The sequence below is a fragment of the Nilaparvata lugens genome, chromosome 9, assembly GCF_014356525.2.
Source record: "Nilaparvata lugens isolate BPH chromosome 9, ASM1435652v1, whole genome shotgun sequence".
NCBI lineage: Eukaryota > Metazoa > Arthropoda > Insecta > Hemiptera > Delphacidae > Nilaparvata > Nilaparvata lugens.
Window position 1 is genome coordinate 25,369,137 of NC_052512.1, and position 127,984 is coordinate 25,497,120.

General features: G+C 36.1%; 2 protein-coding genes and 1 long non-coding RNA gene across 5 annotated transcripts; 2 read left to right on the top strand and 1 right to left on the bottom strand.

The window, feature by feature from the left end:
• Positions 1-5,948: 5,948 nt before the first annotated feature.
• LOC111058008 (ATP-dependent Clp protease ATP-binding subunit clpX-like, mitochondrial) lies at positions 5,949-36,883 on the top strand. 2 transcript variants are annotated; one of them, XM_039435692.1, is made up of 12 exons: positions 5,949-6,076; positions 7,220-7,315; positions 8,872-9,153; positions 11,282-11,427; positions 13,889-14,048; positions 16,555-16,776; positions 21,505-21,669; positions 23,742-23,842; positions 24,527-24,682; positions 26,447-26,617; positions 30,042-30,263; positions 36,516-36,883. In XM_039435692.1, exons 2-12 carry the CDS (start codon positions 7,240-7,242, stop codon positions 36,669-36,671), a joined length of 1,857 nt encoding a protein of 618 aa, XP_039291626.1. In that variant the 5' UTR covers positions 5,949-6,076; positions 7,220-7,239; the 3' UTR covers positions 36,672-36,883. The 2 variants fall into 2 exon arrangements, with proteins under 2 accessions (XP_039291626.1, XP_039291625.1); XM_039435691.1 differs by having other exon boundaries at positions 5,966-6,076; positions 13,889-14,093.
• A 6,192-nt stretch (positions 36,884-43,075) lies between these two features.
• Positions 43,076-98,669, bottom strand: LOC111057943. Of its 2 annotated transcripts, XM_022345424.2 has the most exons (13): positions 98,205-98,669; positions 94,802-95,128; positions 86,760-87,027; positions 82,990-83,356; positions 78,877-79,044; positions 74,635-74,802; positions 72,155-72,235; positions 71,187-71,269; positions 68,506-68,532; positions 62,507-62,680; positions 58,816-59,005; positions 52,969-53,150; positions 43,076-46,702 (listed from the first exon to the last, which is right to left on the bottom strand). In XM_022345424.2, the coding sequence occupies exons 1-13, from the start codon at positions 98,269-98,271 to the stop codon at positions 46,528-46,530; spliced, it is 2,277 nt and encodes a 758-aa protein (XP_022201116.2). In that variant the 5' UTR covers positions 98,272-98,669; the 3' UTR covers positions 43,076-46,527. The 2 variants fall into 2 exon arrangements, with proteins under 2 accessions (XP_022201116.2, XP_022201118.2); XM_022345426.2 differs by lacking the exon at positions 68,506-68,532 and having other exon boundaries at positions 98,205-98,664.
• LOC120353087 lies at positions 89,797-100,448 on the top strand. Its single transcript, XR_005572185.1, has 3 exons — positions 89,797-89,934; positions 93,346-93,347; positions 100,439-100,448. It is a non-coding gene; the product is annotated as an uncharacterized LOC120353087 (long non-coding RNA).
• The last annotated feature ends 27,536 nt before the right edge of the window (positions 100,449-127,984 follow it).

Consider the following 127,984-nt stretch of genomic DNA (forward strand, 5'->3'; position numbering starts at 1 on the left):
ATGCTAATAAAATAATTGCATAACACATGGATAGATAACATATCAATAGATATTAATATTAAGTTCATTTTAACTATCCATAATAATATGACGATAAAACAAAAAATAGTGCATCAAAACAGGTCTAATAACAATAGAAGTGACAATTAAAACAAACAATTGAATTATCTGGCATTTCAACTTTAATCTTCAACCTGTTGTGTCCATTATTAATTCCCTAATTCTAACCGCATTTCGTGTATAGCTATATAAGTTTTTAATTTTCTCTGTGCTAAAATTTGACAATAGTACATTGGTCTTCGACATTGACTACATTTTGAATATATTTTTCAAGTAGATTGCCTCCTTGCGTCTGCATACATAGGGCAGCGCACTAAGAAGTGTGATACTCTTTCGTCTTCTCGCAAATTACAGATTGGGCACAATTCAGTGCAGTCTATCAAAATACTTTTATTGTCTACAAATAAATACATCGAAAGTGTGGAAGCTAAAGGTAATTGAGTTACACATCTGACCCAGGTATAGACTGTTTGAAGCAGAAGTTGTTCGCCTAGAGTTAAGTCAGGGTTCAACGTTTTATATGCCGGGCATGAGACCGATTCTAATGCTCTTATTCTGTCTGCTTCATGAAGAGCAATAGCGTGCTTGGAAATCACTTCCCACATTTTACTCTCAATTTAATTGTACCGTCATTACCAAGTTTTTTAAACTGCGTAGATGCGACAGCGATTTGTTCGTTTAATTGATGCACCCAGTTAAACTTGTTTTTATCCAGCAAGCGCTGGTTGTTATTTGAGATAATATATATTTCTACCAGTCTCCTGAAGAATATTTTCGGGTACCTATGATTTGGCATTTTCATTAACTTGATAAGCCATATCAAGTTTCTGTAGAATATTATATTCGCCATCTTAATTTTTCCTGATTCAAGCCGTACTGCCAACTAGCCGTTCTTCTATTCAGGAGGAGAAGCCTCTTGAAAAAGTGAAGTTGTATCTTCTCAATCTGCTCGAGACAGCTCAGTCCCCAGACTTCAGAGCCATAAATGGCCATCGGTGAAACTACTGCGCTGAATAGTTTCACTTTACTGTCCCATGTAACCGATCGAGCTCTGCTTAAAACATTCATCGTAGCGGCCGTCGCGCATCTAGCCCTCGATATCGTTGACGCGCAGTTCCCTCCAAAACGACCAGATGAGCTAAACTCTACACCTAAATACTTGTAGTTCTTGGTTATCTCTATTTCCCCGCCTGAGTAATGGAAAGGCCTCAATCTTCTCATTCTCCCCTTATGGAACGGAACTATCTTAGTTTTTGAAACATTCATTTTCAACTTCAGCTCACTGCAATAATTCTCCAGACATCTCAATTTATTTCTCATGTCGGGGACGCTATCAACTAGTAAAACGATATCGTCCGCATAGAGGAGGGTAAGAATATAATTTTCCTCGTTGACAGGGATGCCGTGCAAACCTCTGCTTCTGAAATAGGTGTCTATATCGTATAGGTACAGAGAGAACAAAAGTGGACTGACTGAGTCACCCTTCCAGACGCCTTTCTCAACTGGGACTGTATGACCGCCTATCACTAAACCAGCATCACTGTACAGCCCACTCAAAAGCCTCACTATTTTACTGCTTATTCCGAGGCTTCCCAGTTTATGCCAAAGGTGGTAGTGGGGGACAGAGTCGAACGCAGCCTCAAAATTGACAAATAATGCGAACAGGACCTTTTTCTTGTGTTCTACTTGCTGATATATTATTGAATTCAATGTAAATATATTATCTACACAGCGTCTTCTTTTCGAAATCCGCATTGGCCTTCCGGGAGAATGTTTCCGACTTCTATCCAACTCATCAACCGATTTTCTACGATTTTGGTAAATATCTTCACCAAAGAATTTATCAAAGCGATTATCCAATAATTGAAAGGCTCTTTAGGGTCGCCTTTCTTGTGCAACATGATAATTAATATTTTCGACCAATCAGTTGGAAATTTTTCCTTCGTGAAAATGCAATTTAACAGCCTTAATATATATTCTTTCCATCTATCCGGGATAGCCTTATAGAATTCGTAGCTGATTCCATCGGTGCCAGGGGCTTTTTTGGGTTTCATGGAATGGAGCACACAGAGTGTAATTATTCATCATACGTAATCTCTATATCTAAAATAGGGCGTGAAACATCGTGAAAAAAGGCGGAGAAATCAATTCAGCTGAGTACTTCCTATTTAAAAAAATCTATCCATATCTGATCGTTTATGTTATTCTGTGCGAATGGCCTACTATTAAAAAAAATCTGACAGCTGCCCAAAACTCCTTTGAATTGCCTATTTTTGAAATTTTATTTTTCATTTCATTGAAATAATCATTTTTTTGTTCTTTAATAGCAGTTTATACGATTTCTTTTGCATCAAATATGTATTCAAATTTTCCTCACTGAAATTGCTATTTCTCATAATTCTGTATATTTTTCGGAGGCCCCTCTTTGCATCAATGCACTGCTTATCGTACCATGCTTTGTTTTTGAAATTAAAAGAACTGTTAGAAATCCTTATCACACCTAAATTCTCAGCCTCCTCTTTGACAGCTGTTACTAGGTTATCGTAGCAATCATCGATATTACGACAAGGGTTATCTAATCGGATTGACGACTGCATTGACATTTTGTACAAGTAGTCTTCTTTTTCGGCTAACCACACCAATCTGCTCGAATTGTCTTGTAACCCCCCCTTCCCCATCCTTAATCCTACTGACGCCTAATCTAGTTTCAAACAGAAGTGGAAAGTGGTCCGATGACAGTATGAAGTCTGATACAGTAATATCTTTTATTATCTGTAAATAGTTCAAGTTTACCCAAACCAAGTCTATAGTGCTTTTACCGTTTCTATTAAGAAAAGTAAAGTTTCCTGGTGAATCATTTCTAGCTCTACCATTCAGCAAACAGAATAAGTTTTTTTGCATCACATTAATAATAGTTTTCTACCTAATCCATTTACCATTTTATCACAAGATAGTCTCAATTCTTATAGGTCTGTGTACTGAAATACATCGCTATTATAGGGATAATTAAGATCGCCTATTCTGCAATTGAATCACCTCCTATTATTACTGGTATCTCATCAATAAGTTTGGAGTTGTTCCTCAAGAAATTATTCAGTAACTCTAAGTCAGTAGTCATATTTTCTAATCTCAAGTAAACAAGTCCTATGATTATTGTTAGAGAAGGACTCACAGTTCTGATTTGAATAAAAATAAATGTATCATTACTCTCCATTATCTGACATTGAACCCTTTTAATCATAAACAAGAGCCCACCCCTCGCTCTACCAAAAGTATAGTCCTTTATAGCATTTTCTAGATCAATTTATAATCAGAGAAGTTAATTGATAAACGTATGTCTTTGTGGGCGCAAGTTTCGCTTATTCCTACTACATTAAAACTGTTAAATATTTTAGATTGTTCAGCGTCTATGCTAGAAACATCATTTATTAAATGGCAATTCCAGAAAATAATATTTAGAAATTGTGAATTACCTTTTTCGCCATGGGTTGAATTATTAACACTCCTACCGTTCGAATTTTCCTGCTATGCACTTTTCCCTGGGTTGCTGCCCTGCGTTTTCCGTCCTTTGCTTCTTTTGATGACGCCCTGGCTCAGCTACTGCTCCGCCCAGCTCCGTCGGTTTTCCGGTCGTCAGCGCGTTACCTCTCGATGGACCCGGATCCGGAGACCTGGAAGCGGCCAATGCTGTTTGGAGATTTTCTCGCTCCTCTGGAGAGTTATCGGTTACCGCTGGGGGATTGTTGATAACTTCCGGACACTCGGCTCCTCCTCAAACAGGTTGTCGTAACAGGGTCCAAAACTTCCGCATTGTGAACCTCTGCCCCTCAGAATTTTTCCCACCCGTTGGCGGGGGACTGTTCATCCGTTGACTACGCTGTTGAGCGCTCTGCTTCGGTAAGTCATTTCGATCCAGTTCGTGTTTGGAATAGGGTTTTCCGTTGACGATCAGCTTGTCCAATTTAATTAAGGAAAGCCTTCGAACCGCGTGCTTTGGGTTGATACAAGAACGGTTTTAATTCGTCTCTGGTGCGTCTTGTACACTCAGCATAGTCCTCAGAAACACTCACTGGAATGCCCTTCAGATTATTTTAAAGTCCCTAGTATACCTCCATCTTCTTTTTCCAGTTGTTAAATTTCACGATTATAGGCCTAGTTTCCCGTCCCCTTCTCCCCAAGCGGTGTGACCTCTCTATATCATAGATTCCCAGTTTGACTTTCATAACATTCTTTAATAATAAGTTCGGTTTTATTCCAGTCTTCACTGTCCTCATCACGCAAGTTGAAAAACAGCAAACTGTTTCTCCTAGAATAATTTTCCAAGCGAACTAATTCTGATGAGTGACGATTATTTTCTATTTCTAAAAATTTGCACTTTTCAGTCACTTATCTAATTCACCTCCTATCGACTGAACAATGTTTTTCAGTTCTAGTATCGATTCACGAATATCACTTTTTAGTTCTTGGAACTTCGCGTCTAACAAAGAATTAACTTTATCGAACACACTTTTGAAAAACTGTTCACTTTCGACGGAATTATCCATTTTAATTAGTTTAATTTAGTAGAGAATCCTAAGTAATAGAGTAAAAGAGATTCACTCAGTTGACACGAGCCCGAACCGGCACAAAGATAACGGAGCAACAACAAAAATCAACCGATCGCCACGACTACTGGCTCGCAACTTGAGCAAAGAAATGCTTATTTTGATTTTACTTTTCTTGCCCTATTACCATAGGTAAGGAAAGTATTGCTTCCAAAAAAAATTGAAGTACCCCAATTTCTAAATTTCTATACGTTTCAAGGTCCCCTGAGCCCAAAAAAGTGGTTTTTGGGTATTGGTCTGTATGTGTGTGTGTGTGTCTGTGTACACGATATCTCATCTCCCAGTTAACGGAATGATTTGAAATTTGGAACGTAAGGTCCTTAAACTATAAGGATCCGGCACGAACAATTTTGATCAAATGAAATTCAAGAGGGCGGCTAAAATTATGCCAAAAACAGGTTTCATTGCAATTTTCTCAAAAACGGCTCTAACGATTTTGATCACATTTATACCTAAAGCAGATAAGCTCTATCAACTGCCACAAGTCTCATATCTGTGAAAATTTCAGGAGCTCCGCCCATCTGTGCAAAGTTTGATTTTAGATTTCCATTTATCATGCTTCAGATACAATTTAAACGAAAAAATTTAAGTGGAAGAGATTGAGCATGAAAATCTTTACAATTAATGTCCAGTAACATTTTCACCTAAAATTGAAAATTAACTCAAAAATTGAGAATATGTAATTATTTAAATGCAAACTTGGAAAGAGTTGATAGTAAACGCGTTGTGTGTCTCCAGCTTTATTGTCCTGTCGCACGATAAGCTGGCTCAGATCATTGAATAATAGACTTGAGATGCGCGTAAACACTAGCGTCAGGTGATCAATTTTGAAATTACGGTACATCATGTGATAGATTACGAGTATTAACGGAGGTAGTGGTTTCACTCGTTTACTTACGAGTACCGTATAAGGGAAATTTTCATAATGGCAAGGAAAGTTGTGTGAGTGCGCCACACCATATTATTTCAGATTATTATCATAAATATGGTCCATTAATATATATGGTAATAGCAAACACATTCATAGAATCCTATTATTACGGAAAAAAATCAATCAGTAATAACCAATTCAGGTTATCTTGATCACTGCCGGCCGGTCTACTGTTCATAACTACCTACCACCTATAGTTATTATTATTATGATACAACTTTCCTCGTGTAACTACTGTAGATTATATTACCATAGAGAAACAATAGCATAAGCTATTATTTCTCTATGATAATACTAAATTCATATCAAGTCTCGCTTGTTAAATGTTGTTTATTTCAAGTTTAAGCTACCAGCTGATTAAATTTAGTTAAAGCTTTTATACTGTGCAAACGGCTCTTGTGAGTCAACAACAACACAAAATCATGGTTTAAACATAAACAGGAAATTATTCTTTTAACAGCAACAGAAAAATCCAGAAACAGTGAGTCTTTCTAATAAGTAGCCTACATTATTATTAACGAGTACATGGTAGACCTACAGTAATATAAATAGGGAGTAGTATAACATAATTTTGTAACTACTACCGTACCTACCTTTTAAGCTGCGTTTACACTAATAGATTTTATTAGATTAAACATAACTTATCATATAGATATAGGTACATGATGAACAAAGCCTAAGGTGTATGTGTTTGTAAAGTTCTGTTCAATCTAATAGAATCTATAAGGATTAAGTTATTAAAATTTTAATACCTTGGTGTAAACGCAGCTTAAGAGCTCCTATCTAGTCAAATGTTGAAAAAAGTTTCAAAAGAAATTTAATTTTTTAATTTTAATAACAATAATATAATAATAATTTTTATTTCCAATATGATGTGTAAAAAAGAACAAAAAACAATATTATATAAAATAATATTAATTACACTGTATGCATAGTTGAGTGATAAAAAAGTCTGTAAATAGCTAATGTAAAAAAAACAAACAAAATATCACTTCTACACACACAAACATCTGAAAGGAAATAATTAGGTACTCCGGAGGCAAAGGCCTATATGAGAGTCCCAGCATAAAAAATAAACCAGAAACACACTTAAGCTAATAATTAGCTTACACCTAAGGAAATAATTAGGTACTCCGGAGGCAAAGGCCTATATGAGAGTCCCAGCATAAAAAAATAAACCAGAAACACACTTAAGCTGCTTTTACACCAAAGCTATTAACAAAATGTTAATAACTTAAGCCTTATAGATTCCATGAGATTGAACATAACTTATCATACACATGATGATCATATGTGTTTGTCAAGTTCCGTTCAGTCTAATAGAATCTATAAGGATTAATTTATTAACATTTTGTTAATAACTTTGGTGTGAACGCGGCTTTATAATTTGTATATGAACAAAAAGATAATAATGAACTGAGGTAAACTTATGTATTATTTACATTGAAATATTCAATGTTTGATTTAATTTGTTATTTTATGGAAAGCATCAAGTTAACGTAAAGTAATATAGTCCTAAAGGGAAATTGTGAAATGAATCGCCCTACCATAGATTCTAGGCTGTTTAATATTAATTTTACTGCTGGTTAAGTTTGAATTTAATAATTTTTTTTTGTATTTATAGATTGATGAAAAACTAGTGTAATGAGCAGTGTAAGATGTGCATTGGCGGCTGGAAGGTTGTTGCTACCAAAAACCAGTGATAACAAGGTTCATAAAAGTGAGTAAAGAATTATTTTTTTAAAATATAAGCTTACTTTTTTCAGTACGTAGCTCACCTTGATTTGTTATTTTTCAAGTGTAATTTACCAATTGTAAATTGCTTGTGGACACTACTGAGATACTGACAGTCTGGAGTGAATCTTAATGTAGGAACTGTTTTATGCTATAGTGAGGTCACGTTTGAAATCATTGCCCGGGCTGCACAAAAGCCTGTTAAATTTTTATCATAATTAAATGCCACAAGAATCAATCAGAAAAGACTGGTTTGAAAAAAAGGCTTTTCTGATCGGTTCTCGTAGAATTTTATCAAGGTTAACATTTTATGCAACATTGTTTGCAATCCTTGTCTGCCATTAGACAAAGGAGGTAAGTCTGTCCTTCTACACCGTTGCCAAACAGCCAGGCATGTTTGTTGGCTATTCACAAATGTAATGAACTACAATAAAATTTACTCTCAATTAGCCTATAAAAATTTATTTTCAAGTTAAATTATAAGAAATATATTATTTTGGGATTATCATAATTGAGAAGAATCAACAATAATTAATTTTATTAGACTTATGGTAGACCCTATATCTAGACCTATATCATAATTTATTAAATTTATATATTATAGCAAATGTAGGAATGACTTGGATCACAACTATCCCTCATAGAATGCACTAAAAATGAATCGTAGCAAGTATGATCTATGATTTATCCACTTTTCATTTCATTTCCTATCATCCATTGACCGTCCATGGAAGGATTATGTGGATTTGTCAATAAAGTTCTTGATTTACCAATAGCAGCCCATACAAGTAAGTCATTATGTGAAAGTTTACCTCCCCATACTTACTTTGCCCATAATTAATTCTAATCTCCTCAGCCGTGTACATTAACATATCTACATAATATGTGATGTGTAGTAGCATATCATATTATATTAAGCGAGCAATTTCTGTATTTATATATTTTTATATCTGGTTATTTATGTTCAACGGTTCTCGAAAACGGCTCTAACCATTTTCACGAAATTTGGAACATAGTAGGTTTATGATTTATAAAAATTCGATTGCACTAGGTCTCATTCTTGGGAAAACTCGCTGAACGACATTAAAAGGATAATTCATCCTTGGCTGAAACTGCTGTGGATAGTAAAAAAGTGAGTGAGCGAGTGAGTATGTGAAAAATCAAAATATCGAATCCCCGAAATTCATAAGATGACATATAGCCAGCTGTGAAATATAAACACGATCATTTTAGAGAATTGTGTTCTGTTTATCAATGAATAAAAATAACGAGCAAAGCTCGGTGCCCCTTGTTTTCCCCATATTCTACATGATATGTGATGTGTAGTAGCATTATCTACAGTAACTCTCTCTTTAACTGATCACTGAATTTTTTCCCTTGAGTTTCTTGAATTGTGCAGTAAGAGCATTATACAAGTCATGCACTGATTTTGAAACTGGAATCTCGCTATAGAAGTTCATTAAAATAAGACAAATTCTTAAAATTCCTTATTGAATCTATAGGCTAATTGATACTCTCTAAAAGTGGATCTTCTACTTGCAGGTACAGCCGCATGGTACCGGCTTCTCCGCGGTAACTATGGCAACCGTCATTTCCGCACCATCACATCAGCTGTCTCCTATTCGGAGGAGTTGGGCCGAGGAGGAGGACAATCCAACCCCCCTCCACCTCCACCCCCTTCCTCTTCAACCCCACCTCCTCCGCCCACGAGTGGCGGAGAAGGGGGTGTTGGTGAAGGAGGTAGTAAAACAGGTGGTGGGGGAAAGGACGGGCTGATCTGTCCCAAGTGCGGAGAGCCGTGTACCCATGTTGAGACGTTTGTTAGTAAGTATATCGATTAAAATAATGTTGTGATACGTAGTACAGTAGTAGGATATAAATCTGTATTTCGTTCGTTCGTGCAATGGCAAGGTAAGGTTGAAGGCAGAATTTTTGAAACTTAACATTAATTTTATCTCAGCTAACAAGCAATTAGAATTGGAACCGTTTTGGGCTTATAAGCATGTGGTACTTTTCTGTAAGTTTTATAATTCTGAATGATTAAATAAATAAATAAATAATTGTTATTGGTCATGTGGCTAAATGGTAGTTTGTAGAATAGTTATAATAAGGGTCACGACACGAGTTAGATGTGCGTCTTGAACATCTCACGAGTGCTTTATAGACCACTAGCTTACCCGGCCAACTTCGTACCGCAAAAAAATCAATGTATCTCATGTCACACTTGACTTTATTTGGTGAATCATGAAATTTATTTATTTAAAATCAATATGGTCTTCCTATGTGCTTGAAAGTACCGTTTTAATACCAGTAAACAATTTTATCATAGAGTGATGTGTTCATTACTGCTGGTAAGTTTAGATGCTAAATCATCACTACATGATCTTGAATCATGATGATCTTCCCGTTCTACGTTAGCCGCTCGGCCGACAATTTCGAAAACATAGTTCTGTAAAATGAATTAATATACTAGTAGTTCTGCGAACAGTAGACCTCGCTCATGAATACAACTTTCAATCTAATGAGAAGGGCCAGTACAGTAAGTACAGTATATTGTGAAGATTTAGCCGTGACTTTCATCTATTATTTTCTCCATTGAAAGTGCTAGAGACACTGTTTCCAGGGACACCGGACTTACTCAAATACATACTTTTTAATGAAAAAGACCAAGAAATTGTCAAAAAACCACAGATTTATTGATACTCAGAAAGACCGGTTTCGGTCATTATCAGAGTTTATCAGAGATTGACAATGGTGTAATTACCGAAACCGATATTTCTAAGTATCAATAAATCTGTGGTTTTTTGACAATTTCTTGGTCTTTTTAATTTAATATGAATAATTACCACAATATCAACTTCTCAACTACACAAAAAGGAAAAAAATTACCTTTTTACCTTTACATACAAATTTTTCTCTACAACTGCAGTACCTATTGGACTCTAATACAATAAAAAAATTTTTAAATAATTTATCCAATTAATTTGATAAATCAATTCAATAATAATAATAAGATGATTCAATTTAATTATTCTATGTAATCATAATAATTTATTTTATAATGATATATTATTAGAATAAAATAAAACAATATTAGTATTATCTGCAAAAATAATCTGGTAGGAACGAGAATTGAACCTGGGTCCCACAGTGTGACAGACCACGGTCTAACCGACTCGACCACCATGTGGTCGTAACAATAAAAAGTATGGGAATGATCTATTGCTGTATCTTCAAAGACACATCCTTTCTGGATTCAGGTTAGTTTGCAGTTTTTTAAATATTACAAAAAAACCAGAGGTTTTATCAAAAATCGTTACACATACGTTTCTGCGCCCTGTTTCAAAGAACTTGCATACCAAATTTGATCCAAATCGGACAATAACTGCGACTGTAACTGCGGTACAAACAAACAGACAAAAGCCGATCGAGTCGAAACTAAGACCTCAGGTTCGCTTCGGTCAATAATTATTATTAGCCCCCCTATTAAAATTTCTGGTCAGAAACCATCCCCAATATTCACACAACATATTCCCAAAGTTTCATGCCGTTCTGTCAAGTAGTTTTCGAGTTTATAGGGAACAAACAAACTAACACACAAACAGACATTCATTTTTTTATATATAGAGATATAAAACTGTTGTATACTTACACTATTTTATCTACGACCACTCAAGCAAAGTATATCATTGCTGACTTTTTGTAAGGTTAGAGATCAACCAACTAGCTTCTATGGTGAAAACATTGAAATTGCAATAGGCCTAGGTAAAAAGCTACTCAGAGAGCTCCCATCAGAGAGAAAAAAATGCACTGCAACCAACCTTGTTTCTGAAATGTACAAATAACTGTTATAGGCTTAATACAGTTTGTAAGATTGTATTGGTTGAGGATATCAATATAATAATGATTACTAGAATATAGATTAATAACATACTGCTTTGTCATTTTGCAGCATCATCAAGGTTCGTGAAATGTGAGAAGTGTCACCATTTCTTTGTGGTTCTTTCTGAACTTGACACAAAACGAAGTCTGAAAGACCATGGAAGAGAGGAACACAAGGGGGGACATATACGCAAACCACCCCCGCCTCCGAAAAAGGTGAATTTATCTATTTTTGTTAGGAACACCGCTGTTTTTTGATTACTCATAATTTCCATTGGTGCACGGAACCGAATCATCAATCCTTCATCACTCACTTATAAACAGTGACTCAAATCATAAATGCGAGTCTTGTAGTCTACGGTAGCTATCTTGGTTCCTGATTTGAATATGTTTTCTATGCTCTATCAGCATTAGATCCAGATCTGTTACATCCATCTATTTAAATTGAAGTATCTTCTAGCAATTATAGCAAAAAGACTGCACTCATTCAAGTATTACTATGATTGAATGATTATAATTGATGCATGTAATAATTTAGATATCTCGAAAACACAATTTTATTTAAAAAATCTGGGTTTTCCTCAACCAACATTATTTGATCTGTAAAAATCGGAAAATCACTTGAATTCCATTAAAATATAGAATTGAAGACGTGTTCTAGCACTAGCAGTAAGATATCCCAAAAATCAATTGAAAATACTGCAAAAACATTTTGCCGGCGGCGAGATTCGAACAGGCATTACTTCAAATTGAGTGGGCTAACCTACAATAAATTAGTGCAATTATTATTTAATTATTAAAATTCTGGTGTGAAAATAATGTAAATAAAAATAATAGAATACTTTGATAGGTCTACTTTAAAGTTCAATTACAAAGAATTACCAGTACAGTATCAGCCAAAATAAACAGTACTGAACTCTGGCTAGTTCGTTTATACAGTTCAATGGTTGTCCAGTTGTATCATGTGGGGAAAACCACCAATAATTTTGAATATTCTTCTCATTGACATATTGCTAATATTCAGTTTAAGAGAAGCTCGCATTAGGCTTATTTTCGGTGACTGTTGCAACAGTCTTGTGTGGTTTTCATTTGTACAGACAGTAGTTGGGTGACCTGAAAAGCACTTTCGCTGTGTCAAAACCTGACCTGTTCTTCAAAATTTTTCAAAAACACTCAGAATCACAGCATTACTAGGCGTAGGCGGGTTTTGTGGAAATGTTCCAGAAAATGTAAAGCAGTGTGTGACAAACTTCGTCCGTTTCCGTATGAGCGAAAATAATGATCTATAATAAATGTTCCTTTCCTCCACCTCCTGTCCAAAGTGCTTACTTTACTCCCTGGAACATAATACTAAAGTGTCACTTTTTCGCTCTCGGGAGGAAAAAACAGGAAAACTCACTAGAGCGTAAAAGTAACTCTATTTAAATAACATGGGGAGCATCTTTATTTTAAAAACGTATATTTGAAACTTAGACCAGTTATAGAATAGACACGCTGGGAAGTCTAGACTCTGAAGCCAACATCTAATGCCAAATCCACCCATCTTGACGTCACAACCAAGCTAACAACAATGCATTGAATAACAACAATGTAAGTTAAACACCACAAACACTTACACAACAAACTCAATAGAATTTCTTTACGATACGTAACGTCACTGTTGTGACGTCAAGATGGGTGGATTTGGCAGTAGATGTTTGCTTCATCGACTTTCTATATGAATATACAATGAGCCGTGTTTATTCTATAACTGGTCTAAGATTTGAAATAGGTTAGAAGGTCTAAGCTCAGATGAGGAAGCATATAGAGTAGACATTAAACCAACTAAATTCAATACCTCAACCAGACATTTGATCAATATATGAAATTTATGTTTGTATGCTAAAATTATTACAAACTTCATATCACTATACTGAAAAAATGTATAAATTTTTTTATTCCATGTTATTCAAAATACCAGCCAACGAATATTCCTCATTAACTAATCAGATTTGAAACGGGAACTTCATCATAGTTGTAGTTGTGGCGGCCATTGTTGTTACAACTTTTGCCAACAGATAGCGCATAGAGCACTGTCGGCGGAGAACTGTGATTACAAGCCTCCCAGCTGTTCTCATTTAAGATTATGTTGTAACACATTGTTTGGACACGTACGTTTTTAGAAATAATTTTATTTTCAGTTTTTATAAAAATGTAGGTGGAGGAAAACTTTTGTGTATATCACGAGTGAAAAAATGTTTTTTCTCCCTCAGAAAAATTGTTGCCCTCGGCTTCGCCTCGGTCTTCAAACTTTTCCCTCGGGGAGAAAAAACAGTACTTTTCACTCTAGATATACAAATAACTATTCTACAGTTGTTAACAAAAAATAACCCCAAATAAGAAAGAAGTAATGAACGCGAAGCCGTGGCAACAATCACCAATTGAATCAGCTGATCGAGAAGGCAACTACAGCTGATTCAGTTTCAGTACTGTTTATTTTGGCTGTGTGTAAGTACTAGTCATATAACTTACTAGTGCTAACTAGTAAGTACTAGTCATGAAAATTACTAGATATGATAGTACCCTTATTTTATTTTATTTTAGACACGAGTAGTTTTAGCTAAACTTGTGTCAAAATGAATTCATGAATTGGCAAGCTCACGTTAAGATAATTATGTTTTATTATTGTTTGTTTCAGATCTACGAATACCTGAACAAACACGTTGTGGGCCAAGAGCATGCCAAGAAAGTGCTGGCTGTGGCAGTTTACAACCACTACAAGCGCATCTACAACAATCTGCCTCCCTCCTCCTCCTCCTCCACCGCCTCCTCCTCAGCAGCTGCCGTCATGGACCAAGGTCATCATCATCATCATCATCATTACACGTCATTCACTCCGCGGGGTACGGCATGCATTCATGTCAAACTGTCAGCATTCTAGCAGGTGCTACAAATTGTAGCATTGTAGCAGATGCTGACAGTTTTAAGTGAATTGCCCTATAGGGTGGTAGGGGTTAGGTTGGGATTCGCAGTGAGCATGTTGTCTATCACGTATCACCAACATTGACCCTGGATGTCAGTCCCAGCACTACCTCCGTAAACAAAGCCGTAGTGCATTCCTGTGACGTCAGCACAGGTAGGGCTCCTGCACCAATAAAAACACTAGTTGATATAGATCAGCTGAAATCAAAGAATTTTTATTGGTGTAGGATCTCTACCTGTGCTGACGTCACACGAGTGCACTACGGCTTTGTTTTCGGAGGTAGTGGTCCCAGTCGGCTAGAATCGAAAGGTGTATAAATAAATATAATTTTATTGCCGTTCTATATTACAATAGTCATGGACAACGTCAGAAATTATAGTGGAGTGATCCGTGGTCTAGTGGATAGAGTGCTTGCGTAGCAGCACAGAGATCCCGGGTTCAAACCCTCTCAATACCAAAAGTTTTTCAACCAGATCACTCCCGTGTTATCGGATGGGCATGTTAAATTGTCGGTCCCGGTTGAAGTATGACAGTCGTAAGGCCCATTGACGGCTTAAATTATATATTCATGCGGTGGGACCTTCCCGCAAGGGACTCCCCACCAACAAAAGCCATACGAATTTACTTTACTATAGTGAGGTCCACGTTATAAAAGCAGTATTCGATTAATATTGGTTTTACTATACTATCCTTGTCTAATTTAAAAAAACAGATAGCGCTATCAGCAGGGCAGGAAACACAGATTGGCTGATTGGGTTGGCGCCTCAAAAAACGCCTAATATGTTCTCGCCCTTGTAAGACACTAGGAGTTTGGGGGGGTTGTACATGAAGCATTTTGCAGCTAAAATTAAAAAAAAAACTTATAATCAATTTATGTAATTTAGTATGAAGATGTTCATCACAAAATTGGTATTACATAAAAAATAAAAAAAACAAAAAAAAAACAGAATATATACTTGACTGACGTATACATTCTTCTTTGCATCAATTATTGATTGTGAATGTTGATTAATAATAATAATAATAATAATTTTATTTTTCGCATGTACATTGCAAACGTCAATGTTTTGCAAAAGTCAAATACAATGCAATGCTGAAGGACATTAAAAGAATAATTATTATTCATCCTTGGAAAAACAGCAGATTATTTATTGAACAGCGGATAATCTGTTGAACTTTTGTAATCATTCAATCAGATACTTAGTGCCGGTTGCACAAATGCCGGTTAAATTTTAATCCTGATTAATTCCAGTAGAACCAATCAGAGAAGCAATATTTTTGAAATGGTCTTCTCTGATTTGGTTCACGTGATATTAATCAGGATTAAAATTTAACCGGCTTTTGTGCAACCGGGTCTTAGTGAGAAAATTTTTTGCATAATTCCAGTTACAGCAACTGATTTAAAAAACAATGTCCATGATTATCAAGATTGAAATGTGGCACGATAATTATTTGAAAGAACAGAGTTTTATTTTGTCACATCCGCATTTAAATACAGGATTGCAGTTTCGTGTTGAAACCAGTCCTGTATTAATGTGTAAATATTGGGGGACCGAGCTTCGCTCTGGAATACAAAAGCATAAACAAATTATTACGAAAGAAGAAATTATAATAATATATTTATAGTTCATACATAAAGGTTCTATCTAATCACAGTGGGTTGAGATTAATTCTCAGAGGAATGCAAAAATTTCTCTCACAAAGGCCCGGTTGCACAAAAGCCGGTTAAATTTTAATCCTGATTAATTTAATGTGAACCAAATCAGAGAAGACCATTTTAAAAAGATGGCTTCTCTGATTGGTTCTACTGGAATTAATCAGGATTAAAATTTAACCGGCTTTTGTGCAACCGGCACTAAGTATCTGATTGAATGATTACAAAAGTTAAACAGCTGAGTCATAATTTTGTCTCAGTCACACACACATGCACTTGCTCTCTCACTTCCATCGTCTACATACGACGAAATTATCCGCTGTTTTTTCAAGGATGAATAATAATTATTCTTTTAATGTCCTTCAGCGTGTTTTCCCAGGGATGAGACCTAGTGCAATTGAATTGTTATATTATAAACCTACTATGTTCTGAATTTCGTGAGAATCTTTAAAGCCGTTTTCGAGATCCGGTGACATACAAACATCTAAACATATAAACAGAAATTGCTCGTTTAATAGTATATAAATGTGGATGTATGTGTATGTGACAAAATAAAACTGTGTTTTTCAATAATGGAAAAATTCCACAATATCAATTCTCATTCAACAAATTTTATCAATAAATATTCACTTTTTAGCCAATATTTTCTGTGTACAAGTTTAAGCATTTAATAGCACTTTTTTAATTAATGATTGACAAATATTCAATCAGTTACTGTAATTTGCAGATCTACTACACATTAGCGGCGTTGGTCTACAAGGCAGTTCCAGCAACCAACCTGGTGGAAGCAACTTGGGATTAGGGTTCCACAGTCCTTCTCCTCAATCCTCTCCCTCCTCCTCAGGACCCTCCTCGTCAGCTGTGTCAGGCAGTGATATATTGGACAGCAACACACATGACCTGCATCTGGAGAAGAGTAACATATTACTGCTAGGACCTACTGGCTCAGGTGCGTGAATCCTACTTAAAAGCCTTCATAATGTTTTATAAGGTTAACGAAATATATATCCCGTCAAATTATCGATCAGATTGTGCAAGATATGCGAACTTGTAGATACATCTATGCATATATGAGAAAAAGTAGAAAATTGATGCTTTTCAAAGGTTCACAAGTAACTATTACTTTATATTCAGTCACTTTAAGCACTACGGAATAAAAGTTACTCCAAATTGAATAACATGGGAAGCAACTCAATTATTCTATCTAATGAGTGATGACAGGCAAGGATAGAAAACCAACAATGTTAATCAGGTGCTGAATTTATAACGTGAGTCTCATTACAGTACATTATCTGAGCTACTACATTCCTATAGTCCACGTTATAATGGCAGTGGAGAAAGATAGGAGAACAACGTTGCCGATCTTCTGTCATGTGTGGAGTGTGACTGATGCCGGTTTATTGATGTAATATTAACTGTTCATTTTCGTTTAAAATAATCAATTATATTCTATCAAGTAAGAAATTATATTTTTCAATCATTTCATAATCAAGATCAATTATTTTGTTATTTGATTTCTACATTGTTGAAAACGATGTGGCAACAGAGCAAAGAGAGAAAGAGATAGAGCTATCCGATTCGTTGAATTATAGTGTACGTTCTGTGTACAGTAAATTGTTCCAGTTCCAATGGTAAATTGTTCCATCACGTAACTAGTACAAAATGTTCCCATGGAACGCCATTTCAAAATCGTTGGTTCAAGCTTTTGGCGCGCACTTATAAAGTTGATTTACACCAAAATTTGTCGTTTACTAGCTGCGTAAATGAAGAAATGCTGTTTTACAAACTTACCGTCTAGAAAAGTGTGCATTTCTTTCATTCCATTACTCTCAAATTTTCTATAGAGAAAAATTCATCTAACGAATGGTTATGAAACATAATAATTTTGTTGGTTATGTATTCTATGGCTATGCTATGGTAAACAAGCTATCAGCGCATGCGCAGAGAAGCAAGCAGACTACAAAATTCAATCGACCAATGAGAGCTCGGTAGTTGGAACTGTACCAGGCCGGACATTTTACCACGCTTCGACTGTGAGGCAGGAACTTGGAACTGGAACTGGTTTCTGGTACAGAATCTGTCAAAATTCCTCCCATGGGACGCGGGACTTTTGTAACGAACGGACAATTTACCACATTCTATGTACACAGAACGGGTCCATAGACAAGGATAGCAATACAATTGCTAATCAAAAACTGCCATTATAACGTGGACCTCACTATAGCATATTGGACATAATGGGTTTACATCTCAGTAATTGATGGTATATTATTCTAAAATTTCACGCTTCTAGCACTTGGAAAATATTGTTGAGCCAGATACAATAATTCTTATTTTTTATAGGTATTGTATGTTGGAGGCAACACAAGCGCTTCAATGCATAGATATAGAGTATATGTATTCAAGTTATAACGCAACCACCTGATTAACATTGGCTTGCTTACCTTGTCTGTCTGTCGAAAATCAAAATTTCGTATCCCCGATGTCATGAAATGTCTTGAAATTCTATGTAGAATCCGAAAATATAATAAAAAATGGGGGTTGCCATTTTAAAAAATAAAGTTTTCCTCCATTTTGAAAGATGGCGGCCAAATTTTCAATTTAAAATGGCATGTCGTAAATAGTCACAAAAAAGAAGGAAAGTTGCCCATTCAAAGTTGGCTGTCGGATTAATGGTTTCTGATATACCGGTGGTTAATCATTGAAAAAACACTATTTTATTGGCTTCATGATAAGAATACAAAAATACCCTCCAGCTCGTAAACCGTTGGGTTTATAAAAAAAATGACAAGAGTGAAAATGTCTTAAAATTCTATGTAGGATCCAAAAATATCATAAAAATGGTGGTTGCCATTTTAAAAATTAAAGTTGTCTTCCATTTTGGAAGATGGCGGCCAAATTTTCAATTTAAAATGGCATGTCGTAAAATGTCACAGGAAAAGAAGGGAAGTTGCACATTTAAAGTTCTCTGTAAAATGAACGGTTAACAAGTTACCTATTGTTACATATTATGTGAATCACTCTGTATAAACTTGACCTAGAAGACAAAGAAACCTTAAGCAGAGATAATCGAAATAATCCTTACTATAATAACATCGAAATAATATTTCCTCACTTTATTCCTTAAGGCTGTGCAAAGGCAAAAAATAAACTATCTACTGGTGATATTTTTCAATGTTTTTCGATTTGTATATTATCAAGCTATCAAAATGAAAAAGTTTTCTTAGGAAAACATTTTCCCCCCGATCTTTACTTTTTGAGATATGAGCGTCCAAATTTAAAATTTTTAGGACAGAACATTACAAATTCGATACGAGATAAATCCATGAGATTTAAAGGATAAACTTTTTATGGTATTGTTGATTGAATAAAACAAGAAAATTTTGAAAATATCAATTTTTGAGAAAGTTACTCAATTTACCAAAAATAGCTCAAGTAAACGTTATTTTTGGTCATTTTTAGTAAATTGAATAACTTTCTCAAAAATTGATATTTTCAGAAAATTTTTGTTTCATTCAATCAACAATACCATGAAGAATTTATCCTTTAAATCTCATGGATTTATCTCGTACTGAATTTGAAATGTTCTGTCCTAAAAATTTAAACTTTAGGCGCTCATATCTCAAAAAGTAATGATCGGGAAAAAAATGTTTTCCTAAGATAACTTTTTCATTTTGATAGCTTGATGATATACAAATCGAAAAACATTGACAAATAGCACCAGTAGAAAGTTTATTTTTTGCCTTTGCACAGCCTTTAAGGTTTGAAAGGTGAGAGGGTAAGTTAGGGGGTTGGATTTTTGCCTTTAAATGGCAATATGCAGGTATAATTATTAATTAGATATAATTATCGTAAAGCAGAAACAGAAAGCTTGCATGTCAGAACATGTTTGTGTTATATAGTTTGAGTATACGTCATCGTATGATTTTCGGGAATGCGATATTTTGCATACCTTGTCTGTCATTAGTCTTAGCAAATAGCTCTATCCATTTCCACCTCCGCATCGTTGCAAAATTGTTTGTAGTCTATGAAGAAATATAATGAACTACTCGAATAAATCTCAATTGTAGAAATAGGTAATTAAATTTTGAAAAGATAAATACGAGGGTAGGCTGATAAGTAATGCACACATGCTTGTAGAGCACAAACCAAATAACCCCCAGAAGCGAGCCTGATGGTGGCATGTGGAAGTTCTATTTATCCTCTACACGGCTGCTTGGTTTGAAGACGTTGCGTTCGTCCAGTTTGGTTTGATTAGTGAAAGAATGGCGTCGTGTTCTGGTTTTATGTAAACGCGAATTAAACAAAGCGCTGTTTCTGAATTTCTGTTGAGAAAGTGAATCCTAGAGCTTCAAAAATTGTTCACAGCATTCCAATCGACGATGTTTATTCTCGTCTGTCAGACGGCATGGCACCCGTCATGCACAGTTTTCATGATATCCCAATTGTTCAATAATGAAACCAATAATGAACAATAACAGCGAGTTGTTTAATTCGCGTTTACATAGCACCAGGACATGAACGCCATTCCTTCACGTTGGATGAATGCAACGCCTTCCAACAACGCATCCGTGTAGAGGATAAATAGAATTTCCACATGTCACCAGGCTCTCTCCTGAGGGTTATTTGATTTGTGCTCTGCAAGCATGAGTGCATTACTTATCAACCTACCCTCGCATGTTTTTGTTGTAGATTTAATACATTTCAGTTATAATAAATTGATAATTATTAACAAGAATATAAAATTAATATATATTTTTGAACAACACGAGGCTCTATAGGCTCTATAGTCCAGTCACTATATTATACATTGGTGCATGCAATTTATATTGTAGTTCTGATTCTTTAATATATTATTTGGGTACATAAGAGAAGTCCAGAACCAATTTCTTCATGCAAAATTTCCTTAAACCAACCTCGTATTTCCAAAAAACTCGTATTTTCGGCTCATTTTCCAGTTTTCAGCTATTTCTGCTAAATCTCGTAATCGGACAGAAAAATTTGCTCTTGCATTTTTTTTATATTATAAAATTCTGAATAAAATGAGATCATTCGGAACTTTCTATCTCCAATGAGTACTGAGTTATGATTTTTCAAAAATGAGTGAAACTTGAAGAAAAAATCAATTTTGATGAACTCTAGTTTTTGATCAACAATATTTTCCGATTGCTACCATTTAGATTCGAAATCCTTCTGGGCGTATTTTTGTGCTTTACAATCTGAGATCAGGTAGAGCGCTCTATCTCATATAAATTTCCAGGAACACCTGACAACAATGCTCCTTGTATTGTGAAAAACACCTAATTTTCAGCTTCAACCATCATCACCAACTACATTGTCCTCGCATTGATACTTTTCAAGTATCAAGAACATAAGTTCATGAGATTATGTTCTATGAGAATCACCCGTTAGATGCACTTCATTTCAGTATTTCCTTGCGGAGAGGCGCACTTAAGGACACCTCAAGGATCAAAATTTTAAACACTTATATCTTTTGACACAATGCTCAGATTTCATCGTACTAAACTTCATTCTTCTCGGCTTGTCAAGGCGGTCCAAAATCATGCATCACAAGTCAAATTCGGTCGAAAAATTGAAAATTTATTATTGAGTGTAGGCCTACTTCAGCAGCCCATATTCCAATATGTTTATTATTGAATGTGATGGTGTGTTTTAGGCAAGACATTGCTGGCGCAAACAATAGCCAAATGCCTGGAGGTGCCGTTTGCTATCTGTGATTGTACCACACTAACTCAGGCTGGATATGTCGGCGAGGACATCGAAAGTGTCATTGCCAAACTCCTGCAAGATGCTAACTACAGTGTGGACAGGGCTCAGACAGGTAAGAATAACATTTTTTCTTATGGCGGTGTTCACATAGTGCCACATCTTCAATAGCATTGAATCTTAAGGGAGTGTTCACACTGTGTTACGTTCTCAATAGCATTAGTTCTTATAGGATTGTTTACATTTTTAATAGCATTGGTTGTTATGGGAGTGTTTATACATTACCAAACTATTAAAAACAATATAAAAACATAAAGTGTTATAAAACACTCATATTTATTTGCAACCCTTTTATTTAAAACTATTTTAAAGTTTAAAATAGTTTTTAATAAAAGGTTACTTCATGTTTTTATATTGTTTTTAATAATTTTAATAAAGTAGCCCATACAAGTGGAATGATTTTATTACCACACTACTCTAGGATGTCAATTGCCAACTAAATTGTGGACCTGTATCTCGTATTATCCAGTGCTTTCCAATGAAAGCTAAATTCACCAAACAAGATAGAAATCGTAACTGAATGTATCAAAATAAATGACGAATTTGGCAAAATGTTTGCACTCATAATGTTTTCCACCACACTACTTATGTACATAATAATTACAATTAACTAAGAAACATGTTTTAGGTTACTAGAGCCCTACTCAACAAGGCTGACAAAACAGTAGAAATTGTAAAATCAAGATTATAAATAATAATGAATATGGTACCAAATAGGTGCTGAATGACAAGAATAGGTTTGGTTAATGATGAAGAAGAGTGGTCGACTCCCCTGTCGGTGAGTGCAAGAGAAACAGAGCGCATGCGCAGTGTGCTCTCTCCCTTACCCTCACGCCGCTTTTATTTGAAATATTTTATTCTCACATTGAGATACAGTATAATATACTAACGGAGATTATATTTTATTCTCAAGATTAGAATTTTATTCTCACATTGAGATACAGTATAATATACTAACGGAGATTATATTTCATTCTCAAGATTAGAATTTTATTCTCACATTGAGATACAGTATAATATACTAGCGAAGATTGGTGGTAAATTTCCATGTGCAAAATAAATATTCTATGGAAATAAGCTGTTTAGCGAACCAATTTCCCAAGAAGCCTTGGAATACTCGGAGGCCGGCGTACTATTGAATGGAGAGAGATTCCACAATTTCAGGTATGCGGATGATAAAGTAATTTTTGCCGACACCCCGCAAGGACTTCAAATGCTAATGGGCAAAGTCGCTGAAGTTGGCAAAAAATATGGTCTGGAAGTCAACATTAACAAATCAAAGATAATGAGTAAAGGAAAAGTTGACAATGTGCATTTTACTATTGATGGTAGGGTAGTGGAGAGAGTGCCAACATGTATTTACCTGGGTACAGTTTTGAATGAGCAGTGGGACCATTCTCAGGAGGTGAGGACTCGGATTGAAATGGCGAGAGCGGCATTCAAAATTATGTCGAAAGTATTCAAGTCGCATAATTTTACTCTTGAACTGAAAATTAGACTCCTCCGTTGTTATATATTTCCAATTTTATTGTATGGAGTTGAGTCATGGACCCTGACTGAAACAACAACAAAGAAACTTGAAGCGTTCGAGATGTGGACCTATAGACGAATCCTGAAAATATCATGGAAGGACAAAATTTCCAACAACAGGATTCTTCAACAACTCAATAAGAAGACAGAGATAATGTACACTTTCAAGAGACGGAAATTGGAGTATCTGGGACACATTATGAGGAATGGAACTAAATATCAGTTGTTAAAATGTGTATTTCAGGGTAAAGTTCTTGGCAGGAGAGGTGTTGGTAGGAGACGAATTTCCTGGTTGAAGAATTTGAGAACATTATTTGCAGTGTCCACCCCGGAACTTTTTAGAGTGGCTGTGAACAAACTTATAATTGCCAGAATGATTGCCATCATTCGGTAACGGATAGGCACCAAAAGAAGAAGAAGCTAACCATTTTCAGTTGTGGAATGAGTAGCTTCACAATTGAAAGGTGGGAAAATTGATTTGTTTTGATGTATCATAGATATTTGTTGATAAATTACAGTTTGTTAGATCTACAGTTTATGTTAATTAGTTGCTGTAAATAAGGCGAGGTAATGATTGGGATTTTTTTTATTTTGCAGGTATCGTGTTCTTGGACGAAGTTGATAAGATAGGAGCTGTGCCTGGTATTCATCAGCTTAGGGATGTTGGAGGGGAGGGGGTACAGCAGGGCATGCTCAAGGTTAGAATTCAAATATATCTTAAATTAATTCATTTCAGACGTTGCGAGTTCTAAATTAATTAATCTACTCAATTTGATTAATAATCAATTAGTTCACATTGAGATTTGAGCTTTCAGTTGAACAAAAATCGTCATAGATTGTTTGAAATTCCTATGCAAGCTCATGTGTGTAGTGAGTGAATTCATTAAATTTGAAAATATTGATGGGAATTAAAAAATATTAAATTCCTAAAGCCCTGCACATACACATCGATTTATTTAGTTCGTACGATATTTTGCCGTCCTTATGAAATCAGATATCATCTGTTTGAAAAACTGTTTAATCCAATAGAATTTATAAGTACTGCAAAATATCGTACGAACTAAAATCGATGTGTGTGTAGCTAGCCTTACTCAATGCAGTGTTTCTACATTGAATATATTCGTTCTTATATTTGATCTTACATGACAAAGTCACAATTCCACTCAAATGAGTAACGATGATATTTGGGTTAGGTAAGTTTACGTTATGTTAGATTTGATTATCTCTGTTCCATTTGGTTCTATTCTTTGTACTTCTTATTATTTATCAAGTGGTTCTCCTTATTTTTTAATTAATTTTTCTTTCTCATCTCTCCCATTTCGATCCTATTTGCCTCTTTCTTCATAAAATAAAAAAATGAATGAATAAATAATTGTTTTCAGATGTTGGAAGGTACCATAGTGAATGTACCGGAGAGAAATTCGCCGAGGAAACTGAGGGGTGAAACTGTACAGGTGGACACGACCAACATTTTGTTTGTGGCCTCCGGTGCTTATAATGGATTGGACAGACTGATCAGTCGACGCAAAAACGAAAAGGTACGAGGAAATTAATAATCAATACAACTGTCATCGTATAGTATAGTATTCATCTTATAGTAGGCATCCCGTAGCTTTACCTCCGTTTCTTTGAAACGCCATATGGTCAAGGTGTTGTTCGCGGGGTGATATTCCTACTTTTATAAAAACATACGCTCCAGAGTACCTAGATCCCAAGGTAGCACCCTAGGATGGAGGAAGCTCCCTACACTCAGAGGCCCGGTTGCACAACAGCCGGTTAAATTTTAACCGTGATTAATTTCACGAGAGCCAATCAGAGAAGGCTTTTTTGTAAAGACGGCTTCTCTGGTTGGTTCTCGTGGAATTAATCACAATTAACATTTAACCAGCTTATGTGCAACCGGCACAGAGATTTTTTCATGAATGAGAGTGTTGCAACTTTTGATAGTTTCTCTACTGAGCTCCGACCTTCCAACCTATTTCCTATGCAAGCTTTTGATATAGAGATGCTTCCCATGTTATTCAAATAAATAAAAAGTGGTCGAAAAAGTATTTCTTTACTGTTTTGCTCCATGTAGTAAAGTACTTTTGAGAGTAGTTAGAGGAAAAGTATAATTCTTATTCAAATAGAAAAGATAATTGCTCAAAATCCAACTATAAATGCTATGTTTTATTTTACTGTTCATTTTTGGTTAATATTATGTGATTCAGGGATTTCATCTGTAATCATTACGTCATGATTCAATCATCAGAATAGCAAATAATAAAACCATGTTAATTTTAGAGTTCTATCTATAAAGTAATACTCTCAATGAAATAAGTTGACTCGTAGTTTTGGAGTTGATCCGAACAGTTGAAAAAGGTGTGTTTTTACAGTATCTGTAATTTGTAGAAATGGTTTTGATCATGTTTGACTCAGTAATCTGTTTTGATGGTTGATTTACAGGCAATTTGACCGTATACTTAGCAGTATACAGGGTGTTTACGAACTCTAGGGCATTGTTCCTGGGTAAAAAACATATCTAAATATCATATTTGAATTGTCCGAAAGTATTCAGTTACTCACACAGCAGCCATTTTGCTTTCTTCACTTATTATTTTCCAAATAATGGTTAAACATACGAAATTGAAACTTTGCACGATCATTTATAACAAATAGACAAAGCTACAAAAAAATTATGATAATTTTTCAAATTCATGAAACAAAATGGCGGCTATTTAAAATGTTGTTTCTTAAATAACTTAGAAACCGTTGGTTCTCCAAAAAATACAGAAATAACTTTAGTGAATTTAATTACCTATCGATTGGTGCCTGATTTTTCAAAATTGAACCAATATTGACTGAGATATGACAGCTTTAGTGGTTAGTGACCCACCTTTATAGGGTTATGTAACGTTATTTTATTGTTTGAAATGACCTAAAATCGCTTACTATTAACATGCAATGCAAATAGAGATTGTTGCATCATTGAGGTGACTCTATTAGCATGCCTTGGTAAGCACTGCAACAAACTTTCAGTGGTCACCTATCACTAAAGCTGCCATATCTCAGTTAATATTGGTCGAATCTTTATAAAATTAGGAATTTAATCACCTATCGATTGGAACCTGATTTAGGAAAAAAATGAGTGAATAAAGCAAAATGGCCGCTGTGTGAGTAACTGGAGACTTCCAGACAATTTAAATGTGATATTTAGATATGTTTTTCACCCTAGAGTGTTGGTAGGCAGTTCGTAAACACTTTGTATATGATTGAGAAGTCGCAGAAAATCTTTGTTTTTATGAGTGAAATTTGTTTTGCAGTACCTGGGCTTCGGTGCCCCGACGGCCGAATCGGAAGGGCGACGCGCCGCCTCTCTTGCCGATCTGGCCAATCAGAGTGCGGCTGTCACCGCCGAGGAAGACAACCGAGAAAAGGACGCCTTCCTGCGTCAGGTCGAGGCCAGGGATCTCATTGATTTCGGCATGATTCCGGTTTGTTAACATTAAGCAAATTACTATTGGTTCTTATGGGAGTGTTCTTACTTATTATTCTCATAATACATTGCTTTTATCGCTATTCTGACCGATTGGTTACACAGGCATTCACCAAACCTTTGTGATCGAAACTTTCTCATTGCATAACAGGAGTAGATCCGTGATCTAGTGGATAGAGTGCTTGCGTAGCAGCATAGAGATCCCGGGTTCAAACCCTCTCATTACCATTTTTTTTTTAACCAGATCTCTCCCATGTTATGAGATGGGCACGTTAAGTTGTAGGTCCCGGCTGAAGTATGGCAGTCGTAAGACCCATTGACGGCTTAGATTATACAGAGTGATTATAAAATGACTTTAAATTTTTGAAAGCATGTAAATATTTATTTAAATTGCTTACAGAATTGAGAAAGGTATCATTTTGTTACAAAATACTTCAAGTTTAAGGTGTGGGTGTTATTTTGGTTCGATGTGACAGCCGTTGGTAATGCGACTTACATCCCACCGATAATCGATTTCTTGCCACACTCGTACCAGCATAAAAGGCGTAACTTGTGCAACCGCAGCGATCCGAATGTGATCCGATTTCGGAGGTCATTAACACGCGAGTAGTCGTACGGACTTGCAGAACGTCAGTGGTCACGCGTGAGCATTTTGCTCACACTCACCCTTATGGCTCCCTAGACTAAAAACAGTTGATTTTGACAATGCTCTTTCAATATTTATTAATTTCAAATCTTTCTCAACGTGTTTTATGTTATTATATACTATTAAATAGTATATAATAACATAATACATGGAGGAAATTCCAAAAATACATACTGCAAATTTATTGTCAGAATTTATCATTTTTATGGGATAAAATAATCTACTCATGAATGGAATGAATATACCTTCTTCATTTGACTCATTTTTCGACATCTAGATAGAATAAAAAGATAATGAAAGTTTAAATCATGGAATATAAAATAGGAAGATAATACCTATATATTGAAATTAGTCAACGTTCATTCTGTCATCCTCAAACTGTAATAGGAAGATAATACCTATATATTGAAATTGGTCAACGTTCATTCTGTCATCCTCAAACTGTTAAAGAACACAAACTGTTCAAGATTGTCTAGAGGACAGTCACAGCGAGGATTAAATGAGCTGCCAGCCTTGGAAAACGAAAATTCCCAAAGCTACATACAAAAGTTACAATTGTGCGGCTACTCGCATGTTTAGATTGTCTGGTAGGGGCGGAACATAACCCTTATCCTTAATGAAATCCCACAGGAAAAAATTCATCGGTGTTAAATCCGGTGAGCGAGGTGGCCATGCAATTGGCCCTGCATGGTAAATCCAGCGAAGTTGAAAGCGAATGTCTAGAAAATTCCAAACTTCTCCTTGGAAATGTGATTGTACACCGTCATGCTGAACAAGATAAACAAGTGTCCTTTTACTTGCAGCATGACGGAGCACCAGCTCCACGAAGAAGTTCGAGATTTTCTAGAGTCTAGACAATTGCTTTCAACTTAGCTGGATTTACCATGCAGGGCCAATTGCATGGCCACCTCACTCACAGGATTTAACACCGATGAATTTTTTCCTGTGGGGTTTCATTAAGGATAAGGGTTATGTTCCGCCTCTACCAGACAATCTTAATGATCTCTGAAATCGGATCACATTCGGATCGCTGCGGTTGCACAAGTTACGCTAGATATGCTGGTACGAGTGTGGCATGAAATCGATTATCGGTGGGATGTATGTCGCATTACCATCGGCTGTCACATCCAACCAAAATAACACCCACACCTTAAACTTGAAGTGTTTTGTAACAAAATGACACCTTTCTAAATTTTGTAAGTACAGTAATTTTAATAAATATTTACATGCTTTCAAAGTTGTAAAGTCATTTTATAATCACTCTGTATATTCAGGCGAGGTGGGACCTTCCCGCAAGGGACTCCCCACCAACAAAAGCCATACCGTACGAATTTACTTTTACTGCATACCACATGTTGATTATAATGCCGTATCTACATTTTGGCCCAATGAAGGCCAATGTCGACCAGCGCCAGTTTGTGGATGGGTGGTTTGCCAGCGCTGGCCTTCATTGTCCACTGGTCACATTGCAGGCTTGGCTAGCTTACTGGGCCAACATGTACATCGGCATAAGCGATTTCTAAATTGTAGTTGTTGAATGTTACATGGGCATACTCCCTTAAAACCCTCGTCAACGGTACAATTCCTGTTGCCAATATTACTACCGGGTCAATCCGTCAACATTTCTCTCAGAATGTTGTTGAAATAATGCCTTCATCTCCTCAGCCAAAGCCGCATATTTATTTAATGATTTCAGCCTGCATGGTTATTAAATTATTGAGTGGTCAAGAAGTACCGCCATAGAGAAAAGACAGCATAACAAGATATCCCATGATATAGGTCGTTTGTGTTCCAAATTTCAAGACAATTTTTGGTTAACTCATGCTGATTATTGTCTACTACCTTCTGTTATCACTGTTTTGTGTGTAAAAATGGCACTATATGAGAGACTACCAGCGTCAAATAGCTTAAAGAAAAAGAACTACTAAGACTATCGGCTTGAGTTAACAATGACATTTAGACCATAAACGCCCTATACCATGGGGTGGGTATCTTCTTATGCTATCTTTTCCGTATGGTATCACCCCATAAATCAAACAGGTCACATTCTAATTTCCATCCAGCACCATTATATCTGGTCTGTTAGCTGGTATACTCGGATCAGTTCTGATAGGACGGCCCCAATTCTAAAAAAATACTTTCGAACTGTTAAAAATAGAATGCTTAGAAATAGTATTATTCATGTAGAATATTGAATTATACATGAGAAATTGATCCTAGAAAATTATATAACCTCTTAAACTAATTGAAAAACTTATTTTTTTGCTGTATTTTTATAAATAGGCTAAATAATTTGACTAATCTATTGCCAATTTGTTGTAATGAATGTTCAATCGCTGCGTCAGCAGCACTTTCTTGCAAAAGTTAATTTTTATGATAAAATAGTGTTTTTAATATTATCATTGTAATATTTAATTGAGTGGGAAAATTTCTTGAATACTTTTTAATTTGAATTTATGAATGAAATAAATGTTGCTGGAATGCTTTAGCATAGATGAATCAAATAAGGAACCCAAATACAAATAGAAAACAAGACTCACATTATCCGCACTATCTAGATATAGTCATAGTACCCATTATTTATTTATAATCATTCTATTATTGTAATATTTAATTGTGAGGAAACATTCCTAGAATAACGTACTTTTTAATTTAAATGTTTGAATAAAATAAATGTTGCTGTAATGCTTTAGCAATAAAAGGCAACGTTTTTCTCCTATCTTTCTTCACTGCCATTATAACGTGGACCTTACTATAGTCATGGGTTTTGTGACAGGAATTCGTCGGCCGGTTTCCGGTGCTGGTTCCGTTCCACTCGTTGAACCAGGAGCTGTTGGTTCGCATCCTCACTGAGCCGAAGAACGCAATGGTGCTGCAGTTCCAGATTCTGTTCCGCATGGACAAGGTGGACCTGACCTTCACTCCGGCCGCGCTCAACGCAATCGCTGCACAGGCCATGGAACGCAAAACCGGTGCTAGGGGCCTCAGGGCTATTATGGTCAGTCCTATTAATCACTCAACTAATTGACCGAGCGAAGTGAGGTCTAAGATTCAAGTCGACGGTTTGGCATTTCTCTTATGCCCCGTTTCACCAACCTTGGTCAAGGCATTTGAACATGGTTAAAGTCTATCAGCTGGTCAAATCAGAAATAATTCGTTCCACCAACACCAGTTAAGTTTAACCACGGTCAACCCAATGGTTAAGTTTGACTGCCGCCGAACAGGCGATCAAATTATTTGAACACGGTCAAAAGACTGGTTCGATCAATTTCCTTGCTTGTTTGTAGGTTACCATATGTTTTTGACGCAATGAAAAATTTCAAAGTTTTTAGTGCGATTGAATTTAGTTGTAGTAAGTTATTTATTAGGTTTGTTCTCGGAATCTTTTGATTAGTAAATTATTATAGTATAGAAAATAAAGGAATATTTTGAAAAAGATTATTTGCTTTACTCTTTTATTACACAGTAGGCCTATATTATTCAATCCTTAGATCAACCTTGCTGCTTTAATGTCTCTCATTAGAATTGGAATGTTCTTTTGTTCATAAAAAAATTGTCAAAAATGATGGTGATTTGTAAATCTCTTTGTACGAAAGTATTAAATTCATATTTGAAATATTATTATAAATTAATGTAGATGTGTGACTATATAAAACGTCTGTGCCAGGGGCGTATATAAGAAGGGGGCCCAGGGAGCCTGCCCCGAAATAATTAATAAGAAGAATAATCGGTACAGTAATTACAGAAAAAAGTACAGTAATCTGGATTTTGACGGCCTGACGGTGAAGTAAAAAGAGCATTCAGCGCAAATTACCCTCTGAATATGAGCAGCGAAACTGATATTGAGTATCATGGGGTGTTACTATATTTACTATATTACAGAATTTAATTTGGATTTACGTTTAATAATAATAATTAATTCATTAGCATTTGAAAAATTGAAATATCTCAGTAATTTCCATCCATAAAAATCAGATGTAGCCAATAGCAAGCCATCAAACATGTTGGCCAACTTCAGAAAAGTACAGCTAAAAGAGTTGACCATGTTCAGATTTGACCGACGGAGTTTTGGTCAATCCCCCGGGGTTGGTGGAACAGTTGTATGTTTGAACGAGTGATCAAATTTTGACTATGGTCTAATTGACCATGGGTAGGCTATGATCAAGGTTGGTGAAACCGGGCATTAATGTTTATATGTTTTTATGTTGCGCATTTACGGCGAAAAGCGGTAATAGATTTTCATTAAATTTTTCAAATCAAATTTTCAAATTCAAATTTTTTATTTATTCAAGTAAGTTACAATACATTCTGGTTTATATACAAGAATCTACAATAAATTACAGTACAACAGCCAATTATGCAACAAATTTCACATATTATGAAAACTTATTAATTACAATGAAGATTGAATGCAACATTAGAATATTGATAATATAGTATTGTAATGTAACTACATAAATCAGCGGTGTTTCAACAATGAATAAATGATAATTTCAATGAATAAATATACACCCCACTATAAATTATAGGTGTTGGGGTATAAGTAATTAGTTGCTTATTGCGTGATTCTCCTTAAAGCCTATTATTTTTAGTATTCGTTTTTGAAGTTTATAGAGAGGTTCAACATGTATAAAATTCGTAGCTCCCCAGATAATTATGACGTATCTTAAAATTGATTGCACTAAAGAAAAATAAACAGTTTTTAATGTCTCATAGTTGAGGATTTTACGGAGTTGATAGAATTTGTAGAGAATCTTCCTGATCCAGTTAATTGATAGATTAATGTGGTTGTCCCATTTGAATTTGTTGTCCACTATTGTTCCTAAATATTTGATTTCATTGACTTGTTGAATTGAAGGGCAGTCACACGGATTGTTGGTGCTTCCACAGTGATGCAGGATTATTGAAGAATCCGGTGGTCTCGTCCGTTCTGTCAGAGAAAAGGCTAAAAATTTCGTTTTTGTTGCATTTACTGTTGAATTTTCTCTTAACCATTTATCGACTTTCATCAATTCTTCCTGTGCCATATTAAAAACTTCCTCCCAGGTGTTTCCTTCAAATAGTATACACGTATTATCAGCAAAAGCTATTACTCTTCCTCTTATCTTAATTGAACATAGCTCATTTGCATATGCCAAATACAGAATTGGCCCAAGAACTGTTCCTTGGGGAATCCCAAACTTCATCGTTTCCTCTGAACTGAGATGTTCTTCAACTTTGACTTTCTGACGCCGGTCACAGAGGTATGATCTAAACCATTCTAGAGGAACTCCTCTAATTCCCATGGCTTCTAATTTCTTCAGCAGCAAACTGTGATTAACAGTGTCAAAAGCTTTTGCTAGGTCCAGGAACACTGCTGCACATTTTTTGTTATTTTCTAGCTTATCTGTGACAAAATTTGACAATTCTAATACCGCATCTTCTGTACTCCTCCCCTCACGAAAGCCAAATTGATTCCTAGATAGTAAGTTGTTTTTTTCCATGTAATTCACAAGACGTTTCTTTACCAGTTTTTCCTTAATCTTAGAAATATTGCTTATAAGTGAAATAGGAATGTAATTGGTGGCATTTGTTTTGTCGCCTCCTTTATGTAATTGTCTAACACCTGTCTCTTTCATAGCTTTTGGAAAAATCCCTTTTGACAGACTTAAATTAAATATGTGAATTAATGGTTTCACAATTACATTTTTTATCGACTTCAATGTTCTATTATTGATTCCATCAAGTCCTGGAGCACTGTCATTTCGCAAACTACTAATAGCTTCAAGAAGCTCATCTTCAGTTACTGGGTGAAAGTAGATGGAGTGTAGAGTTCTTGTAACAGGTTTATATTGGGATATGATTTGGTCTAGTGGTTTTCTCAAGGAATCTATTATTGTATCCGCCATTTCTTCACCTACATTTGTGAAAAAGTTATTCATGTGGTTGAGCACAGTTTCTGGATTTTCCTTTAGATTTTGGGATATGATTTGGTCTAGTGGTTTTCTCAAGGAATCTATTATTGTATCCGCCATTTCTTCACCTACATTTGTGAAAAAGTTATTCATGTGGTTGAGCACAGTTTCTGGATTTTCCTTTAGATTTAAAATCCTATCATCTATTTTAATAGCATTCAATTTCATTTTTGTTTTTGATTTAGAGTCAGTAGCATCTTTGATTACTTTCCACACTTTTTTATTATCCTTTCCAGCTTCATACAATTTCTCTCTATAGTATTGGTCCTATGTTTCATGAATTAAAGCTGTGTTAAATTTGACAGGTATGTTCCTTTTTTAATTGCGCGTCGACGTATATACAAGGTTTTTGGAAATTTTGCATTTCAAGGATAATATAGAAGGAAAAAGGAGCCTCCTTCATACGCCAATATTGGAGTAAAAATCAGACTATAGAATTATTCATCATAAATCAGCTGACAAGTGATTACACAGATGTGTGGAGAAGCCAGTCTATTGCTGTATTTCCATAAGGTCTATAGTTTCAATCACGGTATATAAAAGAAGACGGTAGGTGTCACGCGCATGTTTGTGATAAATTTCCGGTGTAGCTGACGTCATTTTATATCCGATCATCTGTTTTTAACAAAAAAATAAGTTCCATAAATTGCCAATAGGTGTTAAAAACCTCGGTTGGTGGCGATGACGCAATCTAGCTGGTTGGCCACTGCGCATTTATTTACCGTTTTCATCTAAATACCGTGGTTTCAATCAGGTACTTGTGGATGAGAATACTGCGTGAGGTCTACTGTTCACAGAACTACTAGTATTGTAGAACACATTAACCCTGGAAAGGTAACCTTCCAAAATAAACGCTCAAGGAGAACCATGAGTAAATTATTTTACTCAAATTCTAGTTTTCTCCCAAAAACGAATGGAATTATTTAATTATTTTTATTTATTTATTCTCTTATTGTATAAAACACTATAATCATGATATAATCATGACATTGGAGGAAAACTAGGCTGAGCCTGTATTAATTCCATTCGAGAATAAGAAAAACAAACAAGTCAAAGGCTTCTTCCAAATATCTCGAAGGTATTATTGATTTAAGATTCTTCAGATTCTAAATCTATCATTGGGTCTAGATTGTATACCAATACTCTAAAATTTGAACTTAAGTATAAAACTTATAATTCATTGAAAGAATATTCCAATAACCATTTTTATTCTGATGAATTTCGCCAACTATGATAGGAACCAGATAAAAACTGATAATTACATACAAAACAACTTTTAGAATTTGATGATTTCTCAATGAAAAGAGCGCTTAATGGTAACCAAAACGTGAATATTACTAAAAAAAAATTACGTGTAAGGTCAACCATGAGTGAAATTTACTTGTTTTTAGTTTTATTACTGTAGATTATTTTTGAAGTCAAATTTAACTTCTTTATTGATGCTGTCTCAAGGAGAACTGTAGGAGGGAGCCTTAGGCTTGGTAGGGGGCAACCAGATATTTCATTATAAAAAAATATTTGCAAGTACCATGCAGTGAAATTTAATCATGGTTACCCTCAAGAACATTATCATTTTTCATGTTTGTTTCTCTCTGCTGTGGCTATTATATTTAGGTTATTTTTAGAAGTGAAAAACTTATCATAAAAGATACAATAACTAAATTCTCAATTTCAAGTAAAAATATTCTTGGACAGAATATTGTGATATTGAGTGGAAAGTAAAAAATAGCTTAACTTTATTTCGAACTCACAGCACATGATTGCACAAAAGCCGGTCAAATTTTAACCTTGGTTAATTTTACGAGAACCAATCAGAAAAGGCCTTTCTGATAAGTTGGCTTCTCTGATTGGTTCTCGTGGAATTAATCACGATTAAAATTTAACCGGCACTCAATCTAAAATTGGGAGAGGAATAATGAAGGGCTCGCCTGTTTTTACTCTTCCAATATAATTTTTGTGATGAGTAAAATGGATAAATAAATGAATGAATACAAGTTTTCAATGAAATTGAATTGAAAAACACAGTTTTATACTTGTCACATCCACATTTAATATCGGGGGACCGAGCTTTCTTTGCTCTGGAGTGTAAAAGCATAGAAAATTTGTAACGAAAGGATGAATTTAAAGTTTATATTTATTTATTCATTTTCTCAGTCGTACAATTATTTTTACAGTTATATGAGGAGGCACAACAGGCTTATACCCAAGACTGTCCCTTTTCAAATTTATACTACAGTCCAAATCAAAATCTAGGTTAAGCTACTATAACTCATCAAAATAACAATTTATTCGCACTTCAAAAAACAAACACATCATCAATTACAAAAAATAAATATACCATTAATTCTATTTAGAATGATATGCTATGTTTGCTACAATATTTGTTAATACACTATGTACTATTCTACACTAACAGCATCTAGTTACTATTTTGGACTTTCTGAAGTAAACATGTTTTCTAAAAAAAGAGAAATTATTCAAAAATAAGATATTCTTGCTGAATTTTTCTTCTTGTGAGATCAGTTGGATGATCCCACACATTCACTCGTTCACTCTCTTCAATTACGGTATCGACAGACGACAAAATTCCCAGCTGTTTTTCCAAGGACGTATTTATCCTTTTAATGTCCTTCAGCGAGTTATCCCAGGGTTGAGACCTAGTGCAATCGAATGTTCATATCATAAACATTTTTTGTTCCAAATTTCGTGAGAATCGTTAGAGCCGTTTTCGAGATCCGGTCACATACAGTTATATAAACATATAAACAGAAATTGCTCGTTTAATAATATAGGATTAGATTTGTACACAGGACTGTGGATGTGTCAAAAATAAAAATCAATTGTTATTCAATAAATTGAAGATGTTGGTTACGAGGAAATTGTCGTAGTTCCAAAAGTGCAATACGCTATAACGCTGTATGTGTATATTTAATATACAAATAACAAATTCCCTGTAGATTCCAGCATTCGTGTGATGTCAATGTCAACGATGCCATTCCATTACCAACCCGCTAAACTAGTTTAACTTAAATCTAGTTATGATTTTAAATTCCATAAACATTTGTTTTTACCATCTTTGTTCATTTGATGCTGTGTCAAATATGTTATGTTGAGAAAGTTTGATAAAGAATTATATTTTTGTATAAATTGTGACAATATCTGATATGATACAATGTTATATATTTTATTTTATGTATTTGTATGACTGGATGGACTATTAATTACATTGTACATGTTTCTTTGCAATTAATATCTTATCTTACATGCATTAATGTGATTATTTATCTCTTTTTCAGGAAAAACTACTTCTTGAACCGATGTTCGAGATTCCAGGTTCAGACATAGTTAGCGTCCATATAACTGAGGAGGTGGTCGGTGGGAAAGAAAGTCCCATCTATATTAGGGGAAAACCTCTAGAAGAAGGCGAAAAAATGGAAATGAGAGCCAAGTGATAAAAAAATAATTTACAAATATAAAACAATAGAATAAAACAATTTTATTTCATTCGCAGATTATAATCTACAGAAAAACAAGAATAGGATAAAACTATTTTATCTCGACCTCTCGAAACATGATGTAATCTACAGAAATAAAACAATTTTATTACATTCACCTACAATATTAATATTGTAACAATTGCAATAATAAATTATATACATACTGATCACTTTTATTTAAATCATCGTTATTTTCTATAAATTTAGTTCAAAATCGACACTGAAAAATGTATAAAAATATTTCTTGGCGATTCGGAACCACTTAAGGCAGTTTTCACACTTACCGATTGTCGGCCGTCATTCATCGGTCCAATTCTATAGTGAGGTCCATGTATAATGGCTGTGTTTGATTAAATTTGGTGTTGCTATTCTTGTCTTATTATTCAACAAAGCAGATAGCGCTATCCCTTTCTAGTTCCGCAACTTTCCCAGATCGTTTTTAACAATTTATACATATTACCTATTTGAAAATATTTCATCTCCATTATGAACATTTATTAATTTATCGTTGAAAATCATATTTTCTTGCTGAATAAAATATATTTTGATTTTTTTAACAAGAATGAACCGTTAATTAATCAGATAAGCTGGTATCAGCTTTATTTTATATAAGGTAGTGACAAGGCAGAGAATCGGCAACGCTGTTCTATCTTTCTCCACTGCCATTATAAAGTGGACCTCACTACAGGTGTCATGGTGGTCGAAATAGCATAGTGTCGATTGGAACACCTTTCACCTTACCAAATATGTTGGCTGATTATCGGCCGACAGATATCGTGTGGTGTTGGTAGATATAAATATATCGCTCTGGCATCGACAGTTTCAACATGATTTACTCAGTTTGAAGTTTTCATCACACATTCTCGTACAAGTCAGTTGCATCAAATAGTGTATCGTCAAAGTAAAAATGAAATCAAAAATAAGGTATGGTAATTCATCAGATTTGATACATAGTCCAGTCAACATAGACATATAAAAAGGGTTGTGCTTGCAATATATATTGTAGTTCTGATTTTTTTATATATTATTTGGATACATGAGAGAAGTACAGAACCAATTTCTTCATGCAAAATTTCCTTGTGCTAGATACAGAGTGGCCCAAAAACCTCGTATTTTCGGTTCATTTTCAAGTTTTCAGCTATTTCCGCCAAATCCAGTAATCGCACAGAAAAATTTGCTCTATCCTTTTTTTAGTTTAAAAATTCTGAATAAAATGAGATTATTCGGAACTTTCTATCACTGATGAGTACTGAGTTATAAATTTTCAAAAATGAGTGGAATTTAAAGAAAAAAAAATCAATTTTGATGAATTTTAGTATTTGATCAACAATAAATATATGTTCCGATTGTTACCATTTAGATGTATAATTCAAAATTCCTCTGGGCGTATTTTTGTGCTCTACAATCTGAGATCAGGTAGCTCTCTATCTCATACAGATTTTCCTGGTACTCCTGACAACAATGCTCCTTGTATTGTGAAAAACACCTAATTTTCAGCTTCAACCATCATCACCAACTACATTGCCTTCACATTGATATTTCGCATAATGACATAAGTTCATGAGATTATGTTCTATGATAATCACCCGTTAGATGCACTTCATTTCAGTATTTCCTAGTGGAGAGGCGCGCTTAAGGACACCTCAAGTGGAAAAATGTATCCTCTCAGATTCCCCCTAAAGCCTAAACATTTAAATGAATAAAATCACAATTTAAAAGTTATACCCAATTGAAACATTCATTTTTATTCTTCTTAATAATTTAACATAATCAACAGCCTCTGAATACAAGAAGAAAAGATATACAGTATTGAATTTAAATTTTAGGTCAACATGAGCTTCCATCACAATTTTCCAGAAATGCCAGCCAGAAATGAAATTATTCTTCCAATTGTCAAACGTACTCGGAGCAAAGAATTTTGGCCTCTCAGGAGTTTCAAAGTCAAGGATAGCGGTTGAATGGTGTGCCACCATAGGCTATCAATAGCTTGGATTAACAATTGACTCATGTAATTTCTTCGGATGGAGGTCCATTTAGTTGATAACTTGAGTGTAAACGCAGCTTTACTGTAACTAAATGTTAACTCTCCTATTGTGAAATTCGCAAGTTACGAATGGGAAGCATTATTTACAAGGAAAACAGTTAGTTTAAAGTGAACGCCACTATACAGCTAAATGATATGGAGCCCAATAGCGTTATTCATTTTCAACTGCCAGCATTCATTGTAAATGATTTATATCAATCTCATCATTATAGTGCCTGATACTAAACACTGGGTTTTCTCTCAAATATCACAGACTTGCTATATTTTTCCATTTGTGTAATATTTCAACCTAGTTTCTGGTTTTTCCGATGTACATCTAGAAAGTTGATTATATTTTACTTACTGATCATCTAAATACAAAATAGTTATTATAAAATTGATTATATGAGTGGGATTCTATAATTTTTTACCTTACCCTAGTATCAATTCTTTTATTGAACGAGCGTCAGCGAGTTCTCACTTTTGACTTAAGGCCAAAGTCGTTGTCGATTTCTTTGTATGTTCTACATTAACTTGAAAAATAATTGATCAATCAGATTCAAATTCTTAACATGTACGATATTCTTCGAACCTTTTTACAGATCAAGCTCGTTGGCCAACAAAATTGACCCATTCCTTCGTCCTTTTTCAGGATATAAAAATAGCATTGAAAGTGCATAAGAAAAGAATTGTGATTTAACATTTAGTCAGCTGAAGAATTCATTGCATTCAATTACCAAAGTTTTTCCAATCATCCATTCATAACATCAGCTGAGGCTATTTGAAAGATGTGTGTATTTCTGATTCTATCATAGGGCTGAGTTTGCCTCTCCAAGATTAACCAAATCGAAAATTCAGCATTGACCAAGTGCAGTGGTGAAATACAAGCGTTCAAGTTGGATTTCTCAATTGAAGATAATATATACCGTATTGAAGAAAAACAAGATACTATCAAACAGAGAGGTAGTATCGATAGCTTCAGTATCAATTTGATAATACGATGAGCATCTATATCCGGCACTAATTTAATCATTAACTTATTCAGTTTCCAAGAACGCGGAACTCGGCAAGCCTGACCGCTCTCTGTCGTGTGGAATGTGTACACTCCCTTGAGGTGGAATTCCTAAGAGACTATACTCCGTACTAAATTACTTTTGACTTGGAGGAAAATGGAGGCAGATCAGCCAATTACAGTGATAGATTCATAGGTAGAAGCGCAGTTGCCAATTTCTCGATTAGAGTCAGTCGACTAAATGCTTCCAGACAGGAAACTCCGTAAGTCAACATGAGCGCTTGAATACTCACTAGAAATTAACCTAGCGCCGCAGTGCAGGATGGTTTCTCACAGCTTGGCGTTGTTGTCATTCGAGATGGGTGTCTGGCTTGGAAGTGTTTCGGCCGCATTGCAGGATGACTGTTAACGGTTGCCGGAAGATCAACAGCTGGATTTTTTTCGTTATTTTTCGTTATAGAGAAATTCTGATTGCAGATTCGTTCTCAGCAACCCCAAGTTTAGCCTAAAGGCTCAGAATGTCAACAATGTTTTTAAATAATTAAAAATCATCATGAAAAGTCATTAATATGGTAGTACACCACGTTTCTGGGTGACTGTTTACTGGTGACTGGAGTTATTATTGACACACAAAAATCAAAATAATCGTGAGAAAGAAAACTGCTGATGAACGCGAATAAGACCGCCACTCCATTGTTCTATTGTCTCGGCTGCTTGGCTGAGCCTGGCTGGAGGGATCAAATAACCGACTGGTTTGATCTTTCGTCTGTCCGCTAGGCGGAACTACGCCGACCATTGCTGGGTGGAAGATGTTACTGTGGCCGCTCGCATTCCCACCAACGCTGCTATTATTTGCTGTCTCAGCGCCTAGTCCGATTCAGCCAAGCAACCAGCCTGCACTGCGGAGCTAGGTTTAGAGAATGCTGACCGGTTCAGAACGGAAATTCGCCACTGTTGTATCCCTACCGCTGTATGCCTTCTCTGCTGCGCATGTCCCTCCCAAGTCAAAATTAATTTTGTACGGAGTATAGCCGCCGCGCGACTATGACTCATACTGCTATGCATGTGACGGAAGCGGCTCGAGCCATACGACTATAGTTTGTGTAAAATAAGTTGAGACTTGGACCTAACTTAATCCTAACAGATGCTTCTGGATTGAACATAACTTATCATACACATGATGATCATATGTGTGTGTCAAGTTCTGTTCAATCTAATAGAATCTATAAGGATTAAGTTATTAACATTTTGTTAATAACTTTGGTGTGAACGCAGCTTCACTGTATGGTCACGAGTCTTGTTTCAAATTTTCTGATCACTTGATGACACTTCTAGGGGTTTTTTGAATTGTTAATGTTAAATTTTGTTAATGCTGACATTCAAGTCAACTTTGCTAACTTTAAAAGATTGTCTGGTATTGAGTTAAGGGCCCCATACACAAGGGAACTTGGTTCGGGGAACCAAGTTCGTGTAGGATTTGTCCACACACTGTAGTGGGGAGAGCGAACAACCGTTCGTTACTTCAGTGTCTTCCGGGGTCTAGAGATGAGTGTTTCAAAGTTTGCAGCTGCTGTGGGAAGGAAATATATTGAATATATATATATAGATAGAATATATCGCCCTGGCGGACGAACCGAACAAATTTTTTAATCCAGATTGAAGACCAAACTCGTCACGAATTTGGTTCGCCAATTCTCCACATACACTGGGGAACTTAAATGGGGCCCTTAAATTAAAACGAGTGAATGGTTTTTTTAATAATATTGAAACAAAAGTTATGTTTAATTTGAATGATATTGAAGTTTAATGTATCAATACTGCATACACTAAACTAAAACAAGTTTATCCGTCAATTTGAGGTCTAATATATTTCAAAATATAAACTAATTTTTAAATAAATTTTGTTTCTCAAAAAAGCTGGTAGCCATACGTTTTTCTATAGTCACTGAGGTTAACAGAGATCCTCGTCAACACACTGTTTACACGAAGTAACACAGAATTACGAGAAAAATATAATAGAATATTTAAAAAATGAGCGTGAAAGGAAAAAGTCATGTCATTTAAAATATTCAAAACATCAACATTTCTAATTTGAAAAACAATATTTTGATGTTACCTTAGCAGTCCCCTATATCCAAAATCTGGTGTGGCGCACTTACACACTTTATTTGCCGTTATGTAAATTTCCATTATAATTTAAAATTAATCAGCTGACGAGATCAATTTTGCTATCTCATCCAGTGAATGATTTAATAGGATCAACAGTAGCTTTTCTCATAAAGTTTGCATTTGAATAATCACATTTTCTCAAATTTCAAGCTTATTTCCAATTTTGGGTAACATTTTGACGTTTCAATTATCAAAAAAAATTTCCTTTCACCCTTTCGTGTGATTTTCTTTCAAATTCCCACCTTCTAAATTTATCAGATCCCATTAATGAATAATTTTTCTATGCTAATAACACAATTTTTTCTATGTATTTGAACACGACATGCAGTCAAATATTTAAGTAAATAATTAAAAACTTTTACTAACTGACTGAAGTACTTTCGACCGTCTAGCGATCATTTTCAACAGTGCCGACCGGAAATGTTTTGTTGGTTAGAAAGATTTGGGTATTTATTATGTAATCAAAAAGTTTGATAGATTTGAAATATTCAGCTGTTCATTCATAATAACTAACTTTTTGATTACATAATAAAAATCATAAATCTTCCTTACCAGCAAAACATTTCCGGTCGGCACTGTTGAAAATGATCGCTAGACGGTCGAAAGTAAGTAAAAGTTTTCAATTATTTACTTGAATATTTGGCTGCATATCGTGTTTAAATAAATAGAAAAAATTGTGTTAATACATCGCAGCTTGGAATGGCAAGAAACCATCACCTTTAAATAAATAATCTCGTTACATTAGTTTTGATATTATTTTTGAAACCAATTTTACAGGATTCAAGATTTACCATCTTTCAATATAAAAGTGAAATTCTATTAACAGGATTGATTGATTATAGCATGGTATCCTCAAAATAACTTATGATATATAAATTAGCTCGCAATCATTTACATTCGCTCTAGATTTTTCAAATATACTTCTTGTCTCTCACTCAATTAAGGCAAATAATCAATCAATTATTAGGATTCCGCCCTAATAAAGTCAAAGAATCAATCTCTCATCAGCTTAAAATTATAAATAAATACTTATTCTATTTTCAATAGGAAATTTATTCCCAGAAATAATAGCTATTATAAATAACAGTTAAATTAATTAGTCATTTATTTAAGGAATAGGCCAGTTGAGCTCTGCTCTCCAATAAATTCCAATAGATCTAAATATAAGAGTGTTGACACAATAGCAGTCCGCAAACGTGTGAACTGAACACTCCCAAGAACCAATTGTATCATTTTTCCACCTAGAAGAGCAGAAATTCTTTGGATTGGAAATGTTGCATATCAGATTACCTTAGGACTGACAGCATTGGTTAGATGAGAAAGTTTATTTATTGGGAATACTGTCCATTTGAAATATATCACAGCTCTATCTAACACTCAGTGCCGGTTGCAAGAAGCCGTCTTTTCTAAAAGGCCTTCTCTGATTTGTTCTCGTGAAATTAATCACGGTTAAAATTTAACAGGCTTTTGTGCAACCAGGCTTCAAATGTCAACAATTGTCAGCAGTTACAGATTGGGTCATTAGTTAGTAGTCGAGATAACATCAATAATTACATGTCATTATTCACTCTTCTTTTCAGAGGCAGTTAATATTAAAACACACAATAAAAAACTATCTAGTAACCTTTATTTCATTTCAACACTACTGTTCCCTACTAGTTTCAACTCTTCTAAAGCCCTTACTTTTTAAAAATGATATACACTTGAAAATTGTTCTTGAAGTAGGCCCGGTTACACAAGGGCCAATTAAAATTTAACCATGATTAATTTCACTAGATCCAATCAGATAAGGCGTTTTTGAAAATACGGCTTCTTTGATTGGTTCTCGTGGAATTAATCACGATGAAAATTTAACCGGATTTTGTGTTGAAATTAGATAAAGAGTACTTGATAGTTTGTCATAGAGTGTTTTACATACGAGGCAAGTTTGAAAAGTTTCCCACCTTCACATGAAGGTGATAACCCTCGTGAACAAGATCTTGTGTATTTTCTTAGTCATGTTTTAATAGTTGATGAAATTTCCGCAATTTTGAACACGAGGTTTTCATTAAGTAGTCGATGTCGGGTGCCGTGTCTGCTCACATCACACCAAAAACCGTTCAAAAGTACACTTATTTTCAGTTCTGAATGATCAGTAATGCATCCAATTCTAAATTAATAATACATAAATTGAGTTGTAATTGGGCAAATTTGGTGTGATGTGAGCAGACACGACACCCGAGATCTCCTAACGCAAACGACTGTAGCATAAAATCCACGCGTTTAAAATAGCTCTTACAACTATTATGACCATGAAAATACACCAGTATCTGTTCACGAGCGTTGTCATTTCCATGGTTAGGTCGGAAACTTTTCAAACTAACCTCTTAATTACTTTTATTCACCAATATTGAGTCATCTGATTTGTTCATTATGTTCAACAATAGATGTAGTGTCATAACCAAGTATTTGTATTCGCCAAATTGAAGGCATTATGAGTGAAATTTACTTCAAACTGTCAGAATGAAGTGGATCTCAATATAGTCACCAAAATTAGGACAACAAAATACATTAATATAGCGCGATTCATTCCGAAATTTCAGCATTGTTTGAGTGATTACTCTGGACTTGTAATAATTTTCCTTCACATGGCTGTTGTTGGGGCTTTTTCTTAGGACTCAAGTCACACAGTAAAAACCATGCAGTCATACGTGTATGATCATAATAGCCGCATAGATAGATCAAACATTCGATTACCTACTAAACTCGTGTTAAGACTACCAAACATTCTATGATCAAACATGATGAACATTCTATGATAAACATTCATCACATATCTATGATCTGATGTATGATGATCATACATAATATAACTTTGTAATTAGCCCCTTTACGCAAGTTAAATCTGGATATTTATGAAATTCAAATTTTGTTACTTACACATTATGAGAACTGTTATACAGAGTGAGTCATATTTATGGAAACCCTTCAATAAGATGGAGATTATTGTATACATATTACTGTAACTTTCAGAATACGTTATTGGTCGAATACTCTACCTTTAAACGCACAACTGAACCCCTGAGTACTTTAATCTTTACTCAACCACTGATAAGGGGATGACTTAGGGGTTGTAACTCGAATATTTTAAAAATATAAACACCCATTATGTAGTACATCATTCTAAAGGACTTTTCAAAACAAGAAATATGGCATCAATAAAAATGTTCTATGATACTTGTATCCAAAATAGCACTGATTGAACTTTATCAATAATTTCTTTAAAACTGGAACCTCAATCAGCCGTCATTTTGGATAAAAGTTTCATAGACATTTTTATTGTATCATCTTTCTTGTTTTAGAAAGGCCTTTAAAATGATGTAGCACACAATGGGTGTTTACATTTAAAATAGGCTAATCGAGTTACAACCCCTAAGTCACCCGTTATGAAGGGTTGAAATTCAGTTGTACGTCAAAAGGTAGAGTTATTGACCAATAACTTATCCTGTAAGTTACAGTATAATATAATATACAACATTCTTCAACTTTTTGAAGGGTTCCCATACATATGGCTCACTCTGTATACAGAAAACTGTATCATGAGATGTTTCATTTTGATAAGCGAAATATGGGTTGATTTACTGTTTATAAACTGATGTATGTGTAGAACATGTACCTTTTAACACAATTTTGGTAATTTGATAATGGTAACAGATGTTCCAATATTTCAAAGCGAATTGATTATTAATAACAGCATACTATCTAAAACCAAACGAAGGCAACTGAAGCACAGTGCCCAAAACAGTTTTAATCATTACTATTCAACAGTTCACAGAGGAACGACTTTGGACGATTTGTTAGACTAAATTTCGGAACGAAACAGAAATTTTTAGGTGGGTCTGTTTTTTAATTCCATTACTGCAATTAATATGGACATAACCTAAATAATATTTTTTTGACAATTTGAGGCAAAATTTAGATGTAGTTTAAATATTAGGCAAAATTGAATATTTAGGCAAAATTTAGAAGTTTTGGGCAATAGCCTGTTTTTTTCTTTCCTGACAATTGTATTGTTTGCTCTATCAATAGATAAATAAATAGATTTTTAATAAATAATGCTTTCCAAATAACAAATGCTGATTGTTCGAAATGAATCTTACAATATTTAACAAAATTAATATAATAATTCTCAATTTTCAGTAGAAAAGTGCTATTCACCAAAATGGCGTCATAATAATTCATGTACACTACTACAGTAGTAAAATGCCAACTTGTGATGACATAGCTAATTGTCTGTCTATGAATCAGTGTTTTTCGTTGATTCACTAATAACTGTGACATCCTCTAACACAGACTTGTCTCTGTTTAGTTGCAAACGCACTGCACTGCACACTAGTCCGGACCCAACTGGTTCACCAACAGTGCGTCGTGTCACAGCCATTAAAAGGCAACGGTGAGCACGGTGTGAACACTCCCATAAGAGCCAATGTGTTTCACCAATAGTGCGTGTCACTTTGTTGGTGCGACCACACAGACTGCCAGCACAAGGCAACATTGTCGGTGGATAGTGACGGTGACGGTGACGGTGAGGCGGTCGCGGTCGGTTGCCTCATGCTGGTTGCGTACTCCTAGCTGGTAGCCAGTCGCTGTCGCTTGGCAACTGGTTGGTCGGGGTGCATCATGCGTCCAAACATGTACTTCATCTGTGGCATGTAACACACCACATCGCGACATTGGATCAGAGCCAATGGCTCGTCTATAGATTTGCACTTCTGGTGCTGATGTAGAACTCGCATTTGTTGTCTGCAACAAAACAAAATATTTCATTAATATTAAAACCAATCCACTTATATGGGCTACTTTTGTACAAATTAATAAAAACAATATGAAAACTTGTAGTACTCTTTATTATTAAAAAAGTTAAATATTTCAACGACTAGTTTCGACCATAACTTAATTCATTTTAAAGTTCAAAAAAACGTTTGAACTTGAAAATAACCTAAGTTATGGTCGAAACTAGTGGTTGAAATATTTAAAAGATTTTAATAATAAAAGGCATTAAAGGTTTTTATTAATTCATTAATATTGTACATATAATATTACATAGTATCCTTTTTTAAATTCATTTATTTTGCTATAAAATAATACAGATTGATAAAATAAATATTATAAATTACAAAATAAACAATCTTTTATATAAACACTTAATATTAAGCATTAAATTTCAAATTTCATTTATTGCCCAAGAGACATGATATAAATTATTGTATAGGCACTGTCAATATAAATAAAAATCACACAAATTAACACTAAACAGAAAAAAATTATCACATCATTGTATGCTGTCTAACCTAATGCTAAAATACTGTTCTAAACTATAAAAAAATCTTCAAAAGGAACTTATTAATTTTCTATTTGTATTCATTCTCTGGTAGTTCTCTTATAAATGTATTGGTAGGTGGTTATAAAATCTGATTGCCCAGGCCTTAAACCTAGTATGACTAGATCTGTAATAGTGAAATTCATTTCGGATGTTCATGATTATCAAGGAGACTTTTGGAGAAAGATGTTTTTATATGTATTGTTACATAAAATTTGAGTCACACATTGAATAAATTTGTTTAAATTTATTATTAAATCCAAATTTATCTATTAATAAGAATGAAAAAAGGCCTATAACCTGTCTCAAGTTTTGTTGATAAAAAAATTCAAGTTGAATCGTCATTCATGTATTATCCCGTACATGTATAGGCTAATCCTATCCTTTATAATCTATATTATAATAAGAGAGAGTAGGGTTGTGTTTGTTCGTGTGTTCGTTTGTTCGCATCAAAACATGTCAACTTGTGGATTGCATACAGGAAAAACGGGAATGATTTAGATCTCCAAATTTTGCTCATAGATTCTAAAAATATCAATCTCGTGCACCTGGAAGCCCAAATTTTAATTTTCCTTCTAGATTTTTCAGAATTAATGTTTAAATTTCATTAATGGTACATTCGATTTCATTAAAAAATCACCAAATCATATGGTCGAAATTAAGAAAGGAACATCTGTTTCTATATTGCTTTCTACCTGAAAAACATAGTTTTGAAACTTCGTTTTCCTGATGCAATGTTTAGACCTACACGTGGCATGGATTATTAATTTTTCAGTTAGAACAATTTTTGAGACAATGTGCTAAAAAAACGTCTACAGTTTCATCAATGCTGTATCGGCAATATAAAAACGCATGCATTTAATATGTCTTTGAATGAAGGTTTTGTTATTTACATAAAGAAATTATATTCTTCCATTTTTATTTAATTGAAATTTCAAAATTATTCAAGCCCTGATAGAATGACTGACTCACTGTACAGTCAGTCGAAAATTTTGATATTGGAATGAGGGGTATTTTGGCAAGCTGAGCAAAAAAAAAATAAGGTCATATTAATCCTTTTCGTTATATCTTCAAATGAAAAATGAGTTTTGTGGGTTGTCAAAACTCCCTCTGAAAGGGAAACTATTCAACTTATTCTATCTTTTAGTAAAATAACAATGATCATCCATCCATCTTCTATACTATAATAAAGGAAAGAACTGGATTATAAACGTAGCCTATACAGATGTAAAGTATAGGGAAATTATGTTTGACTCATTATCACGTCAGAACTACTGAACTGATTAACTTGAAATTTTGCATATAGATTCTTGCTTAACCGAGGGTGGTTATCGACCAATTTTAAATTCTTCAAGATTTGATTACATCAAGTTTTCAGTTTGTCAAATTTCAAATATTTGTCATGCTTCCAGTTTGTATGGAAGCAGCAGAAGATTTCTCTTGAAAGGGAAATTAGAAGATAGGTATGAATGGGGATCCTTTTTTTGAATGATAAAAAAAGGTTTTCCGTCACACCAAAATTTTTTCCGCCATTTTGAATCCAAGTTCTTTTTTTAATTGAAAGGTGGTCATACTGATTTACTTGAAATGCAGCATATAAATTCTTAATCAACCGAGGATTCTTATAGGCCTATTTTGAATTCTTCTAGATTTCATTACGTCAAGTTTTAAGAAAGACCCTTGCGAAGCACGGGTTACATGCTAGTAGTAAATATGAATAGATAAATATCTACTAACAGAATTTGTACCAATTTCACACTTTCAAGAGCGAATATCTCGAAAGCTGTTCGAAATATCACAAAACTCCACTGAATAAAAATTGTATAATTATTTATGAAGCTTCAAATTTGAACTTTATTAATTCATTCTTTATTCATTCATTTATACAATTAGCCCAGTCAAATAGTCATTATAATGCGGCCCGACCAAACAAAAATTAAGGTAATTGATTTTATTGTTCTAATCGGTCAATTTGGGTATTAGTAAGAGTAATCTATGGTTTCCCACCAAAATTTCTGAAAGCATAACTTTTGGCAGCCTGAAAACCAAGAGATTTTGGTACTTTTTCAGCTTTTTCACGATATCTCCAAAACCAATTGTTCAATCGATATTTTTGTTCTATTATGTTTTGAAGAGCATTAAATTCTCTACAATTTTTATCCCCTTTTCTATCTGCAATAGGAAGCGAGTTGTAGCTCGTTGAAAATTGGTAATTTTTCTCAACTTTGCGAAAGATCGCTAAATCCATGTTTTTTCCTTTTCACTTCTTATAAAGTGGTGTGTGGTATTTTCTGATCGTAATTAGAGTTTTACTAAGTTATCAATAAAATCACTAATGATGGAGTTGGAACAAAAAAGGTATCTTTCAGGGTGGTGATTTAATTTATGACTCATGATTTGTGCGCTAACTTCTTTTGGCTGAATTCAGACCAACTGCTAATTGCTAAAAACGGTCATTGTTGGAAATAAAAAGTGCACGTTATACAGTGTTATAGTGTGAAAATTATAAAGTATTCACTAGAGTAGATTTCATAAAAATAGTCCAGATGAGGATGAAACAGCAGAGTGCCTCCTCAACACCCCCCCTCCCCCATCAAAACACCAAACGACGTTAACAATTCATCAGGTTTAAATATGAAATATGAATGTACTTTTATTTATAATTAGCTGATTTGGCAACGTTGCATCAACTCTCACAGGACTATAAACTCACTCTTAGGTGAATAGTCCCTACTCCAGTAAGAACTATAAAATCTACTCTAGTGGTTACTCCAGTTTTGAGGAAGTCATACCTATTATTGCTGCCTCCGTGGACGTTTGGATGGGCCAGGTTGTTTTTTGTTTATCTCCTGGTGCTCTGGTGCTTTGCCGGCCTCATTGTCATCATCATTTTCAGGGTTGCCAGAGTCCGGGGACAGGTCATCTTCATTCTCAAGGTTTGCCACCCCCATATTTTCGCAGTTTATCCCATCGCAATTTTTGCAGATGGGTGAATATTTCAGTCCTGCTTTGATGCATGTATATGCCCTACTGCATCTAGTCTTACATTAGCAGGACACAATGTGCTGAAGAGACTCTGGTGCAGGCTGCTGTGACATTGGTGTAGGCTGAAGAACACTGCCATCACCACTAACTTGCTGTCAAAATTGGATTAGGTGGTAGCAGTGGCAGAAGTGATGACGTACAGCATCCTCAGTTGGTGGAAGTCTTGGGAGGCTATGTTTACTTCCAAAAGCAGACTTGGCAGAGAGCTGGTTGAAGGTTAAGTCTTGTACCACTGTACAGAATCTTTAGAAAAATTTCCCCTGCATCCACCACCTCCTGTTGGGTTCCATTAGGTTTGTTGAAAATGCTCACTGTGTCCTCCAGTTGTGGGTGGGTTTTGAGTGTAGAGCATAACTTCAATTTTCCTCGGCCGAAAAAGGCAGATGGTGTGTCACAACCACTTATGGTGTAAATGAAGAGTATGTGGCTGTGGTTGTCCTTGTAGGATTGAGGTGAAAAAGCATAAAAATTATTATTGTAGTTTTAGCAAGCATTTCATCACCATTTCGTTGAATTCTAAAAGTTTATATAACTTTCTGTGTAATTTATAGTAAAATAACTTTTATTCCACTTATTATTGAAATCTAGGATCCAAGCAAAAATACTATGTTATCTATTTGAATGGATTAATCTAATCTGATCTTTAACCGCACACATCATCCTCTTCTGCCATCTTCCTCTGGGAACCCAAATGACAACTGAGTTGGCTCCTTTACAATAAAAACTGTCTCATTTTTCATGCATTAAGAGCCAGTAAGATTGTCACTGACCTTATGAGCAACATGATAACACCATTACCACGATAAATTAATACCATAGACGATTTGAAAAGAAGTAAAAATGAAAAATGAAACGTGAATTCAGCAATTTCTCTCAAAGTAGGAAAAATTATCAATTTTCGAAGAGATATAACTCATTTCCTATTGGAGATAGACGATATACCTAAGAGTGAGTTTATAGTCCTGTGAGAGTTGATGCAACGTTGCCAAATCAGCTAATTATAAATAAAAGTACATTCATATTTCATATTTAAACCTGATGAATTGTTAACGTCGTTTGGTGTTTTGATGGGGGAGGGGGGGGGGGTGTTGAGGAGGCACTCTGCTGTTTCATCCTCATCTGGACTATTTTTATGAAATCTACTCTAGTGAATACTTTATAATTTTCACACTATAACACTGTATAACGTGCACTTTTTATTTCCAACAATGACCGTTTTTAGCAATTAGCAGTTGGTCTAAATTCACCCTAAAGAAGTTAGCGCCAAATCATGAGTCTCATAAATTGAATCACCACCCTAAAATATAGGCTACCTTTTTTGTTCCAACTCCATCATCAGTGATTGTATTGACAACTTATTAATACTCTAATTACGATAAAAAAAATACCACATATCACTTTATAAGAAGTGAAAAGGAAAAAACATGGATTTAGCGATTTTTCGCAAAGTTGAAAAAATTAACAATTTTCAACAATCTATAACTCGCTCCCTGTTGGAGATAGAAAAACATCTAGGGGATGAAAATTGTAGAGATTTTAATGCTCTTCAAAAAATAATAGAACAAAAATATCGATTGAAGAATTGGTTTTGGAGATATCGTGAAAAAACTGAAAAAAGTACCAAAATCTCTTGGTTTTCAGGCTTTCAAAAGTTATGCCTTCAGAAATTTTGGTGGGAAACCATAGATTACTCTTACTAATACCCAAATGGACCGATTAGAACAATAAAATCAATTACCTTAATTATTGTTTGGTTCGATGCACTATTTGATTGGGCTGAATAAGTACATTATCAAAATGTTAGGGAGAGGAAAAATAAGAACTGTTAGTAATGTCGGGTGAACACATTTTTCCCAAGATATAGATAGATAGATAGATAATTTAGCAGCCACTAACCTCCTCTCAAAGGGGTATAAGGACTTGTCAATCATTATATGAGCGTGTATGCAAAAAATTGAAAATGCAACTTTTTAACCACCCTCATCCCTCTAGGACATGGGGTAGGGATGGGGACTTTTGATATGTTCACCTCGTAACTGATCCTAGCAAAGCAGCAAAGTCAAAAATTGTGTTCAAAACATTCCCTCCAAATTCCTTTGTCGATTGGTATATTGTTGCAAAACTGAAGATTTCACCCTCAACACTAAAACTGCTGCAACAGTCGTGGGGAAATGCGTAAACTTGTAAAATTATACATAAAATTGCAGAGAATTTGATGCGCCAATCCTATAAGCTCATAATAAAATAGATTTTTTTTTGACAATTATAAGAGCAAAAATAGCAAAAAAATTGGAGGCACACATGTATTTTCAAAAATGTCACACCTTCAAGAGCAGATATCTCGAAAACTACGGAAGATATAAGAAAAGTTGTGAGATGAATATTGAAGGAAATTATGTGAGCTTCAATTTTGTTCAATGGTCATGTCAGTAAGTTGGGTAGTTTTTGAGTTATATGCGAGAAATCAAGCACCCCCAGCACAGGGGGTAGTAGTGGGGAATTTTGATATGTTTACCTCCTTACTACCCTTAACAGAACAGCAGGGTCAAAAGTTGTCTTTCAAACTTTTCCCTCAATAAAACTTCGTTGACAGGACTATAGTTCAATAATTGAAATTAAAAACAAGTTGAAATGCTTAACTCACGTGTTTCCCTTGTAGAGTGTGACCTTCAAGACTTCCTGTAGCACTTGTCGACATTTGTCGTGGTTGATGGAGGGGAAAAAGTTGGTGACCAGGTCGGGCAAGGTCATGAGCAGTTCGGTGTTGGTGTAGGGCTTGGCGTTGATGCAAGGAACCATCTTCTCATTCACCAGCGCTTTCTGGATCTGTCCACACAAAAACCATTAGTAGCCTACATCACAAACTACAACAAGCTAAACTCAAAGAATAGGCAGAATAATTAGGAATAGGTTTCGACCTCCCGTATTGCAGGCTTGAGAGAAGGCAGGTTAGCTCGACTTATATGGTGGGAAAGAAGCTAGCTACCCATTACTCTGCCACTGGCAAGCCTGAGGTCAAAGTTGAGGCTGTTCCTTGAGGATCTCCCGTTTTATGCGCTGAATGAGTTTTTCAGTTGTGAAAGTGCTGCTTTGGAGCGGTATTTTACTTGATGCACGCTCTTGCCTTGAGTGCATGCTTTTTCTTTCATTTTTAATGACTTGTCTATTTGTGACCATCCATTGTGGTTCACATTATGGACAGAAACAAACATAATAATAATAATAAATAAACATTGAATGAATCCAGAAACAACTTATAGCTTGGTTACAAACAATTTAAAAAAATCTGGTGTGGCGCACTCACACAACTTTCCTTGCCGTTATGAAAATTGATCACCTGACGCTAGTGTTCACGCGCATCTCAAGTCTACTATTCAAAGATCTGAGCCAGCTGGTGACAGGACAATAACGCTGGAGATACACGAGGTCTCCTATCTCTTCATAGTGAATCATTCAATAGAACGCTGAAGACACACGAGGTCTCCTATCTCTTCATAGTGAATCATTTAATAGAATCAACAGTTGCCAACAGTTTGCAATTGAATAATCACATTTTCTCGAATTTCGAGCTTATATTCAATTTTAGGTGAAAATGTTACTGAACATTAATTGTAAAGATTTTCATGCCCAATCTTTTCCATTTGAAATTTGTTTGAATTGTATCTGAAGCCTGATAATTGGGAATCTAAAATCAAGCTTTGCATAGATGGGGCGGAGCTACTGAAATTTTTTCAGAGATGGGACTTGTGGCAGTTGATAGCTTATCAATGACTATTTAAGGTATAAACGTGATCGAAATCGTTGGAGCCGTTTTCGAGAGAATCGCAAAAACCACTTTTTTGACAACATTTTTGCCATTTTTGTCGCCATCTTGAATTGCATTTGATCGAAATTGTTCGTGTCGGATCCTTATAGTGTAAGGACCTTAAGTTCCAAATTTCAAGTCATTCCGTTAATTTGGAGATGAGATATCGTGTACACAGACGCACATACACTCATACACACACACACACACAGACCAATACCCGAAAACCACTTTTTGGACTCAGGGGACCTTAAAATGTATAGAAATTTAGAAATTGAAGTACCTTAATTTTTTTCGGAAAGCAATACTTTCCTTACCTATGGTAACAGGGCAAGGAAAGTAAAAACAGACATAGCATCAGCATAAAGAATAGCATTGTTTCTTATGAGTGTTCACACATTTGTGTGAACACTTTCATGAGATCCAATGGTGCTCTTTCCAAGTCAATCTGAGCAAAATTTCATTGGAAATCAGAATTGTTTGAAAAATATCCCAAACATTTAGAGATTTTAACAATATTTTCAACAAAAATTGAAACGAGAATCATGTAAGGGGACATAATATCACTGCATTCATGAATTAATAGAACAAATGCAATGTGGTAAGTGCCTCTCAATTGATCTACCATAGCTGTGAACTGAAACCACAATAAGTGATTCTAGTAGAAAAACTATGGCTTACGTATGAAAAAAGCATGACTTCGAAAAAATGGTTGAAATATGCCAAGGAGCCGAGTAAGATTTAAAGTAGGACTCCTATATGGTAATACGTATGACAAGTAACACTTGAATACATCCATGATCACTACCCCAAGGTATCAGCTACATATCTAACAAACGAATTAGAGCCCCATTAAACAGTCATATATGTAGTTTAATAACTATAGTGAGATTCCAAGTTGATAAACTAAAGTAATAAGTCAATAAAAATGATAGGATGGCAAAGTTGCCTATTTTCTGATACCACCGCCATGTCTAACTTGAGAGTGCGCCATGACATCCTTGAGAGTGCGCATTTCTTTTGTGCGTAACCGGAGAAGCTAAATATTTATCCAAATCGGTTTAAATAACAAAAGAAGTTCGATTTACCACTTTTCACCTTACATTTCAAGAAAAACATGAAATATAAAACCTAAAAGTGGATGCTACATAAATAGTATAAATGCTGATATCATTCAATGTGATAAAAGAATTTTTGAATGGTAACATAAAACAGACATAGCACTAACATATAGAATAGCATTGTTTATTATGGGAGTGCTCACACATTAGCTAGCTTTCCATGTGTTAACACTTCCATGAGATCCAAATGTATTCTTTTCAAGTCTATCAGAGCAGAATTTCATTGGAAATCACAATTATTGTTTAAAGAACCCCAGACATTTTCTACATAAATTCCGACAATATTATCATCAATTTGAATGAATGAATTGGAATGGAAAGCATGTTAGAGGACATAATATCACTGCATTCATAAATAAATGGAACAAATGCAATGTGGTAAGTGCCTCTCAATTGATCTACCATAGGTGTAAACTGAAACCACAATAAGTGATTCTAGTATAAGCACTATGGCTAAAATATGATAAAAACATGATTTCGAAATAATGGTTCAAATGTCTCACATTATTTACGAAATTGTTCGTGTATTGATCCTTATATTGTAAGGACCTTAAACCTAGCGCCGCAGTGCAGTATGGTTTCTCACAGCTTGGCGTTGTTGTCATTTGAGATGGGTGTCTGGCTTGGAAGTGGGAAGTGTTTCGGCCGCATTGCAGGATGACTGTTAAGGGTTGCCGGAAGATCAACAGCTGGATTTTTTTCGTTATTTTTCGTGATAGAGAAATTCTGATTGCAGATTCGTTCTCAGCGACCCCAAGTTTAGCCTGAAGGCTCAAAATGTCGACAATGTTTTTAAATAATTAAAAATCATCATGAAAAGTCATTAATATGGTAGTACACCACGTTTCTGGAAACTTTTTACTGGTGACTGGAGTTATTATTGACACACAAAAATCAAAATAATTGTGAGAAAGAAAACTGCTGATGAACGCGAATAAGACCGTCACTCCATTGTTCTATTGTCTCGGCTGCTTGGCTGAGCATGGCTGGAGGCATCAAATAACCGACTGGATTGATCTTTCGTCTGTCCGCTAGGCGGAACTACGCCGACCATTGCTGGGTGGAAGATGTTACTGCGGCCGCTCGCATACCCACCAACGCTTCTATTATTTGCTGTCTCAGCGCCTAGTCCGAGTCAGACAAGCATCCAGCCTGCACTGCGGAGCTAGGTTAAGTTCCAAACTTCAAGTCATTCCGTTAATTGGGAGATGAGATATCGTGTACACACACAAACACACTTTTTTGGACTCAGGGGACCTTGAAAAGTATAAAAATTTAGAAATTGGGGTACCTTAATTTTTTTCGGAAAAAAATACTTTCCTTACCTATGGTAATAGGGCAAGGAAAGTAAAAATTCAAAACTTGGTTAAAAATCTAAACCGGGAGCAATACATTACGGTGCGTAGACTTCTGCGCTAAGAGCACGCGCATTTCACTTTTCATCAGCTGATGCTATGCTTCAGTTGATGCTATTGGCCATATAATCAATTATATACTAGTAGTTCTGTGAACAGTAGACCTCGCGAGTTATAAACCACAGTCTCCTCTTATTCCTCTTATACTGTCCATAAGAGTAAATCCTGTCTGTATGTCGTGTCGGCGAGATATCGGTGTGAAAACGGCTAATGGCTGTTGGGGTTGAGTATCAGAAATGCTAATAACATCAGAAGCTAATCTTCTACAAAACAAACTGGCAATAGGTCAGCCCGGGTTGGAAGCAGAGAAAGGTCGAGAGACAATAATACTATGTTATTTTAGTTATTAATTGCATGCGTAATTGCATGGAATCGATAGTGCATAAAAATTGCATGCAATTGATAGTCCACACAACACCTGATCTTTACATTGAAATATTAATTGCATGCCTCATCGCATGCAATTAATAATCCACTCGACAGCTGATGTATGATGAATAATTCTAGTCTGATTTTTACGGTAATATTGGCGTTAGAAGGAGACTCCTTTGTATTATCCTTGAAATGCAAAATTTCAAAAAACCTTATATATGTCGACACGAAATTCAAAAAGGAACATACCTGTCAAATTTCATGAAAATCTATTGCCGCGTTTCGCTGTAAATGCGGAACATAAATGTAAGCATAAAAACAAAAAACATATAAACATAGAGAAATGCAGAACCGTCGACTTGAATCTTAGACCTCACTTCGCTCGGTCAATTATTATTGCTTATTATATCTGTATTTGTACAGAAGCAGTAAGATTCAGATGCATAGCATCAGCTGATAAAAAGTGAAATGTGTGAGTTCGTAGCGCATAAGTCTATACGTACCTTTAGATAGATAGATAAATGCCTTTTATTTACAATTTATAATATCAAAAGTGATGTGGGCGAAATTGAGGAAATAATAGCCCCCTCTTCCACTTAACCCACCAAGATGTGGTTGGGTTGAGGAAAGATTACGGTTAGGTATTAGGTTTCAAATGGCAATATTCTAGTCATATTTAGAATTAATCAATCATTTTAGGATATTTCGAATTTAGAATTTTGTCATTTTAATCGACAAACGCTTACTTGTAGCGCTGAGAATGCTCCTGGTTTAGATTTGTAGCCTTTCCTGGGTACATACAGAGAGCAAACAGGTGATACCAGCAAACGCAAATTGAATAACCAGTAAATCCAACCATCAGGGGCCTGTTTCATAAAAATCTAGAAGTCCTGTAATACACGAACAGCTGATTTTATCGGCTATATTGAGCATGTAATTGGAATGGTGATTCTCCTGTATTACAGGACTTGTAACTTTTATGAAACAGGCCCCTGGGACCAGTAAATATGCAGCCGTAAGAGATTAATATTCAAATACGAATTAAATATGAATATGAATTATATTCATTATACGAATATTGAATTGAATTGAAATAGCATTTCATACTGTAGTTAAGCAGCAAATATTCTATTATCAACATTTAGAAGCACATGAAAATAAGCTCATCATTTACTCCCAGAACATAACACCTTCACATTACACAATATATGTACATTGAACCCCACTTTATCCGGTTTTGATGAGACCAGGGTCGTCGCTGATAAGCAATTTCCTGGATAAACCGATTTTTGAGAAAAAAATACCAGTAAATATCTTTAGTTTTTCCAATACTGAAAACTTAATATGGGAGCGTTGAGGTTTCTTTGATCAAAGCCCTTATATATTCACATTAAAAATTATTTCATGGATTTTTCTCAATTTATAAAATTTTAATTATACTTTTTACCTTATTTTACTTTATAACTGAAGCCAGTATTCAAGTATGACAGTTTGAGTGAACATTCGGTGTAGCCAAGTACAGTCTGCGACATCAAAACTGCTGAGCTGTTCAGAATTTAGCAAATCGTACCGTGCTAAAACATTTCCATTTTTTCTCTGCGAACGAAACCGCTAATATCGGATACACGAGTACCGGATAAGTGAGGTTACACTGTAATCCACGAGTTAATGCTTGAGTTATCAATTACAATGAAAATGTAATTCTACTTTATATTATATTAGATTTCTGTGTGTGTTTTTGCTTTAAGTTGGCCAGATATTTTTGTTTGTAGATGTACCTTGAATGGCTGATGTGACCCCTGCGTCTGGGGATGTTCACTGATTGGTATGAGCTTTTTCCACATGCCGTTCTCGGCCGACTGAGCCGTAGGCGCCTTTTGGACCACCCTCTGCTGGGGGGACTGGGGGGGCGAAGAGAGGTCTATCACCTCCCCACCTGTCGGCTGGTAGATTGACGAGTAACGGCTTCTGCAATTCAAACACCAAACAATATTTACAAATAACAGTAGCATTATCTAAAATCTATATTATAAAGAAGAGAAACATTATAAAAGAATACAAACTACACAAATCGTCTGAGCTACTGAACTTGTAGAGTGACATAAAGATTCTCAATTTACTGAGGATCGTTATAGACCAGTTTCCATTCTTATCAATCAATTTTAATCTAATGATTAAAACTTCATTAATTCAAATTTTGTTACCTGTTTTTAGCACGTGCGACTCATAAATTCGTGACTTATAAGATTGCAGGTTCTAGAACGATCAAACTCTTCTTTTTTGAGAATTTTCATCTCTGATGAAGATTATCCTCATAATTTTGACAAAATAATAAATAATTATTTTATTTTTGATGTTTCCTGGGCATAAGAAGATTTCAGTTTACAGCACTAAATTTTTCCCAGTGCAAAGCAAGGGTTAACTACTAGTAAATGGTAGAAAAGTTCTTGAAGGTTGAGTGGTAGAGAAGATCTCATAGTCAATATTGTGGACAACGTTTAGTTTGATTGCCCTGCTTGTGAATGCCAAGTTCATTGAACGCCACAATTTGTTGAGACTATGTCATTTATAGTGAGGTCCACGTTATATTGGCAGTGGCGAGAGATGGGAGAACAGCTTTGCCGATTCTCTAACTTGTCACTGCTTTCTATACAAGACAGCTGATTCAAGTATATGAAGTACCCTTTTATTTAAAACATTTAAAAAACTAGTTTCGTCCTACTTCGGCCTAGTTTTCATTAATTTTAATAAAGTAGCCCCCATACAAGTAAAGTGATTTCAACTTTCCGGAAGTCGCACCCTACTCTCAATCACACTAACAGTCGCGTGTTGTAATTTTTACATCCTATTTTTATGTGTTATGCACTCTGTTTACTGTCAAAACATATTAATTAATTATTGTATAATTAATATTTTCATCTCATTGGATTATTTTACGCCTATGAACATTTGGATGATTACCATTTCATAGCCCAATAAGGTACATCAAGCAAAGTCATCAATTCTGGGTTATTGGTTCGTTTACAGTCCCCGTGTACAGTCTTTCACTATCTTATGCACAGTGCGACTTATGTACTGTTGCGACTAAATGGCACCTTAAGACTGAACCATTGCTCGGTTGATACTGCAACTCATTGGAGTGATGGGGGAAAGTTTTGGAATGTATAGGCGACTCATTCACTGACACCACCCCATTCAGCAGCAGAAAAACTGACACTGCTGTACTTTTTACAACAGCTCGACTGCCGGAAGGTTAAGTATCTTATTTGATATTAACTGTTCATTCTTGTTGAAAATAATCAATTATATTTTATTCACCAAGGAAAGATATTATTTAATGATCTAATAATACAATTTCATTATTGAGATGAGATGATATTAACTGTTCATTCTTGTTAAAAATAACCAATTATATTTTATTCGCCAAGAAAAAATAATGATATAATAAACAAAATTTCATAATTATTGAGATTAAATTTTCTCTTTATTAATTATATTTCTACATTGACAAAAAACTATCTGGCAACGTTGCGGAGCTAGAAAAGGTTAGCGCTATCTGCTTTGTCGAATGATAGACAAGGATAACAAAACCAATTTTAATCAAATACTGCCGTTATAACGTGGACTTCACTGTAGAAGCATTTTTCAATTAAACGTAGTTTTTTGAGAAATAAAATTCCCTGCAATATGAGTTCAATGTATTGCAATATTATAGTCCAATTATAAGCTCCAAGATAGGAGTTCATTAAAATTTAATTACATGATGTTTACTTGTATCAATCTCTCGACTCTACCCAACGGGTGTTTACCATCCGGCAGTCGCGCTGTTGTAGAAAGTACAACAGTCAGTTTTTTTGCTGTACAAAACTATTGAATGGGGTGGTGTCAGTGAATGAGTCGCCTATGCATTCCAAAACTTTCCCCCGTCACTCCAATGAGTTGCAGTATCAACCGAGCAATGGTTCAGTCTTAAGGTACCATTTAGTCGCGACAGTACATAAGTCGCACTGTGCATAAGATAGGGAAAGACTGTACACGGGGACTGTAAACGAACCAATAACCCAGAATTGATGACTTTGCTTGATGTACCTTATTGGGCTATGAAATGGTAATCATCCAAATGTTCATAGGCGTAAAATAATCCAAGAAGATGGAAAAAGTAATTATACAATATTAATTAATATGTTTTTACAGTAGACAGAGTGCATAACACTTGGAAAAATTTATGTAAAAAATACAAGCACGCGACTGCTCGTGTGATTGAGTAGGGCGCGACTACCGGAAGGTTTATAAGAAGTGTAATCATGGAAAATTGGTGTCATTTTATTTATTAATTTATTGTACAAAATACCAATCATAATATCATTATGACTTTGGAGGAAAAACTGGGCTGAGCCTGTACTATTTTATTAAAAGTAATGAAGACAGTTTGAAGTGTATTATTTTGTTTTGCTAATACAAGGTGCGCCAGAGAAACTTACTTATTTGAAAGGTCATTAAAAACAAAAGTACTTTAGTTATTGTTTTGATCTTTTTTTTATATGAGAATACAATATCCCAATTATTATTTCCATGCAGTCTTTAAAATGACATCAGACCAATGGCGACCCCCATTGCGCGTACACTGATGAAGTCGATTTTTGAAATTTCCTTTCAGTATATCAATCGGTATGTTGACAATGACGTCGCGAATGTTGTTCTTGAGGTGTGCCATAGTCCGTGGTCGATCGACATGAACCAGAGATTTCAAACCCCATAAAAAAATCGCATTGAGGAAACGCATGTGGAAATGAGCCTTGTCACTAAAAAAATGACCGCGTCTTCAGGCAGGTTGTCAATCAGCATATCACATGCATTTTGACGGGCAACAAAATCACGTTCAGTCAATTCTTGAACAACAGCCAATTTATAGGGATGAGGTTGAATGTCTTCATGGGAAAATTCGTCGAACAGTGGAGTCAGAAATTGCCATAGCAGCTGCGTGTTTGCGAGCCGAACGCCGGGAAGAACGCACAACTGACTGCCTCACTCTTTCCATATTTTCTAGAGTTATGATGGTTCGTTCAAGTCCATTTCTGAGTTTAGCGACACTTCCACACTCCTCAAATGAGTTAACCCACGACAGAATCGAATTATGGCCAGGAACGAGTCTGTGGGGAGGAATTTCAAATCAAGCGCGGAAGGTGATCGACCATTAGAAAAGAAGCTCTCAACTGCGAAGGCCCGCTGCTCTCTAGACCAGAGCATGATGGCTATCTACTTGAGGGAGGATAAACTTGGGAACTTCCCCCTCCAGATGCGCCCCCTCCTGCCCCTCTACACGACCAATTCAGCGCACGGCAATTTTTTCAAATAAGTAAGTTTCTCATGGCGCACTTTGTAGTTTTGGGTCTATCCTGTTGATTTTCTCCCAATCATTAATTTGATGTTGTAATTGTGAAATGAAATGCATAAATAAATAATACTGACACAGCACTAGTCGCACTTGTTCCATTGACAGGTATGAGCGGGGGTGGATATTTGGCGACGGAGCCACCCCCCGTCGCAGCCGCCCCGGCCTGGTACTGTAGGTGGGGTGGAGGGGGCAACATGGTCGCACCCCCGTCACTCGAGCCTCCCTGGTAGGAGCCAGCACCGGTAGGCCTGCACACACAAACACAAACATTTCAACACAATTTTAATAGAAAATAATACTATAATATACTCTATAATAATACTGACTACATTTAAGGCTGTACAAAGGCTGAAAATAGACTTTCTACTGGTGATATTTTTCAAAGTTTTTCGATCATACTATCAAAATTAAAAAGTTTTCTCAGGAAAATATTTTTTCCGATCATTACTTTTTGAGATATGAGAGCCTAAAGTTTAAATTTTTGGGACAGAACATTTCAAATTCGCTAAGAGATAAATCCATGAGATTAAGAGGATAGATTCTTTATGGCATTGTTGAGAATGTGCTTTTGTAATTAACACTTTATTAATTAAAAGTTTACAATGAACAAGATTAAAAATAAAATAAAACAACATCTTTGAACGTATCTCATAAAACTCCAACTAGTTATCCTATACCATTAAACAAGCAACTTCTGTTTATATGTTTGGATGTTTAGATGTTTATATGTTTGTATTTCACCGGATCTCAAAAACGGCTCTAACGATTCTCACGAAATTCAGAACATAGTAAATTTACAATATAAAGATTCAATTGCACTAAATCTCATCCCTGAGAAAAATCGCTGAAGGACATTAAAAGGATAATTATCATTCATCCTTGGAAAAACAGCTGATAATAATTATTTCGTCGTCTGTTGGTGATGGAAGTGAGTGAGCGAGTTCATGTGTGTGGGACTGTGTCAAAATTATGGCTCAGCTGTTGAACTTTCGTAATCATTCAATCAGGTACTAAGTGCCAGTTGCAAAAAAGCCGGGTTATTTTCAATCCTGATTAATTCCAGTGGATCCATCTTTTTGAAATGGTCTTCTCTGATTTGGTTCACGTGAAGTTAATCAGGATTAAAATTAACCCGGCTATTGTGCAACTGGGCCTTTGTGAGGGAAATTTTTGCATTCCTCTGGGAATTAATCTCAATTTACTGTGATTAGATAGAACATTTCTGTATGAATGTTATTATAATTTCTTCTTTCGTAATAAACTTTTCATGCTTTTGTACTCCAGAGCAAAGTATCCATGTAGGGCTAGCCTACATCAGTATTTTTGATCTAGTGAAACAAAAATTTTCTAAAAATATCAGTTTTTGAAAAAGTTATTTAATTAACCAAAAATAACTCAACTAGAAGTTATTTTTAGTCATTTTTAGTAAATCGAATAACTTTCTCAAAAATTGATTTTTTCGAAATTTTTTTGTTTTACTAGATGAACAATATCATAAAGAATCTATCATCTGAATCTCATGGACTTATCTCTTACCGAATTTGAAATGTTCTGTCCCAAAAATTTAAACTTTAGTCGCTAATATCTCAAGAAGTAATGATCGGAAAAAAATGTTTTCCTGAGAAAACTTTTTAATTTTGATAGCATGATGATAATTATACAAGTCGAAATAAATTGAAAAATGTCACCAGTAGAAAGTTAATTTTTAGCCTTTGCACAGCCTTAATACAAGAGAAATAATATCGAAGTGGTTAGAGGAAGAGGAAGAGGAGAAGGAAGAGGCGGAGGAGGAGGAGGAGGAGTGGAAGGGGGTGGATGAGGAAGAGAAGGAGGAGAAAGATGAGGTGGAGGAGGTGGCAAAGGAAGAAGATCCCTGCAAACTCAAACATGTCCCATTGTGAATGGAATTGAATAAAAATAATTAAAACTGAAGTAACCTTTGAATAAAATAATTTTCAAATAAAATTATCAAATTGTGCTATGTGTTCACGGGAAGAAGTAGAATAAGAAGGAAAAACAAAAGAAATGCAGCAGCTTGGGGAGGAGAAAGAGTAGAACGTAATGTAGAGAGAGATGAATAAATATGAATGAGAGGCAAAGAGAAGAGAAGCAGGAGGAAGAGGAAAAAAGGTAGGAAGAAGAAGAAAACAAAGAAGAAAAATACATTCATCTTCTTCTTATTCCCACAAAAACAACAATTTTCAAGTTTAATTTATTCACTCTGATCATAGAGAAAGCATACTATTCTTCTACCCTTATTCTATTGTACTATTTATTCCATTCATATTGAATTACTTGATCAATTACTAGTAAATTTCAAGCTACTAATTACCTACTTTTTGTGTCACTGATTAAATTATTTTTATATTTCAACAGAAAATATTACAAAATTACTTATAATGAATGCACAAATTAAAATGAGTCTCGTATGGCAAAATTACTTATAATGAATGCACAAATTAAAATGAGACTCGTATGGGTTTTCTAAACACATGCGTGGCAAATTAGTTAAAAAACAAAATGTTAAAAATTAATAATGTAAAAATAAAAAGTATCAACCGATAAAAATAATTGTATATGATGATGTTAATAACATTATTCAGATTATTGATTACAGCTCAATTCGATGAATTAACTAAATGTGAATAGATAAAAATTGAAACGCATTCATTATTACCACCAAAATACAAAGGGTTGTCAAAAGTATGCAATTGATTATAAAAATTGATCATGATTCAAATATTGTTTGATGACTCACAATTGAATATTTGAGCAATGTAATTTCGTACATTAAGGGCCGGTTTCCGAGCTCGGGATTTAGCTAAGTTCTAGACCTAGACTTCAAACACCTGGAGTCAGAAAATTGGCTTTCCGAAACTCTATAACTCAAACACATACCCCTAACTCTATAAATACATGACTTTAAAGTAAAAAAATTGTAATTTAAAATTAAAGCATAGTCGTAGTCCAAGTTCAAGTTGAATTTCGAAAAACTAAAATTAAACACAAAATAAATTAAAGAGAAAATAGTGTAAAGTTTCAGCTATTTTGAAATATTTAGGAATGTTTCATTTCGTCAAGGAAAACGATTCCAATTTATTATAGAGATTGGAAAATAAAGATTATAATAAAAACTACGACTACGCCGCGTTTCGGAAAGCCAATTTTCTGACTCCAGGTGTTTAAAGTCTAGGTCTAGAACTTATCTAAATCCCGAGCTCGGAAACCAACCCAAAAAAAATTGAAAAACTCCCTGGCAAAACTGTGCTCCTTACGATGTTCTCAATTATCTAATTGAAAAGAGGACATAGAGTAGGTACCAGGAAATCTAAGCCAGATGTCAGGCCCTTAGTCTCGTATTCATTCGGCCACCAGAGCTATTGCAGCGACCGAGTGTAAAGCACGCTGGGACACCAGTGAGACACCAGCTGGGTCACCAGTGAGACACCAGCCGGATCACCAACCGCTAGAATGTGGCGACCCACAGAGTGTGTAATGAGCACTCGTTCTGACACTTGGCGACCCACTGACCAATAATATTATTCGTACGGCATTTATTGGTGGGTAGTACCTGACGGAAGTTCCACCTCGCCACAGTATATAAAGAGCGAGTCATATGTATGGGAACCCTTCAATAAGTTGGAGACTGTTGTACATATAATACTGTAACTTTCAGGATAAGTTATTGGTCGAATACTCTACCTTTTGATGTCCAACTGAATTTCAACCCCTCACATCGGGGTGACTTAGGGGTTGTACCTCGGATATTTAAAATGTCAACACCCATCGTGTGATACATAATTTTAAAGACCTTTTTAAAACAAGAAAGATGGCATCGATAAAAATATACTATGATACTTTTATCCCAAATGGCGACTGATTGAACTTTGTCAATTTATTTCTTTAAAAACGAAAAACCAAAGTCACCCCCTTATGTGGGGTTGAAATTCAGTTGTACGTCAAAACTTAGAGTATTCGACCAATAACATATCCTGAAAGTTACAGTATTATTGACCGGAGCGAAGCTGAGGTCTTAGTTTCGACTCGATCGGCTTTTGTCTGTTTGTATGTACCGCAGTTTCAGTCGCAGTTATTATCCGATTTGGATAAAATTTGGTATACAAGTTCTTTGAAACAAGGCGCAGAAACGAATGTGTAACGATTTTTGATAAAACCTCCGGTTTTTTGTAATTTTAAAAACCGCAGACCAACCTCCTTCCAGAAAGTTACTTTTTCGTATCTAGCGCCGTTATTTTGCAAGATACAGCAATTTTTATTCTTTTCAAAATGAAAGATCATTGTATTTACAATATTTTAAGAGTAAATTTTGTCCAAAATAAATATAAGTAAAAATATTGGCTCTCATTTTTTATAATAGAACTTGTGCCGCTCTAAAATGTGCGGTATTTATTAATTTATTGTAAAAAACGTCTCACTTGACTGCACAATTTTTCCCTTTCCAACACGAAATTTCCCTGTTTCATAGATGAATAGTTTTTTTAACAAAAACTATTAGCTTTTGTTTTTCTTTTTAGTATGAGATCAGAAACCGAGTTGTGAGCATTTAACATTCTGCATAGCATAAAAAGCCATAACATTAAAACCACTTTCCATTAAAACCATCATTAGCAACCTCCTGTCATTGACACCAACAAACCCATCTTATTTAGAATCATTTTCTGTCTCACTATCGTCTGTGAGACGATTCATTGTCTAAATTGCCTACTGCATATTCCATTTTTCCGTCAGTTGACCAATATCTTATAATTAATTATTGAAAAAGTTGTAATGTAGGTTAATATTGTAAATATGGGGACGATGTGATGGTACTTCCTCGAAAGGCATTTATGAGTGCGGTGTCCCTGGAAACATTGTCACTAGCATTTTCAATGAAAAAATAATAGATGACATTGCTAAATCTTTACAATATACTGTACTTTCATAATGGCCCTTCTCATCAATTTGAAAGTTGTATTCATGAGCGAGGTCTACTGTTCGCAAAACTACTAGTATCTACAACAGTCACCAAACTTATTGAAGGGTTCCCATACATATGACTCACTCTGTATAATTTAAAATATTTGACAATAGATGAGCCTGAGAGGAATCACAGTCATTTTAGTTAGAAATAAAAAGTGAAAAATCCTTTAGTGCAATAAATATCAAATGCATTTAATGCAATAAATATTATGATTCTATTTGGGTGGATATTGGCTTTTCAAAATCATAAAAAAATTGTCTTCAAGACATGCATCATGCATTAAAATAAAAATGTCTACAGTGATGTTTAACTCAAACAGTCAGCATTGATTGAATGAAAAGAAGCATTGAAGTTGTTATAAGTAATGCTGACAATTTGACATGAAATCTCACTATGATAAACGAACAGTGGAAATTTTAATCGTAATATAATAAATAGTATGATAGTAATATAATAGTATGATAGTCGACAAAATATGAATATATCATTCATTCTAGAAATGATAAAAAAACTTAAAATTTTTAAAATATCTGTCTATCCCTTGTTCCGAATGGAGCATAACTTTCTCATTCAAAATTCAATAAATTATTAGTAATTATTATTGAACGAAAATCCCAATTAAATGCTGTAAATCACCCCTAAGACTTCTGCTACTGCAAATATTGACAACAGGGTAAACAGCTGGATGGAAATTCGATGAGCGCTACTATACAAAAATTCTTTTTTGTCAATATTTGCAGTAGCAGAAGTCTTAGGGGTGATTTACAGCATTTAATTGGGATTTTCGTTTAATAATAATTATTGATTAATTAGCATTTGAAAAAATGCAATTTCCATCTGTAAATTAGTAGTGTTAATAAAAAGCTCAAATAAGTGAGAAAACGAAAAAACACAAACTAAAATTCATTCCAAATTATCTGTGAAAAATCAAATCTATTTGAATTAAAATCAAAATATGTTAAACGTTTGTCAGGTTACTACGACAATGATAAGAGTAATGGGAAAAATTCACAAAAGCTCAACTAAAATCATTTCCCACTCATTTTAAATTATCTATAAATTCGAAATTTTTTTCATCACATGCCCACTCACCATTCCTCCTTAGCATACGTATGAAAACTAGGGATAAAAAAAATCTTACAATTTTTTCCCGAATTTTCGCATTGTGCTGACACACTGCGATTCGCATGACGGCAACGGCAGCGGGACGGTGTCATGCGAATCACAGTCTTGTGCACAAGGCGTTTATGTCATATTATAAAGTCAACTACTGTCATAATATTATCTACCTGAACAATAAGTTGATAAAATGTTAATAAGATTAATATCCACAAATTTATCAAGTTTAATTTTTGTATCCACATAAAAATAAATAACCTTATACATTAAAATACTGATTTCAGTCACTGTAAACGTTATACTGTACCAAATTACTCAAGGTTTGTGCCAAACCAAACAAAGATTCAGATTTCGTTAATTAATGAAAAAATAATATAATCTAGATAATATTTTTACAACAATGTAATTTTCAGTAAGTATATATTTTTACAACATTTTTTTCAGTCAACAATGTAAAAAAGTAAAAATAAAGAGTGGAGCTAACTCGGGGCTATTTGGCATACATTGATGGAGTTAATTTGCTATATTGAATAAGGTGGCGGTAATTTGGTAGCTAGGTTAAAATAATTATTGTAATTAATTTTTAGTTTGGTTTTATTGGAACATGAATAATTTGAATATTTGAAATTAATAAAAATATTATTTGGACTGTAGTGTTTCAAAAATATGCAGAAGTATTTCATAGTAGTAATATGAAGAGATTCAAAATAGGTAAATAGGGATTTTGCTGTAAACTCAGCAAACAGATGTATGTATTAATAAAAACAATATGGAAACTTGAAGTACTCAGTATTATTTTTAAAATATTACGACTAGTTTCGACCATAACTTGGGTCATTTTCAAGTTGAAATGTGGAAAATAAGCATGTATAAATAAATAGGTGTATGCCTGCAACCAATTACTCTCGTCAAAGTCCCTATTCCACAAAACAAAGCTCACACTATACAGTCCAGTACTACTCTACGGGTCTGAAACTTGGGAAATGACCAAAAAACAAGAACAAAAGCTCATAGTGTTTGAAAAGAAAGTGCTGCGAAAGATATAGGGGCCCACGTACGAGCAAGGGGAATGGAGGAGGAAAAATAATAAGAAAATCAGATACCTCTACAATAACCCAGACAATGGGCCATATGACTAAAAACTGAGCATATGCTCATGAGCATGAACATGGAGCATAAGGTTTTGCTCATGAGTATTAGGTAGGAGCAAGAGCATTAGCTCATTTTTATATAAATAAGCTTTACCTTTTACCTTATGCTCCTGAACTCTGGAGCAATTGCTCACGTATTTTAAAGATGTTTCATCAGCTGATTCGCCTTACTTTGTTTTTATAGTGAAAGGTTAGAATGTGCTACTCACGTAAGCGCTAAATATGCGGTATGGACACTTGTATTTGGTCTTCTGCTCTGTTCTCTATCTATGAATTGAGTTTTAGGTTAGTTGAGTTCTGAATTTTTAAATAATAGCCTGAAAAAATGTCATCTCTATAATAATCTTCAGCATAATCTTTTAATCTCAATAGCCTTCTTATAATCGTCTACACTCCCATCTTCTTAAATACCTATTTCCTATTCTGTGATGGCTATCTTTATATCCGATAGGTATCTCTTGTATTTATTCTTTTGTAGGAATAATGGTGATATATATCATGGTTGAATTTAGAGTTTTATAGTTCTCAACTATTAGTTGTGATCGTATCTGGTATAGTTTCCTCTTCCTCACACGAATTAGTTGAGCCATTTTACTATGAGCAAAAGGTGAAAAGCTGCTCTAGACTGGACTCACCTTTTTTGAAGCATTTGCTTCAAAAGTTGAGCAAATGCTCCAGTTTATTCATACAATTTTGAGTATAAGCTTTTACTTTTGAGCAAATGCTTAAATTATTTTTTTTGATGAACATGAGCGAAAGGGTTTGTTCACGTTTATTCATAGAAAATGAAGCATATGCTCAACTTTATTCATATGACCCATTGTAAGCAAAATAAAACGTAGGAGATGAAATAGGCCGGGCACGTACTCAGGAGAAGAGAAAAGTCCAATCAGAGAAAAGTTTTAGCACCCAACCCTCCAGGAAGACCCCGCGGGAGACCCAGACAAAGATAGTGGCAATAGGTTAAGACTGACATGGAGAGGCTTGGAGCGACAGAAAAAGATGCTGAGGAGCGAACTACGTGAAGACAGTTTGTTGGTGCGGCCAAATATCAACTTACATATAGATGGCCCTGGGAGTAAGAGTAAGAGTAAAGATATGTAGTCGAGATGGCAAGATTTTCAATATATCTATATATAATATCATAGTATTATTCATTTTATTTTAAAAAAATACTAGAGCTTTTGAAAAGTTACAAGGCACAAGACGCAACAGGCTTTAGCTCACACCGGTTTCTTATTCCAATCATATCGAAAACCAACATAGTTTTACAAATTAAGTTCGGTTTTCATCAAACTCAAATTATGTTTGGAACGATAAGATTACGTTGAAACTTCAAATGACAAAAAAATGTCATTAATTTTTTGGTAATAGATTTATTATTAAACAAATTTGGAAAATGGTGAAACGGTGTTTTGAAAAGTTGTAGACTAAACCAGAAACTATAAATATTGATAATTATTATTATCATGAATTATAATAATATTAGTAAAGTGAACTGACCCCAGGGAGTGCGAAGACCCCGATACCCTGACTAAAGGAGGAGGCTGCGATGCCAGTTGAGCTGCTTGTGATATTGAGTGAGGCTGCAACAAACATTGAAAATAATTTTCAATTATCGGAGCTGAAATTAACAAAAAAAAATCAAAAGAGCTGAAACTCTAGCTTAAACTCGGTAAACTAATTTAGAACATCTGCTACAATAAGATTGTAACTCTCAGCAATACTTATGAATAACATCAATTCTTCTAATTCAACTTATAAAGACAGTTTTAAGTAAATCTCACTATCAAGTATTATCGGATTTAATCACTACTTGTTTTTAACCTAGCTCTTCTACATGATGAAAGAGAGTAGGACTGTTTGTGACCAAATTTTGTGGCTCGAGTTCCAAGAAAACTGCAATGATTTGAAACACCTTGAATATTTTCTTCAATATTGAATCAATACGCCTCATAGTTCAAATTTCAATTCTCCTTCAGGAATTTTTATATTAATGTTTGAACGTCGTAATCTTTACTAGATTCTAGCCTTTCATGCAATCACAACTTCGACCATGGTGTCTCGACAAGCTTCAAAATTCGGCATGGTTCAAATGCAGCAAATTACGCATCGGGACATAGGATGTCCTGCTTCAGCCTTCAATAGCTGACTTGGTAGCTTGCAAGAATGATACGCACAGAACTCGTGTTCTATTCGGCCGCGCGACATTTTTTTTATCAATGATTCACAATGTTAGTAATTATTACATTCTGCTATTAAGGAAGCTAAAAAATGGAATAATAGGATATTTTAAAATAAAATTAAAACAAAACAATTTGAATTGAGATAATACAGAATTGTGGGAAATATTTTGTGAATAATTATAAGTTATACTATAGGCCTATTGGTAATATTGAAACATCATTGAACTGAATAATTAATTAATATGTGAATGAATAGATAAATTAATCAAAAAATGAATAACTCACTGATGGATAATACTGGGGCTGTGTGCTCTGAGCGATATTCGCTCTAGAGTAAACCGTCCTGTTGTTCGCTGTATGATTAATCTGAAAATTAAGAAAATACACTAATAAGTTGACTCATTAAGCTGATAGAATCAATTTGGTTAGTCCACTTCTCTTTGAAAACAAAGATAATCTTGTCTCTGTAGAACAAAAAAATAATCAATAAAAAATAAATTAAAAAACACAATATTTTCTTGCAAGAAAAATACACATACAAAAAATCTGGTTTGGCGCACTCACACAACTTTCCTTGCCGTTATGAAAATTGATCACGTGCCGCTAGTGTTCCCGCGCGCTGTATTCAAAGATTTGAGCCAGCTGGTGACAGGGCAATAACGCTGGAGACACACGAGGTCTGCTATCTCTTCATAGTGAATCATTTAATAGAATCAACAGTTGCCAACAGTTTGCAAATGAAATAATAACATTTTCTCGAATTTCGAGCTTATTTTTAATTTTAGGTGAAAATGTTACTGAACATTAATTGTAGAGATTCTCATGTTCAATCTTTTCCACTCAATTTTTTTTGTTTAAATTGTATCTGAAGCCTGATAATTGAGAATCTAAAATCAAACTTTGCATAGATGGGGCGGAGCTCTTGACATTTTTACAGATATGGGACTTGTGGCAGTTGATAGAGCTTATCGATGACTATTTTAGGTATTACTTTAATCAAAATCGTTGGAGCCGTTTTCGAGAAAATCGCGAAAAACCCTGTTTTTGACAACATTTTCGCCATTTTAGCCGCCATCTTGAATCGCATTTGATCGAAATTGTTCGTGTCGGATCCTTATATTGTAAGGACCTTACGTTCCAAATCTCAAGTCATTCCGTTAATTGGGAGATGAGATATCGTGTACACAGACGCACATACACTCACACACACACACACACACACACATACAGACCAATACCCAAAAACCACTTTTTTGGACTCAGGGGACCTTGAAACGTATAGAAATTTAGAAATTGGGGTACCTTAATTTTTTCGGAAAGCAATACTTTCCTTACCTATGGTAATAGGGCAAGGAAAGTAAAAAAAAGATTCAAATAAAATCTGCTATGACAGAAGTAAAAGATGGAATTGATCAACAGCTTTTTGAAGCTTAAATATGTATGAACTAACAAGATTACCAAAACAGGTTCGGGTAATTCTGATCTACTTGTGTGTTTATCTACGACCATGATAGCATCACAATTAATCCAATAACAGGGGTGTTTTCGTAGTTGATTTCCAAAACTATACTATAATGATAACTTTATGCAACGACTTGAACATCATAACACGGTTTCAGATGCTGGTGGCATCAACATAACACAGTTTCTGATGCTGGCAGCAGGTTTCAGTTTAACAAGTTTTCACTAAATCAAGTATTCACTTTGACAAGTTTTCAATTCCTCAGGTTTTCAGTAGGACCTAAGCCTATGTCATGTTTTTAGTTTGTCATGTTTTCAGTATTCCAAGTTTCCATTTCGTCAAGTTTTCAGTTTACTGTTCACTCTCTCTGTCCAGGCAATGAATGCTCAAAAAAGGGTATAGAAGTAAAAGTTTGGAAGACAATTTTTGACCCTGCAGTTCAATTTAGTTCAGTTAATTTTTTGCTACTTTTGCTCTTACAACTTCTTTAGAATCGGTGGAAAAATCCATGCTGATTATGAGCATCAAATTATCTTCAATTTGATGTATAATTTCACACTTTTACGCATTTCCCTACGCCTGTTGCAGCAGCTTTAGTGTTGAGTGTGAAATATCCAGTTTTGCAGCAATAGAACAATTGACAAAAGAATTTGGAGGGAGTGTTTTAAGAACGATTTTTTTGACTTTGCAGCTTTGTTGGGACTAGTCAGGAGGAGAAAATATCAAAAGTCCCCATTCCTACCATGTGCTGAAGGGATGAGGGTGGTTTAAATGTTACATTTTTTAGCTTTTTGCTTCCACGCTTATATCTTGGGAACAATGCGTTCAACCATCATTCAAAAACTAAGTTTGATAAATTCTCTATCTACAATTTTTGTTTAATAAAGTTTTGTAATATTTCCAACAGTTTTCGAGACTGTTGGTGGGGACTTTTGATATATTTACCTCCTTACTGCCCTAAACAAAACTGCGGGGTCAAAAATTGTCTTCCAAACTTTTTCCTCTATAACCCTTCCTTGACTGGACTACTGAGTAGCTTTCGATACTTTTCTTGACTTGTAATTTCGATATTTTTACCATATAGGCTAGTTGGATAATTTCTAATGTTACTGGTACAAGTCAGAAATATGATACTTTGCTTGAGTGGCCGAAGATGAAATAGTGCATACAACAGTCTTACATGGTCTTAAAAACACTTGTGAGATGTTTTAGACACGGGTTCACTAGCTACGCTACTCTTCATCTAACTCGTGCGTTAAAGACCCTCATTATAGGAATGTTGTATAAATGACTATTAACTTACACTGTGCATGGATGATATAGGCGGCTGCATGGTCCTGACCTGTGCTGACTGCTGATAGGTGGGTTGTCCTCCCACTAGCCCCGCCCACGCATTCCCATTGGCTGCCACCACGGTAGGGGACGTGGCTATCACTGAGCCCGCCCCACCCCTCACAAGCGAAGCTGGCACCTATAAAAACAAAATTATGGTTAAAATCATGTAATTTGATGAATTTTGTAAGAGTATATCAATTATTACACTGCACAAAATACATAATACTATACACTATAGTTGACCTTCCAAATAGCTAAATACTCTTTCATTCTTAACGAATTTTGTCAAATAACAACCTTGAATGTTTACTGGTATCTTAAATGAAAGAATTTCACCCCAAAGCAATTTTTTTCCAGGATATCAAATTCATAACACAGAGGTTAACATGAATTCAATGATGGAATACAGAGTATTTTGTAATACAGAGTCAGAGTATTCATAAACAACTGATATAACAAAGTGCCTTTTGCACAGTGCCAGTTTAAACCAAATCAAATTCTTTATTTACACATTGTTGTACAAAAAGTTAATTAAAAACACTTCAAAGATAAAATTGTTTACTGGTTTCGATATGTTGATATTATTTGCTTAAGGAAGTAACAGACAACTAGACAATTTTCTTTCCTATCTGAATGGATTACATCAGAGTATAAAATTCACTGTAGAGGTAGAACAGGATTGTGTATTGAATTATCTAGATTCAAGAATAGATCATAGCACTGGTTTTCACAAGTATTCTATTTTCAGAAAACCAACCCATACTGATGTTATCATTCCTCTTCATTCTTGTCATCCTATTTCTCACAAACTTGCTGCTTTCAATAGCATGGTCTATAGAGCACTAACAATACCTATGAGCCATCATGATTTTGATATTGAGATCACTAAAATAAACAGATAGCAGTCACAAATGGGTATGAAGAAAGTATGGTGGACAGATTATTGAGTAAAATTAATAGACAAATTTCAATCAATTCTAGCTTTGTAGGCTCAAACTGTGAGGAGAAGACTTGGATAACAATCCCATATTTAGGCCATGTATCTGATAAGATAGGTAGGGAATTGAAGAGGAATGGATTGATGGATTCCATGTTGCTTTCAAGACCAAACCGATTTTAAATAGTCTATTTAGCTGGAGTAAAGACAAAATGACATTTGGGATAAAAGCGGGGTGTACAAACTTAAATGTGATGATTGTAATGCTTGTTATGTGGGTCAGACTGGTAGAAGTTTCAAAAGTAGAATTAAAGAACACATCAGAGATTGGAATAAAGAAAATGGGGAATCTAACTTTGCAGATTATTTGATAACAAATAATCACAAGTTCACAGTTAAGGAGAATGTTGAGTTTCTGAATGTTAATAACAAAGGCAGATCTTTGAATATTCTAGAGGCTTTAGAAATAACAAGAGTAATTAAGGAAAATTCCCAGTATAGTTTAAATGACCAGATTCATTTCAACCAATACAACACTACGAATTTAGTTTTATCATAAAATTGTAAGCATACATTAGTCAATAGTTTTTCCATTTACATATCTGTTGTATTATCTTTCACACTTGTTTTCTTGGTTCTTATTTTGTACTGAAAGTAAATTTTATTATCATGGCGATTCTGTTGTTTAAGCCGCCATTTTGTCACACCGTTTAGTGGGAGGAGACTGTCTAGATAGGCCAATGCAGGCGTTCATGCCCTCGACCAATAGCAGTACTCGCCTACTAGTATAAATTCTGCTGCTCTTGTATTTAGTTTTAGTTTATCAGAGATTGACAATGGTGTAATAACCGAAACCGGTCTTTCTAATTATCAATAAATCGGTGGTTTTTTGACAATTTCTTAGTCTTTTTCATTCAAAAACACTTCACTTATATATGGGCTACTTTTGTACAAATTAATAAAAACAATAGCCTATAAAAAATTGTATAATGAAAGTTTTCATTATTACAGGTTTTTATATTGTTTTTAATAATTTTTCAAACGTTAATTGTATCAAATATCGTCAAAATATTATCATTTATTTGGATTAAATCCATGTCAAGTCTCTTTTGGTATAATCGTATAATGTGGTTCATTTCGAGTATAAGCCACTAGATGATTCAAGTTTACGATCTCACTGTGCAATCTACACTGTAACTAAACTTTGTTTAACACGTCGGCAAGTGTGAACTTGTAAGCCAGGCTCTAAGCACAGTCTCAATGCTTCTAAATGAGAGAGATAAAAATATTGTATACTAATTGACATTTGTAAGAGCTCACCAAAAATTGGTCAGTTCACAAAATGTGTATCAGTCAGTTATCAAACTGGTATTTTAAAGGGTATTGCACTCAACTTCTATCAAATTTACAGCTCATATCTCAAATCAAAATTTTTATTCGCAATTCAAACAATTGAGGGTCCTGCAAGACCCGAAAGTTTTTCGGCGGGTGCCCGGTTACAAAAAAAGTTACAAAAGTTAAATAAAACTTGGACAAAATAAATATGACACCTCAAAAGTATGAGATAAAAGAAAACAAATATAAAGTGCTAAAAGAAAATAAGAAATATACATCAGATTTTGCTAGAGAATTAATAAAAAAGGGAAAAATAACGAAAATTTATTAGAAAGGAATGAAATAAAAAAGGAAAAGGGAAAATTGTTTCACACTAGTAATAATGCATTTTTATCGTGGAGGCAGGCGGCAGTGACAATAAAAGGAAAATTTAAAACTTCAGTCAGCAAAATTTGAAAAATTCTAATAATGTAAGCATATGCTGTCATTTTTTCAACTTGACGTTTGTTTCTTAAATTATATGTACGTTTTTGATATTGTTGGTTTTATAAATTGATTGTGCTGTTATTATTGAGGTACAACATTACGCCCTTCTTAGAGTAGTCACCAATATTTGGATGAAGTCTGTTGAATAAGTAGGGAAGTACGATAATGGAGGGATCTTTTATCATAAATATTATTGAATCTGGGTACTACATAGATTGACGGAGATCTTAAATTGTAGGGTGAGGGAGGAGCAAGGAGTCTATAGTGTAAATTGTCTTTGTAAAATGTAAAGTATTACAATTTTGAAAATGTAGAAATGTTTGGGCGATATGGTATTCGTAAGCTACGTGGGTTGTATGGATCAATATTATTAACATCAAGAATTCTAGTAGTTATACATTTCAATATTCTCAATTGTATTCGTTTAACTCTAGATGAAAGATAATTAAGTGCACTTCCCCATGATTCAATCAATGCCGTATGTAATTATTGGTTTTATCAAAAACTTATAAATCAGATACAAGCAGTCAGGGATGATATTTTTATGCAAATAAAATACTTTTGCATTAAGCGCTTGAAGTTTTTTTGAAATGTAGTCTATGTGAGGATTCCATCTCAGGCTGCTATCGATTATAATGCCAAGGTAACGGGTACTATTAACTGAAGTTAGAGACGGACAAGTGCAGATTTGAGAAACATTTGTAAGAAGGCAATGACAGTCATGCCTTAATACAGTTGGAATTACGTTGCATCTTAAGGTGCGTACAGACTGTCGCTCTGCTCCGCAACCGAACGTCACTCCAGCAGAGCGATTGATGATCGACCGGCGAGCAACAGTGAGTGGTTCGACCGGGGAACGCGAGAAGATCTAACATCTTCCGTAACGTTCATGATGGGTGCGTGCTTGGTGCGGGTTGGAAGCGCGAGTATGTGTACGCAGCTTTAGATGTGGAGATTCAAAGTGCATTAGTACACAGATGGAAATTACTAAGATATTGCAATTATTTAATAATAATTATTCAAGCATTAGTACAGTTTTTCCTGTTAATTATGAAATTTGTCATGGGACCATTTCAGAATTCTGTTGTGATCAAACTGTATTTATTGCTCAGCCACTTTTAAATTCTTATGTCCAACAATCAGAGCTGTATATCATCAGCATACATTAATACTTCTCCATGTCTAATAACTTTGGAAATTGAATTTACATAGATATTATACAAAATGGAACCTAAAATGCTTTCCTGCAGAACCCCAAAATCGTCACATTTAAACAATCCACTATGATTGCACGCTAGGTTGACCATAAAGTGTCTATTTCTCAGGTAGTTCTCAAACAATTTCAATACATTGCCAGTAATTCCAATATTTAGTAATTAAAAAATAATAATTATTAGAAGTATTTGAACTATTGATATAAGTATAAGTATTGATATGAATCATAGTTGCTACCTTGTTGACAATGATAGTGTTGGATGCATTTGCATTCGGGGTGGGAGCCGCCAGGGGGGGCGTAGATCCGGGGGGTATTTTTATCCAGGACATGCCGCCCGAGTGGTTCATGCCCGTGTGAGCGTTTCCCTTCTGTCCCCCAGATACCAACAGCTGACCTTCAACCACCTGCAAATTCAAAATTTATTAGCAAAAAAAAATTATTCTAACAAACTCTCATTACAATCAATATTGCTTAAGCAAGCCATTTACTATGGGGACAAAGGTTTTTTGCGAAACTTCGGGCTGATTTGAGAGGTATTTTTGAGGAAAACAATTCAAAACAAAACTATATTCTTTTCTTAGTAAGAAGGCTTTCTATGATGTTGACGAATTCTTGTTAGAGTGAGGAAAATTATCATAAATTTGTTATTAGCGTTTTATTTTATGACTGATATTTTCTGTTATTTATCTGTGACGTTTTTCAACTGTTACATTGTTTTGCTATACTTTTGTTGAAAATAAAATATTATTATAAAACGATATTTCATCCATACTTGAGGTCCTTCAATTCGACGTCTGAACGTGGGGTTGTTGTGAGGGGGGGGGGGGTGAATGCTGTCGGAAGTCTGGTGAGCTGTTCAACTGACTTGGCCGATCACGCAACGTGAGTGGGGATGTCTGACTAACCAGCCGGAGCGTGAGTGGTGAAAGTTCCAAAGTAGTTGGAACAAACTGTCGTGTAGTGAGTGGCCTGCTTCACTTAACGCCAAACGTTCCAAAACATAATTCTAATAACACCACTCTGTCATTCACCACAAATTCATGGTATACAACTTCATCCCCAGATTCTTTACAAATACTTTTATTTTTGTAATAATGATGAATACTAAATATATAATTGATAAGAGTCGAACGTAACTGAATAATGGACCGGAAATATTGTAATTTGATAGCATGATTAGACTGATGAATACCTGATGTACACAAAGAAAAAATGATCAAGTTTTCAAATTGATAGTAATTTTTACAGCCATTATACTAGACAAACTACAGCACTCAGAATGACACAATGTAAGTACCACATCATGTTGAATAGTTTTGTTGAATTTCGAAAAATGATGTAGGCCTACAATAAGTTACCAGTTGAAATTGAAGAACTTGAGATTAGACAGTTCAAAATTTGTGTGAAAAATATTTTTGTCATAGTGATTCGATCTCAGCTGTTTTCCATGCATGAAATCAAGCCGGTAAACAGCTGTTTGCAGAACAAATAAAAATATGATTCTCATTACAGCATACTCTACTGTAATGAAACCATATGTTTTCTTTACAGTTGAGTATGTTTCCTAGTTCCGAAATTAATAGAAACAGCAAAACTGCTACGAAAAAACATCTTCAGCGCTCCAGGTGGACGTTACTTGGACGTGAATGTCTTTTGCAGTGCTCGGAATTCTAGTCTCGGCTAACGCCTCGACTAGAAAAATCATTCTCGCCTGCAAATGGCCCCTTCCCGTCCATGTGACGTAAGATACTATTAATTGACTGCTGTCTTTACAGTATAAATGACTTGATAATGTGATGTAATTTTATGACCTGTGATGTAAGCCTATTGATGCTGTTAAATTCGTTTTAATTGACTGCTTTCCTTACAGTATGAATGACTTACTAATGTAACTTGATGACCTGTGATATATTGATGTTGTTAAATTTGTTATTGCTTGTATGGTTTTTTGACAATGTCTTGCATTTGTTTTTAATGTTCTGGCAATAAATGAATGTTGAATCTAGGGGAGTAGGCTATGAGGTGGACCGCACCGGGTCCCACCAACAGCATCCATGAATTAGCCAATAAGCCGAATTAGGGAGGTTTACTGTAATTTCTTCGTTAGTTGTTAGAAATCAGATCAACATTTCGGGAATGAACATTATTCAGGGACCACCTATATGGGAAGTAGTACATAGATAGAAGTGCTGTATATAGCAAGTCTTGCTAATAGCCTATTGGTATATAAATTAATGTAGCCTAATCAAATGTTAGCAGCTGATTCATATCTATAGTGAGCTTCTTTTCAAGCTGTCAGCAGTGGATGGATGGAAAGCATTGATGTCTTGATGTCATTTATAAGGGGTGCTGACAGAAGTGAATCTTACTGAATATTACCATAGGTAAGGAAAGTATTTTTTTCGGCACACTTTCCGAAAAAAATTAAAATACCGCAATTTATAAATTTCTATACGTTTCAAGGTCCCCTGAGTCCAAAAAAGTGGTTTTTGGGTATTTGTGTGTGTGTGTGTGTGGTGTGTGTGTGTGTGGTGTGTGTGTGTGTGTACACGATATCTCATCTCCCAATTAAGGGAATAACTTTAAATTTGGAACTTAAGGTCCTTCCCCTATAAGGATCCGACACGAACAATTTCGATCAAATGCAATTCAAGATGGCAGCTAAAATGGCGAAAATTATGTCAAAAACAGGGTTTTTCGCGATTTTCCCAAAAACGGCTCCAACGATTTTGACCAAATTTATACCTAAAATAGTCATTGATAAGCTCTATCAACTGTCACAAGTCCCATATCTGTGAAAATTTCAGGAGCTCCGCCCCATCTATGCAAAGTTTGATTTTAGATTCTCAATTATCAGGCTTCAGATACAATTTGGACAAGACATTTCAAGTGGAAAAGATTGAGCATGAAAATATTTATAATTAATGTTCAGTAACATTTTCACATAAAATCAAAAATAAGCTCGAAATTCGAGAAAATGTGATTATTCAATTGCAAACTGTTGGCAACTGTTGATTCTATTAAATCATTCACTATGAAGAGATAGCAGACCTCGTGTGTCTCCAGCGTTATTATTGTCCTGTCACCAGCTGGCTCAGATCTTTGAATAGTAGACTTAAGATGGGCGTGAACACTAGCGTCAGGTAATTAATTTTCATAACGGCAAGGAAAGTTGTGTGAGTGCGCCACACCAGATTTTTTATATTGATACATCAAAACGGGAAATATACAGTGTTCCACGAAAGGTGTAACAGCTGAATACCATAGATTCTACATGAAATTTGCAACAAAAGATGTCAAGTAAAAATTTCTTATATCGACATTAGTTATCGATATTTTTTTAAAACCGCCAATAACTAGAGTACTATCAGACAATATTTAATTCTAAGGATATGGTTGGAAAGAGCAAGAAATTTTCAATAACATTCATATAGATAATGTGTACATTGTTTGACGTTTTTCAACTTTTTATGGGTGATCAAAGTTGAAAAAAAGTTCATTCGTCGAGTTCAAACATTTGAAAAACGTCAAATAAAGAAAAAATTATACATATGTAACAGTTTGAACGCTCATAAAAAATTAAAAAACTAACAAAAACAAATTATATATAAGTGATATCGGGAGAACCTGCATCAGTCATTAACGGGGAGGCCGATGATAGCAAGCATTCAAAAGGCACACCAGTGTTTAATGTTAAGTCGGGCGTAGGCCACAAACTCAAGTTCTGTCGTAAATTTGTCAAACTCTTTAAATAAGGGTTAAATAAGGATGAAATATAACTTATAGGGAGTATTCCAGGAAGCCAAGTAGGCGTCTCAGCTCTCAGTTCCTTCGAGTGCAGATGAATTTTCTTCAGTGCTGCTCAGACCATCGTAACGAGATGTACTCCGCAATTATCTTCAAGTTCAATTCAAATGTATATTGGATTATTTAAAGTTTATTGTTTGTAATTTATTGTGTTTGCCAATCAAGATTTATTTTTAAAAAGATGATCTACAATGTTTAAATGTATGAAAATTATTGGAAATTTCTTCTTCTTTCCAAACATATACTTAGAATTAGATTTTGACTAAGTTTTCTAGTTATTGACGTTTATCAAAAATATCTAAAAATCTATATACTTCGAAAACTAAGGTCGATATTATAAAATTTTACTGAACATTCTTTGTTTCATATTTCATGTAGAATCTTTTATGTTGAATTTCAGAAAGTGTAGAATCTATGGTCTTCGGGTGTCACACATTTCGTAGAACACTCTGTATAAATGAAGTAATCAATATTGATAGAATTTCGGTTAAAACAGGAAAGTGACCCACTAATTTTTTACAGAATTTTCAAGTAGTTCTCACCTTATTCGGCCAGTAATCCTCGAACAGCGTGCCCGGCGGAAAATAGCTCCTGATATCACTCAAACTAATCACACTGCATGTTTCACTAGCAAATAGTTCGTTCCTTATGCCCTGAACCTTACAACAAAACTTTAAGTAGGCCAAGTGCCAGCTTTCCAACTTCTCCGCTTTCAGTTTCAAGTTCTCAGTTTCGCCTTCGAAATAGAACAGAGGCACGTATTTGTGATTGTCGCGGACCGTATAGGGAACTACGGATTCGCCGTTGATGCGGATGAAGCCGCATTTGTCCTTGGAGTCGTTGCCGCAGCGGACCAGTTTGTTGTAGCACACGTCGAGGAACGTGTAGAACTCCCTCGCGTCTTCTAACCTACAATCACAGAACAGATAGCATCATTAGTTTGCTTCCAGCGGACCAAGCCCTTGCAATTGTCGAGTGAGAGTGTCAAAAGCAGAGCAGTGTTTGAGCAGAGAGAGTGTGAATGTGCATCTATAATAAATTATAATTTAGTAGAATATTCATCTATATAAATAAAAATCGAGCCTCAATTGTTGACATTCATTAACTTTTTTATGTGTGCACCGAATTTGATTTTTTATTTGTGTTTGTTATGTTCAGGACCAGGTTTATGGCCTATCAAGTTTATAATCCGACTTCAGGACTCTTTCCTACGGTCCTTCAAAGTTTACATGTAATCCTTATGGGAGAAGATTTGTGAGCTGGCCACACACAGAAATAAAAATCAGCTGTTATAATCATTGCGTCATACAACAGCTGTCGGTAGATAGTAGGCAAGAGTGTGTCATATCCGGAGAGGGCCATAACCGCCCATGTATCCTATTATATTAAGCGATATTATATTAATATCCTATTATATTTATATCTGGTTATTTATGTTCAACGGATCTCGAAAACGGCTCTAACGTTTTTTACGGAATTTGGAACATAGTAGGTTTATGATATAAAAGTTCGATTGCACTAGGTCTCATCATTGGGAAAACTCGCTGAACGACATTAAAAGGATAATTATCCTTGGCTGAAACAGCTGTGGATAGTAAAAAAGTGAGTGAGCGAGTGAGTATGTGAAAAATCAAAATATTGCATCCCCGAAATTCATAAGATGACATATAGCCAGCTGTGAAATATAAACACGATCATTTTAGAGAATTTTGTTCTGTTTATCAATAAATAAAAATAACGAGCAAAGCTCGGTGCACCGATATTTTTATTCTAAACGCCCCACCTAGAAACAGAATGACTGTTTTGTGTGTAAACATCCAGCAGTGCGGCCTCAGGTTAAAGACTTACACGCCTAAAGACATTGATTGCTTTGTTTCGAATAATTGTGCTGTCTTCGGTGTTCAGAATTAATTGATTTCTAGTAAATTATTTATTTTGAAGTTGGAAAATTATCTATATAAATAAAATGCCGCATTGCACCTCCTCATGGGTGCATCCAGCTAAATTTCATTCAATTTATTTCATGCATGCAGTGCATTTCATTTAATTTAGTCATGAGATGCATCAAACTATTTGGCGGTACGAAGTTCGCCGGGCCAGCTAGTTTTTAATAATTGTCAATATCAGTTAGTTGCTAAAAGTAGAAGTCCTCGTGACAACCACCCATCTTATTAATTCAACACTTCATCACATAAGGCCGGTCACTAACGGTTGAACGAGCATGCTCATACACAGTCGACTTCGACTTACCTACAGTACCCGTCCCATAGCTTTGCCTCCGTCACTTTGAAACGGCATATCGGCAAGATATGGTTCGCGGGCTAATAGTTACTGCTTTGAAAAACAACAACTTCAGAGACCCTAGATCCCTATATAGAGAAAGCACCCTGCAGAGCTTCCTTGAAGGAAGCTCGTTAGACATAGAGGTTCTTCATGAAAGAGAGAGTTGCAACGTATCATCAACAATGGAAGAAGCATGTTGAACGAATGTCAGCTGATGGGCTGTGTTGTGCTCGACGTACTCCACGAAGCTCCTTGTGTATCTTTTCGGATGAAACACGATGCATTTGAGAAGATACAGAAGAGCATCTGTTGCTTATGGAAAGCTTTTGGAAATTTTTTCCAAAATGTTCGATGTTTTTGAACGGGTGGCGCTCCGCTGATAGGCAAAGCTAAAGGACCCGGATTGTACATTGTTTTGTCATTACAGCTGGGACCACAACAAAACGCTTCGAGCAGAATTTTTTGAGATTGGATTTTTGTATTTTCAATATTTGTATAGTTCATTTTTCTTCGCTTCTCTATTTAAGGTTAAACTATTTTTCAATCATTATTATCATTTGTAATTTTGGCTATTTATTAATATTGGTTGTTTATTTTATGTTTGAAGCCTCTCGCTGAATATTAGTGTATGAGCATGCACGTTCAACCGTTAGTGGCCAGCCTTAGAAAAAAATGCTCATTAGTATTTTTAGACTAGATGGCAATTTGCAAGGTACCTATTAAAAAAATAGTTTGTTTCAGCGAAAGTAGGTAGAACTACGGCAGATACTAAACGAGTGGGAGAACACAGTGAACGTGAGTGAGAGTAGGAGAAATTAAAAAAGGTGTTAGAACTCGCAGACGTCCTGCTGAAACATACCTAAGCATGGTTAAAAAATGGTAATATACTTAATATTTAATCACATCAAATTTTATTACCTTACAAAATTAAATACAGATTGAAAATGTAATATACTAATAATGAACACTTGGAACTCGAAAGAAAATGATTAATCTTACAATTATTTGGCTTCACCAGCAAAGCCTTAGTTTGAGTGCTGGTGACGAGTAACAAAAACAGAAAAAAAATAATATTACTGAGCGCTACTATACAAAAAGTATTTGTCATCTGACAAATTTTTGAATTTTTGAACATTCTGAGTTTTTGTATAGTAGCGCTTATCGAATTTCAATCTAGCTGTCTAGCTAGGACTCAAATACAGTAAAATCTATTGGCTGTTGGGCCGTCAACCACAACTCTCATTGGACAACAAGTTATTGATTTACAAACAAATTCTAAAACCTGTCTGGCCGTATGGAATTCAGCTTTGGGGCTGCTCTAGAACATCTAACATCAGTCAGATTCAAACATTCCAAAACAAAGTACTGCGGAACATGGTGAATGCGCCCTGGTACATAAGGAACAGCGATTTGCACCGAGATCTGTACATCCCCTATGTGACCTGTGAGATAAGACGATTGGCAGCCCATCTTGAGTCACGTCTTCATCAACACGACAACACCGAAGTCATCCAACTACTAGACAACACTGAACTCACTAGGAGGTTGAAGAGAACAAAGCCCTTCGAGTTGGTGTAGTGCTAGTGGAGTGATTAAAGTATATTGAATAAAAGTGTAGTGAAATAATTTAAAGTAGTGAAATTATAGATTGGAACTGTAGGCTTCACTGGAAGACTTTAGCAATAAAAATTAATTTAGGATAAGAAATAACAGAACAAAATTAATGGTTAGTCCTAGTGACTAGTTTTAATAGAAATAACAAAAAAAAATCTTGCTGTTTACCCTGTTGTCAATATTTGCAGTAGCAGAAGTCTTCGAGGCAATTTACAGCATTTATTGGGATTTTCGTTTAATAATAACAATTATTATTCATTAATTAGCATTTGAACAAATGCTACTTCCAATATATTTCCATCAGTAGACATCATGATTTCTTCCTGATGGAGCGGGAGCTATCACGTAGCTTTAGAAGTGAAATTTTACTTAATTGAAAACTAAATGAAATATTTGAGATAGTAATTTGACGAACCTAACAACAAGATCCTTGGTGGTGAAGAGCTCTCTGCCAAACTGGCCCTCGCAATGCTTCATGTTGATGTCGTTGAACAGCCTGGCCTCGGCATCAGTGATGTAGTAGCTCCTGATGCATGTACACGAATAGATGTCCGCATGCAGGAAGTTCATGTAATGATTGAGCAGACTGGTCTCAACAATCCGCACCGCACAATATTTCTCGTCAGGTGTGCGGAAGATGTACGGGATGTGTGTCGTTCCCATAGTTATCCAACCGAAACGTCCTGAAAAACAGTACCTTTTTAGTAAAAATGTGAGTGTACTTAAACCTACACAGAATATAGGTTAGAGTAAATGCTAATTCATTAGCATTTGAATAATTGCAATATCTCAGTAATTTCCATCTCTACACAGAGTACTTAAGTCCGCACACAGAGTGCGGTCAGGAGTTCCGCATTCTATCTTCAAAGTTCCGAGAGCACACTTGCGGCAGTGAAATACATGGGTTTATATGCAGTTCCAGTTGGGTTCATATTCAAATACATGTACAGAGTGTCTGATAAGTCACTCCCTATTTCTATACAGCTATAATTTCATTATTTATGACCCAATTCCGTTAGAACTAGAGCACTCCTTGAGGTTGTGTTTAACACCAATTTTCATTTGTTTCAGTTTAAAAATGCCCCCTCTTTTGACTGTGGAAGAATGAGCCAAAATAGCAGCTCGTTATGAGGTCTGGGCATCTGTGGTGCGAGTACAAAGATGGTGGAAGGCTGAACGAGGTATCCATGCAGCACTGGATGCAAAAACTTTTAAAAATTACCATTCCAAAACACTAACAACAGGGAGTGTTGCAGATGCAAGACGATCAGGAAGACCATCAACGTCAAGGACAGCAGAGAATGTTGACAGAGTTCGTGAAATGTTCATGAGGAATCCTAAGAAATCACTGCGTCAAGGATCTCGTGAAAGTAGTCTTTCACATTACTCTGTTGCAACGATTCTTAAAAAAGATCTGTGTTTTTGCATCCAGTGTTGTATGGATCCCTTGTTCAGCCCTCCACCACCTTTGTACTCGCACCACAGACCCCCATACCTCATAACGAGCTGCTATTTTGGCTCATTCTTCCACAGTCAAAAGAGGGGGCATTTTTAAACTGAAACATATGAAAATTGGTGTTAAACACAACCTCAAGGAGTGCTCTATCTAACAAATTTAGTTCTAACAAAATTGGTTCATAGATATAGTACTTTACGTCACAGTCCGGTAACGATCATTTACCGCATAAGTATGATTGTTTCTGCCCGAAACGTAGTTGAGGGCAGAATATCATACGAATGCGGTAATTATACGTTACCGTACAAGCTACGTACAATATTTTTCGTCATATTTATCTGAGAAGGAATAATATTGCTGAGAAACAGAAACTATAACCTGCTGATGCTCGAGTTACTGCATTTTATAAACATGACCTAACCCGTAGCGCCTAGTTCATAGCAGACAGACCCATCGAGCTCAAATAAAATAATAAAGGCCTATATTATAAAATTTCAGATGAGTTCTTATAACTTGAAACTTCTTAGATGAGTTCTTAAATTATTTGAGTTATTATATTAATATTACTCATATGTTATTAGGACTCAGTGGACAGTGTCTTTTAAAGCTATTTTCAAGATGGCTGAATGAAGCACACACTGAGACAGTGTCTCAGTTAGGAATTTGAATCTGGATCAGTTTGATTGGGATAAGAAACGTATTCAGATGTTTTCTGATCATGCGGTAATGAAGGTAATCTTCTCATTAAAGTTCTTAACAATAAGAAGTTTAAATAAAATTGTTGTTACCAAGTGAAGACACTGCTACCTGCAGGTCATTATGCAAACTATTTTGAATAAAGAATTTTGTGGTTGTTGTTGACAAAACTCTCAACTGGAGCGCTGAAGGCAGCTGTTTGAATGTTCCTATTTCGGAAGTAGGGAACAAACTCGACTGTAAAGAAAACATAAGATCTCTATATACAGTATAGTATGCTGTAATGAGAATCATATGTTTATTTGTTCTACAAACAGCTGTTTACCGGCTTGATCGGATGGGCACGTTAAACTGTCGGTCCCGGCTGAAGTATGACAGTCGTCAGGCCCATTGACGGCTTAAATTATATATTCAGGCGGTGGGGCCTTCCCGCAAGGGACTCCCCACCAACAAAAGCCATACGAATTTACTTTTTTTTACCGGCTTGATTTCATGTGCATGTAAAACAGCTGATATTGAATGACTATGACAAAAAAATACATTATAGCTGTATAAAGATAGGGAGTGAATTATCAGACATTCTGTAGTTTCAGTTGGGTTCATATTCAATCAAATACATATAGTTCCAGTTGGGTTTCTCATTCAATTATTCATTTATCCAACAAATTTTTCAAACAATTGTCTGCCAGTCAAAGACTACATCAACATGGAATGTGGGCGTGATGTAATTGGAAAGCAGTCCAGTCTATGGGTGTCAAAAACCTTGTTAAGAGAAAAACATAAATGTCCAGTTATTCTTTTTTCACTTTTTGTGTAGTTGAGAAGTTGATATTGTGGTAATTATTCATATTAAATGAAAAAGACTAAGAAATTGTCAAAAAATCTTTACATTTTATATTCTCCACATACAACTGGCAAGCAAACTACACAAGGCTGAGTGGGATTTCCTAGACAACAAATGTAGGGAACAACTTTTTAGGAGATTGAGTGAGAAAACAGTCACTCAAAACAAAAAACTGCAGAAACTTTTCAAAGATCCGACACTAAATAATAGGCCTATCATTCAACATCAACACAAGTTTGCTGATAGGGTACCGTAGCTAATTTCTCACAAGTCCAATTTTCATCCTCAGAGACAGAGTTACTAGGACGAGGTAACAAATACAGTAGTCATAGCTATTTGGATAACCAACAACTTGAACGACTAGCATGCAGCATTGATAGCAATTGGGAAGCCTCAAAGAACAAAATACTAACTAACAGATGTACTGACATAATTCTTCAAGAAAAGACAAGGGAACTTCGACCAGAGATCACAAAAACGGCAGACATCATGAAGAATTTAAAGAAGAAGATGAAAACCAATGACCTGATGATTTTGAAAGCTGACAAAGGATGCACTACAGTAATAATGGATGAGGACGAATATCTAAGTAAGGTAAACCATTTCATTGCAGATAACAATTTTATTGAGATTAACTCCAATCCCACCACCAAAATCAATAGCTTGATTAGAAATAAGTTGACCACCACCACCAAATTATTTAACAAGAAAGAAACTAAGTATCTAACAGTTATGAATCCATATCGACCAGACTTTTCGGTCAACCTAAATTAACCAAAATTAATCTCTATACTTATAAAAGGCTAAGCCCCGACAGACTGAAATCACACCACAGCCCAAACTAATGAGCCTAAAAACTTGAAATTTTGCACGATTGTTTATGGTAGCCTGAAAACATCTACTAAGAAAGGATTTCCAGAGATTTGCCCCCCTGAGGGAGCTGGGGCCCCCCAAAATTTTGTACTTTTTACCGCTCATTGCACAGCAAAGTCATGAGGAACTTTTTTGTTCAGCTACGAAAAAAATAAGATCTATGCAGAAAAATTTCGATCAGGAGCACAGGGGGGTCCAGGAGAGGGCATTTTTCGAAAATTTTGATGTAAAATCACACTACAGCTCAAACTAATTGACATACAGACTTGAAACTTTGCACAAATATTCTTCAAACATGCTAGACGCGCACTAAGAACGGATTTTGAGATATTTTGCCTCTAAGGGTTTCAAAGGATGAAAAAGGATCCTATTAAGTAAGGTTATGAAAATGGTAAGGTGAGTGCCATATGGAAATGAGATAATTTATTTATTGACATGTGATATTCTAACATATGTTGTAATCATTGGAAATAACAAAATAATATGATAGAAATTCAAAAAAGAACATCTGTTCTATTATTGCTTTCTACCTGATTCCACTCAACCTGAATAATATTGTTCTGATAATTGATAAATATGTTTAATAATATTATTATTGATATAATAAAAGTATTGTTTCAATAATTAATATAATAATAGTATTGTTTTGGTAATCAATAATATTTTTATTTTCACAAACTCTGTATAATTTATAATGGTGAATGTGAAACAGCTGCATCAAAGAAATTATCTCAAAAACATATGTTTAGGAAAACCATAGTTTTGAACTTCGTTTTCCTGATGCAATGTATAAGCCTAACACGTGGCATGTATTATTAATTTTTCAGCTAGAAGTTTTTTGAGACTGCTAAATAAAAGTCTACAGTTTTATCAATGCTGTATCGGCAATATAAGATCGGCAATATACATCGAAAACATATGTCTGTAAAATGGATTAATAAATAATTATTATTAGCCCCTTTTAAAATTTCTGTTCAGAAACCATCCCCAATATTCACACAACATACTCCCAAAGTTTCATGCCGTTATGTCAAGTAGTTTTCAAGTCTACAGGGAACAAACAAACACAAAAACAGACATTCATTTTTTAAAAATAGATTTCCATTCGGCTGAAACAAAAGCCTCTCTAAATGAAGGTAGAATAATGAGGATTCAGTTCTGTTGTTTTAACATTTTATCAAATCACTTTCAATAAGTTCATGTAGTACCTACTATTGTGTTTGAGACACTTCTGGTGCTATCATAGTTTCACCACTATTCTGTTCCACAGTCCTATCTCTTGCAGTCGTTAACTATATCTATAATAATTATATAAAGTGAAGAGCTGGCTTATGCACGTACGGGATAGGAAAATTATGTTTGACGCATCATCACGTCTGAACTACTGGACTAATTAACTTTAAATTTTGCTTATAGATTCTTAATTAACCAAGGATGGTTATAGGCCTATTCAAAATTCTTCAAAATTTCATTACGTCAAGTTGTCAAGTTTTAAAATAGTTCCTTGCGAAGCACGGGTTCTTGCTAGTGTTCCTACAAGACCAGTGGTATCTTTTGTTAATTCTCCCTGCTCTAAATTAGCTCACAAACTGAATAGCACCTTTCGGTCATTAACAGGTTTTCAACCAAAGTTTAGTATTAAAAATTCATTGGAGTTGGTCAACAATATAAAGCATATTCCTGTTCTATCATCTTACAAAGTTGTGTCATTTGATGTTACTAATTTATTCACTAATATTCCGGTGGGAGAAAGTCTTGAAAGAGCTGAGGAAATAATGAAAGCCTCTATAAATGATCATACACTCAGAGAAGAACTGATAGGATTGATGAAGTTATGCACTCAGCATAATTATTTCAAATTTAACAATAGATTTTTTGAACAAAGAGAGGGGTTGGCAATGGGGTCACCCCTCTCACCACTCCTAGCTAAATTATTTATAAAGTAGAATCATTGAAAATATTCATTTCAAAGATAAAATTGTTTACTGGTTTCGATATGTTGATGATATTATTTGCTTATGGAAAGGAAGTAACAGACAACTAGACAATTTTCTTTCCTCTCTGAATGGATTACATCAGAGTATAAAATTCACTGTAGAGGTAGAACAGGATTGTGTATTGAATTTTCTAGATTTAAGAATAGATCATAGCACTGGTTTTCACAAGTTTTCTATTTTCAGAAAACCAACCCATCCTGATGTTATCATTCCTCTTCATTCTTGTCATCCTATTTCTCACAAACTTGCTGCTTTAGAAGTTTCAAAAGTAGAATTAAAGAACACATCAGAGATTGGAATAAACAAAATGGGGAATCTAACTTTGCAGAACATTTGATAACAAATAATCACAAGTTCACAGTTAAGGAGAATGTTGAGTTTCTGCATGTTAATAACAAAGGCAGATCTTTGAATATTCTAGAGGCTTTAGAAATAACAAGAGTAATTAAGGAAAATTCCCAGTATAGTTAAAATGACCAGATTCATTTCAACCAATACAACACTACGAATTTAGTTTTATCATAAAATTGTAAGCATACATTAGTCAATAGTTTTTCCATTTACATATCTGTTTTATTATCTTTCACACTTGTTTTCTTGGTTCTTATTTTGTACTGAAAGTAAATTTTATTATCATGGCGATTCTGTTGCTTAAGCCGCCATTTTGTCACACCGTTGAGGGGGAGGAGACTGTCTAGCTAGGCCAATGGCAGGCGTTCATGCCCTCGACCAATAGCAGTACTCGCCTACTAGTATAAATTCTGCTGCTCTTGTATTTAGTTTATCAGAGATTGACAATGGTGTAATAACCGAAACCGGTCTTTCTAATTATCAATAAATCAGTGATTTTTTGACAATTTCTTAGTCTTTTTCATTCAATAGTCCAGTTATTCCCTCATCATTTACTATAATATGCATATTCTCCGACCTGAATCTGATTTCATTCATTTCAAAGTGTAATTTCCCTAAAATAGTTGTTCTATTTACATTTGCATCATATTCATATTAGTATGTGTGTCCAATAGTGATTGCAAAAGTTGGTAAAAGTAGACTTTTAGCCTCAAATTTTGAAATTGTACGTAACGGGATGACTTCTTGTGAATGTCTCTTCCATTACTACCATTCACCTGCAAAGCTGTATTTTCCTCCTCCTTCTTTATCACCCTCCTTTCCTTCTGCATCATCTACCAACACCGCATGTTCAATTTTGTTCAAGATTTCAATCTGTTCAAACAAACTGACAGTTCAAAATGAATATAAATATACTTATTTAATTTTTTAACCAATTTTTGTCGAACCTCTCTACTAACGAAATAACGAAATCCTTAAATCAAGTAATTTTGTTACATCATCACTGCATCCAGATCCACGAAAGGTCACTCCATCCTGGGGTCCCCAACACGTAATTAAAAAAAACATGTCATTTTGTCATCATCGTAAAGCAAAATTCTCATCGGGACAATCAACTTCTCTACATAGTAGAGGTTTAGCTGTATTTTTCAACAACATAATCTCGCCTTTTTGAATAACATAACTGCTTTCCAATCAATACTGACAGTTGAATAGGATCTCAACAAACTAATATCATTATCCTATCTAAAGTATATAAAACCCCATTTTTTCCTACAATTGCTCGAGGTAAAATAGCTGATTTTTTGGGTAGCTGACCAATTTTATGCTGATCTACTTTAATACAAAAACATTTTTCATGCTACACATGCGCATTACGTTTACTTTACGCTCGTTGCGTATGCGCATTTCGTTCATTTTGCATTTTTTGTACCGCAGCAAGCGCGGTACATTTTTTTACTTTTACGTTTCACAAAATTAAGAATTTCCTACTTTTTTATCTATAATCATCTGATTGATTGCTGGTTCTAGCCACATGATATAATAAAGTTATCCAAGTTTGTTTGTTTTTAAAGTTCTATGGTAGCTAAAATTCAACATTGTTGATGCTGAAAATATTATGTTTTAGTCTACGTTTTGTAGTCCCATACTGAAGTTGTAGAAAAAATTGTAAAAAAATGTAAAGCTGCGTATACACCAAAGTTATTAACAAAATGTTAGTAGCTTAGATTCTATTAGATTTGACACATCTTATCATACACATGATGAACATATTTGTTTGACAAGTTCCGTTCAATCTATTCGAATCTATAAGGATTAAGTTATCAACATTTTGTTAATAACTTTGGTGTAAACCCAGCTTAATCAAGCGTAAAACTTCTTCATTGCTTTTGCAAAATTGTTTTGTGAAAAAACTGTTTTGCTGAAGCAATAAAGTCGTATTTAAATACATAAATAAAGTAGATTCGTATGGCTTTTGTTGGTGGGGAGTCCCTTGCGGGAAGGTCCCACCGCCTGAATATATAATTTAAGCCGTCAATGGGCCTTACGACTGTCATACTTCAGCCGGGACCGACAGTTTAACATGCCCATCAGATAACACGGGAGTGATCTGGTTAAAAAACTTTTGGTATTGAGAGTGTTTGAACCCGGGATCTCTATGCTGCTACGCAGGCACTCTATCTACTAGACCACGGATCACTCCCGTGATACATAAATAACTAATTGTTAATAATTTGAACCTTTTTGACTGGGCTCGTCCAGCGGCGGCTTCTTCTTCTCGGAATCCGCCTCTGAGTCAGATTCGACGTCGGGGGGTGCAGCAGTGGCAGTGACCGCCGCTTTAGGTGTGGCCCCCTTCTGCTGTGCCTGCGCCCCCCGGTTGAAGTACCCCAGCAGCGTGGTCTGGCCCCCACCTCCTCCTCTTGAGCTGCCCCCCCCTCCCGAGGGGGGCATGTTCGCCATTTTCTGCTTATTGGCTTCCACCATTCGGGCGGCCATTTCTCTGATTTCCGCCTCATCTGGCTTCTCCTCCTTGACTCGCACATTACTGCTTCCTGCATCAACTCCTAAAAGAATAAATGCAAGCAAAAGATTGAAAACAACATCATAATTATGAAAAAAATGAGAGGATAAAGAGATACGGTAACCGTGACGTCACGGTAATGGCTTTTAATATATCATAGTAAATCTGTTCCGTATTAATGTTGAGTTTTATAGAAAATTTATCACAAATTAGATATTTTTCGACTAAAAAACGTGAAAAAGTAACAAATATAAATAGTTATAAACTCCACAATTTTGACAGTGAAGAGTGATAATAAATCAACAACGAATAGAGGCTTATGATGTTAACCTTGAAATCTACAAGACTTTGTTGAGATAGTGGCGCAGAAAAAATTGGAAAGCGGAGAAAGAAATGGAGTAGGAGAAGGCTGAGAAGAAGGACGAGGCGGAAGAGAGCAATAAGGAGGATTAAAAAAGGAGGGTGAAAGAAGATGAGCTAACAATATTGATTACACAAATATCCATCAGTATATTTTACAAATTAATTTTCACTTTCATCGATTAATCTTCTACAACTGCTTGGATGGAGCATACGTTTTTTGTAATAAATTATACAATAGCCTACAACTTCAACCTAGGTTTCTGCTTTATATATAAAATAAGAAAATAAATGAGAAATTAAATAATATGAGAAAATTTAGACAAGATTAATCAATTAGGAATGTTTTTATTGGTTGATTAACCTTTTCTTATATTGATGACTTTGAAAATTAGAAAAAAACTATTATGATCACCCCGACACATATTATTATAGTGGGGTATCATAATTAGAACTAAGTTTAGTATTAGCAACTTTGTATGTATAATATAATAATTATGTATATATGTTTTGTCAATAAATTCCTCTGGTTGTAATTCATTAGCAATCAGAGAAATTATTAATACAAAATTTTATTTAACAAAATATTTAAAAAAACCTATCATTATGCAATGATCATAGTTACCCTAGATCCTGATTATTTTTTGAGAAAGAATAGCGACTTCCTACTTTCAACTTGTCATTAGATTGTATGTCTAAGTTAATGTATGTTTCGGATGGACACGTTAAGCCGTCGGTCCCGGCTGCCTAAAAAGCAGTTGTTAGGTCATGTCAGAGGCCCTGAAATTGATCAGTTGCGACCTGAAAACTCTGACACCAGACCTGAGCCAGCCAGGTCACTCGATATTATTATTATTGTATGTTGAAGATAACTTTTAAATGGTCAAGTTATTACTATTCAACTTCTAACTTTTAGCACATACTACCGGCAAAAGCCAGTTAAATTTTAACCGTGATTAATTCCACGAGAACCAAAATCATTAAAGCCGTCATTTCAAAAACGCCTTCTCTGATTGGCTCATTGACTATTGGAAGCTAATCAAGGTTAAAATTTAACCGGCTTTTGTGCAACCGGGCCAGATTCTTTAAACTATCCTAGTTCGAGAATTCTGGGGTCTTAAAATCGGCTGCACTTTAGTATATGGGCCGCGGAACCTAGCATTGAGACCTACATAGATCGATAGAGGAGATCAAGACGAAATCAACCATGCATAACATTGTTGTCGATTTCCAAGGATTGGCTGAAAAAACATGGCGGAAAGTTCAAAATTTTTATATCAATTTTTTTTTTTAATAATTTTTTTATGGCTACAATATGTTTTAAACTAGTGAAATCTTATGTAAAATTTGACGAGGTGAACTAAAATTTATCAAGTGACTGAACATTTTTCCTTTAAAATTTATGATTCTACAAAATCCAATAGTTTACAATACCTATTAATCATCATGAAAACAAATTAACCTTTTTTAAACCAAAAAATTTGCATTTTTCTGCACATTTTTTGTAATATCAAAAACTATCTATCTATTAACTACCTTTCTTAAAAACTACTGAAGTTACGAACCTGAAATCAGTTTCATTGGATTCCTCGTCAAATTTTACATAAGATTGCACTAGTTTAAAACATATTGTAGCCATAAAAAAATTATTAAAAATAAAAATTGATATAAAAATTTTGAACTTTCCGCCATGTTTTTCCAGCTAATCCTTGGAAATCGACAACAATGTTATACATGGTTGATCTCGTCTTGACCTCCTCTATCGATCTATAGGTCTCTAGGTCTCAATACTGGATTCCGCGGTCCTTAAACTAAAGTGCCCCCTTAAAATCATTATCAAGTTGGTTGGCTAACAAAATAGTCTAATTCACTTGTCCTTTTCAAGTAACTACGGTATATAACGGGATAACATTAAAAAGTAAATAAAGATTTATCAAAACAAATAGACTTTCAGCGGGGGCAGCTGGCTTAATTGCTTGCAATTAATAACTCAATAGAACTCGAATAATTTATTTTTACTTTCCACTTAGTTACTTTTCATAGAACAGACAGATGACAGAATATCAGCGGCATTTTGAGTTTTTTTGTCCGGGAAAGTAACTAGAAATATTTTACTCTGATAAGTTGAAGTAAACTCTAATATACTCATTAAATTGAGTAAAATTCAACATGAATGTCCAAATTTCAAACAAATTTATTCCTTTTAAAAGGTGATATCAAACATTTCAAAATGCTTCCAATAGGTCTAGGTTATGACGTTATGTCTTTTCTACATGGATCTTGTCTCAATGTTTACATTATTTGTTTTTGTTTAGAAATAAGTAAAAATCTTCAACTCACATTTAGCAGCACTAGCTTATTTATAATTATTTCAGTAGAGTGTAACACTCAGATGGGTTTATATGTTTATTTCAGTTCAAAGCTTTAGTTGAGAATCGGGAACACAAAGTTTTAACTTAAACTCTAATTGTTGAATAAATACCACATACACTTTAGAATTATTAAATTGTTTATAAAACATGTTTAATCAGAATGTAGGGTATGTTCAATCAGTATTTTTTGTTGACAGTTGAAAACGTTGATCAGTTGTAAGTAAAACACAAACCGCACTTGGTAGCAAGGTTAGGTTTTCAATGATCAATACATAAACTCATAAAACAAACGTTGTCACCAATCACCAATCGGAATTCGTAATACTGCAATGCAATCTAACCTAAAACTGATGAACAAACCTCAATTGTAATTGAACATGAACATACCTTCATTGCTGTTGCTATCTGCAGGGTTTGAACTGCTAGACAAGGCGGCAACTGAGGGCAACGCCATTATTTTCACGTATCTCCAGTATCAGCCATGGGGTTTATAGTTACATTTTGTCTGGCAACATTATTAGGCTACAAAGATTTAAAACCATAAACCAACATTGAGTACTGCATATTTTTCAGTAATTAATCGGTGTTTATCTCACGTGGACTGTTCTGTGCACACAATAAACATTATAGGCTAGTTGTTACACACACACACATTTCAGTTTTCAGATATCAACCAACATACAGTATTCTCTGTCTGCTGCTCTTTTGAAAGCTATGAGAGAGTTGCCAAGAGAGCTACTCTCAAACAGGGTCTCAATAAATTCCTGGTCATACCATGACCATGAGGCATTTTTAAAAAACTGAGATAAATTGAGACTCTCAACCAATGACAGAGCTGCAATTGTCAACAAAAAGACGCCATAATGGTTTCTGACGTCATAAAAAATTATTCAGACACCCTGTTTGAGACTACGGTTAGGTTTCCAAGGTCTATGTACAGTCCGGAATAATGCATTAACAAAAGCAATACCTGCGCGCGCAGATTAGGCTGCCATTTGGTGAAGAAGTGGAACAATAATTATTAATGCCGTGGGCGTGGCTAACCATATCTCGCACCAAATGCACCAAATTGGTGCCCACCAAATCACCAATATTAACACCAATGTTCTAACAAAAGCGCTGTCAAGGTCGCATTTTCTTATTAGTCTCTTTTGTCTGCTCGACTAACATTTTTATTGAAAAACATCTGGACTATAACTTTACTTATCAATGATGTACAAAGGTCAATAAGCTTATCAGCTGACTACAATATATTTAAGATCCAAATTCCATAACACACAATGAAAGTACAAAGCTCATTACTAAAATGTACATAATTATTTGTTATCAGCAATAACATTATTTAATTCCAGTACCTAGTATTGATTTTGCTGATGATGTGATATTTGAATATTCTAAAAGTATTGATTTTGCTACATTCATTTTGTATGTATCTCGAGCCATTAAGTGTCCATTTTCAAATCTAGGAATGTTAAAAGACACTTCTTACCTGAGGGTGATACCCACTTGAGCCTTAGACTTGTGCATTACTAAAATATTAATGAGAAGGATGAAAAATGACAAAGTAGGCTATTTTGGTTTTGACATTCAAATTTTATAAATTTTGCAAGAGCAAAGAGCGTTATAGTTCTTGCTGAGGGTGATGCTTACTTCAGCCTTAGACTTGTGCATGGCCAAGACAAGAAAATCACTCCTTTTTTGTTTTTATTAAGGGTTCCAAACCACCACACCAAAAACATCAAATGATTCTTTCACAGTTTTTCATTTGTGGCAAACAGTTGAATATGCTGTGTTGATGCCCATTTCAGCCTTAGACTTGTGCGTGCCTGAGGCAACAAGATGGCACCTAATGTATTAATTTATGCTAGTTCTGAACCACATCAGCAAAAACCTACTGGAACCCACACGAATCAGCATAGCCTCATTTGGTGCAATTTTAGAAGGGAGAGGGATATTGCTGAATAAATTATCCCTGGGATTGACAGGTTGAGGCTGGTAAATGGAATGAGGCCGAGTACCGACTACTTTTGACCGAGACTGTACCCACCATACCAGTTTCTATGCCTTACATAACGGTACCACGAACACGAACACGAAAGCAGGCAGAAATTGTTGACTCACTCCTGCAATGTGGCAACATTGCCACAAAAATTTCCCACTGCGCATGACTCTGCCACCTCAAACTTCTAGTAATAAGGATTGCCAACTGCCGGCCGAAAGTTTACCTAGGAGTCAGGTTGGCCTTTAGCCTATACCGATATAAGTCCCATTTGTCACCGTTCCGACCGAATATACATAGACGCTTCCCGCTCAAACAACTCTGACACTATGAAGTGAATCTGGTCCATAGTTCGACCAGCTTCAATCTGTCAGCATTACTAATGGATAACATCAACGATTCCAGCTCAACCAATCCTGACAACTAGTAACGAATCTACTTATATTACAACAATCATATTATTATATTTTTCATGTGGATTCTTTCTTATCTCTCAATTCTTCAACATGTTTACTGTTTGATTACATTATTATTGACCTTCATAAACAATGATTGCAGTATAAATAATGGTTTTTTATGATTAAGCGGGAATATTAGTGAGAAAGGGAATAAATGTAATCAGCTTGAATCTTGGTTGTCCTTGAGATGTCATTCCCCCACCATTGGGTCGCCCTATTTGATTAACGTCCTAGGTTTCTCTTCTCCGTCAGTCCATCCTTCTCGCAACTACTTTTTTTCTCTCTCAATCCCTCACGTTCTATCCTCTTATTCTCTCTGCACTTTCTCACTCTTCCACATTCTCTTTCATTCGCTCGGCTCGCTTCGATGCTCAGGTGGTCACCGGCACAGTGAGATTCACTTGAATCTGTCAGAATTGTTTGGAAGGGTGGAAGCGTTGATGCGATGTATAAGAACTGCTAACTTTTTGAAGTGAATCTCACTGTAATCTCACTAATTTATTATACAAGTGAAATTTTCTCTCTCAGTAAATAAACTCCGTCATATTTTTCTCTAGGACTGTAATTATTTTTTGAAAGCTCTCTCACTCTCTATTTGGACAAAATAATTTATAATTTGGTTGAAATAGAACGAGCGAAGTGAGTACTTACGGTACTGTTGACTAAATTCTCCAGTCGTTACCCGTTTGTGAAATTACTTCCGATTGATTCCATCAATCATCTTAAAATTTTCAACAAATATTCTTTAAACTATTATAAAGGTCGATATATTTACCAACTCCTTCCTCCTTTTTGTGAATATAAAAGGATAAAATTGAAAGTGCATAAGAGAAAAAAATAATAATAGTGAATTATCGTCCAGCTGACTGATGATTTGTGCTTTGTCAGTAGACCAGTGACTATTTACATTGGTGGCATTGGTGCTTGCATTTTATATTATAGTTCTGATTTTTTACTTTCCTTGCCCTACTACCATAGGTAAGGAAAGTATTGCTTTCCAAAAAAAATTAAGGTACCCCAATTTCAAGTTTTCTATACGTTTCAAGGTCCCCTGAGTCCAAAAACATGATTTTTGGGTATTGGTCTGTGTGTGTGTATGTGTGTATGTGTGTGTGTGTGTATGTCTGTGAACACGATAACTCCATTCCTAATTAACCGATCGACTTGAAATTTTAAACTTAAGGTCCCTATACCATGAGGACCCGACAATAAGAAATTCAATAAAATTCAATTCAAGATGGCGGAAAAAATGGCGGATAATTACTAAAAAACCATGTTTTTCACGTTTTTCTCGAAAATGGCTCTAACGATTTTCTTCAAATTTATACCATGGATAGCTATTTATAAGCCCTATCAACTAGCATAAGTCTCATTTCTGGGAAAATTTCAGGAGCTCCGTAATATTCTTGAGAAAAATGGCGGAAAATGACTAAAAAACCATGTTTTTCACGGTTTTCTCGAAAACGGCTCCAACGATTTTCTTCAAATTTATACCATGGATAGCTATTTTTAAGCCCTATCAACTGGCATAAGTTTCATCTCTGGGAAAACAAAAACCAGGTTTTTCACGGTTTTCTCGAAAACGGCTGTAACGATTTTCTTCAAATTCAAGCCATGGGTAGCTATTCATAAGTCCTATCAAATGACATGAGTTTTTTCCTTGGAAAATTGCAGGAGCTCCGTAATATACTTGAGAAAAATGGCGGATAATTACTAAAAAACCATGTTTTTCACGATTTTTTCAAAATAACTTGACCGATTTTTTTCAAATTCATACTCTGTATAGTTATTTATCAGCTCTATTAACTGGCATGAGTCTCCTTTCTGGGAAACTAATGGGGGGTCCACCCCATCCTTGAGTAATGGACTTTGTAGGTAGGTAGGTAGAGCAGTTCATAAAAAGAACACATAGTCGAGATATTTCATCTGTAGAACAGCTGTTTTGACGACTTTGAAAAAATGACGACTAAAAAAATCATTGAATTTCACAATTTACACAAAGGAAAAAGTACTCTGAAAACAATTATATATACACATATACAAAAGTCTGATCGTAGTTTCGAATATGAGCAAGGAAAGTTGTGTGAGTGTACCACACCAGATTTTTAATATATTATTTGGATACATGAGAGACGTCCAGAGCCAGTATCAGTTTGTTGATGTAAATATTGTAAATATGTTTTATATAAACCAGCTGAATCCTGAATAATGTTTCAGTGCATGAAGGACTGTCTGTCTCAAGTTACCAAGAATACCTGTACGGTATTTCAAGTAAATTTTGATGTTATTCAAGAGTTTCTAAATTGTGTATGATACATGATAGAAACATGCGATTGGTCTTGAATAGAAGATAATATCATGCCCTATAAGATTATTCGATTTAAATCTGTATTGCATCAATGTTTATCATAGAAAAACTGTTGAGACTGAAAATGAGAACAATATCGACAAATTCTTGAATTTTTTAAACAATCGTATCATACTTCACGCATATATTTTAACGAAAAACATTTACCTCACATAAAAGAAGATGATCTCTCCTTCGAATCACGACCAAGTACAATTTTTTACTTTCCTTGCCCTACTACCATAGGTAAGGAAAGTATTGCTTTCCAAAAAAAATTAAGGTACCCCAATTTCAAGTTTTCTATACGTTTCAAGGTCCCCTGAGTCCAAAAACATGATTTTTGGGTATTGGTCTGTGTGTGTGTATGTGTGTGTGTGTGTGTATGTGTGTGTGTGTGTGTGTGTGTGTGTGTGTATGTGTGTATGTCTGTGAACACGATAACTCCATTCCTAATTAACCGATTGACTTGAAATTTTAAACTTAAGGTCCTTATACCATGAGGACCCGACAATAAGAAATTCAATAGAATTCAATTCAAGATGGCGGAAAAAATGGCGGATAATTACTAAAAAACCATGTTTTTCACGTTTTTCTCGAAAATGGCTCTAACGATTTTCTTCAAATTTATACCATGGATAGCTATTTATAAGCCCTATCAACTGAAATGAGTCTCATTTCAGGGAAAATTTTAGGAGCTCCGTAATATTATTGAGAAAAATGGCGGATAATGACTAAAAAATCATGTTTTTCACGGTTTTCTCGAAAACGGCTCCAACGATTTTCTTCAATTTATACCATAGATAACTATTCATAAGCCCTATCAACTGGCATGAGTCTCATTTCTGGGAAAATTTCAGGAGCTCCGTAATATTCTTGAGAAAAATGGCGGATAATGACTAAAAAACCATGTTTTTCACGGTTTTCTCGAAAACGGCTTTAACGATTTTCTTCAAATTTATACCATGGATAGCTATTTATAAGCCCTATCAACTGACATGAGTCTCATTTCTGTGAAAATTGCAGGAGCTCCGTAATATTCTTGAGAAAAATGACAGTTACTAAAAAACCATGTTTTTCACATTTTTCTCGAAAATGGCTCTAACGATTTTCTTCAAATTTATACCATGGATAGCTATTTATAAGCCCTATCAACTGAAATGAGTCTCATTTCAGGGAAAATTTTAGGAGCTCCGTAATATTATTGAGAAAAATGGCGGATAATGACTAAAAAATCATGTTTTTCACGGTTTTCTCGAAAACGGCTCCAACGATTTTCTTCAAATTTATACCATAGATAACTATTCATAAGCCCTATCACTGGCATGAGTCTCATTTCTGGGAAAATTTCAGGAGCTCCGTAATATTCTTGAGAAAAATGGCGGATAATGACTAAAAAACCATGTTTTTCACGGTTTTCTCGAAAACGGCTTTAACGATTTTCTTCAAATTTATACCATGGATAGCTATTTATAAGCCCTATCAACTGACATGAGTCTCATTTCTGTGAAAATTGCAGGAGCTCCGTAATATTCTTGAGAAAAATGACAGTTACTAAAAAACCATGTTTTTCACGATTTTCTCAAAAACGGCTCTAACAATTTTTTTCAAATCCATACCCTGTATAGTTATTTATTAGCTCTATCAACTGACATGAGTCTTTTTCCTGGGGTACTAATGGGGGGTCCACCCAATCCTTGAGAAATGGACTTTGTAACCTCCTTCTCGTGCATGAGGTAGGTAGGAACACGGTTTTTACTTTTTCTTCTTCCATATACCGTGGGTAGGTAGAGCAGTTTATAAAGAGAACACAGTCATAGTCAAGATATTTCATCTGTAGAACAGCTGTTTTGACGTATTTAAAAAAAAACATCGAATTTCACAATATTTACATAAAGGAAAAAGTACTCTGAAAACAATTGTATATACACATATACAGTAGTCTGATCGTAGTTGCAAATATGTTGCCGTCAATCTTCATTATGTTTTTCTCCTAAATTATTCTCGTTTGATATTGAGGCTTAGGTTTATTTAGCGAACTATATTGGAAATTTTAAGGTAGGGTTATAAAAAAGGGCACTTTGTTCCGTGGATGTTTTTTACAAGAGAAATATTTGATCAAAATAAGGGGAAAGGTTTTTAAACGAAAATAGATGTAAAATTTTAAATAGTTCAATGAGCAAGGAAAGTTGTGTGAGTGTACCACACCAGATTTTTATCATTTGCGGTTACCGAGATAAACAGTTTTGAATAAAGAAATTGGCCATTTTTTGTGTATGGAAATATGGGCTAAAGTACACTCAAGAAGGATTTTTTTTCGACCAAATTTGACTTTTGGTGCATGATATTGAACCGCCGTGACGAGCTGAGAAGAATGAGCTGTAGTACGAGGAGATCTGATTATTCATTCAAAAGCTATAAGTGTTTAAAGTTTTGATCCTTGACATATCCTTCCTTATGGGTGCCCCCCCCCCACCCGAAAATAATGGAATTATAAGTGTATCTAACGGGTGATTCTCAAAGTACATAACCCTTAGACCGAAATATGTTTTTTATGTTAGGAAGGTCTTGGAAAAGCATTATATTGAAAAAATTGTATTTTGACTGAAGGATTTGTTTTTCTATTTTTGGGTTAACACCCATTCCCCCCTCTACTGGAATTGAAAATTCCCAAAGAATCCTGTTCAGAATTAATTGTCCTTTCACGTGATTTGTGGTTTTTCATCATTACTAGAAAGAGATTCAAGTTGTATAGGGTGAAAGTGGTAAGTTTGCATATTTTTGAAAAACCCTTGAAAAATACCCCTTTTTTAAAGAATCGTAGCTCCAGAACCAAAAATTGTAGAGTCCTGCGTGATCACTCAATTTATTGAAAATTGTATTCTCTTTAATTTTGTCGATCATTATTTTTCTTGAGAAACTCAAGGTTCTCGAGATTGAATTGGAAAATTGAAAAAAGTCCGAAATATTGGGGGTTTTGGGGGTGAAGCCGCTCTCTGGCGTGTCAGAAAATTTCAAATTCGAATCCAGCGACCCAAAATACATGTATATAGAGCCGTCGAGAGAAACTCTTTTGGGTATGTTTCCTGAAAAACAACCATTGACTAGAATACCATGGACTCTTATGTGAGCATTCATATATCTTCAGTCAGCCAATGTGTGAACACTGCCACAAGATCCAATAGTTAGTACAATATTCAATCCAATAGCCCAGTAGAGCAGAAATTCATTGATGAAAGTCTCTATAGCTACTACATAGAAAAGACGACGAGCATCTTGCGGCTAATGAGTTAGTCTATGGCTTTCAAAAAAGTAAAAATAATTCACAGAACGCAGGACGCGAACAGGAAACGGAAAAGGAAAAACAAAATCTGAAATAGGAAGATAAGAAAAGAGAGAGAATAGTGAAGATGAAGAGGAAGAAGAAGAAGAAGAAGAAGAAGAAGAAAGAAGAAAGAAGAAGAAAAAGAAGAAGAAGAAGGAGAAGAATATAAGGAAATAGGCAAGAAAGGAAGAATGAGAAAAGAAGAAACGGATGAGAAATAAGCGGGAAGACAAAGCGGAAGACAACAGCCCCGAAGGAATTTTTCTCGACGGTTATATATGTATTTTGGGGCGCTGAATTCGAATCTGAAATTTGCTGACACGACAGAGGGCGGCTTCACCCCCAAAACCCCCCAAAACCCCCAAAATTTCGGACTTTTATCAATTTTCCCATTTTACCTCGTGAACCTTGAGTTTCTCAAGAAATATCATTCCCGACAAAATTAAAGAGAATAAGATTTCCAATAAATTGAGTGGTCGCGCAGGATTCCATTTTTGGTTCCGGAGCTACGAATTTTTTCAAAAAAGGGGTATTTTTTAAGGGGTATTCAAAATAATTATGCAAACCTACCACTTCTACCCTATACAACATGGATATTTTTCTAGTATAGATAAAAAACCACACATCACGTGAAAGAACAATAATTCATTATGAACAGGATTCCTTGGGAATTTTCGAATTTAGTAGTGGGGGAGGGGAGGTATACCCAAAAATAGAAAATCATGTCCTACAGCCAAAATACAAATTTTTCATTATAATACCTTTTCAAGGCCTTCCTAACAAAAAAATACATATTTCGGCTGAAATCATCTCACACGGGTTATTTTCTATGAGAATCACAAGTTAGAAACATTTAATTTCAGTATTTCCTAGTAGGGGGTACGTCTTAAGGATACGTCAAGGATCAAAACTTTAAACACTTATAACTTTTGACAGAATGATCATCTGATCTCCTCGTACTACAGCTCATTCTTCTCAGCTCGTCGAGGCGGTGTAGTAGATCCAACAAATATATGAAATAATTGAAAGTGGGGGAAAGAAGACTGGACTGGCTGTGAATGTAGGTAAAACTAAAAGTACCTTGAAATACTGTGTCCATACTTAATTCAGGGCAAACATGGCTGCCCGCCCTTTTCCTTTAACCTTTTCTGCACCTATTTGTAAATTCTTATTTCCTATTTATTGTACAATGCCATGCAAACAAGGGGAATTTTATCCCCGCCCCCGAAAAAAATAGCACCAGGACAATGAATACTGTACATGTTCCTCAAAACCTAGAAATTGCAAACAAATTATTTGAGGCAGTGAAAAATTTCAACTACCTGGGGGTGGAGATGAACTATGATAAGAACATGTGTGAAAGCTTGAAGAAAAAATTAGAGCTGGAAATAGAGCATATTTTGCTAATAAAAGAGTCCTATAAATATTATACACAAGACTGATTTCAAAGAAACCAAACCCACAATGTATAAGATCTGATCAGTCCCATAATTGCATATGGATCTGAAGTGTGAACAATCACAAAGAAAGATGCAGAACTTCTACAAATTGCTGGAAGAAACATTGAACATTGCATTATGGGACCTGTGAAGAATGTTGATGATTGGGCAAACTCTACACTTCAGGCGGTTGATGTGTTCTGACCACCTCATCCAGCTGTCAAAATCAACTCCTAAATACTTGTATGAGTCCACTTTCTACTTGCTTTCACAAGTATATGAGTTACTCAAAGAATAATTACACTCATGAGAAATTGCAGCAAATTATGCAAAAGCAGTTGGTTCCTCAGCTAAAACTACTAAATTATTGCAGGTTGGCAAAAAAACTAGAACTAAGCAAATGAATATCGACAAGGGACTTCCTAAGGTTGTGATTGGTGCTGGAAGTGACAGTACTATTTTGACTGGAACAAAGAGGGCCTGGTTTCATCTGGTTAGAAAACAGAGTAGAACAGTAACTGTTGATGCAGTCAAGGAATTTGTGGACAACACTTTAGCTGAAAAATTGGAGACAAAGTGAGAGCTTCAAGATTGGTATTGACTTTGAAAAGAGGAAATCTTTCCTGGATGGTTAACTTTGGCCACAGAATGAAACAATTAAACGTTTTTTTATCCAGGAGAACCTTGGGGCAGCTAATAACATAGCTTCTGACCCCATTATGAACACAAGTACCAGTACAGGCCCAGTGGCATCTGAGATTAATTTGTCTCAATTTGGCAAAGAAACTTGATATTGAATTGGCAATATATGAGGTTGATTACAAGATATTATGCCTTGTGGAGCACTGGCTATTTGATGATCAACTGAGAATGGTAAATTTTGATGACTATCTCCTGGTTATTTCTTTCAGTCAAATCACCCATATTCATGCAGGAGTGGCAATCTTTGTATCCAAGGATGTACTTGGCCAAAATAAAGCAAGGAATTTTGAGTTTGCTTGTATTACATTGTTGGAGCCCAAGATAATAATTGTAAATTAAATAACTACTATTGTGAATAAATAAGGATATCGTATCAAAGAAGTTTTTCTCATTTTCATCACCTATGTACCTATGTACGGCACTCAGTGCCGCGCGCTTGTATATACTTTTGGCGCCTAGTGTGTAGTTAAAGGTTAATGATTATCACAGAAATGCATAAGTGAAAACGTTGGGCGCAAACCTACTGCCATGGGGAGACAAATAAATTTATGAAAAGCTTGATAGCTTGAATAGTGATCTGATATTTGTTACACGTTTTCAGTCTAAGACATAATATGTCTTGGACTAATTTTTTATCTGTTTTGTCAATCGGCAGGAAAACGTTGGTTTTTCAAAGTTATCTTATGCCCTTATTTTTGGGTATTTTCAGAAATCAATATAAATATCCCACCAAATTTCCTAAACGGATACAGTGTAAGTTATATAATAGCTACTGTACATTCTTACTGTAAGCTATAGTACAGTACCAGTGTCGTTTTTACCATATAATTATATGATAATAGAAAGCTTTATCAAAAACAGCCGAAACTTCCTTGTTTTTGGATATTTTCAAAAATGCAACTTATGTTTTAAAGAATTAGGGGTCGCTGAATCCAAATCCGAATCTTTCTATCTTCATTTTCAAGAAAGATAGTTTTTGAGAAAAAGTGATGACTGGAGAGATGTAGGATCACCATGTGAAAGCGGCTATTTTTCCCCCAGTATCTCGATCAAATCAGGTTTCTGCTTTCCTCGAGGGGAAAAGACGTGACAAAAGGAGCTTCCTGGCTCGTGATCACCATGTGAAAGACAAGATTGGACTCAATGTACTTCGACAAAAAAACATGAACACTGTTCAGTGTTCAAGTTGCACGTCTCCTATTGTGTGAAAGAGGCCTAACTTTTTCTCTGTGGATGGAAGGAGCTCTGATCTTCTTGGAAATGATCCACCTGAGGAAATTATGGTGCACCCAATAGCAGAGAGTCAATTGAACCACTTCTCACACTTCCTGTAACTGGGGAGAATTGGAATGAAATAGTAACACCTGGCCTTGCAGGAGAAAATTTCAACAAATTCTCCAGTCAATTTAAGTATTTCCTTGACAACGTTTTCCTAGTCGAAATACATAAACCAAATCAAAAACCCAATCATAGATAGAAGCCCTGTTGGATGAACCAAGAATTGGTTATACTCGAGAACTGGGTCATTCTGGCCTAGATCAGTACAGAAATCTCAAAACAAATGATACCAAGCAAATGTGCTTAATGCTCGAGAAAGACTACAAGGGAAAACTTCTAATAGCTATACAAAATTCCAATGCAGAACAGATATAAACTCTTCACAAAATATGGGCTCAGCTGCATGAAGAGTCGTAAGAAGAGAAATAGGATCTCAATGAAGAACCACAAGGATTAAGCCGGACGTTTTCAACTCCTATTTTGTGAACTCAGTTATGGCAGTTCCTGATTTTATAGGCACTATCCAGAAGTATCAGCCCTGCAGTTTCTGAATGCTGTGCCCAAGCCTGAGGCAGCTTTCTCACTTCGACCGGTTTCATGTGAGGAGGTGTTGGAAATTGTTGGTGATTTGAAGAGTTCAAATGGTACCTAGAGACTTCTTTTTGGCATGTCAGTGAATCTGATCAAGAGAGTCATTCTGCCAATCCTTATATAGCCCTGACCTCCTGCCTGAATGCATGCATCACAGAGGGTGTCTTCCCTGCTGTTCTGAAGATAGCTAAGACCATTCCAGTGCAAAAGAAGTGATCATTTGACATATGCCTGGAAATTTCAGGCCTATCTATATCATGCCAGTTTTCTCAAAAATCCTTGAATGCATCATCAAGTCATCAAGAAGCAACTATGCTGGTACTTTGAGAGCACTGGTCTGTTTGTAGATGCTTAGTTTGGTTTAAGAGCTGCAGAACTACAGCCCAGGCAGATGGAAGGCTGGTGACCACTATTCTGGAGGGTTATGAGAGATGTGTTTTCACTGGATTGATGTTGTGTGATCTGAGCCATGCTTTTGACACTGTCGACCACCAAACTCTTCTGTTCAAGTTGGATTATAATGGAGTCACAGAGAGGATATTGAAGCTCATCAAGTCATATCTATCAGATTGTAGCCAGGCAGTTCAGGTGAATGGAAGGTCATCAGGAATGAAAACTATTTTACATGGGGTCCCCCTAGGATCCATATTGTGCCCCCTACTTTTCATTATCATGTTGATGAATGATCTTCCATCAGTGTTGGGTAACAGATTAGTTGGATATGCAGATGACACCACATTGTATGATGTGAATAAATCAGTTGACAATCTGACTGTAGAGATGGGTCAGTCTGTGAGTACTGTGTCAGCTTGACTTGAGTTTAACTATCTCAAACTAAATGAGGAGAGGACTCAAAAGGATAATATTTGGCTGGAGAAATATCACAGATCTGGTGAGGAGTGTTGGACTACTGGGTTTCTATCTGGATTCAAAATTGACATGAAACCCACACATCGACTGCATTTGTACAAAGCTACCCATTCGTCCAGAGTAATCTACCTACTTGGGCAGCTGATGCTGTGTGTACCTAAAAGCTATGTAAGGGCTGCATATATCTCTTTCTTCCAAGGAATAGTGATGTATGGATTGGAACACTGAGGTGCAACCAGCAGTATTGATAGAGTTCTCCTACTACAGAAGAGGGCCATCAGAATCATCACAGGCTCTGGCATAATTGATCATTGTCGCCCACTGTTTTGTGCAGAATCAGTCATGACTGTCATCTGCCTCTACATCTTCATATCTATCAAACAAATCAAGGCACCCTGGAATTTTTGAGCCTGAGGAGTGATTTCCATGACTACCTACAACACAAGAAGCAGAAGCCAACTCAACCTGCCTTCCACAAGGCTGAGTAGGAAAGAAAATAACCCTGCTAGCCTTAGCATGCAGCTTTTCAACCGGCTGCTGGCATCAGCAAGGGCTCTTATACAACACGGCATTTTTTCATCAAATGTACCCATGCATTCCTCGTGAGAACCCCTCTTTATTCAATGAGGGATTCTTTCAATATCCCGGATATTTCCATCAAAGAATTTTATAAATTAACTTTATTGGATACTGTCTCCTTGATGTGATATTGTGTTTTTTGCACCAGAGACTTAATTTTGTTTATTAATATGGGCTATATCAATTTCTCCTTTGTTGATATATCAATGTTTTGTGTGCTTATTTTTCTGACAAACTAATTGCTACAATGTTAGCTTGAAGGTAATAAAGATCATTTATTCATTTGTCACAAAGTGAATTTTTGTGACGGATAGAGAGCCGTCGTCCAGCATAAAATTAGCGAAATTATTCTATTTTAGAATAGGAATAGGATCGACTGCCATATATATTTTGTTAGATTTGTAGTTCTGTATATGCATTATCACCATCGCCGTCAACCCCTTTAAATCAGCAGCAACAGGTTCATAATAACCAGAAATTTCCAGATTTTGTTTACCACTCTGAGCGTCCTCGTATTTTGTATTACATTAGCAGCATTCGTATCATCTAAACGATAAGCGGCTACCGAGTCGGGTCAGTATCGCTCTTCATGAAATTTCTGGAATAGAAATATTGTTTACCGGCCTGAATTAGTGTAGTAATTAGTATCAGTGTCGTCATTAGCTGCACCCTTATCATCAGCACTAGTGGATTCAAACCCTGTCACATGACTAGTGGCGTGATCGTCTTTTCAGACTCCCATTGGTCAGCAAGCCCCTTTTCCCCCGGCCTCCTAATTTTCAGCGACCCGGTGTGGCTTCAAGGAGAACTGGGAGAGAGTCAGTTGTTCGGTGGTTGAGCGTGAGATCGGGTCGCGAATCTCCTCTCCTTACGACGTTACCGACACTAATTATTATTCTATCTTGTGTTAACGTAGAATATTGTAGGTCGAGTTCCGAACAACTCGGAGTTAGAATTCCCTTGTGGGTTTTTCTTTCTTGTCAGCTATTTTTTCCCGAATTCGTATCACTGGGGGTGAACGAATTATTCTTGGTTTTGAAACCTGTAAGGGATCTCAAGTTTGAGCTACAAACAGTTGAGTGGGGAAATTTAGCTAGGCTTTTATGCAAATTATTTTTGAGGGCTTAATTCTTAAGTCTCGACTCTGTCGCTTCACGACGTTTAAGTTTAGTGCGGGAATTTGTTTGCTATTCTCCGTATTTAATTCTGCAGTGATTCAGGTAACTGTATGTTAGGACTGGTCACTTGTGTGCATTTCCTCTTCTGTAATAAGGTAATCTCAGTTTTTAAGGATGTATTTTCCTTATTAATTTTCATACTATAGAGTGGCCCTGTATTTTAGATTCACTTAGCAGTTTCTGACTTGCTGTAATTCCAAGTAGGAAAAGCCCAATCCTTTTCCTAGAGAACTCAGGTACAGCTTGAGGACTTCCTCGCCGAAGTTTCTAGACTGCGGCAACCTTTCTCTTTCTCTCTCTTAACTTTCCCTATTCTATAATCCTTCTAGCTCTCAGGTACAGCTTGAGAACGTCCTCGCCGAAGTCCCCAGACTGCGGCATCCTTTCTCTTACTTTCTCTTCACTTTCCCTATTCTATAGTCCTTCTAGCTCTCAGGTACAGCTTGAGAACGTCCTCGCCGAAGTCCCCAGACTGCGGCATCCTTCCTCTTACTTTCTCTTCACTTTCCCTATTCTATAATCCTTCTAGCTCTCAGGTACAGCTTGAGGACTTCCTCGCCGAAGTCCCCAGACTGCGGCATCCTTCCTCTTACTTTCTCTTCACTTTCCCTATTCTATAATCCTTCCTGCTCTCAGGTGCAGCTTGAGAACGTCCTTGTCGAAGTCACAGACTGCGACGCTTCCTGCTCTCAGGTGCAGCTTGAGAACGTCCTTGTCGAAGTTACAGACTGCGACGCTTCCCACTCTCAGGTGCAGCTTGAGAACGTCCTTGTCGAAGTACAGACTGCGACGCTTCCCACTCTCAGGTGCAGCTTGAGAACGTCCTTGTCGAAGTTACAGACTGCGACGCTTCCTGCTCTCAGGTACAGCTTGAGAACGTCCTCGCCGAAGTCCCCAGACTGCGGCATCCTTCCTCTCACTTTCTCTTCACCTTCCCTGTTCTATGATCCTTCTAGCTCTCAGGTGAAGCTTGAGAACGTCCTTGTCGAAGTCACAGACTGCGACGCTTCCTGCTCTCAGGTACAGCTTGAGAACGTCCTTGTCGAAGTCACAGACTGCGACGCTTCCCACTCTCAGGTACAGCTTGAGAACGTCCTTGTCGAAGTCACAGACTGCGACGCTTCCTGCTCTCAGGTGCAGCTTGAGAACGTCCTTGTCGAAGTCACAGACTGCGACGCTTCCTGCTCTCAGGTACAGCTTGAGAACGTCCTTGTTGAAGTCACAGACTGCAACGCCTCCTGCTCTCAGGTGCAGCTTGAGAACGTCCTTGTCGAAGTCACAGACTGCGACGCTTCCTGCTCTCAGGTGCAGCTTGAGAAAGTCCCTGTCGAAGTCACAGACTGCGACGCTTCCCACTCTCAGGTGCAGCTTGAGAACGTCCTTGTCGAAGTCCCAGACTGCGACGCTTCCTGCTCTCAGGTACAGCTTGAGAACGTCCTTGTTGAAGTCACAGACTGCAACGCTTCCTGCTCTCAGGTGCAGCTTGAGAACGTCCTTGTTGAAGTCACAGACTGCAACGCTTCCCGCTCTCAGGTACAGCTTGAGAACGTCCTCGCCGAAGTCCCAGACTGCGGCATTCTTCCTCTTACTCTCTCTTCACCTTCCCTATTCTATAATCCTCCTAGCTCTCAGGTACAGTTTGAGAACGTCCTTGCCGAAGTTCCCAGACTGCGGCATCCTTTCTCTTCCTTCCTCTTAATTTTTCCTACCCTGTATAGTGCGAGATCTCAGTTCCAGACTCGAGATCGTTCCCGTCGCGGTCCTCAGACCAGCGAGAGGTGTAGGAAACCTTATGTAGAGCAGGATCTCAGTCACAGATTAGAGATCGACCCAGTCGCGGTTCTCAGACCAGCGAGAAGCTTAGGAGAATCCTTGTAAACCTTCCCCATCCTCTCATAATAGTCGACATACTGACTATTAATTTAAAAGCGTTTCGGACGATTGAGAGTGATTCCCATACCCTTAAGGGCAGTTACAGATTGGCTCTTAATAACCGGCGCGCTGTCATCAGACTAGCGCGGAAATCCTGTTTAGCAGTTTCAGAATTGCTGAAAATCCTTTCGCAGCTGCAGGCTCGCGATTCAGAAATCCGACACCCGAAACCTCATCCTTTGAGCTTTAGTTATCATAAAATTGAAATAGATATACTACCTTTAGCTAGCAGGTTCAGCTTGCTGAGAACTATATCGCGATTCACAGATCGCGAGTTATTGAACAAAACCCCATTAGTTACAGGAAGGAACAATCCTATTAACGAATCTCCATTCCCCGGGCCCGATAAAATATTCCCTATACCTCTAACTCGGTATACCATATCCTGTACCTTATACCTCTTACGCCTCTCCAATCATATTGATCTAATACCGGGTGCGCAGGTTCAGTCTGCACACCGACAGCCCGCAGTCTCAGATTGCGAAAACCGTAACAAAAATTCTATATCATTCCTTGTTAAACTCCATCCCGAGTTCCTCCACCTACAACCTTTATTCCGGGCTTGCAGGTACAGCTTTGCTCGCCGTCAACTCGCAGTTGGTTCAGATTGCGTACTACCTTTACAAATATAATTATTTGTGGGGATCTGATATCCGGATCCGTATCCTTGGTTAAGGTTACCTCAATTCTCCCTAACACCCAACCTGAATTCCAAGAGCCGAGGGCCGAATCGGCCAACAACGGCACGGGCACACACACTTCCCTTCAAATTAAATACCTCCCGCCAAAGACAGAGGGTAAAGAATCAGGACAGGGGGAGAAGTGTAGGTCCAGTATCTCCACCAGTCAATACGGTCACCAACCCCGACCCATACCCGGCTGTAGCTAGTCCGCGTCGTAGCAATACTTCGCAATTATTAGAAAACCTAGAGGGTGGAATAGGTCATTCTAATAAAACTGACGTCTCCCAACGTGGGGCTAAGACTTCTGGCGCCCAAGTAGATCGTGAGCAAAGGTTAAGTAAACCCCAGTGCACGATGTCGGAACGGGGAGAGGAGTCTACACTCCAAGAGTACGAGGAGGACCAGGGAGATCACGAGACAGACACCACGGAGCGAGAAACCGACCCTCGAGTGTCGTGGGTGTACCGGCTGAGTAAGGAGGAAGCGGTCAACTACCTGGAGAGTCTTGGCCTGTCGGCAGTGGGGACTCTGACGGAGCTGAGGAGGAGGATGGTTGAACACCATCGGTCCCGGACCGCTGCGACCTCTCAGACTCGCCGGGACGATGCTATCCCAGGCACAAGCCGTGTCTACTCCGAGCCGTCCCTCCACAACAGAGTGAATCGACCAACAGGTATAGAGCCGGCACCACACCGCTCTTCAGGCACGTATAGTCAGGGCGCTGTATGTGATAAGGTAAGAAGTTGGAATTTACGTTTTGATGGTGTATCAGATGCTCCCAGTTTTATCGAGAGGCTCACTGAACTTCAGTGCGCATATGGGATATCCGGGGAACAATCTCTTATAGCCCTACCAGAGCTGATGGAGAGAGGGGCCCTACTCTGGATGCGGAATCGTCGCTCCCAGTGGAGGACGTGGGCTGACTTTGTAGAGGCGTTTAAACTCCGATACTATCCCCATACTTATAGTGACGATCTTGAAAGTCAAATCATTGCAAGGAAGCAGAGGGAGGGCGAACCGGCTGATGAGTATGCCGAAGCCCTACTCACTTTAATGAGGAGATTAGGAAGTTACGACGGGGATAGGATATATCAGAGGGTGTATCAGAATTTATTACCCAGATATAAGCTACATGTCCGAAGTGTAGGAGCCCAAAACATAGACCAGCTGTTAGATATAACTAGGGAATATGAGGCAATCCGTGCTGAGGAAAAACACTCTAGGTTGTCCTCACGGAATACTAAAATCGAGGACAATAAACGGGGAGAAAATTCAGCTAAGGCAACTACTAAACCACGGGAGGCTAAAGTGATAGAAGAGAGTAGTACTAGTCAGGGTCCTGTGTGCTGGAATTGTAAAAAGACAGGACATTGGAGGTCAACTTGCCCCGAGCTTTCTAAGTGTAAGGAATGTGGGAAAAATCATGATCAGTGTAACTGTAAGTCCCAGAGTAAAAGATCGTCGGGAAATTCAGTAATTCATTCAACAAAGATTTTAAGCCCCAGAACCGTGTCAGGAGATACACGGACTTTCATTGATGTGAGTTTGGCGAACCAGAAATTTGTCGCTTTGATTGATACAGGATCGGAAAAATCCTACATCAGTACACAGGTTCTGAGAGCATTAGAACGTGAGGGGTCAGTAAGGAAAGAAAACTGCACACATAAAGCGATACTCGCTGATGGGAAGTCTGCTCTACTCTCGATAAAAGTTGTTACCCAATTGAAAATAGAAAATATTTCTGTTTCTTTCCAGGCTGTAGTGATGGAAGGCCTTAAGCCTGACGTGTTGCTAGGAGTGTCATTTATGATTCAGCATAATTTAACTATCAATATGAGGCATAATAGAGTAGAATGGGAACCAGAGATAGTGGGAGCTATACGTGGTAGTAAGAGTCCAGCGAATACTTCTAAGGTGTCGACTGTAGCTGCCGTTAGACCAAGTAGGGAGGTCGGAGATAACGGGGTGTACATGTACGTAGGAGTAGAGGGGGTGGACCTGAATGCCGCTATAGATACCTCATCTCAAAAGTCATACGTTTCTAGTGAGATCGCGAAACGTCTTAAGATAGAAGGAGAGACCACTTTACCGGTCACTGTATGTGGCAAGGAGTATAAGTGGCAAGTGTCAGTTGTCCCAGATATTGAACCTCGTATGATTTTGGGAGTGGAAAATCTGCGTAAGATGGGAGCTGTATTAGAAATGCAACCCCAGGGAGTCATAGAACCCAGCTGTAGCTCGTGGAGTTCTCCTATCGTATTAGTAAAAAAATCGAATGGGAAAATAAGGTTTTGTATTGATTTTCGTAAACTTAATTCTGTGACTCATAGAGATGCTTACCCCCTCCCAAATATGACTGGTATTTTAGACAGGCTTCGCGATGCTAAGTATATATCTACTATTGATCTGAAGAGTGGTTATTGGCAAGTTCCGTTAGATGAGGAGAGTAAAGAATTGACTGCTTTCATAGTGCCGGGCAGAGGTCTATTTCAATTTAAAGTGATGCCTTTCGGCTTACACTCAGCTGGAGCTACCTTTCAACGTTTGCTAGATCAGGTGATAGGGCCTAAACTCGAACCATATGCGTTCGCGTACTTAGACGATGTGGTAGTATTAGGGGAGACTCTTGAATCCCATAGAGAACATCTCGCAGAGGTTTTCCAGAGGTTGAGAGACGCAGGTCTAATTATAAATAAAGATAAGTGCAATTTTCTGAAATCTGAGCTGAAATACTTAGGTCATATTGTGACAGAGCAAGGCCTCCGTACCGACCCAGAAACGATTAGAGCTGTTAGAGATTTCCCTACCCCGCAGCGTGTTAAATCTCTCAGGAGCTTCCTAGGGTTAGCCTCCTGGTACCGTAGGTTCGTCCCTAATTTTTCAGAGCTAGCAAATCCGTTACATCGTTTGTTAAAATTGAAGGTGAATTGGCAGTGGGGAGAAGAGGAGGAAACGGCATTTCAGAAAATCAAAGATGCTTTAACCTGTGCCCCAGTATTAACCTACCCTCATTTTGAGTTACCCTTCGTGATTCAGACCGATGCCTCCGACGAAGGGTTGGGAGCTGTCTTGACTCAGGAGATTAATGGTGAGGAGAAAGTTATTGCTTATGCGAGTAGGGGTTTAAGAGGTCCCGAAGTCCGATATACCACAACCGAGAAAGAGTGTCTAGCTGTGATATATGCCCTGAGAAAATTTAAGTCATATGTGGAAGGTTACGAAATTACTGTGATTACCGACCATCAGTCCTTGAAGTGGTTGCATGCCATTCCCCATCCCACTGGTCGTTTAGCACGATGGGTAATGGAAATGCAACAATATAATTTGAAAATAAAATATAGGAAAGGGAAGTTCAACATAGTTCCAGATGTACTCTCACGCACCCCCTGTAAGGAGGAGCTCACTTCGGGAGAAACGAACTCCGAGGGAGGGGTGGCCCCTATCGCTATTGGTCGAGAGAACGACGATAGCTGGGTAAAGAAAATTAAATCATTACTGATTGCAGACCCCGAGAAATTCCCCGACTATACAGTTAGAGATGGGTTGTTGTATAGACACATTTGGCCTAGGAGGCGGCTCCAAGAAGAGCAGAGTGCTGAGGGGTGGAAGCTTTGTGTCCCAGTGAGCTGTCGCTCTGAAGTTTTACAACAAAATCATAATGCTCCAACCGCGGGTCACTTTGGCATATATCGAACATATGACAAGATAGCGCGCCTATATTATTGGCCTGGTTTGTTTAATGATGTTGCCACCTATGTTCGGAGGTGTGATGACTGCCTTAAAATTAAGGTAGAACAGAGGACCCCATATGGTCGCATGAAAAATCCCCGTAAATTGTTTCACCCCTGGGAGACTGTCAGTACTGACTTAGTCGGCCCGTTACCCCGTTCCAAGTTAGGACACCGTTACATAGTCGTGTTTCAAGATCAGTTCACTAAGTGGACGGAAGTGGCCGCCCTATCTAAGGCAGATAGCGCAGGAGTCACGAAAGCTTTCCGTGAATTGATTGTCACACGGTATGGAGCACCTAGGATGCTCATTTGTGACAATGGAACCCAATACACTAGCAAGTATTTTCGCTCGTATTGTGAGGATAATGGCGTGAATGTGTTTTTCACCCCCCCATATTCTCCTAGTTGTAATCCTACTGAGAGAGTGAACCGTGTACTCAAAACTATGATACAAATCTTTGTAGGAGAGAACCACTCGGATTGGGACCGATATTTAAGAGAATTTTGTTTTGCGATGAATACAACTATTCATCAAGGCACCCAATATACTCCAGCTTATCTCAACTTCGGTAGGGAATTGAGGGCTCCAGGTGAGTCCGCATTCGAGTCTCAAGACGATCCACGTACGCAGGGTTTTGAAAGTAGTCAGGCCACGCTACAGAAAAACATTAAGGTATTAATTCAAACCAGGAAAATTGTAGTGGATAATTTGGATAAAGCATATAGGGATGCTAGCCGTTATTATAATCTTCGGAGGCGAGATGTTAAGTTATCCCCAGGTCAGTTGATATATAAGAGAGAACATTATTTATCTTCGGGAGTTGACCAGTTTGCCGCGAAGCTCGCTCCAAAGTTCTCAGGCCCCTGGAAGGTAGTGAGATATTGAGTCCTACAGTAGTGAAGGTTAAAGTAGCAGAGAATAAATTAGTGACTGTTCATGTGAAAGACATTAAGTTGTTGCCCCCATGTGTAGAGGAGGCGGAGGAGGAATCTAGCTCCGAAGAACAGGCGAACGCAAATTGCGTTGGTGGAGTGAAGTGCGGGTTGCCTATGCTAGCCTTAGACGGCGCAAGGTACGGGAGAAGCACTTTATTCAACTAGTTATTACGTTTCCCGTTAGATGCCGCGACAGGGTTGATTCACTGGTTTCTTGCTCCTTCTCTCGTCGCATCGCATAAGACGTTCGAACCTTTTCTTTCAGGATATTTTTGTTATCTGTTTATTGTAGGGTTGCTTTTATCGCGTTCCCGATAATGATAATCTTGTCTTTCTGCACTGTCGTTACCTGAATATTTTTGTATAAGCCCATCTAGTCGTCTTTCTATTGCTTCAGTAGTGCTTCGACTCTCTTAGCAGTATGGCGCCTCGTCTTGGTCTACTTGATCGCTTTTTATCAATCGCTGAAATGTGTTCACGTAATGTGAAAAGTAGGGAGGATGTGGTGTGGTTGTAGCCGGTATTCCCGACGTCGCCTTGTACGTTCAACGCCAAACCCCCCCCCCTCCTTAGTAGGAGTGGGGTGTCACAAAGTGAATTTTTGTGACGGATAGAGAGCCGTCGTCCAGCATAAAATTAGCGAAATTATTCTATTTTAGAATAGGAATAGGATCGACTGCCATATATATTTTGTTAGATTTGTAGTTCTGTATATGCATTATCACCATCGCCGTCAACCCCTTTAAATCAGCAGCAACAGGTTCATAATAACCAGAAATTTCCAGATTTTGTTTACCACTCTGAGCGTCCTCGTATTTTGTATTACATTAGCAGCATTCGTATCATCTAAACGATAAGCGGCTACCGAGTCGGGTCAGTATCGCTCTTCATGAAATTTCTGGAATAGAAATATTGTTTACCGGCCTGAATTAGTGTAGTAATTAGTATCAGTGTCGTCATTAGCTGCACCCTTATCATCAGCACTAGTGGATTCAAACCCTGTCACATGACTAGTGGCGTGATCGTCTTTTCAGACTCCCATTGGTCAGCAAGCCCCTTTTCCCCCGGCCTCCTAATTTTCAGCGACCCGGTGTGGCTTCAAGGAGAACTGGGAGAGAGTCAGTTGTTCGGTGGTTGAGCGTGAGATCGGGTCGCGAATCTCCTCTCCTTACGACGTTACCGACACTAATTATTATTCTATCTTGTGTTAACGTAGAATATTGTAGGTCGAGTTCCGAACAACTCGGAGTTAGAATTCCCTTGTGGGTTTTTCTTTCTTGTCAGCTATTTTTTCCCGAATTCGTATCACTGGGGGTGAACGAATTATTCTTGGTTTTGAAACCTGTAAGGGATCTCAAGTTTGAGCTACAAACAGTTGAGTGGGGAAATTTAGCTAGGCTTTTATGCAAATTATTTTTGAGGGCTTAATTCTTAAGTCTCGACTCTGTCGCTTCACGACGTTTAAGTTTAGTGCGGGAATTTGTTTGCTATTCTCCGTATTTAATTCTGCAGTGATTCAGGTAACTGTATGTTAGGACTGGTCACTTGTGTGCATTTCCTCTTCTGTAATAAGGTAATCTCAGTTTTTAAGGATGTATTTTCCTTATTAATTTTCATACTATAGAGTGGCCCTGTATTTTAGATTCGCTTAGCAGTTTCTGACTTGCTGTAATTCCAAGTAGGAAAAGCCCAATCCTTTTCCTAGAGAACTCAGGTACAGCTTGAGAACGTCCTCGCCGAAGTCCCCAGACTGCGGCATCCTTTCTCTTACTTTCTCTTCACTTTCCCTATTCTATAATCCTTCTAGCTCTCAGGTACAGCTTGAGAACGTCCTCGCCGAAGTCCCCAGACTGCGGCATCCTTTCTCTTACTTTCTCTTCACTTTCCCTATTCTATAGTCCTTCTAGCTCTCAGGTACAGCTTGAGAACGTCCTCGCCGAAGTCCCCAGACTGCGGCATCCTTCCTCTTACTTTCTCTTCACTTTCCCTATTCTATAATCCTTCTAGCTCTCAGGTACAGCTTGAGGACTTCCTCGCCGAAGTCCCCAGACTGCGGCATCCTTCCTCTTACTTTCTCTTCACTTTCCCTATTCTATAATCCTTCCTGCTCTCAGGTGCAGCTTGAGAACGTCCTTGTCGAAGTCACAGACTGCGACGCTTCCTGCTCTCAGGTGCAGCTTGAGAACGTCCTTGTCGAAGTTACAGACTGCGACGCTTCCCACTCTCAGGTGCAGCTTGAGAACGTCCTTGTCGAAGTTACAGACTGCGACGCTTCCCACTCTCAGGTGCAGCTTGAGAACGTCCTTGTCGAAGTTACAGACTGCGACGCTTCCTGCTCTCAGGTACAGCTTGAGAACGTCCTCGCCGAAGTCCCCAGACTGCGGCATCCTTCCTCTTACTTTCTCTTCACCTTCCCTGTTCTATGATCCTTCTAGCTCTCAGGTGAAGCTTGAGAACGTCCTTGTCGAAGTCACAGACTGCGACGCTTCCTGCTCTCAGGTACAGCTTGAGAACGTCCTTGTCGAAGTCACAGACTGCGACGCTTCCCACTCTCAGGTACAGCTTGAGAACGTCCTTGTCGAAGTCACAGACTGCGACGCTTCCTGCTCTCAGGTGCAGCTTGAGAACGTCCTTGTCGAAGTCACAGACTGCGACGCTTCCTGCTCTCAGGTACAGCTTGAGAACGTCCTTGTTGAAGTCACAGACTGCAACGCCTCCTGCTCTCAGGTGCAGCTTGAGAACGTCCTTGTCGAAGTCACAGACTGCGACGCTTCCTGCTCTCAGGTGCAGCTTGAGAAAGTCCCTGTCGAAGTCACAGACTGCGACGCTTCCCACTCTCAGGTGCAGCTTGAGAACGTCCTTGTCGAAGTCCCAGACTGCGACGCTTCCTGCTCTCAGGTACAGCTTGAGAACGTCCTTGTTGAAGTCACAGACTGCAACGCTTCCTGCTCTCAGGTGCAGCTTGAGAACGTCCTTGTTGAAGTCACAGACTGCAACGCTTCCCGCTCTCAGGTACAGCTTGAGAACGTCCTCGCCGAAGTCCCCAGACTGCGGCATTCTTCCTCTTACTCTCTCTTCACCTTCCCTATTCTATAATCCTCCTAGCTCTCAGGTACAGTTTGAGAACGTCCTTGCCGAAGTTCCCAGACTGCGGCATCCTCTCTCTTCCTTCCTCTTAATTTTTCCTACCCTGTATAGTGCGAGATCTCAGTTCCAGACTCGAGATCGTTCCCGTCGCGGTCCTCAGACCAGCGAGAGGTGTAGGAAACCTTATGTAGAGCAGGATCTCAGTCACAGATTAGAGATCGACCCAGTCGCGGTTCTCAGACCAGCGAGAAGCTTAGGAGAATCCTTGTAAACCTTTCCCCATCCTCTCATAATAGTCGACATACTGACTATTAATTTAAAAGCGTTTCGGACGATTGAGAGTGATTCCCATACCCTTAAGGGCAGTTACAGATTGGCTCTTAATAACCGGCGCGCTGTCATCAGACTAGCGCGGAAATCCTGTTTAGCAGTTTCAGAATTGCTGAAAATCCTTTCGCAGCTGCAGGCTCGCGATTCAGAAATCCGACACCTGAAACCTCATCCTTTGAGCTTTAGTTATCATAAAATTGAAATAGATATACTACCTTTAGCTAGCAGGTTCAGCTTGCTGAGAACTATATCGCGATTCACAGATCGCGAGTTATTGAACAAAACCCCATTAGTTACAGGAAGGAACAATCCTATTAACGAATCTCCATTCCCCGGGCCCGATAAAATATTCCCTATACCTCTAACTCGGTATACCATATCCTGTACCTTATACCTCTTACGCCTCTCCAATCATATTGATCTAATACCGGGTGCGCAGGTTCAGTCTGCACACCGACAGCCCGCAGTCTCAGATTGCGAAAACCGTAACAAAAATTCTATATCATTCCTTGTTAAACTCCATCCCGAGTTCCTCCACCTACAACCTTTATTCCGGGCTTGCAGGTACAGCTTTGCTCGCCGTCAACTCGCAGTTGGTTCAGATTGCGTACTACCTTTACAAATATAATTATTTGTGGGGATCTGATATCCGGATCCGTATCCTTGGTTAAGGTTACCTCAATTCTCCCTAACACCCAACCTGAATTCCAAGAGCCGAGGGCCGAATCGGCCAACAATGGCACGGGCACACACACTTCCCTTCAAATTAAATACCTCCCGCCAAAGACAGAGGGTAAAGAATCAGGACAGGGGGAGAAGTGTAGGTCCAGTATCTCCACCAGTCAATACGGTCACCAACCCCGACCCATACCCGGCTGTAGCTAGTCCGCGTCGTAGCAATACTTCGCAATTATTAGAAAACCTAGAGGGTGGAATAGGTCATTCTAATACATTTATGAATTTTCATGTTTTCAAGGTTGTAGTCTGTTATGGGGCACATAAATTATAGGCATGGACTATGTTTTGGATATATAAAGGGAAAGGATGTTCTGGTCAAGCCATCTCTTGTAATTTTTTTTCAAATTTTTCTGGTAAAAGAATTATTGAACTGTTTCCATAATTTCCACATACCCTGAGTAGTGAGGTCCACCTCATGACAGTACTGTATTAAAAAGTATTATCTACAAAGCAGATAGTGCTATCCTTTTCTAGCACCATTTGCATGGTTGCTTCACGTGAGCTAATGTTGATGGAAACAGTCTTGATGGTTACCTGTTTGGTCAGTGATGACACTGACTTAAAAAATTAATTGTTCATCCAAGTTTGATCTTTAATGAAAATGAAATCATAGTTCTTGTATTCTAAAGGACTAGCATGCAGCTAATAATCTGTCTCCTAATGATTACAAAACCTCTGATATAATAATTTCTAATTTCAGAAAGCAGAAGGATGCTAAATCTATCAAGTCTCTAGGTGTAACTTATTGTGATTAATTATGTCTGTCATGGGAGGCGCACATTGATTTTTTGTCTGTTAAACTCTCTAAAGGCCTTTTCCTAGCATACTATGTGTAACTGTTGATAGACCTGTGCTGATGAATGACAATAACGCACACATTCAGAGTCTCCCATCACAATGAGTAATGCTGGGCTAATAGTGTTAGAGCCAATTCCAATCTTTGTCCTTCAAAAGAAAGCTATTAGAATCATGTAAAAGGCATGAATCATGCCTTTCAATGCTCATTGTAGACCACATTCCATAGAACTTGGATTGTTGACATTGTCATTACTGTATGATTGACCAAACGTAGTTAGGTCTATGTTTTAACTCGGATTTTCTTTTGTCTGTCTGTATGTAATGCAATTACGGCCAAACGCATTGATAGAATTTGATGAGATTTGGCAGGAATATTTCTTTTTCAACTGCACGTTGATGTATACACAAGGTTTTACGAAATTTTGCATTTTAAGGATAATATGAAAAGAAAAGGAATTCCTTCATACTCCATATCATCTATATAATGAGAGAGAGAGTAGGGTTGTGTTTGTTTGTGTGTTCATTTGTTCGTTTGTCCGCATCAAAACATGTCAACTTGTGGATTGCATACCGGAAAAATGGGAATGATTTAGATCTCCAAATTTTGGACATAGATTCTAAAAATATCAATCTCGTTCACCTGGAAGGCCAAATTTCAATTTTCCTTCTAGATTCTTCATAACAAAATAAAAAAATCACCAGATCAAATGGTAGAAATTAAAAAAGGAACATCTGTGTCTATTATTGCTTTCTACCTGATACCACTTAACCTCAATAATATTGTTTTGATATTTGATAAATATTCTTAATAATAATGATAATATTTTTATTATAGATATAGTAATAGTATTGTTTTGATAATTAATAAATATTTTCATTTTCACAAACTCTGTATAATAATATGGTGAATGTGAATCAGCTGCATCAAATAAATTATCTCAAAAACATCTGTTTAGAAAAAAACATAGCTTTGAAACTTCGTTTTCCTGATGCAATGGAATGCAAACACGTGGTATGGATTATTAATTTTTCAGCTAGAACAGTTTTTTGAGACAAAATGCTAAATAAACGTCTATAGTTTCATCAATGCTGTATTGGCAATATGAAACCGCATGCAGTTAATAATATGTCTTTGAATAAATGTGTTGATATTTACATAAATAAATTATTCTCTTCCATTTTTATTAAATTAAAATTCCAAAATTATTCGTGCCCTGATAGAATGACTGACTCACTGTACAGTCAGTCGAAAATTTTAATATTGGAATGAGGGGTATTTTGGCAAGCTGAGCAGAAAAATAAGGTCATATATGCACCTTTTCGTTATATCATCAAATGAAGAATTAGTTTTGTGGGTTATCAAAACTCCCTCTGAAAGGGAAACTACTCAACTTATTCTATCTTTTAGTAAAATAACAATGATCATCCATCCATCTTCTATACTATAATAAAGGAAAGAACTGGATTATATACATATACAGGTGTAAAGTATAGGAAATAGTTATTTGTGCAACTAGTGCGCAATGTGACATTTTGCTGCACCAAAAGAAACGTTTACACCTGAGCCGTAGGTGAGGGTGGAATGGCTTCTTGAGTGCAGCAGAGGAACTTTGCGCATGTATTTCACATTAAAGTTTTCCTACAGTTACCATTGAATATCAAAAGTGGGTAATTATGGATAAAATGATGGCTGAAATCCATCAAATGTTTGTGTGTGATGCTGTTATTAATAACAACCTTAATTCATTTAAAAATTAATAATCCAATTGAAGTTGAAAATTCTCAGCCAAAGTTCTCATTCTTATTCATTCAAGAATCAGAAATAATACAGATAAAACAAAAAATTTGTATTCAAAACACATGCCAACAGCTGGTTGGGATGGCTGCAAAATAGCTGACGACCTAGCTGGAAGAATCGTACCTAACTTTGTTTCATCCTGCTAAAAACAGTATTCAGATATTTAGAATTATGATTAACTAGAATTACCGAAAAATACTATAAGTAAACTAAAAAATATTTATAAAATAACATAGACAACAGAAAATATTCTATTGTAGTATATTCTAATGCTATTTTATTAATTTCATTGACATGGATTTCGAACGGTAATTATTTAACCTGAAAATTCGAATTTCATAATGTGTGTTTGCTACATTTCTCATTGCTTGGAGTTGAAATAATTATTACTGTCAATAGAAAATAAACATTATTTATCATTAAATGATGAGAAGTTATTATTTAATTATGATTAAGATAAACATTATTCTTGTTTTGGATTTCTAGATTGGGATTTTATCATAAATGTAGGGTAGCCATTGAAATGATTCTTATCTAAATCTAACCACAGTCATTGTTACCAACTTGATTTTTGTTTTCGTGCACTAATCCTCCATATAACCCACTAACTATTTTGTGTTGCCATGTTGCAAATCTGGAGTGCAGAAATTTTTTTCCCGCACTAGAGTGGAAAAGTGATTCTTTGCGTTCTGTAATCAGTGCAGGAATGGCCACTTTTCAAGGTAACTGTAGGAAAATTATGTTTGACGTATCATCACGTCTGAACTACTGGACTGATTAACTTGAAATTTTGCATATAGATTCTTACTCAACCGAGGATGATTATAGACCTATTCCAAATTCTTCAAGATTTGATTACATAAAGTTTTCAGAGTGTCAAGTTTTCAATTATTTATCATGCTTCCAGTAGTTATTGTATGGAAGCAGCAGAACATTTCTCTTGAAAGGGAAAAGGGAAATTAGAAGATAGGTATGATTGGGTATCCTTTTCGAATGATAAAAACAGATTTTCTGTCGCAACAAAATTTTTTCCGCCATTTTGGAACCACCATTTTGAATCCAACTTCTTTTTTTAAATTGAAATGCGGTCATTTTCCGATACAGGATTTTCAGAGAAAAGGTATGGTGAGAACCGCACATCGATATCACAAACCTTTCAAAATTTATTATCATTCATTTCCTTTATTATAGTATAAAAGATGATAGATAGATGGATATATCATCCATTAAAGGAAAGAACTGGCTTAAATACATTTATACACGTGTAAAGGATAGAAAAATTTACAGATGGAACCAGTACCTTATTAACGACCTGGTTGGCTGCTATGGCTTCCTAAAAAATGAGCGCTGCTATCCAGAGACTGTCAGTTT

What these genes read in the sequence shown, in the direction of transcription:
- LOC111058008 (XM_039435691.1), top strand. Translation starts at nt 7,240, where the DNA reads ATGAGCAGTGTAAGATGTGCATTGGCGGCTGGAAGGTTGTTGCTACCA. An exon ending in GCTAGGACCTACTGGCTCAG is followed by an intron (nt 16,777 to 21,504) that starts GTGCGTGAATCC and finishes GGTGTGTTTTAG; the next exon opens with GCAAGACATTGCTGGCGCAA. An exon ending in TGTGGACAGGGCTCAGACAG is followed by an intron (nt 21,670 to 23,741) that starts GTAAGAATAACA and finishes TTTATTTTGCAG; the next exon opens with GTATCGTGTTCTTGGACGAA.
- LOC111057943 (XM_022345424.2), bottom strand. Translation starts at nt 98,271, where the DNA reads ATGGCGTTGCCCTCAGTTGCCGCCTTGTCTAGCAGTTCAAACCCTGCA. An exon ending in AGGATTACTGGCCGAATAAG is followed by an intron (nt 79,045 to 82,989) that starts GTGAGAACTACT and finishes TTGAATTTGCAG; the next exon opens with GTGGTTGAAGGTCAGCTGTT. An exon ending in AGCCCCAGTATTATCCATCA is followed by an intron (nt 71,270 to 72,154) that starts GTGAGTTATTCA and finishes TGTTTGTTGCAG; the next exon opens with CCTCACTCAATATCACAAGC.